The following is a 144,179-nucleotide window of genomic DNA, read 5'->3' as shown; positions in this document are numbered from 1 at the left end:
GGATCACATTTCAGTTAAATTTCAATGCTTAAGAATAACTGTGTATTAATTACAGAATTAAACCAGTCATATTAAGTAGAACAGACAAAAAACACTACTTAGAGGGATAATGTATTAAATTTTTCATTAACAGTCAGGGCTATGCTGATCAAGTCACTATTTCTCATAGTGTCCATTTCACTTCAACAGGTTTCCTTTTTGGTGTTCAGTCAGTTGTCACCAATCAGGGAGAACATATGGTATTTGTCCCTTTGGGACTGGCTTATTTCACTCAGCATGATGTGTTCCAGATCCCTCCATTTTGTTGCAAATGACTGGATTTCGTTGTTTCTTACTGCGGTATAGTATTCTAAAGAGTACATATCCCATAATTTCTTTATCCAGTCTACCGTTGATGGGCATTTAGGTTGGTTCCAGTTCTTGGCTATTGTGAATTGAGCTGCAATAAACAATAGGGTGCAGACCTCTTTTTTGTTTGCCAATTTAAATTCCTTTGGGTAAATTCCAAGGAGTGGGATGGCTGGGTCTAATGGTAGGGCTATACTCAGGTTTCTGAGGAATCTCCAGACTGACTTCCATAGTGGCTTAACCAGTTTGCATTCCCACCAACAGTGGGTTAATGTCCCTTTTTCCCCACCTCCTTGTCAGCATCTGTTGTTGGTAGATTTCTGTATGTGAGCCATTCTAACTGGGGTGAGGTGAAACCTCATTGTGGTTTTGATTTGCATTTCCCTGATTGCTAGTGATCTTGAACATTTTTTCATGTGCCTGTTGGCCATTTGGATTTCCTCTTTTGAAAAATGTGTATTGAGGTCCTTGGCCCATCTCTTAAGTGGGTTGTTTGTTTTGATGTTGTGGAGTTTCTTGATCTCTTTGTAGATTCTGGTTATTAACCCTTTATCTGTTGCATAGTTTGCAAATATTTTTTCCCATTCTGTCGGTTGTCTCTTCACTCTCCTGACTGTTTCTTTTGCAGTACAGAAACTTCTCAATTTGATGCAATCCCAATAGTTGATTTTGGCTTTGACTGCCTGTGCCTCCCGGGTCTTTTCCAGAAATTCTTTGCCTGTGCCAATATCTTGAAGGGTTTCTCCAATGTTCTCTAATAACTTGATGGTGTCAGGTCATAGATTTAGGTCTTTAATCCATGTTGAGTGGATTTTTGTGTAGGGTGAAAGGTAGGGGTCTTGCTTCGTGCTTCTGCCCATGGAAATCCTGTTTTCCCAGCACCATTTATTGAATAGACTGTCTTTGCTCCAGGAATTGGTTTTAGTTCCTTGATCAAATATAAGTTGGCTGTAGATGTTTGGGTTGATTTCCGGTGTTTCAACTCTGTTCCATTGGTCTATCCATCTGTTTCTGTACCAGTACCATGCTGTTTTGATTACAACTGCCCTGTAGTATGTCCTGAAATCTGGTATTGTGATGTCTCCAGCTTTGTTTTTGTTGTACAAGATTGCTTTAGCTATTTGAGGTCTCTTGTGCCTCCATATAAATTTCAGCACCATTTTTTCCAGATCTGAGAAGGTCTTCGGTATCTTGATTGGTATTGCATTGAATCTATAAATTACTTTTGGGAGAATGGACATTTTGATGATATTGATTCTTCCAATCCATGAGCATGGAAGGTTTTTCCATTTTTTGGTATCCTCTTCTATTTCTTTCTTTAAGGTTTTGTAAAGATTTTTATTTATTTATTTGGCAGGTAGAGTTATAGACAGTGAGAGAAAGTGAGACAGAGAGAAAGGTCTTCCTTCTGTTGGTTCACTCCCCAAAGGGTCGCAATGGTCAGAGCTATGCCAATCCGAAGCCAGGAGCCAGGAGCTTCCTCCCGGTCTCCCATGTAGGTGCAGGAGCCCATGCACTTGGACCATCCTCCACTGCCTTCCCAGGCCACAGCAGAGAACTGGACTGGAAGAGCAGCAACCGGGACTAGAACCCGGTGCCCATATGGGATGCCAGCGCTGCAGGTGGAGGATTAACCTAGTGCATCACCATGCCAGCCCCCTCTCCTTTTAAATTCTTAAAAATCCTTCCACTGTGCTTCAGTTTGAAATTCTACCACAATGAAATGTGTTTGAAAGTACTCAATTTTTTTTAGGAAAATGTTCATTGTAAGAATTACAATATTAACAAATTTTCCTTACTGTGAACTGATTCAGATAGTTGTTCTTGACACTTGACTGAGGCTTTTTGCACTAAGAGAAAGAGATTCAATTGAAGCAAGGGCTAACTTAATGAACACATGTTATGACTGAGACCAGAAGACCCACACTTTGGCAGAAGTTAGAACCTGAAGCAGCAGAAGCCAGTGAAAAATTTGAGGCTGTGATGTCTGTGGAATATTAGCATTGTGATGTCTGCAATTTAATTTGAAACTTTCTTGCTTCCTCAGTAATCCTGAGACCTTGGTAAAAGACAATATGTACACTAAATTATGCAGGACTTCTTTGGGAAAGGTCAAGGGAAAGAGGGAGATACCAGAAGAGCAGTTGTAGATGACTCAGAAGAGACATTGGGAACAATTAGTAATCAGGAGAGTAGCAGATCCTTGGAAATTCAGAGACAGCATTGAATCCATGGTCTTCCTATAGCATATGGGATAAGTGTTTGAACTTTTTCCTTGGCACACAAAAGAAAATTATAATCTCAGGAACCTACAGGACTTTGAAAGATATTATGCTTATATATTTTTCTTTCATGCATTGAGTTTCCAGCACTAAAACTTGCATTTTGATGATAAAACCCACATTTCCTTGTTCATTTCTGTTGAAACCTCTTCACTAGAAGAGATTTTTCTCAGTTCTGCGGCTTCCTAGATCCATGCTAAGTGGGTTATCTCTGTGGAGATGGAGGCTATCCAGGACCTTGTGTGACTCTGCACCACTTCTACACAACTAACACTTCAGGTTGTGCAGGAGCAATGTACCGGGAGGCAGTGCATGTGAGTGGGGTGTGACACACACGCTGGAGCAAGACAGCCTGCGTCCCTTTGTTGTCTCTGCTTATAAACTATGTGATCTTGAGCAAGTTACTGACCCTCTCTGTGCCTCAATGTCATCATCTGTAAAAAAGATCGTGGTAGCACCTGTCGCTTACAGTAGTTAGGAGGATGGAATGAGTAATAAATACAGAGCACAGAGAAGAAGAGCTGACATAGCAGTGTTAACTTACTATCACTGCAAAACAGCAGTTATGGAAATACTTGTTGAGAAGATAAGAACAAGGGTGATTGCTGAGTTCCTAGACTTATTTTCAGTTTCCGTGAAAACTAAGGTTTTGCGAGTAGATGGATCCACAAATATGTTAATTGGATTGAGAGATACTGAAGCTGGGAAACTCATTTTCCCACAGCTGTTATTAAATGAATGAGAGCTGCCATCGGCAGAAAGGCGACTGCAGCTGCGTGGCAACAAATGTAGCTCAGCTTCAGCCCTGTTGGTTGTGATCTTGTGGAATGGGCAGAGGAACTACATTATTCATTATGATCCAGAGCTCCCAAGAAGCATGGAAGAGAATCATATTGTCCTTAGGTGGCAGGAGGGCTAGGTTTTCAAACGTGGTTTCTTCCTCCCTCCTCCCTCCCTCTCTCCTCCCTCCCTCCCTCCCTCCTTTCTTTTCTTTTCTTTTCTTTTCTTTTCTTTTCTTTTCTTTTCTCTTTTCTTTTTTCTTTTCTTTCTTTCTTTCTTTCTTTCTTTCTTTCTTTCTTTCTTTCTTTCTTTCTTTCTTTCCTTCTTTCTTTCTTTCTTTCCTTCTTTCTTTCTTTTTGGAAGGCAGAGTTACAGAGAGACAGAGGACAAGAGAGAGTCTTCCATCCACTGGTTCACTCCCCAAAAAGCTACAACAGCTGGAGACAGCAGATCTGAAGCCAGAAACCAGGAGCTTCTTCCAGGGTCTCCCACAGGGGTTCAGGGGACCAAGGACTGGGACTATCTTCTCCTGCTTTCCCAGGCTATAGCAGAGAGTCAGACTGGAAGTGGAGCAGCTGGGACTCGAACCAGCACACACATGGGATTCCAACACTGCAGGGGGCACCTTTACCAGTTATGCCATAGTGCCGGCCCCACAAACATGGTTTCTATATTTGTGAGAAACATATAATCACAGACCAAATTCAAGTAAACTAAAATTTGAGGAGAATAGAGTGAAAAACATGGATATTGCAAAAAAGATATTGGGTGCAAATTGCTGTTCTGCTATGTAATAATTCTGTGTACCTGCTTATATTTAATTATCACCTCATTCAGAAATTATGTGTACATCTTACAAAAAATAAATTAAAGAATAATTCTGAAATTAATATCTTGGACTAGGGAGATGGCATTGGTACATGCCACCTTGATGGGATTGAATTGGAATCCCCTGGCACATTTCTCACTCTACCATTTGGAGCAAATCCGATTGAGCATGTCCCAAATTGTTCCTCTCCTCCCTCTCTTATTCCCACTCTTATATTTAACATAGATCATTCTTCAGTTAAATTTAAACACCTAAGAATAATTGTGTGTTAATTACAGAGTTCAACCAATAGTATTAAGTAGGACAAAAACAAATACTAAAAGGGGTAAAGTATTAAGTTGTTCATCAACAGTCAAGACAAGGGCTGAACAAGTCACTGTTTAAGTGTCTGCTAATACTAACCGATAGAACAAAAAAAGGGAGAGAACGATCTAACATGGGAAGCGCGATACACAGCAGACTCATAGAATGGCAGATGTCCTAAACAGCACTCTGGCCTCAGAATCAGCCCTTAAGGCATTCAGATCTGGCTAAAGATCCCATGAGAGTATTTTAGAAATGGAAAGCCAAGACACTCTGGAAACAAAACAAAACAAAACAAAAAAAAACCTAAATGAAAGATTTCTGTGAGTGAGATCCCAGTGGAAAGAACGGGCCATCAAAGAAGGAGGTACCTTTCTCTGAAGGGAGGAGAGAACAGAGAACTTCCACTTTGACTATGACCTTGTCTAAATAAGATCGAAGTTGGGGAACTCAAAAGGCTTCCATAGCTTTGGCAACTCATGACAAGAGCCCAGGGTGATTACTGATGTCATAAACAAGAGTGTCAATTGTTAAGTCAACAACAAGAGTCACTGTGCACTTACTCCTCATGTAGGATCTCTGTCCTTAATGTGTTTTACAATGTAAATTAATGCTATAACTAGTACTCAAACAGTATTTTACACTTTGTGTTTCTGTGTCGGTGCAAACTGTTGAAATCTTTACTTAATATATACTAAATTGATGTTCTGTATATAAAGATAATTGAAAATGAATCTTGATGTGAATGGAATGGGAGAGGGAGAGGGAGTGGGAGATGGGAGGGTTGCGGGTGGGAGGGAAGTTATGGGGGGAAGCCATTTTAATCCATAAGCTCTACTTTGGAAATTTATATTTATTAAATAAAAGTTATAAAAAAAGAATAATTCAAGGGCCCAGCATTGTGGCATAGCAGGTAAAGTTGCCATGTGTGATGCTGGTAACCCATATGACAATCTGTGACCCAGCTGCTCCACTTCTGAGTCAGCTCCCTGATAATGGTCTGGAAAAAACAGTGAAAGATGATGACTCAGGTGCTTGGGCTCCTGCTACCTACATGGGAAACCCAGATGGGTCATCGGTGCTTCAAGCAGAGGCTTAGCCTACTATGCCACATTGCTGGCACCTGTTGCATCTTTCTCAGGGGAAAATTTCATCATATTTATCAAAAGTCTTGAGTATCTGCATACCATATGACTTACAAATTCCACTTCTAGGATTTTTTTTGAGTAATAATAGGACTAATATGTAAAACTAATTAGACAAGAATGTTCTTAACATCATTATTTAATTAAAAATTGGAAATAAATCACATGTCACTAAAAGACTGGATCAGTAATGGTGTGTTCATAGAAATTTAAAAACCATGATATGTATATATATAGAGATAGATCTAAGACAATTCTGTTTTTCTATTTTTTCCTAAAAATGTGTGTGTCTATATACAAAAAAAGAAAAATATACTACTTCTGTTATTAATGTGTTTTTTGTATTGGGATTATAGGTACTTTGTTGTTTAAGTAGAATTATTACAGGATGTGTGAATTACTTGATTGTTATTTTTTAAAGATTTATTTTTATTTATCTGAAAGGCAAAGTGCCAGACAGAGAGAGAGAGAGAGAGAGAGAGAGAGAGATTTAGCTCCCATCTCTTGGTTCATTCTCACAAAAGACTGCAACAGGCAGGGCTTCCAGGCCAAAGCCATCCAGGTCTCCTGTGTGGGTGGCAGGGCCTAAGCACTTAATTCATTTTCCCCTGCTTTTCATTGAGCATTAGCTGGGATCTGGATTGAAAGCAGAGAAGTAGGGACTCAAACCTACATTCTGTTGTGGAATGGTGGCATCACAGGGGATAGCTTAACCTACTGCACCACAGTGCTGGCTCATGGATTACTATAGTATCAGACAAAAACAAATTACTTTTCCTTTGATAAATAAAGCCAGAACTAGAAGCATGAACTAATAACCTAATGCCAGTTAATAAAACTTTGTATTACTAATATAGTTAAAAACTACAGCTACTTCAGTGATTGCTACTAGTTAGTGTGTGACACATAGGGGCGTGGTGAAAGTAACAGGTAGGGCATGAGGTCACACAGGGGCGTGTTGAAGGTATCAGTGCAAGAGGACACACAGGGGTGTGTTGAAGGTATCAGTGCAGGAAGCCAAACAGGGGCATGGTGAAGGCATGGTCTTCCAGCTCACAATCCTAATCAGTTTTAACCTGTATGCCTGCTTACTTCACTAGGGTATAAGGGATTCAAATATAGACTCTACTATGCATCTTTCTCACTAAATAAATCTTAAAATGTACCATGCTGCCTTGTTTATTTATTCTGGTATTTAGAATTCTCTAAATATAGGCAAGAACCCACTCAGGCTTATTATTATTGGGGATTTAGTAATAAGTGTATGAGGATATTGTATGGCACCCCAAATTCCAGTAACATATCTGGCACCCCAGACTCGACCTCTGGGGAACTTTAAAGGGCCACATTTCAATATATATTTTAGGGGGTCATTTCTGATATCACTAGGAAGGATGCTCCCATTTAGAAGGAAGATAGTCCCTTTTCCTTTGAGTTCAACTATGAATTCCCCAATGAAGAAACTGCTACTCGGTCTTCCAGAACACTTTCTTGGTTCATTTTCAGTAATAGCACTCTTATCCTTCTCTTCTGTCATTCCTTTTTCTCCGCATTTCCTAAGGTTGGAGAATAATCCACCAAAAGACAAGAGTTTCATTGTCTTTGATGAGCCCTTGTGTAATGCTCTTGATTCACTTGAAAGAGGAGGAAAAACCTTTATCACAATAATGAGTGCAGCTTTCTTTCTGCTGGAACGTTAATCCTCTCAGCAGGGCCATTAGTGTACAGACTTGCTAGTCTAGTGAAGGTGGTGATTTGACCTAAATTGACCTGAGTCCTGAGTTCAGGCACCCTGGGTGATGAGAAAGTTTGCATTCTTAGTTTCTTATTTGTAGAGGCCACAAATGAGAAAGCAGGCACTGTATATATGGGCTCAGAAACTGCGGTTGGAAATTTTGTAAGTGCTTAGACAAGGAAATTATAACTTTATTTATTTGAAAAGAAAGATTCTTAATATTTATAACCCAGAAGTCCTCAATATACTAGATTTATAGCTGAGTAATTTGCAGAGATGGAAAAGCTGACACTGAAGAAATAAATTCAACAGTTTTCAGGAAAGCTACTTAATGCAGACAGTATTATTGATGTCTTAATTTTTCAAGATGAGACCTTAACTGTATTCTGAAAGGATTTAATAAAGGGCTAGCCTTAAATAGCACAGTTTAAATATGTGGTTTCAATTCATTCATATTTCCAGGATATTGATTACTAGCTATGTGCTAAAAAGTACTTTACCCTCCTGAAAAAAATGCATTTTGTGTGCAACCAATCTTTGCTAACCTTTACTTTAAAATATTCTATACCTTAGAGTCAATTCCATATGTCTATATACATATTGTAGCATATGTATAGATATCAATATCTATATATCTAATAGAACCTACATTAATATTTAACCACAATTAATTAAAGAATTAACTTAATTCTGATTATTATTTTTAAACTTCATTTATTTATTTGAAAGGCAGAGTGACATGGAGAAACAGAGAGAGAAAGAGAGATGGAGATCTTCCATCCACTGGTTCACTCACCAAATAACTCTCAAGAGCCAGGCGACAACTAACTGAGCACCAAAGGGGAAACTTGTGGAAGTGAAATGGACACTATGAGAAACAGTGACTTGATCAGCTCTTGTCCTGAGGTTGATGTACAATGTAATACTTTATCCATTTTAGTATTTTTTTTTTGTTCTAGTACCATTGGTTGAACTCTGTAATTAACACACAATTATTCTTAGGTGTTTAAATTTTAACTGAAAAGTGATCCCTGTTAGGAATTTGGAAAACATTATGCTGAGTGAAATAAGCCAATCCCAAAGGGACAAATACCACTTGTTCTAAGCACCAAAAAGGAAACCCGTTAAAGTGAAATGAACACTATGAGAAATGGTGACTTGATGAGCCCTCACCCTGACTGTTGATGAGCAGCTTAATATGTTTTCCCTCTTAGTATTTTTTTTTTGTTTGTTCTACTTAATACTTTTGGTTGAATACTGTAATCAATACACAATCTTCTTAAGTGCTGAAACTTAACTGAAAAGTGATTGCTGTTAAATATAAGAGTGGGAATAAGAGAGGGAAGAGATGCACAATTCGGGATATGTTCAAGCTGACTTACCTCAAAAGGTAGAGTTATAAACATAGCAGGGGATTCCAATTAAATCCCATCAAGGTGGCATGTACCAATGCCATCTCACTAGTCCCAGTGATCAATTTCTGTTCACAATTGATCATAATGATAGGACTAAGAACCAAAGACTAGTGTCTGCAAATACTAGCTGATAGAATAAAAAAGGGAGAGAACGATCCAACATGGGAAGTGAGATACACAGCAGACCCATAGAATAGCAGATGTCCTAAACAGCACTCTGGCCTCAGAATTAGCCCTAACGGCATGCGGATCTGGCTAAAGATCCCATGAGAGTATTTCAGGCATGGAAAGCCAAGACACTCTGGCAAAAAACAAACAAACAAACAAACAAACAAAAAAAACAAAAAAACACCTAAATGAAAGATCTCTGCTAGTGAGATCCCAGTAGAAAGAACGGGTCATCAGAGAAGGAGGTACCTTTCTCTGAAGGGAGGAGAGAACTTCCACTTTGACCATGGCCTTGTCTAAATATGATCAGAGTCGGTGAACTCAGGGGGCTTCCGTAGCCTTGGCAGCTCATGACAAGAGCCTGGGGTGATTACTGAGACCATAAACAAGAGTGTCAATTTGTTAAGTCAACAACAGGAGTCACTGTGCACTTACTCCTCATGTAGGATCTCTGTCCTTAGTGTGCTGTACATTGAAATTTAATGCTATAACTAGTACTCAAACAGTATTATTTTTCACTTTATGTTTCTGTGTGGGAGCAAACTGTTGAAATCTTTACTTAATGTATGCTAAACTGATCTTCTGTATATAAAGAGAATCGAAAATGAATCTTGATGTGAATGGAAGGGGGGAGGGAGTGGGAAAGGGGAGGGTTGTGGGTGGGAGGGACGTTATTGGGGGGAAGCCATTGTAATCCATAAGCTGTACTTTGGAAATTTATATTCATTAAATAAAATTTAAAAAAAAAAAAAGAGCCAGACTAGGCCAGCATGAAGCTAGGAGCCAAGAATTATATCTATGTCTCTCATGTGGGTGGTAGGAACTCAAGTACTGGAGCCATCATTGCTGCCTCCTGGGTACATTAGTAGGAATCTGGATAGGAAGTGGAAGTGGGACACAAATGTGGTATGCAGGCACTAACCAGTCAGTGGCTTCCCAGTGTGCCACAATGCCAAATTCTGACCGTTCTTGATGTAGTGATGTTTCTCTAATATACAAACTTCTTTCAAAGAAATCTAGGCATTTTTGGGAAATCCTGCAGTCTAGAAAACACTTGCTAATTTAAATATGAATAACATCTGTAGTTAATTAGAGTATAAAGGAGACACCAAGCAGTGCTTCCAGGAAACCATATAATAGAACTACTTCTTAGATCAACTAATTTTTAATTAAATTCTATGTTTGCTGGTGCAGCAGATTTGGAATTCAAAGTTTGCTTACATTTATTTTTAAAAAGTTGTGTTTGAGCCAAATTTAGTACAGCATCTTAACATTGATATATCATCTTAAATTAGAATTTTTTCCATATTTGGTAAATTGAGATAAGCCATTAGACAAAAATCTATTTTGTAAATTCTGTAAGTTTTTAATTTTTTTTTTTACTTTTTGTTTTACCTCATATGTGAAACAATGATTATGAAGCTTTAAGTTAAAATTGAGTTTTAAAAATTTTACTAGCTTGGTGAAATGTATAAATTTGAAATAAATTTTCTTTCTGTACTCAAAATGTAAGATAAACTTATTAACTTTTCTGAATTCTGCACTGACTCTGACCTTCTGGCATGTGTTCGTTTATTTGTAGGATATGTATTTCCTTTGTTGAGAAGACACAAGTTCAAAATGATTTATGAGAAACACATTTAGATTTCTAGAACATGTCACAGTGTTATTTTAATGGGGAAAAAGAAAAAGAAACTGCATTTTCTGTGAAGGGCAACAGGGTGGGAAAAAGGAGGGAGGGAACAGCTAGGAATGAATATTTTGTATTTTCCTGACACATATAATTCTTAACAAAAGAGTGAACTGTTTATTCCTTGATTTGATACACATTTCCATTAGCTATGCAGTCAACAGGATGTTTTTCTTTTTGCCTTTCCTCATTTTTGCATCACTGTCAGAAATTTTGTTAAAATAGCCTAGAGATGAGGTTAACCAGGGACCATCTTATCTGAGAGAACTGGCTTTGTCCTAAGGGGAGAGAGTTGTTATGATTTTGCAAACTGAGCAAAATGTCTAATCTGCTTTTTACAACAACATTTTTATAAGATTTATTTTAAAAAAGCTGAGAGAGAGAGAGAGAGAAAGAGAGAGAGAGAGAAAGATTATCCTCTGGTTCACTCCACAAATGGCTGCAACAGTCAGGACTGAGCTAACCTGAAGGCAGGAGCCAGAAACTCAATCCAGGTATGTCACAGGGAGGCAGGAATTCAAGTACTTGAGCCCTCATCCTCTAATTCCTGGTCTCATTAGCTGGGAGCTGGATTTGAAGTAGGTCTGCTACACCACAATGCCAGTTCCTGCTTTTATTTAAATTTTAGGATTAGTTATTTAATTTGATTTATTGGAAAGGCAGAGCAATAGAAAGAGACAGAGACAGGGACAGATAGAAGAGTTCTTCCATCTCCTGGTTTACTACCCAAATACCTGGGGTGGACCAGGCTGAAATCAGAAGCCAGGAATTCCATCTGGATCTCCCAGGTGAATTGATAGGGACCCACATACCCAAGTCATTATCTGCTGCCTCCCAAGTTTCATATCATCTGGAAGAATGCTTAGAAATGTAGGTGGGACCAGTGGAAAGAAGTGGTCATAAAAGAAGGAGCTACTTTTCTTTGAAGGGAGGAGAGAACTTCTGCTTATGTCCTTGTCTAAATACTGACAGAGTTTGTGAATTCAAAAGGCTTCTATAGCCTAGGTAGCTCATCGAGAGCCCTAGGTGATCACCTGCATCATACGTTAAGAGTGATAATTGTTAACTTAACAACTAGCTTCACTGCACATTAACTTCTCATGCAGGACCTCTGTCCTCAGAGTTGTATTATAATTATGTCTAAGTGCTGTCAAAAGATGTATCATTCTTGGGTGCTTCTTTAGTTAATTAAGTTTCTAAAAAAAAACCCTGAAATTAATTTCATGATGCAGTGACTTAGAACAGCCCTTGTCTTCACTGTTAAGGAACAGTTTTGTTTTGTTTTGTTTTGTTTTGTTTTGTTTTGTTTTTGCTGTGCAAATTGTTGAACTCTTTACTTAGTATAGAATTGGTTTTATGTATATAAAGTTAATTGAAAATGGATCTTAGTGGAGATTGGGAATAGGAATGGGAGAGAGAGGAGGAGAAGGGATGGGAGAATGGGTGGGAGGGTGAGTATGGTGGGAAGAATCACTATATTCCTAGAGTTGTACTTATTAAATGCATGAAGTCTGTATCCCTTAAATAAAAGTCTTCTTTGGGGGGAAATAAATAAAATAAAAAAGGAAAAAAGAAGAAAAAAAAGGAATGTAGGTGGGACTCAATTCTAGGCATTCTGATATGGAATGTGGGCATCCCAATTGGCTGTTTGACACACTGCATCAAAACACTTATCTCTGTACCAACTTCTAGTAACCCTGTCTCCTATGGTGGAGTTACTGTGGTGAGTTCTTATGCTAATCAGCTGGATTAAGCAGAAGAAACTTTGAAAGATCAGCAGTGCCCATTTGCTTTCAAAGCATATTAGCTACTTGGATGATGAACACATTTTCAAACCACCAGGCAAAATTGGTTGGACAGGTTCTTTTATGCATTGATGAGCCCAAGACTGGTAACTACTTTCATGAGGCCATGATGGGGTGAGGCAGAAGTCTGGCTGCTACTACTTTGCTCTCTTCAACTCCTGAGAAAGTGTATTCTGTATGCAAAGCAAATGCGAAGATTTTTTTTCCCCCAGATAACTGCAAGACAGTAATCATTTAGTAGTTTTCTATGTGGTTCATGAATATACTTCTTGGAATTAAGGTTTCTGTCTGACTATGAATGAAATGAAAGTCTCCTGTTTATGTCTTTGTAGGTCCCTTATTGCAAACCAACATCTATTAGGATTTACTGTATATAAGGCACTAGGGTGTGATCTCTGTCCTGGGGGAAAAAACACGATGTAGATAGAGACATAAGACAGACACTGTGACAGGGGTCTCCAAATCATTCCTAGTTTGGATGATTTGTTTGCAGGACTCAAAGGATGCAATATTGAGCCTTACTCACCACTCTTATCTATTACAGTGAAAGGATGCAAAGGAAAATTCATAAAACCAAAAGGCACAGGGTGCAAAGTCAAAAGAAAACCAGGCACAAGCTCCCTTGCTTCCTCACCTGTGAGGAAGTAAAGTCACCAGGATGTGCTTAATTTCTCCAGTGATAAACTGTGACTACACCTGGGAAATACCTACCAGGGAAGCTCATCTGGAACTTAGCACAAGGATTTTCACTGGAAACTGTTCAGATATGCATCTTCTGCCCAGCACTTCCCCGGTCTCAGATTCTCAGAAAGAAATCAGCTGTTCAGCATTAATTATAACTTTTTGCACAGTTTAGGCACAGTGAGTCCCCAGGTCCCCAAATGACAATAAAGGCTAAGCTTGCAAGCAGATATTTCTAAAAATAGTAGACTTTGGCCTGGTGTATTATCCCTTTTCTGCAGAAAAACAAAAGAAAAAGAAAAAAATCATAGAACAAGGATTAAGTAAAAGATAAATATATGAGGAGGTACTGATATAAGTATAGCTAATATAAATCAATATAACGGGACAATAAGTTCATGAATATACCCATAGAAATATAGGTAGTCAATTGACAAAAGTTTCAGGGAAATTCAACTGGGAAAAATAGTCTTCCAGTGAATAGTACTGGGTTAACTGGGCATTCATGTACAAAATAATGAATTCATTCTCTTACTCCATACCATATATGAAAATAAGGTCAAAATGTATCACAGACACCAATATAAGAACTAAAACTATAAAATTACTTGAAGAAAACATAAGAGAAAATCTTTGTGGGTTAGGCATTACATTTCTAAGTACTCATAGCATTAATTATTAAAAAAAGAAATAAATTAGAATTCATCTAAATTAGTACTTCTGCTCTCTGAAAAACACTGGGATGTCCCTATCACTTATTAAACTTTGTGTTTGAGTTGTGACACCAATCCTGATTCGAGTTTATTGTTAGAAAGTGCATTCTAATAGTCAGAAGGTAATGGCTTGAGTACTTGAATATCTTTCTCTCCATGGGAGACTTGAATTGAATTCCTCACTCCTGGCATTGGTCTATTCTAAATCTGGCTGTTGTGGGTGTTTGGGGAATGAACCAGCAGATAGAAAATTTCTCTCTCTCTGCCTTTCAAGTAAATATATTTTTTAAAGAAAAGATACTGTAAGGGAATTTGAAAAGGAAAGTTACTAGGATAAAAGAAAACACAGATTTAATACACATTTATTATGCAGGATTTCTTAAAAAATTTACATCTCAATAGTGAGATGATAATGCGATTAAACATGTACACAATTGGATTTCACAAATGAATATATAAGAATGTCAATATCCACATGAAGAGTTCTAAATATCATCACTCAAGAGTACAAATTAAAGATAAACTGAATGATTCTTTCACATCTTCTAAATTGACTAAATTTAAACATTAACATTACTGAGTGGTAATAAGTATGTAGAGCCACTAGCACTTTCATGTAGTACTTGTGGGATTGTGAAATAGTTCAACCACGTGAAAAACATTTTGGCAGTTTTTATCGTTAAGCATAAGCATACCATTCAATCCAGAAATGTCACTCTTGTGTATTTACCCAAGAGAAATGAGAACATACTTGTTTACCACAAAGATGTGCATGTAAATGTTCTTAACAGCTTTGTTTGTACTAGAATAAAATAACAGAAGGAATCCAAGTACCTATTAACTGACCAAAGGATAAAAATAATTTTATTTATACAGAGTTATTAATCAGTAATACAAAAGAATTATTCCTAGACAAAATAAAGTAGATAAACCTCAAAATCATTAGAATGAATCAATGAGAACAGACACACAAGATGTCATGAAATATGATTCCATTTCCATGACCTTGTGAAAAAGGCAAAATTTAGAGTCAGAAATGTGATTAATTGTTGCCTGGGGTCTGGAGTAGAGATTGATTGCAAGGAGCATGAATTTCTGAAGTGTTGGAAACATTTTTTTTTACTGTAGTAGTGGTTATATGAATTAATTTACATTAACAATTATGTATTTGTCAGAAATATGCTCTGTATTATAGAAACTTATGTGAGACAAACAGTCATTGCATGTAAGTATCACTTCTATTAGACAGGTGGTTAAGAGTTAATGTTAATTTACAAATTAGCCATGTGCCTTAAATTGTTAATTTACAAATTAGCCATTGGTCCTTGGGGAGTTCAGGGGAGAGATTACATCTGTGGTAGAGATGATTTCAGATCAGAAAATGAAATTTTGTTCTACTCTGAGGAATGTCAAAGACTTAGAGAGACAAACCAGAGGTGAGGTCATTCTGTCTTATCCTCCTGCAAATGTTCTGTACATTTCCATTGCTATCTTCTCATTCCCAGTAATCTCACAGACTCAGCTATCTAATTTCTTTCACAAATCTATGTTGTTCTCCCAAACCTTGAGAATACAGCACAAACTCCATGGCAGATGACCTTGCTCCCATCACTGAGTCTAATTTCCTGTAGTGCTTCCTTCCCTTCCTGAACTGTTGATAAATAAATGTTGCTAGTCACTGGCTCTTGCCTGTGCCCTGCCCAGGGCAACAGTGTGCCACCTTCAGGCTTTGGAACTTTGGCAGGCAGACAGGCAAAGCTACCCAGTCAAAATTCTTGCTGGGAACTGAGATGCATTTTTCTAGGCAGGAACTCAGAAGTGCAATCAAGAGACAATGAATCTTATCAACTTGGAGAATTCTTGGCAAGACTGTCCTTAATAAAATAATGATACTGAGTAAGAGTGGAGTGGTGAGCTCAGAGGAAGTTCAGCAACTCTGATACAACTCAGCATTGCAGAGCTATTGAAACCCAGAAAGGAGGCAGTGTAACATAATGATTAGGGGCTCTGAACTCTGCCTATCTGCATTAACAGCTATGCTACTCTGAGCAAGTAATCAACTGTTCAATGCCTCATTTTCTTATCTTCGTGGTGATTAAATGCAATACTCCTTATAAAACCATTAACACAATGGTTGGCACGCAATGAGCACTGAGTAAATGGTACTATTGAGAAAAGGAACTAAAACAACTCAAGCAATACCTATTTCTAGCAGCAGTGTTTGAAAGGTGAGGAGTCCTTAAATATGCCTTTGAAGATAGGAGAGTGTGACAGTGAGATGAGGTAAAGGTTACATTTAAATCTTGTAAATCTAGACACAATGGATGAGGAACAGTGAGCTACCAAAGCTTGGATGCATCACTTTATATCTCTGGGCCTCAGTTTTCTTACCTATAAATATGAATTTGATGATGTTTTACAAACCTTCCATCTCTGACTTGTTATGACTTGTACAATGGAATAGCTTGTTGAATTATGACAGAAATACTCTTTCATTTTATATGACCTTAGAAGAGAATGATGCCCTCAGATGATCTGACATTTTCCAACTTTAACTTGCCTCATTAATTTAGGATTGAAGCAATAACAGATTGGATTGACAGTGACATTGAAATTGAAATTAGCACATAAATTTCATAGAGAATGTAATTTGGTGTAGCAAACTCATGGATGTTCACAAAGTTTGGGATAATACTTTTGTGCAGGGGAAATTTCATGAAGTGGTTCAAAGTATGTTGAATCAGTTCAATTCAATTCAAATCAATTAAGTTTAGCAGGAATCAGTGTTGAAGGTGTGACATCAGTGAGATGATGGAATAGGGACTTCCCACCATTATACCTCTCTTGAAGCACTCTGTTGATTTTGACAACTATTCTTACAGGAGAGTTCCTTTGTGGGAGTCCAAGAGCCCAGCAGAGAAATTCCAGAATAAAATTGGATCAAAGAATGCAAGAACAGATATTTTCTTTCACTTTGCCCATGTTACTCCTCCTCCAAAGTGGGAGACCTCAACTAAAAGAGAGACCACTTGACCTACAGTTTGTCTACAGAGGAGAGTGAGATCATAGTGAGTGTGCACCCAGCTCCCTCAAATATATAGGATGTTGCCCAAGGTGCCACTTCTTCCTGAATTGCATGGTTGAAGCACTGGAAGAGACTATGAAAAGGAAAAGTAGGAGGTGAATGCTACTACCTGTTCTATGGACTCCATCAGGGAACCCATCCACAAGCCACCTGGGGTACCTTGCCTGTGATTCCATCAATTGACACATTGATATCCCAGGTATTTCACATTCCTGCCTTTCCCTAGGCAGGTTGTCAGAGAGGGGCCCCATGGTGTTCTTGAAGTGTCCAACAGAGACAGCCATATCAACCCTATGAGACTGAGAGAAGGCATACAAACTTCAGAATCTCAGAGGAAGCCTAGAGACAACAAACAAGAGGCTCTCAGCATCCAGTCAGACTTTGCATGACTGAAAGAAGGCATGCAATCTGAAGAACTCACCCCCAAGAGAAAACAAGAGTAAAAATTCTAAGAGAGCCTAAGAATCCCTAGCTGCTCATTGGTGGAGTTTCCTGAAGCCAGTCAGGAAAGACGCTGGAGACGCTGCTTCTTCAAATATGAAGACATGACATCACCAAGGGGAAAAACTAATTTTACAGTAAGCAGCCTCAAAGAAAAGGGGATTAACGAACAAAAAGAATTCAATTTAATTGTTTTTTTTTCTTCTCAACTTTTTTTTAAACTTTTATGCAGTAAATATAATTTTCCAAAGTACAGTTTATGGATTACAATGGCTTTTTCCCCTCCATAACTTTCCTCCCACCCGCAACCCTCACATTTCCCGCTCCCTTTCCCATTCTATTCACATCAAGATTCATTTTCAATTATCTTCATATACAGAACAACAATTTAGTATATATTAAGTGAGTAGTATATATTAAGTAAGTAAAGATTTCATCAGTTTGCACCCACACAGAACATAAAGTGTAAAATACTGTTTGAGTACTAGTTATACCATTAATTCACATTGGACAACACATTAAGGACAGAGATCCCACATGAGGAGTAAATACACAGTGACTCCCGTTGTTGATTTAACAATTGACACACTCATTTATGTCGTCAGAAATCTCCCTAGGCTCTTGTCATGAGTTTCCAAGGCTATGGAAGCCTTTTGAGTTCGCCGACTTCGATCTTACTCAGACAAGGTCATAGTCAAAGTGGAAGTTCTCTCCTCCCTTCAGAGAAAGATACCTCCTTCTTTGATGGCCCGTTCTTTCTACTGGGATCTCACTCGCGGAGATCTTTCATTTAGGGTTTTTTTTTTTTTTTTTTTTTTTTTTTTTGTCAGAGTGTCTTGGCTGTCCATGCCTGAAATACTCTCATGGGCTTTTCAGCCGTCTCCGAATGCCCTAAGGGCTGATTCTGAGGCCAGAGTGCTGTTTAGGACATCTGCCATTCTATGAGTCTACTGTGTATCCCACTTCCCATGTTGGATTGTTCTCTCCATTTTTTATTCTATCAGTTAGTGTTAGCAGACACTAGTCTTCTTTGTGTGATCGATCCCTTTGCCTCTTAGACCTATCAGTGTGATCAATTGTGAACTGCAATTGATCACTTCAACTAGTGAGATGGCGTTGGTACATGCCACCTTGATGGGATTGTATTGGAATACCCTGGCACCTTTCTAACTCCACCATTTAGGGCAAGTCAGCTTCAGCATGTCCCAAATTGTACATCTTCTCCCTCTCCTTTTTTTTTTTTTTTTTTTTTTTGACAGGCAGAGTGGACAGTGAGAGAGAGAGAGACAGAGAGAAAGGTCTTCCTTTGCCGTTGGTTCACCCTCCAATGGCCGCCGCGGCCAGCGCGATGCGGCCGGCGCACCGCGCTGATCCGATGGCAGGAGCCAGGAGCCAGGTGCTTTTCCTGGTCTCCCATGGGGTGCAGGGCCCAAGCACCTGGGCCATCCTCCACTGCACTCCGGAGCCACAGCAGAGGGCTGGCCTGGAAGGGGGGCAACCGGGACAGAATCCGGCGCCCCGACCGGGACTAGAACCCGGTGTGCCGGCGCCGCTAGGCGTAGGATTAGCCTAGTGAGCCGCGGCGCCGGCCTATCTTCTCCCTCTCTTATTCCCACTCTTATATTTAACAGGGATCACTTTTCAGTTAAATTTCAACACCTAAGAATAATTGTGTGTTAATTACAGAGTTCAACCAATAGTATTAACTAGAACAAAAAAATACTAAAAGGGATAAATTATTAAATTGTACATCAACAGTCAGGACAAGTGCTGATCAAGTCACTGTTTCTCATAGTGTCTCCTTCACTTCAACAGGTTTCCCCTTTGGTGTTGCCGCCGATCAGGGAGAACATATGATATTTGTCCCTTTGGGACTGGCTTAATTCACTCAGCATAATGTTTTCCAGATTCCTCCATCTTGTTGCAAATGACCGATTTCATTGTTTTTGGCTGCTGTATAGTATTCTATAGAGTACATGTCCCATAATTTCTTTATCCAGTCAACTGTTGATGGGCATTTGGGTTGGTTCCAGGTCTTAGCTATTGTGAATTGAGCTGCAATAAACATTAATGTGCAGACAGCTTTTTTTGTTTGCCAATTTAATTTCCTTTGGGTAAATTCCAAGGAGTGGGATGGCTGGGTTTTATGGTAGGGTTATATTCAGGTTTCTGAGGAATCTCCAGACTGACTTCCATAGTGGCTTAACCAGTTTGCATTCCCACCAACAGTGGGTTAGTGTCCCTTTTTCCCCACCTCCTTGCCAGCATCAGTTGTTAGTAGATTTCTGAATGTGAGCCATTCTAACTGGGGTGAGGTGAAACCTCATTGTGGTTTTGATTTGCATTTCCCTGATTGCTAGTGATCTTGAACATTTTTTCATGTGTCTGTTGGCCCTTTGGATTTCCTCTTTTGAAAAATGTCTATTGAGGTCCTTGACCCACCTCTTAAGTGGGTTGTTTGTTTTGATGTTGTGGAGTTTCTTGATTTCTTTGTAGATTCTGGTTATCAACCCTTTATCTGTTGCATAGTTTGCAAATATTTTTTCCCATTCTATTGGTTGCCTCTTCACTTTCCTGACTGTTTCTTTTGCAGTACAGAAACTTCTCAATTTGATGCAATCCCAAATGTTAATTTTGGCTTTGACTGCCTGTGCTTCTAGTGTCTTTTCCAAGAAGCCTTTGCCGGTACCTATATCTTGCAAGGTTTCTCCAATGCTCTTTAATAATAATTTCACCGTGGTGAGTTTGATTACTACGTGTTGTGGTGAGGATCTCTTTTGGTCATGTTTACTAGGGTTTCTATGAGCTTCCTGTACTAGGTTGTCTCTGTCGTTCTCCAAACCTGAGAAGTTCTCTGCAAGTATCTCACTAAAAAGGCCTTCTAATCCTTTCTCTCCATGCCTTCAGGAACTCCTAGAACCTGAATGTTGGATTTTTTAATAGTATCCTGTAGATTCCCAACAATATTTTTTAGATTTCTAATTTCCTCTTCTTTTCTTTGGTATGACTGTATACTTTCCTGTGCTCTGTATTCTACGCTCGATATTCTCTCTTCTTCACTGACTCTGTTTTTAAGGCTCTCTAATGTTTTTGTCATTTGATCTGTTGAGCTCTTCATTTCATTTCGATTTCTCTTCACTATCACACTTTCCTGTTCTACTAGTTTCTGCATTTCATTTTGATTCCTCCTTAATATTTCATTTTCTCAAAGGAGATTTTCTATCCTGTCCAGTAAGGAATTCTGTACCTCAAGCATTTGTTTCTGAAAACTTCTAATTGTTCTTATCATAAATTTTTGAAATCCGTATCTTGCATTTCTTCTATCTCATCATCTTCATAGTCTTGGCTTGGGGCATCTTGTTCATTTGGGGGTGTCATAATGTCTTCCTTGTTCTTGTTTCCTCAGTTTCTGTGTTTGTTGCTTGGCATTGTGGAAATATTCTTTGGATTCTTCTTCCTTCACTGTGGTGTTTTTCTTGTTATACTATGACTGTATTAAGTGGATTATCTGCTTTTGGTGGAGCCTTAGAGGCTTGATATGGGTGTGGCCTGAGAGCTCTGTTTGGTTCCTCAGGGTTAAGGGTGTGCTAAAGGTGACACTCCAGATTAGGCATGGTAAATCTCTCTCTCTTTCTTTCTCTCTCTCTCTTTTTTTTTTTTTTTTTATTCAGAACGGAAGTATTTCCGCACAGCTGAGCAGAATTGAAGGCAGTTAGCAGGTGAATGATATATCCACAGGAGCCAGAGATCGGAAGCTCTTTCCCAAGGACCACACAGGGAATCTGTTCTGCCCTCAGTGTGGGCTCAAATTCTCCTGCAGTCTCCCACTGGGTTGCTAAGGTTACCAAATTGTAGCATTTCTGGAGAGTAGTCACGTGAATTCCATGAGTTCTCTCACCCACTGTCTCTTTTTTTCACAGTCTCAGTTCATTAGCACCACACATTAACTAGGTCCTAACCTCCTGTTATTTCACACACACACCCACCCCCAGCGTCAGGTTTTTCTGCTTGGCTGAGGTGCAGTCCTGAGGATGCGCCGCTTATGACGTATGTCCAAGATCGTGCCTGCTCTTTGTTTTGCTCACCTTTGAGAGGTGAGTGGAGAGAGAAACTCATGTCTGTACCAGTCACTTTTTTTTCCTCTCTCTTCTGGTTAGCCTGGTAAACTTTTCCCCATGGGGTTTCAAGCCTCGTTCCCTCTAGTCTCCTCTTTCCACTTTCCTGCCGATGTCTTGGGCTATTGAGATTCGGCTCACCTCGCGTTCCAGCGCTGGTGTGTTGATTCTGCCACTGGTGTCCCGAGCAGTTGGTTCCCACGCCCTCCACGCAGGTCCACTGTGAATCACTAGTTCCAGAAGAGCTTCCTCTGCTGTTTCTTCCCCTACTCTTCCTTGAACATGCAGAACTCAGCTGAGCGGAATTACTTCCTTTCTGAATAAAAAAACAAAGGAGAGAAGATTTACCATGCCAAACCTGAGTATATCATCATTGGCAAATCCTTAACCCTGAAGAACTGAATAGAGCTCTCTGGCCAGACCCACCAAAGCCTCTAGAGATTCACCAAAAGCAGACAGTCCATTTAAACTAGAGTCATAGTATAATGAGAATAGCCACCACAGTGAAAAAAAAGAAAAAACCAAAGAATATCTCCACAATGCTAAACAACAAATGTAGAAACTGAAGAAACAAGAACAAAGAGGACATCATGATGCTCCCAAATGAACATGACACTCCAATACAAGATGATAGAGAGAAGAAATGCAAGATATGGAATTCAAAAAAATTTACGATAAGAACACTTAGAAGAATTAAAGCATACCACTGTAGACTACTAAACCACAAAAGAAGACAGCAGGAGAGAAAGAAAGACACAATGAAGCTACAATATCCAGAAAGCACTTAACAAAATGACAACATTGAGTCCTTACCTTTCAATAATTACTTTAAATAAATATAAATTCCCACAAAAAGTCTTGCAGTGGCTGAATGGAAAAAAAGACACTAGTCAGCTATATGCTGCCTATTAGAGACTCACTTTAGTGTTGAGGGCACACACAGGATGAAAGTGAAGGATAAAAAAAAGAAGAAACTCCATGCCATTGCAAAAAAAAACAGAAAGCTGGAGAAGCTATGCTTATGTATCAAACACAAAAGACTTTAAACTAGAAACTGTCACAAGAGATAAAGAAGTTTATTATATAGCTATGAAGTGGTCAGTTGGTCAAGAGGATACAATAATTATAAATATATATGTATCAACTGTGCAGTATTTGAACATGTAAGGCAAAATATTGACAGATCTAAATGAAATAGACAGTAATACAATGTAGTGGGGGACTTGAATATTTTGCTTTCAACAAAGGATGAACCATCAAGGCAGAACATATATATATATAAAATTCTGTAATGGAACTACACTTTAGATCTAACAGGCATATTCAGAATATTCCATCCAATAGTAACAGAATATACATCCTTCAATGGAATCAACCCAGATGTCCATCAACTGATGACTGAATAAAGAAAATGTGGCATATATACATGAATGGAATACTAGTCAGCCATAAACAAGAATGAAATCATGTCATTTGTAACAAAATGGATGCAATGTGAGCCCACTACACTTAATAAAATAAACCAGTCCCCAAAAGAGAATATTTTATCTTATGTTTTCTCTGATTTCTGGTAATAAACTACAGAGTACAAAAAATTGTAATGCATATAGTGAAATTAGCATCTTGAGATTTGAATATTATTTATAGACCTTGTCTGTACTCCCACAGAACAGTGGTTTTTCTACTTACTATGGTTGAATTCTTTATTTAGTGGTGGGCTAAGTTTATATTATAAAGTAAATTGAAACATGTTATCACAAAAATTAAATAAAAATAATAAAGGAAGGAGGACAGAGGGTGAGAGCAATGGAGAGAGAGTGGGAAGTATCTCCATGTTCTTAAAACTGTATATATGAGGCCAGCACTGCAACTCACTTGGCTAATTCTCCTCCACCTGCGGCGCCAGCACCCCGGGTTCTAGTCCCGGGGCACCGGATTCTGTCCCGGTTGCTCCTCTTCCAGTCCAGCTCTCTGCCGTGGCCTGGGAAGGCAGTGGAGGATGGCCTAAGTGCTTGGACCCTGCACCTGCATGGGAGACCAGGGGGAGGCACCTGGCTCCTGGCCTCAGATCGGCACAGCACCAGCCATAGCAGCCATTTAGGGGGTGAACCAACAGAAGGAAGACCTTTCTCTCTGTCTCTCTCTCTCACTGAAATAAAAAAAAATTAAAAAAAAGTATATATGAAATACATGAAATCTGTTCTTTTTATATAAATAAAAACATTTAAAATATGTTTATCTTTGTTTTCATTTTTAATTAGTTGTGAATAGATTCAATTTTATTTGAATATACAATTCTATGAACATAACAATATTCTCTTCCTCCATCCTTTCCTCCGTCCCCTTCTAACTACCACCCTTCTCCCTTTCTTTCTCTCTTTTTTTAGTTTTGGGGATAACATATTTTAAATTTTCATTACAGCAAATGGCTTAATATTTCACCAAATAAGTAAACAAGGGGCCAGAGCTGTGCCTCACTTGGTTAATCCTCTGGCATCCCATATGGGTGCCAGGCTCTAGTCCGGTTGGTCCTCTTCCACTCCAGCTCTCTGCTGTGGCCTGGGAAGGCCGTGGAGGATGGCCCAAGTGCTTGGGCCCTGCATCCACATGGGAGACCAGGAGAAAGTACCTGGCTCCTGGCTTCGGATCAGCGTAGCTCCCCCGGAAGCAGCCATTTAGGGGGTGGACCAATGGAAGGAAGACCTTTCTCTCTGTCTCTCTCTCTCTCTCTCACTGTCTAACTCTAGCTACCAAAAAAAAAAAAAAAAAAGAAGTTTAAAAAGTGAAAAAAAAAAAGACTCTAGTTTAGTGGGAGTACAGGCAATGACCATAAACAATAACTGAATTGAAAAAATGACCATTTCACCCATATACAATAAACTTTTAAAAAAGATTTTATTTATTTATTTGGGAAGTAGAGTTACACAGAGAGAGAGAGGAAGACAGACAGAAAGACAGATACAAAGGCCTTCCATCCTCTGGTTCACTCCCCATATGGCTGCAACAGTCAAAGCTGGGCCAATCCAAACCCAGGAGCCAGGAGCTTCTTCTGGGTCTCCCACGTGGGTGCAAGGGCCCAGCCATTTGGGCCATCTTCCACTGTTTTTCTAGGACATAAGCAGAGACTTGGATTGGAAGAGGAGCAACTGGGACACAAACCAATGGCCGTATGGGATGCTGTCACCACAGATGGAGGCTTAGCCTACAATGCCACAGTGCTGGCCCCATATACAATAAGTTCTATAGTAATCACATGTCATTAACACTGTAGTAGTATGACATTTTAATCATTAGTTTGACAAAGATATAAAACAAAGTTTTTTAGAACTATATTTGTGGCAATACTGACACAGGTATTTCTTTCTTTTTTCCTTTTTCTTTTTTACTTTAGCTCCCATACATAAAGAAGAATATGCTGTACTTGTCTTTCTGATTCCAGCTTATTTCACTCAACATGATGCCCTCCGGTTGTGCTCATTTTCCTTCAAATGGTAGAATTTCATTCTTTTATAGCTGAATAATATTCCATTGTGTATGTATGCCACATTTTCTTTATCCATTCTTCTGATGATGGACACATAGGTTGATTCCACATTTTGGCTATTATGAACTGTTCTGCTGTATACATGGTGGTTCAAGTATATCTTTTCTATTTTTTATTCTTTTTTCTTTTTAACTTTTATTTAATAAATATAAATTTCTAAAGTACAACTTTTGAATTATAGCAGCTTTTCCCACCATAACCTCCCTCCCACCTGCAACCATCCCATCTCCCACTCCCTCTCTCATCCCATTATTCATCATGATGCATTTTCAACTATCTTTATATATAGAAGATCAACTTAGTATATACTAAGTAAACATCAGGAATATCTTTAATTCATTGTGTTCAAGTCTTTTGAGTATATATTCAGTAGAGTGATTGCTGGATCATATGACAAATCTATATCAGGTTTTTAAAGAAATCTCCACACTGTTTTCCACAGTGGCTGCCCTAACTTAAATTCCCACCAACAGTGTGTAAGTATCCCCTTTCTCTACATCCTCACAAGCATTTGCTACTCTCTGTTTGAATTTTAGCCATTCTGACAGGGTAAAGTGATATGTAATTGTGGTTTTGATTTGCATTTCCTTGATGGCTAGTAATGTTGAGCATTTTTCATGTATTTGTTGGCCATTTGAATTTCTTATTTTAAGGACTGTCTGTTGAAGTCCTTTGTCCATTTTTCAAGTGGATTGGTTGTGTTTTTTTGTTGTTGAGGTTTTAAGTGGCTGATATATTCCAAATTAATCCTTGGTCAGATAGGTTGTGTGCTGATATTTTTCCCATTGCATTGGATGTCTCTTAATTCTATTGACTGTTTCCTTTGCTGTGTAAAAGCTTTCATTTGCTTAGCTTTATTTTAGTTGCTTGTGCTTTGGGGTCTTATCCAAGAAGCCATCCCCTACACCAACATCTTGGAGTATTTCCCCTACAGTTTCTTGTTCCATCTTGAGTTGACTTTTGTATATAGAGAAAGTATGGATATAATTTCATTCTTCTATATATATATATACACGTCCAGTTTTGCCAGCACCATTTGTTGAAAATATTACTTTACTTCATGGTATGTTCTAAGCACTTTCATCAAAAATCAGTTGGCTATAGTATATGGATTAATTTCTGGACTCTTTATTAAGTTCTGTTGATCTATGTGCCAGTTTTTATGCCAGTATCATGCTGTTTTGGTTACTATTGCATTGTAGTATGCTTTGAAGTCAGGTGTTGTGATGCTTCCAGCTTGATTTTTCTTGTTCAAGATTGCTTCAGCTATTCTGGGTGTTTTGTGATTCTATATGATTATCAGGATTGCTTTTTCTAATTCTGTAAAAAAAATGTCATTGGAATTTTGATAGGGATTGTGGTGAATCTGTAGATTGCTTAAGGTAGTATAGACATTTTAATGACATTGATTCTATGCCATCTGACTAGTCCAAGTGATCAATTTCAGTTCACAATTGATCATAATGATAGGACTAAGAGCCAAAGGGATCACATAAACAAGACTAGCGTCTGCTAATACTAACCGATAGAACAAAAAAAAAAAGGGAAAGAACAATCCAACATGGGAAGCGGGATACACAACAGACTATAGAATGGCGGATGTCCTAAACAGCACTCTGGCCTCAGAATCAGCCCTTAGGGCATTCGGAGCCGGCTGAAAAGCCCATGAGAGTTATTTCAGGCATGGAAAGCCAAGACACTCTGGCCAAAAAAAAAAAAAAACCAAACCAAACAAAACAAAACAAAACAAACAAAAAAAAAACACCTAAATGAAAGATCTCCACGAGTGAGATCCCAGTGGAAAGAACGGGTCATCAAAGAAGGAGGTACCTTTCTGTGAAGGGAGGAGAGAACTTCCACTTTGACTATAACCTTGTCTAAATAAGATCGAAGTCGGCGAACTCAAAAGGCTTCCATAGCCTTGGAAACTCATGACTAGAGCCTAGGGAGATCTCTGACGCCGTAAACAAGAGTGTCAAATTGTTAAGTCAACAATAGGAGTCACTGTGCACTTACTCCTCATGTAGGATCTCAGTCCTTAATGTGCTGTACATTGAGATTTAATGCTATAACTAGTACCCAAACAGTATTTTTCACTTTGTGTTTCTATGTGGGTGCAAACTGTTGAATTCTTTACTAAATATATACTAAACTGATCTTCTGTATATAAGAGAAATGAAAAATGAATCTCGATGTCAATGGAAGGGGAGAAGGAGCGAGAAAGGGGAGGGTTGCAGGTGGGAGGGAAGTTATGGGGGGGGGGGAGCCATTGTAATCCATAAGCTGTACTTTGGAAATTTATATTCATTAAATGAAAGTTAAAAAAAATAAAAAAATGACATTGATTCTTCTGAGCCATGATCAAAGAATATCTTTTTTTTTTCTTTTGTATCCTAGAGGTGGTCAAATTTATTCCTAAATATTTGAATTTGTGGCTATTTTGAATGGAATTTCTATCTATCTTGATTTCTCTTTCTGTGCATTCATTGTTACAAAAAAAAAAACCCACTATTTTTTGTATGTTTATTTTGTAACTTGAAACTTTACTGAATTGGTCTATCAACTCTAACAGCTTTTTGGTGGAGTGTTTAGGTTTTTCCATGTACCACATCATGTAATCTGCAAACATGGATAATTTGACTTCCTCTTTTCCAATTTTGATGCCCTTTATTTCTTTCTCCTCCCTATTTGCTCTTGCTAAAACTTCCAGTACTATATTGAATAACAGCGGTGGAAGTGGACATCCTTGCCTTATTCTAGATCCGAGGGGAAATTCTTTCTGTTTTTCCCCATTCAGTATGATATTGGCTATTGGTTTGTGATATATAACCTTTATAATTTTGAGGAATGTTTCTTCTATACCTAATATGTGGAGGGTTTATATGAAGAAGAACGTTGGATCTTATGAAATGCCTTCTCTTCATATACTGAGATGATAATAGGGCTTTTGTTTTTCATTGTATTGATATGATTTGTGATGTTTTATGATTTGTGAGTGTTGAATCACCTTTGCATCTCTGGAATAAATCCTACATGATCATAATGCATGACCTTTTTGATGTGGTTTCGGGTTTGATTTGCTAGTATCTTGTTGAGAATTATTGCATCTATGTTCATTAAGGATATAGGGTATAAGTTTGTAGTTTTCTTTTTCTGTTGCATCTTTGTTTGGTTTTAGTATCAAAATAATGCTGGCCTCATAAAATGAGTTTGGCAGAGTTCCATCTGTTCAATGATTTGGAATAGTTTGAGGAGTATTAGAGTTACTTCCTCTTTGAATGTTTTGTAGAATACAGTAGTAAAGCCAAATGGTTCCGGACTTTTCCTTGGTGGAAGATTTTGATTACTGCTTCAATTTCATTGTTTGTTATGAGTCCATTTAGGTTGTCTATATCTTCTTGATTTAATCTTAGTATATTATATGAATCTAGGAACCTATCCATTTCTTCAGTGTTTTCCAGTTTATTATCATATAGTTCTACATAATAGTATCTTTTCATCCTTTCTACTTCAGTGGTATCAGTTATAATGTCTTCTTTTTCATCTCTAATTTCATTTATTTGAATTTTTCTTTTTTGTCATTCTGGCTAGATGTTTATCTACTTGTTTATCTTCTCAAAAAACCCAACTGTTTTTTATTGATCTTTTAGTTTCAATTTCATTTGTTTCTTTTCTTTTCTTTTTTTTTAAACTTTTATTTAATGAATATAAATTTCCAAAGTACAGAATATTGATTACAATGACTTCCCCCCCATAACGTCCCTCGCACCCACAACCCTCCCATCTCCCACTCCCTCTCCCCTTCCATTCACATCAAGATTCATTTTCGATTCTCTTTATATACAGAAGATCAGTTTAGCATACATTAAGTAAAGATTTCAACAGTTTGCTCCCACACAGAAACATAAAGTGAAAAATACTGTGTGAGTACTAGTTATAGCATTAAATCTCAATGTACAGCACACTAAGGACAGAGATCCTACATGAGGAGTAAGTGCACAGTGACTCCTGTTGTTGACTTAACAATTTGACACTCTTGTTTATGGCCTCAGTAATCACCCTAGGCTCTTGTCATGAGCTGCCAAGGCTATGGAAGCCCCCTGAGTTCACTGACTCTGATCATTTTTAGACAAGGCCATGGTCAAAGTGGAAGTTCTCTCCACCCTTCAGAGAAAGGTACCTCCTTCTTTGATGACCCATTCTTTTTTTTTTTTAATTTTTTTTAATTTATTTAATGAATATAAGTTTCCAAAGTACGAATAATGGATTACAATGGCTTCCCCCCCATACCGTCCCTCCCACCCACAACCCTCCCCTTTCCCACTCCCTCTCCCCTTCCATTCACATCAAGATTCATTTTCGATTATCTTAATATACAGAAGATCAGCTTAGTATACATTAAGTAAGGATTTCAACAGTTTGCTCCCACACAGAAACATAAAGTGAAAAATAATAGATGATTTTTTTTTAATGATGATGAAATCAGATCAGACCTATTGTCATGTTTAATCCCAGTGAGAGTCAAGTTGGGAGTTGATAGTTTCTTTTTTTTTTTTTTTTTTTTTTTTTTTTTTTTTTACAGAGGATCAGTTTAGTATGCATTAAGTAAAGATTTCAACAGTTTGCACCCCCATAGAAACACAAAGTGAAATATACTGTTTGAGTACTCGTTATAGCATTAAATTTCAATGCACAGCACATTAAGGACAGAGATCCTACATGAGGAGTAAGTGCACAGTGACTCCTGTTGTTGACTTTACCAATTGACACTCCTGTCTATGGCATCAGTAATCTCCCTATGCTCCAGTCATGAGTTTCCAAGGCTATGGAAGCCCTCTGAGTTCTCCGATTCTTATCTTGTTTAGACAAGGTCATAGTCAAAGTGGAGGTTCTCTCCTCCCTTCAGAGAAAGGTACCTCCTTCTTTGAAGACCTGTTCTTTCCACTGAGATCTCACTCACAGAGATCTTTTGCCAGAGTGTCTTGGCTTTCCATCCCTGAAATACTCTCATGGGCTTTTCAGCCAGATCCGAATGCCTTTAGGGCTGATTCTGAGGCCAGAGTGCTATTTAGGACATCTGCCATTCTATGAGTCTGCTGAGTATCTCACTTCCCATGTTGGATCACTCTCCCCTTTATTTATTCTATCGGTTAGTGTTAGCAGGTACTAGACTTGCTTATGTGCTCCCTTTGACTCTTAGTCCTTTCATTATGATCAATTGTGAACTGAAATTGATCACTTGGACTAGTGAGATGGCATTGGTACATGCCACCTTGATGGGATTAAATTGGAGTACCCTGGTATGTTTCTAACTCTACCATTTGGGGCAAGTCAGCTTGAGCATGTCCCAAATTATACATCTCTTCCCTCTCTTATTCCCACTCTTATGTTTAACAGGGATCACATTTCAGTTAAATTTCAACACTTAAGAATAACTGTGAATTAATTACAGAATTAAACCAGTCATATTAAGTAGAACAGACAAAGAAACTACTAAGAGGGATAATGTATTAAGTTGTTCATTAACAGTCAGGGCTATGCTGATCAAGTCACCGTTTCCCATAGTGTCCATTCCACTTCAACAGGTTTCCTTTTTGGTGTTCAGTCAGTTGTGATGACCCATTCTTTCCACTGGGATCTCACTCACGGAGATCTTTCATTTAGGTTTTTTTTTTTTTTTTTTTTTTTTTTTTTTTCCCCCAGAGTGTCTTGGCTTTCCATGCCTGAAATACTCTCATGGGCATTTCAGCCAGATCCGCATGCCTTAAGGGCTGATTCTGAGGCCAGAGTGCTGTATAGGACATTTGCCATTCTATGGGTCTGCTGTGTATCTCACTTCCCATGTTGGACCGTTCTCTCCCTTTTTTATTCTATCAGCTAGTATTTGCAGACACTATTCTTGTTTATGTGATCCCTTTGGTTCTTAGTCCTATCATTATGATCAATTGTGAACAGAAATTGATCACTGGGCCTAGTGAGATGGCATTGGTATTTCTCCTCTGATCCTTATTATTTTTCGCCTCCAACTGAGTTGAGATTTTGCTTGTTCTTGCTTTCCTAAGTCTTCAAGATGCATCATTAGATCTTTAATTTGAAACGTTTCTTTTTGATGTAAGCACTTAATGCTATAAAATTCCCTCTTAATACTGCTTTTGCTGTATCCCACAGGTTTCCATATGTTGTATTTTTATTTCAGTTTATTTCAAGAAAGTTTTTGATTACCTTTTTAATTTCCTCAATGACTCATTGATCAGTCACTAGTATGCCACTCAGTTTCTCAGAATTTATTAGTGTTCTATTATTCTCATTGTTGATTTCTAGTTTCATTACTTTATGGTATGACAAGATACATGATATGATTTCAATCATTTCAAATTTGCTGAGTTTTGATTTGTGGCTTAATTTGTGGTCTATCCTTAGTAAACAATGTGATCACTTTGATCAACAGATTCAATCCAATACCTACTAAAATTCACATTATTTTTTTACAGAAATTGAAAAAAAAACAAAATTCACATAAAATGAGAAAAAAACTTGGATACTTAAGTAAACGAGTGGGAAAAAGAAACTGGAAGATCAAACTTACTGATTTGATTTTATATCCTGAAGCAATAATAATCAAAACAACACAGTACTATCATAAACAACACATAGATCAATGGAAGAGATAGAAAGCCTAGAAACAAACCTTTGCATATACAGTCATCATACAGTCATCTCATCTTCAACAGACACCAAAAATGCACAGTCAGAAAAGTTTCTTAAATAAATGGTGCTGGGAAACTATATATCTATATACTCAAAAAAGTTAAGTTGAATTTTTATAATTCCACTTAAATGTATTAAAGACTTATACATAGTCTGAAATTGCAGAACTTCTAGAAGAAAATATATAAAAGGGTTCCATGATGTTGGCCTTGGAAATTATTTTTTTTAATATGACAACAAAAGAACAGGCAACCATAGCATAAATAAGAAGTGTTTGTGTGTATTATATCTTCTCCTGTTCCTGGTCCTTTTTCTTTTGGAGCAGGGAGGTGGTACATATATAGCCCAATGAACCCTCTTTATATATAAATGGACTGGAATTATTACTCTCCTTGTTATAAATCTGTTATGCAAGTGAAATTAAACCACATAGCTCCCATAGAGGAAAATAACTTGGGGACAAAATGACAACCAGGCAATATGGGCTAGGAATGAGGAGAGCTAGCATTTAGATTCATTAATTATATGCATGGGACTAGAGAAATGATTGGCCATCTCATTAGCCATTCATGGAGAATGGAGCTTGGACTCCATTCCCTAGTTCTGATCCCTTGGATCATCTCAGTTTTTATGCTGTTCAACTCCAACCTATTCTACTCCTCTGCACCTTTAGGGCAGCCTTATACATATACATAAGAGTAATCTCATAACTTCCCTTAACAGGAAGATCATAGAGGTGACCACATACAGTTATCTGGGCTGGCTGGCAGTCAGAGAGCATGAACTCTGAACCCACTTGAGAGTGCGTTTTTTGTGGGTCACAGACATAAAAAATGATCAACCTAGAAAATGCACTACCAATTTTGAATATAATAAAATGACCAAATTGCTTTCAATTGCTTAGGGATTGTTATTCATTTATTTATTTATTTTTGGACAGGCAGAGTGGACAGTGAGAGAGAGAGAGAGAGACAGAGAGGAAGGTCTTCCTTTACCATTGGTTCACCCCGCAATGGCCGCTGCGGTCGGCGCACCGCGCTGATCCAAAGCCAGGAGCCAGGTGCTTCTCTTGGTCTCCCATGTGGGTGCAGGGCCCATTTGGGCCATCCTCCACTGCACTCCCGGGACATAGCAGAGAGCTGGCCTGGAAGAGGAGCAACTGGGACAGAATCCAGCACCCCAACCGGGACTAGAACCAGGGGTGCCAGCGCCGCAGGCAGAAGATTAGCCTATTGAGCCATGGCGCTGTCCTTAGGGATTGTTATTTAAAAATATTTATTTTATTTATTTGAAATTCAGTTAGAATTGTGTGGGTGGGGAGAGACAGATAGACAGAGAGAGACAGATATGAGAAAGATGGAAGGTTCACTCCAAATGTTTGCAATCGTCAGGGCTGGTCCGGCTGAAGGTGGGAGCTTCATCCAGATCTCCCATGTGGGTGCAAGGACCAAACACCTGCATCTTCCTCTGCTGCTTTCCCAGGCACATTAGCAGGGAGCTGGGTTGGAAGTAGAGCATTCATGACTTTAACCAGCGCCCAAATGGGATGCAAGCATTATAGGCAGCAGTTATATATATATATATATATATATATATATATATATAACACTATACTATGTGTATATAGTATAGTGTCAGATACTTATGTCTTTTGCCAAATGACCTGAAAGATGAGGTTAGTTTAGTATGTTTAGCATTTTGAGAGTGTAACTAGAAAATTGTCCATGAAACACAAATGTAAGCTTATTTTGAGCCAGAAGGAAATTATATTTTTTATCTGAGTTGGCTTTTTTGAGGGAAGGGATACCTAACAGCACCTAAGGAATTGTTAATTCAGGAGATCTTCATGATAATGCTCAAATGTTGAGAATGACTTAGCCCAAGTTTTAAACTAAGAGCAGATTGAATTTTATACAAGCTGAACAGGGACACATGGGTACCTCAGACAGATCAAGACTTGGTCTTGATATTGCTAAAAATATTTGTTCAATATTTTATTTAGCATGAAGCCAGAGTGGGGAAGGAAAACCACAGGCAACACCTTTTCAGTTATTTCTGGAATTTAACTGCAGCTCTAAATTCACATATTCATTTTGCAAAATAGAGAACATTTTTGCAGCATTTGCTTTTTCTCAGGCATGCCCCTAAGGCGGTGTTATCTAGACACAAAAACACCAACATGTTTATTCAAGAATTTCTGCCACTAATGAAAGAAGCTGTTCTAGAGTTGAGTAACATTGCCAAGAATCATACTCATACATTAAGTGCCTCCTGTTCTCCAGTGAGACCGTGACTAGCTGTCCATCTTACTATCCATTAACATAGTTATAAGCAATCACCTTCCCATGCCCCTCAGAGAGGAGGGGACAGGCTTTGTGTGAGAACATCCATACCCATGTTACCTTGTGGCTGATTCTCTTCAGTGAGTACTAAAATGTCTGCACATTTTCATTTGATGATGGGCTGTTGTTACATTTGAGGTCCCTGGCAATAATATTTATATAATCTGTAATCTTTGCATCTGCAGATCTTCACAATTCACCTAAAGTGCTCTCTGTTTTGAAAGCTCCATTTCTTTGCATCATGCCTATATACAAAATGGACGTCCTGGTTTTCAGTTGACCCTTGGGGAAGTTTGGTCATTTTATTTGGCCAGGAGGTATTTTTCCCTTAAACTTTCCTTCTCCCAACCACCTTCATTCTGTCTGTCCCCTATACAGTTGAAGAAAGGGGTACAAATTGAGCATCCCAAATAAAAAAAATCTGAAATTTCAAAGGCTCCAAAATAGAAAACTTTTTGAAGAACAATATGACACCACAAGTGGAAAATTCCATACCCACCTGCCTCATGTGAGAAGCAACAATAGTGTATGCAATTATCCTCAGGTTACGCATGCATAAGGAGTATATGAAAAATGAATGAATTTTGTTTAGATTTGGGTCCTATTGCTAAGATATCTCATTACATATAAACATAAGTATTTCAAAATCTGACAAAATCCAACCTTCAAAGCACTTCTGGCCCCAAGCTTTTTGGAGCAGGATCCTCAGCCTATGTTTTGAATCCCTATTTTTTTCTTTCTTGAAGTAAAGATGGGAAAGGCTACCCACTGCTCTGTGCCACACATTTCTTATGTGTCACTAATAAGAAGAATTGTGTTCTACCATATAGTCAGTGGCACTCTGATATTGTCCTGTAATGGGGTTACATCTAGCACTGTCTGTGCTACACATAACCACATACTTTTAAGAGGCTTTCTTCAATTAACTGCGGACACAGTGCCAAAATGACTCAGCTGATGAGAGGGTCAGGATGCTTTCCCTTATTTTGAATCTGCAATGGCAACAGGAACTCCTGAAATAGAAAAGGCATGAGTTCTTAAATTTCCTCACGTGGGCCAGCGCCGCGGCTCACTAGGCTAATCCTCCGCCTTGCGGCGCTGGCACACCAGGTTCTCCATCTACCATCTCTTTGAAGATTAGGGAAGTTGGATTTGACCAAACATTAGGGTCCAACCCCACATATATAGAAATTAGATCATATGATTCTTGTATTTCTGTGCCTAGCTTATTTCACTTAGCAAAATGTCCTCTTGGTTCATCTATGCTTTCCCAAATGGCAGGATTTTATACACTTTCTTCAAAGATTTATTTATTTATTTGAAAGACAGGGTTACAGAGAGAAAGGGAAAGACAGAGAGAGATCTTTCAACCACTGGTTCACTTCCCAAATGGCTACCACGGCCAGAAGTGGAACTATCTGAAGCCAGGAGCTAGGATCTTTTTCCAGGTATCTCACGTGGGTGTGGGGGCCTAGAGACTTGGGCCATCTTCTGTTGCTTAACCAAGTGCATTAGTAGGGAGCTGAATTGGAAATGGAACAGCCGGGATTTAGACTGGTGCCCATTACTCCTATGCCACAGGGCTGCCCCAAATTCATACAATTTTCAAGGCTAAATAATATTGTAGTATGTGTATAAGAGAGCGTGTGTAACTAAAACATTTTCTGTATCCATTCATCTGTTGACATTTAGATTGTGTCCATATCTTGGTTATTGAGAATAATATTACAATGAACATAGGCATGTAGAAATCTCTTTAAGATACTGAGTTTATTTTCTTTGAATGTATACCCAGAGATAAGATTGCTGGTTCACATGATAGGCAGAGAGAGAGAGAGAAAGAGAGAGAGAGAGAGAGGTCTTCCATCTGCTGTTTCACTCCCCAGATGGCCGCAACGGCCGGAGCTGTGCTGATCAGGAGCCAGGAGTTTCTTCTGAGTCTCCCATGTGGATGCAGGGGCCCAAGGTCTTGGTCTATCTTCTACTGCTTTCCCAGGCCATAACAGAGAGCTGGATCAGAAAAGGAGAAGCTGGGACTAGAACCGGCGCACTTATGGGATGCTAGCACTTCAGGCCAGGACTTTAACCCACTGTGCCACAGCGCCGGCCCCCAGACATTCTTTTAAAAGCTGCTTTTATTGTCAAGAAAGCAATTAATTTTTTTTGAGAAATAACTAATAATACTGATCTGCAGGTAGTTTTCATAAGGCAAAAAACATAGTGATATGGCAAAAAGCAGGATCTAGAAAATGTCAAGGTACATGGGGTGCTCTCTTCTAAGACCTCTCTCCCAGTGGAAGACTGAATCTTCACCCATAGAAGATGCTAGAGGAATGTGTTTTTTTCCTATTATCTATTCACTATCTAGAGTTGGAGTTCCTGAGCACAAAATCTCCTAAGCAAAATGCATGTGTGTGTGTATCAGATGTGATATGATTTGATCATAACTGACAAAATTATTCATTGAAATCACACAGTAAGACAATAGAACAACTTTTGCTCAATATTGGAAGTCAAGATTGAAGGCAAGTACCAGGGTAGGCTATTTTGGTAAAGTCTTTGAAATAAATCCAACCTCTGAAATAAATCCAACTTCTGGTGAATTCTAAAATTTTTATCTACAGAATCTGAGTTCATTTTCATTGTAGGAGGAAAACCCAGTAAAAAGTAATGATTACCCAAGTAATTTACTGAGAAGTACTTTGCCAAGCAAATTTTCCAACTACTGCCCAGTGAACCAGCTGCATGTTGTTGTCATTATCACCAGCTAACAGCCTGGGCTGCCTCAGGTCATCTCCTTCCAGAGGGAGAAGAGAATCAAAGCTGCCAAAGCTCCCTTGCCCAGGGCTGGCATCATATTTCCTTCCCTCTCAGCTCACTGCATCGCTGTGGTTCTCCCTGCAACTATTTGTAGGCTTGGCCATAGGATAATCTGCCTGGTACAGCTGCTTAGGTCCTGACAGGCTGCATGGACTCACAGACTCCCATTTCATGCCAATGTCCTATATTTCCTTCATTTTAAAAATTCAATTATTTGACATGTATTTGTAAGTGTATCTCTCTTTTTTAAGATTTATTTATTTGAGAGGTAGAATTACAGAGAGAACGGGGTAGAGAGAGAGAGGGAGGGAGATAGAGGGAGGGAGAGAGGGAGAGTGGGAGAGAGGGAGAGAGGGAGAAAGGGAGAGAGGGAGAGAGAGAATCTTCCGTCTGCTGGTTCATTCCCAGATGGCTGTAACAGTGGGGCTGGGCCAGGCCAAAGTCAGGAGCCTAGCACTCCATCCAGGTCTCCCATATGGGTGCAGGAGTCCAAGGACTTGGAACATCTTCCACTGCTTTCCCAGGTGCATCAGCTGGGAGCTGGATTGGAAGTAGGGCAGGCAGGACTCAAACCAACTTCCATATGTGATGCATCTGGGTGTTACAAGGGGCAACTTAACCTAGTGTTCCATAATATTGGTCTCAGTAAGTTTATCTCTTTAAAATTTTTGAGAGGCCGGTGCTGTGGCAAAGCAGGTAAAGCCATGGCCTGCAGTGCTGGCATCCCATATGGGCGCCAGTTTTAGTCCTGGCGGCTCCACTTTCAATCCAGTGCTCTGCTATGACCTGGGAAATCAGTAGAAGATAGCCCAAGTCCTTGGGCCCCTGCACCCATGTGGGGGACCTGGAAGAGCTCCCGGCTCTTGGCTCTTGGCTCTTGGCTCTTGGCTTCAGGTCCTCGCCGTTCCAGTCATTGCTGTCATCTGGGGAGTGAGCCAGCAGACAAAAGACTCTCTCTCTCTCTCTCCCTCTCCCTCTCTCTCTCCCTCTCCCTCTTCCTCCCTCTCTTTCTATGCCTCTCTGTAACTCTACCTTTCAAATAAATAAATAAATCTTTAATTTTTTTGAAATTTCTATTTATTTTCACTTTTGTTGAAAGGTAGGGGGCACAGGGAAGAGAGTGTCAGAAAGAGATCCTCCATCTGTTGATTCACTTCCCAAATGCCTGTAACATCCCGGTATGGGCCAGGCTGAAGCCAGGAAACTGGAACTCACTCTGGGTTTCCCACATGGGTGACAGGGGCCCAAGTACTTAAGTCATTCTCTGGTGCCTCCCAGGGCGTGCATTAGCAGAAAGCTGGATCAAAAGTGGAGTATTCATTACTGGAACATAGCACTCCTATATGGAATGCAAACATCCCAAGCAGCATCTTAACTCTTGTGCTAAATGTGGTTAATTGCACTCTTCTAAGTGCAAAGCACTGTTCTAAGTACTTGTGTCATCAAAAAAATTTTAAAAAATGCTGCTGTCATGGAACTTATATTCTAATGGTTAATATTTTATTAATTTGTTGGTTTTCTTTTGAATGAGAGGTTTATAAAAATTATTTAGGTTATAAAAATTCCATGTATTTCATATATACAGATCTAGGAACATAATGATACTTCTCACCCTCCCCTCCCCCTGCCCATGCTGCAAACCTTCTGCCACCTCCCTCTCCTGTTTCCACTCTTAAATTTTTCAAAGATCTATTTTCAGTTTAATTTATACTCATAAAGTTAACCCTATACTAAGTAAAGAGTTCAACAAATAGTATGAAGAGGAAAAAAATTGCTGTTACTCAACAGTAGAAACAAGGGTTGTAACAATCACTGAATTTAAAATTGTCAATTTCACTATAGTACATTACATTTTAGATACCCTATTAGTTAATCCCGGTTGGGAAAACACATGATATTTTTCTTTTTGTTACTGGCTTATTTCACTAAGTTTAATGGTTTAGGTTTGCAACTATTTTGTTGCAAAAGACAGGATTTCTTTTTTTTTTTTTTTTACAACTGAGTAGTACTCCATAGTGTGTGTATATATATGTGTGTGTGTGTGTGTATGTGTGTGCGTGTGTGTGTATCTATCTATTATAATTAATTTATTTATCTTGTAATTAGTTGATGGACATCTGGATGGATTAATTCCATATCTTAGCTAGTGTGAATTGAACTGAAATGAATAAGGGGGTACAGATAACTGTTTCATATGCTGATTTGTTTTGCTTTGGGTGAATTCCCAGGAGTGGGATAGCTGGATCATATAGTACGTTTATATTCAGATTTCTGAGGTATCTCCATACGGTCTTCCATAGTGGCTGCATCAGTTTACATTCCCACCTCCAGAAGATTACAATATATTTTTCCTCACATCCTTGTCAGCATTTCTTGTTTACCGATTTCTATATGACAGCCATTTTAACTGAGGTGAGATGAAACTTCATTGTGGTTTTTATTTGAATTTCTCCTTTTGAAAAATGCCTGTTCAAGTCCTTTGCCCACTTATTAACAGGATTATTAGTTTTGTTGTTGAATTTCTTGAGCCCTTTATAGATTCTGGATATTAATCATTTATTAGTTGGGGAGTTTGCAGATATTTTCTCCCATTGTGTCAGTTGACTCTTCACTTTGCTGACTCAATTTGATCTAATCCTATTTGTCAGTGGGGCTTTGATTGCCTTTGCTTCTGGGGTTGTTACAAAGAAAACTTTACTTCTGCCAGTGGCTTGCAGAGTTTCCCCAATGTTCTATAGCAATTTAATAGTAACAGATAATACATTTAGGTCCTTGATCCATTGTGAGTGGATTTTTGTGTTAGATATAAGGTAGAGGTCTTCATTCTTCTGCACAGAGAAATCCAGTTTCCCTAGTACCATTTGTTAAAGAGACTGCCCTTGCTCCTGGGATTGATTTTAACACCTTTGTCAAAGATAATTGGTTGTAGATGCATGGATTTATTTTTGGAGTTTCCATTCTGTTCCATTGGTCTATATGTCTGTTTTGTGACAGTAGCAGACAGTTTTGACTATAACTCCTGTAGTACATCTTGGAACCTTGTATTGTGATGCCTATGCCTTTTATTTTGTTGTATAAGATTGCCTAAGCTATTCAGGGCCTCCTGTGTCTCCATATGAATTTTAGCATCTTTTTTTCTAGATCTGAAAATAATGTCCTTGGTATTTTGATTTGGATTGCCTTGAATCTTTAAACTAATTTTCAATAGTATATATATTTTGATTATATTGATTCTTCCAATCCATGAACATGGAAGATTTTTCTGTTGTTTTGTGTGTGTCTTCTTTAATTTCTTTCTTTAATGTTTTGTAATTTACATTGTAGAAAACTTTCAGCTCCTTGACTATAATTGTTTTTGTACCAATTGTGAATTGGTACAAAAATTCAGCCATGGCATTGTCTGTATTTATAAAGGCTATTGATTTTTGTATATGAGTTTTATATCCTGTCACTTCACCAAACTCTTTTATGAGTTTCAACAATCTCTCAGTGGAGCCTTTTGGATCCCCTATATATTGAATCATGTCATCTGCAAATAGGAATAGTTTGACTCCCTCCTTTCCAATTTGTATCCCCTTTATTTCATTTTCCTGCATAATGGCTCTGTCTAAAACCTCCAAGACTACATTTAATAGCAATGGTAACAGTGGGCATCCTTCTTTGGTTCTGGATCTTAGTGCAAATGCTTCCAACTTTTCCTCACTCAATAAGGTACTGGCTGTGGGTTTGTCATAAATTGCCTTGATTTTTGTGTTGAGGAATATTCCTTCTGTACAGAATTTCTTTAAGGTATTCATCATAAAACAACATGTATTTTTATCAAATGCTTCCCCCTGCATCTATTGAGATAGTCAAATGGTTTCTGCTCTTCAGTTTGTTAATGTGATGTATCACATTATTAGTTTGCAAATGTTGAATCATGCCTGCATGCCAGGGTTAAATCCCACTTGGTCTGGATGAATGATCTTTCTGATTTTTGTTATATTTGGTTACCTAGCATGTTGTTGAGGATTTTTGCATCTATGTTCATCAGGGATATTGATCTATAGTTCTCTTTCTCTGACATATCTTCTTGGCTTTAGGAATTAAGGAGATGCAGAATTCATAGTAAGGGTTGGAGACGGTTCCCTCCCTTTCAATTGTTTTTTAATAGCTTGAAAAGAATTGCAGGTAGTTTTTCTTTAAATGTTGGTAGAATTTAGCAGTGAACCCATCCAGTCCTGGGCTTTTCTTTGTTGGGAGGGTCTTTATTATTGTTTCAATCTCTGTTGTGTTTATTGGCCTGTTTAGGTTTTCTTTGTATTCATGACTCAGTTTCAATAAGTCATATGTGTCCAGAAATCTATCCATTTCTTCTAGGTTTCCCAATTAGTTGGCATATAGATTTTTGTAGTAATTGCTGATTATTCTTTTTCTTTCTGTGGCATTTGTTGTTACAGTTCCTTTTTTACCTCTGATTTTATTGATTTGCACTTTCTCTCTCCTTGTTTGGGGTTAGTTGGGCCAATGGTGTATCAATTTTATTTTTTTCAAATGCAGTTCTTTATTTTATCAATCTTTTAGATATTTTTAATTTTTTGTTTTAATTTTGTTTATTTCATCTCTGATTTTAATTATTCCTTTCCACCTACTAATTTTGGATTTGGTTTATTGTTTTTCTAGGTCCTTCAGATGCATTGAAAGCTCATTTATTTGGTTCCTTTCCAATTTCTTGATGTAGGTACCAATTGCTATAAGCTTCTCTCTTAACACTGCTTTTGCTGTATCCCTTATATTTTTGATATAATGTTATTATCATGTTCATTCATTCCCAAAACTTTTTGACTTCTCTTTTGATTTCTTCCATGACCCACTGTTCATTCAGGAGCATGTTTTTCAGTCTCCATGTGTTTGGGTATGTTCTAGAGATTCTTGAATTGTTGATTTCCAGCTTCATTCCATTGTGGTCAGAGACGATCCATGGTGTGATTTTGATGTTTTTGAATTTGCTGATCCTTGCTTTATGGCCTAACATATGGTTTATTTTGAGAAGGGACAATGCACTGATAAGAATATGTATTCTGCAACTGTATGATGGAAAGTTCTGAAGGTATAATTTATGTCCATTTGGTCCACAGTATCTATTAGCTCTGTTGTTTTTGTTAGTTTTCTGTATAGTCGATCTGTCCATTGATGAAAGTGGGGCATTGAAGTCTTTCGTTATTGTTTTACTGTTGACTGTGTCTTTCTTTAGATCCATTCATATTACTTTTAAATCTCCATGTGCCCTTGTGATTCATTGCATTTACATTTATCAGTCATATCATCCTGTTGACTTAATCCCTTAATCATTACATAGTGTTTTTGTGTTAAAGTCTATATTCTGTCTGATATTAAGATATCTATACCTGCCCTTTTTTTGCTTTCTGTCATGATAGAATATCTTTTTCCATCCTTTTACTTTCAGTCTGTGTGTATCTTTGTTGGTGAGTTGTGTTTCTCATGGCTGAAAATAGATGGGTCTTGTTTTTCAACCCATTCATTCAGTCTGTATCTTTTAACTGGAGAGTTGAGGCCACTTACATTCAAGGTTACTGTTGATAAGTAACAAATTGGCCCTGAATTTTTCCAAAAATATTCTTATTTTTTACTTTAGATTTCTTTTGTACTTTCACTGTGGATTTTCTGCCTTCACATTCTTTCAGAATGAAGCCTATCTTTCTGTGTTTCTGTGTGTAGCACATTATTAAGCATCTTTTGTAAGGCTGGACTAATTCTTTCAATTTCTGTTATAGAAGAAGGTCTTTATTTCATCTTCATTAATAAATGAGAGCTTTAAGGGTACAGGATTTTGGGTTGACAGTTTTTTTTTTCTCTTAAGACTTGGACCATGTCTCTTCATTCTCTGCTGGCCTGTAGGGTATCTGATGAGAAGTCAGCTGTGAGTATAATTGGAGATCCTCTGAAATTAATCTGGCGTTTCTCTTGTGCACATTTTAGAATCTTTTCTTTATGTTTTACTGTTGAAAATTTGACTACAATGTGCTGTGGTGAAGATCTTTTCCAGTAATGTTCATTAGGAGTTCTATGTGCTTACTGTACTTGGATGTCCCTTTCTTTCTCCAAATTAGGGAAGTTTTTTGTAATTTTTTTGACTAAATAGGCTTTCTAGTCCATTCTCTTGTTCCACACCTTCAGGAAGTGCTAAGAACCATATGTTGGGTCATTTGATAGTATCCCATGAAACTTCAACACTGCTTTTAATTTTTCTATTTCTTCTCTCTTTTTTTGTGGTCTGACTGAATGATTTCTATAGATTTGTCTTCTAGCTTGGATATTCTTTCTTCTGCCTCAGCAAGTCTGTTGTTAAGGCTTTCTACTGTACTTTTTATTTGACATGTTGAATTCTTTATCTCTAGTTTCTGATTTTGATTTCTCTTCAAAATCTCAATTTCATGGGAACATTTTTCATTCATGTCATGTGTGGTTTACTTTAATTTGTGGATTTGCTTCTGATTACTTCTGAGTAATCCTATGATTAATCTTTTGAATTTTGTTTCAGGAATTTCATCAATTTCTTAATCTTCACATTCTAATACTGAAGTGTTGCTGTGTTCCTTTGGCAGTTTCATGTTGCCTTACTTATTCTTGTTTCTTGATTTTCTGCATTTATTTTTAGGCATTTGTGGAATTACATGGTTTTATCCTCTGATGACTTTTTTTTTTTAACTATATCCTGTGGATTAGTGGAATGTCAGTACTTTCAGTGAATACCCAGTGGTGTGAGCTAGGTGGGGAGGGTACTCTGGTTATCTGGTCAGTGCTCCAATGTGAAGTGAGTATCCAGGGTGACACCCAAGTTTCTTAGGTGGGTCTCCTCTTGTTAATAGAAAAGGGGCGATTATGGTCAACAGTGTTGGTATGATCAAACCCTCACCTCTTCTCCAGTGTCATCAATGCCCTCATGTTTGCCACCAGTGCGTGTAACACTCATCTGTGCCACCATATGAACTGCACAAATGATCTGTGTATTCCTCATTGTGAGCATGGATCCAGCTGCAAAGATCCATTCCAGGCAACCAATGAGCTCCTAGTGTGTGGAGCCACACACAGTGATTGCCCAGAGACCCAGCTTCACCCTGCACTCTCTTGTGCAGTCACAGAGCCCCCACTGTCCCAACACACAAAGCTCCCACATTCACAGGGTGCAGAGGGTCTGCTAAGCCCCACCAGCCCATCCGGTTCACAGAGAGGTAGTTGTTTCAAAAGCCAGTTGCCTGTGGGTGCTTTGCCTAGGCAGCTTGAGCCCCAGAGCCTGTGGTATGTTGGGAGGCTGGGGGGCACCTCACAGTCTTACGTGAGTTCCCAGCCCCCTGTCAATCCTCTCAACTAGACAAAGTCAATGGGAAACTTGGATTTTCCCTCTGCTAGAATCTTTGGATCACACACATGCACAAAGAGCTGCTGGCAGAATGTTTCCCTCTCCCCACTAGTTGCCCTGGAGCCGCCACCACCAATACTGCTGAGAAGATGGCATCTTGTCTCAGTCAGTTGCTGTGGGTATGCACAAGGGCTTAAGCAGCCGCCACTTATGGCCAAAATGGTGCCTGCCCTCTCTCAGCCATTGCCAGGCACTGTTGTTGGGGAGATGGGGTGAGAGAAAGGTGCCCCCTTTTTTTCACCCTCTCTCTTTTAGAGCTCCAGATCGGACTCACACCATGCCCTCTCCAGTGGCACGGGTTGCTACAGTCTGATGTCAATTCAGCCTCCAAAGTTGATGCTCTCTCTGGCTTTGGGCTGCTGAGGTCATGTGTTGTGTCTGTGTTCGTGCCGTGTGTCTGCACCTTTGATACAGGTCAACACCATTCCTCTCAACTTCTGTAGAATTTCCACTGTGTTTTTCACTCTAACTCTCCCCTGAGAATGTACTTCCATATCGTGAAATCTGTACCATGGTAACTAATTATTTATTTTACTTCATCCCGGTTTCTACTACGCCTGCTCCTCCATGCTGTTTTTCCTGAACTCTGATGCATCCCACCCTCAGTTTTCAGCTTCCTTAGAAGGAACATCTTTACTTTTTGAAGAAAAATTTCAAACAGACTTTCTTGGCCATGTCACAGTCCCTAATCTTCCCCTACCCCTTCCTGTCTGGTCTAGTTTAAAGCTGTCCACTCTCCTTCCCATGATATCAGGGCACTACCTTGATATCAGGGCACTACCACCCTGGTACTTGGTTGATGCCCTAATCTCCTTATTATCCTGTTTAGGATAATAACTCTTTACTGTCTTCCACCAGCTATATCTCATTAATTTCTGATATTATGCCTTTTCTAGTATGGTGAGCTAATCATTCTCATTCAGTTTATTTATGTGTGCTGTATCTTTGTACTCACTGTTATTTCACATATCGCAATAAGTTCACATTCAAGATCCATGAGAAACATCCCTGTATTTTCTGCCTCATCCCCTGTAACACACACACACACACACACACACACACATATTCTTTCTTTTTCTTTACAACTCTGGGACTCAGTCCCACTACCTCATTTCTATGACTTGCAATATAATCTCTAAAAGGAAATGTCACCCCATCCCTCTTCATGCTATTGAAATAATTTTGTGTCCTAAATGTTTAAAATCTCTTAGATTCAAATAAGTTGAAAATCTCCAAATATACCCAAGTCATGTTCATGTATTGAAAGTGGGGAGGGGCTGGCACTATGGCACACTAAGTTAATCCTCCACCTGCGGCACTGACATCCCATATGGGAGACGGTTCTAATTCTGGCTGCTCCTCTTCTGAGCCAGGAAAAGCAGTAGAAGGCGGCTCAAGTGCTTGAGCCCCTACACCCCTGTGGGAGACCTGAAAGAAGCTCCTGGCTCCCAGCTTCGGATCAGCTCAGCTCTGGCAGTTGCTGCCATTTGGGGAATGAGCCAGAAGATGGAAGACCTTTCTCTCTGTCTCTCCCTCTCACTGTCTGTAACTCTACCTCTCAAATAAATAAAATCTTTTCAAAAAAGTGGGAAATTTTTTCATCACAAAATATGGATAATAAATCATAAAATTCTATAAGCTTCATGAACAATTCATCATTATAATTAATATATATAAACTTCACCTAAATAAAGTTTCATACTACTTCAAGATTGAAGAGCTCATTGATCCTTATGATTCTTTACTATAAATACTATTCTATATAGTAATATATATTTATTATATATTAGAATATACTATATATAATCTTTCAATTTTTAAGAACCCATTTGATGCAGATTTCCTTCTTGATTTTATTTGCAGTTACAAAAACCAACTGAGAGTCAAATATTGGCTCAAAATGGTAGCAAACTTAAAAATAATATTCACATCTCTGTGTGAAAACTTAGTCTTTTTTTTTAAATTTTTTTTAAAAATTTTTTGACAGGCAGAATGGACAGTGAGAGAGAGAGAGAGACAGAGAGAAAGGTCTTCCTTTGCCATTGGTTCACCCTCCAATGGCTGCCGCAGCTGGTGCGCTGTAGCCAGCGTACCGCGCTGATCTGAAGGCAGGAGCCAGGTGCTTCTCCTGGTCTCCCATGGGGTGCAGGGCCCAAGCACTTGGGCCATCCTCCACTGCACTCCCTGGCCACGGCAGAGAGCTGGCCTGGAAGAGGGGCAACCGGGACAGAATCTGGCGCCCCGACCGGGACTAGAACCCGGTGTGCTGGCGCCGCAAGGTGGAGGATTAGCCTAGTGAGCCGCGGCGCCAGCCAACTTAAAGTCTTAAACAATGCTCACATTAACGAAGAGAGATTAGGTACATGGAAATGATAAATTGCTGAGGAATAAAAATATCATAAACTTGTAAATGCAAAAGGAATGGGGGAGAGGACATCAGTGATGTGGCAGTTTCAGTACAGCCTTGAAAGATTGAAAAGTGATGTAAAAATAGGAGTTGGGTAAATAGGACGCAGGAGATCAAAGGTTAATGGTTTACAGAGGGAAAGAAATGAGCTGAGAGTTATGTGGCTCTGCAGAATGAAGAAAGGTGTTGGTGGCACAGGATAGTAGGAAAATAGAGGGAGAATGCCAGTGAAATTTGGAAGAATTAAATGACTATTTTACACACTTCTCAGCCATCCCTCTCCCTCATAACACATACTCCCAGGAAGAGAGCTACACATTAAGTCAACAAAGACGTTAAGGAGAACAATGTTAGAATAAGCAACAAACATAGAAAAGTAAAACTCTTAAAATAAGCCACTTATATGATGATATTGGGCTAATGAAGGCAACACAGAAAAAAAAAAAAAGAGAGAAGAGAGAATTTAATGAAATCAAATCAGTACAAGAAAATTGAAAGCTTCCATATTTTAAGAATATTTAGTACAAGAAATAAAGAAGGGAGTATGTCATGATCTGAATTATTGACATTTATAACAAGTGGAAACAAATATCTTCAAGCACAAAACAAAGAAACAAAGAGATCACAGTCAAAGGTATTTGGAGGACAACATTCATAATTTAAGAAATACATCGGGCTGGCGCCGCGGGTCACTAGGCTAATCCTCCACCTTGTGGCGCCAGCACACTGGGTTCTAGTCCCGGTCGGGGCGCCAGATTCTGTCCCGGTTGCCCCTCTTGCAGGCCAGCTCTCTGCTGTGGCCAGGGAGTGCAGTGGAGGATGGCCCAAGTGCTTGGGCCCTGCACCCCATGGGAGACCAGGAGAAGCACCTGGATCCTGCCTTCGGATCAGCGTGGTGCACCAGCTGCAGCGCGCTGGCTGTGGCGGCCACTGGAGGGTGAACCAACGGCAAAGGAAGACCTTTCTCTCTGTCTCTCTCTCTCACTGTCCACTCTGCCTGTCAAAAAATAAATAAATAAATAAAAGAATGAATTGCAAAAAAAAAAGAAATACATCAACAACCGATTTCTAGAAAAAGAAAAGAAACTTGTGCTGGATACAATAATTAAACAGACAAGAGAAAAACACTATTAACAAAGAAGGACGCTGATCTGTAAATTGAAAATTTCAGTTCTACTGTGTAGAATAATAAGTCCTAAAATGGCAATGGGAAATATTTCAGTTAAGAAGCACTTACCGGGGCTGGTGCTGTGACTCACTTGGTTAATTATCTGCCTGCGTGCCGGCATCCCATATGAGAGCCAGGTTCTAGTCCTGGTTGTTCCTCTTCCAGTCCAGCTCTCTGCTGTGGCACAGGAAGGCAGTGGAGGATAGCCCAAGTGCCATGGGAGACCAGGAGGAAGCACCTGGCTCCTGGCTTCGGATCGGCACAGTACTGCCCATAGCAGCCATTTGGGGAGTGAACCAACGCACGAAAGACCTTTCTCTCTGTCTCTCTCTCACTGTCTAACTCTATCTGTCAAACAAAAAAAAAGCACGTATCTAAATCATTCAGGGAAAATATAACAAGAAGAGTATAACACCAACACATAAAAAACTGTTAAAATTTACTGAAAATGTTTAAAATCACAGAGAATGGGAATATAATAAGGTGGTTTTTGTGAAACAAGCTGAAATATAATGATATAATTGTAATATAAATATGGAAATTTAATGTTTTATTGGACATAATGTTCTCAAAATTTTAATGGAAATATAGCTACCTTGATAACTAAGAATTGTAAAAAGTAGTATAATAAGTGTTGAATAAGTATCAAAATGTAAAATTATAATAAAGCACATGCTATTAGTATATACTGTAAAGATATTTATGAGAAATAGAATAAGAATTCCTATTGCAAAACTGCAATATGTAGTACATAAAAAAGGAATATTTCTTTTTTATTTTTTTAACTTTTATTTAATGAATATAAATTTCCAAAGTGCAGCTTATGGATTACAATGGCTTCCCCCCCCATAACGTCCCTCCCACCCACAACCCTCCCATCTCCCACTCCCTCTCCCCTTCCATTCACATCAAGATTCATTTTCGATTCTCTTTATATACAGAAGATCAGTTTAGCACACATTAAGTAAAGATTTCAACAGTTTGCTCCCACACAGAAACATAAAGTGAAAAATACTGTTTGAGTACTAGTTATAGCATTAAATCTCAATGTACAGCACACTAAGGACAAAGATCCTACATGAGGAGAAAGTGCACAGTGACTCCTGTTGTTGACTTACCAAACTGACACTCTTGTTTATGGCATCAGTAATCACCCTAGGCTCTTGTCATGAGCTGCCAAGGCTATGGAAGCCCCCTGAGTTCACCGACTCTGATCATATTTAGACAAGGCCATGGTCAAAGTGGAAGTTCTCTCCTCCCTTCAGAGAAAGGTACCTCCTTCTTTGATGACCCATTCTTTCCACTGGGATCTCACTCACAGAGATCTTTCATTTAGGTTTTTTTTTTTTTTTTTTTTTTTTTTGGCTAGAGTGTCTTGGCTTTCCATGCCTGAAATACTCTCATGGGATCTTTAGCCAGATCCACATGCCTTAAGGGCTGATTCTGAGGCCAGAGTGCTGTTAGGACCTCTGCCATTCTATGGGTCTGCTGTGTATCTCACTTCCCATGTTGGATTGTTCTCTCCCTTTTTTATTCTATCAGCTAGTATTTGCAGACACTATTCTTGTTTATGTGATCCCTTTGGTTCTTAGTCCTATCATTATGATCAATTGTGAATAGAAATTGATCACTGGGACTAGTGAGATGGCATTGGTACATGCCACCTTGATGGGATTGAATTGGAATCCCCTGGTATGTTTCTAACTCTACCATTTGAGGTAAGTCAGCTTGAGCATGTCAAGAATTGCACATCTCTTCCCTCTCTTATTTCTTGTATAAAGAAAATAAGATTGTGTGTGTTTGTTTTTAAATAAATGAGAACATTGCTTTTAAAGGACATAAAAATAAATTGCTAAAAAAATTCAAGAAAATCTAGAAGATTACACAACTGATAAGAACTTGGGAAGACTTCATAAACCAAGTTAGAAAATTCTAAAACTGCAATATCTTTGTGTATTTAAACTATATAGAAAACTAAAAATTTTGTGGGCAATATATTATGGTATGTGAAGACCATAGAAAGATACTAAGTGTAGTATAAATTTTGCAATATAATTGAAAGATTGAGGTTTATATAAATAAATAAAAAGAACTTTTAAAATTAATTGGTAAAAGATGTGCAAGCTTATAAAAACTGGGTGAGTTATATAAATAGGTAATTCACATAAGTGCAAATGGTCAATAAATGTATAACTACCCTTTTGGGGGTAACTAACTGGACTGTAAGCAGTAGAATGGATGCTTTATAGAAGCAGGGTTGTATTCTTGTCTATTTTTGCAACGCTGTATTTCCTGTTACAAAACCATGTATGGGAATATAGTTGGCACTCAATGCATATTTCCTATATAAATGAAAGAATATACACAGAACTTCCCTACTCAGAGTGACCTAGACAATGCAAATTAAATTTAAAAGGAGAGAGATTCATACCTATTAGCCTGGTAACAATTTTAAGAGCATAAATGCCTGTTGTTAAAGAGCATATTAGGTGACAGTAGTTTCGTATGTTGGTTGGAAAAATGTGGACCGTTTAAGTCGATTTGAAAAAATTCTAGCTCGATCTATTAAAATTACTATATATATACATATATATTTGTATATAATACAGCAATCCAGTGCTTGAGACTCATCTACTAGGTACAGAGACACCATTAATAAGGTTGTATATGTGTCTGTGTGCATGGATTTTATATAATAAATATGGAATGAATATATATGTATATACACTTAAACGATAAAAATTAAAACAAAATGAATATATTTCATAAATAAATGAATTATTATCGATCCACATTTTGCAATATTGTGCAGCCATTAGGAAGCAAGGTAAAGCTATACCATTTGGCTTCAAGTTATTTCCATGAAACATCGTTAAGTGAGCAAAGCAAAGACTGAATGATATAACATCTATTTTATAGAACAAGCAGTAACAAAAATTTGTTATATATGTATGCATGCTTATATAAGTTTGGAAATAATGGGAGAAAGATGCACACTAGGAATTGCTTATTGGCAGTGAGGGGATGCAGACATCGAAGGGCAGGACAACTGCATATGCCTACACTGATCATGCACTGTGTGATTCCAGGGTCATGATTGTTGTCAACTGTGGTAAGAGAGATTTAAGTGATCCCTGCTGTCTCTGTTTCTTCATGTTCATGCACATTTTTAATTCCTTTTACTTATGAGTCAGTGGAAAGAGTAATTTGCTTCTAACCAGTAAAATACAGCAGAAGTGATAGAATACATGTGATTGTGTTACCTAAGATTATTAGCTAAGTGCCCATCGTTCTACAATCTCTCACCCTTGCTATCTGTGAAGAGCTAAGTAGCCATGTTGGGGAATCCTGTATGGCAGGGAACTGTGTGTGACCTCTACGAGCTGAGGATGCAATGTCAGGGTTTCAACAAAATGTATGGAACTGGAGATCATTATACCAAATGAAATTAACCAGGCTCTGAAAGACAAATATCATATGTTTTCTTTTATTTATGGAAGCTAACATATAGAGAGTGTAAAAATTGAATGGATCTGATATCACTAAGTTTTTAGTTATAAATATTGCTTCTATGAGTCATACCATGAAAATGACAATGTACTCTTCTTTGCCCCAAGTTATGATAATTGTCAAAAATCCCCCTCTTGATGATACTGATATCTCTGCTTTCAAAATGTATTTGTCTGTATATAATGGTGATATTAATATCTCTGTTTTCAGTATGCATGCCTGTATATTATGTCTACATTTAAAGCGAATGTGGAAAAATATTCAAAAATTATAAAATAATAAAAAATGCATTTAAAAAGAGCTGAGGGTGGCCTCAGGTTCACAGAAACTGAAAACCCCTGACTCACAACTGCAAGGAATTGAATGTTGCATCCCCAGCCCAGCTCCAGATGATACTGTGGCCATGGGTGTCACTTGATGGCAGGGTTATGAGATCCTAAGCAAGGAATCCAGCTAAGCTGTGCCCAGACTCCAGATGCACAGGAGTTGTGAGATAATGAATTCATACTATTTTGAGCTGCCAAGTTTGTGGTGACATCGTTATACAGCACTGGATAACTAATGCATTGATCTCAATGGAATGTAATCTTTATAGTTAGCAATTTGCATGAATGGCAGCCCTTAGTGAAGAGAAAGAGAGGGAGGGAAAGGGATGCACTCAAAAACAAAAAGACTTTATAAAAAGTATTTTTATGCAGTTCCATTTGTGTTAAAATTGTGTTAGTATGCATTAATCACTGGAAAAAAATTGTTGTGAAATGAAAAGGAAGCTCTGTTGTAATAAATGTGCAAAACAGTTCCAGGAACTACAAGCAAAATAAAAATCAAACACACCACAATTTTACAAATGGATATATATATATATATGTACATTATTATGAGCCCTTTTCTCCATGATATATAATTCTTTATAGTACAGGTGTTCTACCCTTGCAAGCAGATCAGTATTTTCACAGAGGATGAAGATTTTTCTGAGAAATTGTTCCATATCTGGTTGATTTAATGGTATTTCAGGGCTTGGATGTCACGTAAGTCTGTGGGTCCTCTATCCTCAATTTTATTTGAGAAGGTATTTTCTATTTAATACCATTCTTGTCTGCATTGTTGAAGTCTGTCTTCTACTTATTACCTTCAAGCTTTCCCTGTCATTTCCCTGTCATTAATGACACTTGCAATCTAAGACAGATGCCATTCAAATAGACTGTCAGTTATTTTTATTTTCCCAAGTGAGATGATGATTGAATTGTGGATTTTTAAATTTTAATTTCTTGGGTTTGGAGAAGTTAATGACTCATTTTGATATCTGTATTATTTCTTATTTATCACTCTTGAAAGCACTTCATGAATAGACTGTTCACTTAATTCTTTAGCAAAATAATTAGCATTTTTAACTCTCTTTCATAAGTGATCTTGAAATGACATTTTGAATCAAAGCAAAATCTAGAAAAATCACAGGAGGAAAACACTATAATAGGGTCTTACTAAAATTAATTTTTCTGCAATAAATATCTTTCTAGGTTTTACATTCACAGACCACTCAATTTGCCATCATGGCTTCTCTCTGGAGAAGGGAAAGGAGAGTATATATGTTATTTTTTACCAAACATGGAAAATAATTATAATTTTTCAATAGCATTGAAATGACATTTGTGCTACTCAGAATATAGTTTTATATCATTCACAAATTTCTCTACCCACTAGCTTTATTGCATCTTTGAACGCATCTATTCATGAAATAATTCAATGAGTGTGTATTTGCAGGCAAGGCATACATAACTTGAAAATATTGGCTGGCTTTAGGTCTGAAAGTGTCATTCATTGATTCCTTCAGCAAATGTAAGGGAGCACACTGTAGGGTGAAAACTGCAATGTTGAGTAAGATAGGCAATTCTATTGAGCTTGCAGTATAGAGGAGGAGAACGAGATTTATAAAAGAATCAGACTGTTAAAGTGTAACTAGTGCCAAGTATGCTGTTAAGGATATACATCTTTTGCTTTGTCTGTGATGTGTGGTAGAGACTTGGGGAAGTGTGAAAGGCACTGCCTGAGGAAGTGAGGAATGAGGAGACTCTGACTTAGGCAGGATGGCCCCAGGGAAGGCATGGGGAATTCTCCAGTGTAAAGGAAGAAAGTGCAAAATCCTGGGGTAAGGAGGAGCATGCTATGTGCGTGGCACATAGATTCCTGTAGTGAGATTGTTGTCAAAGAAAGGCTGCAGCTAGAGGGGCTACAGGAACAAGATCAGGGCTTCTGTACAAGACAAGAACAGGTGACTTCTGCCTTGGAATTCACCTAGGAAGCAGCATCCCAGACCCATTCAAGGAGTTCTTCCCAGGTAGGACCCAGTTGTCAGTTAAGGATTCTCAGGTTCATCCAGTGCTCTGTAATGCTTGAGCAGGCCAGGCAGAGCCTTAAGCTATGTAAGGGATCCAGTCATTTTTACTGAGTGATGTGTTTGAGTCAGATGAAAAGCTCAGACTTGGTGGTTGACAGCACCACTTAAATTGCTCTGTGGGCACTGTATTGATGGGGCATGACTTAGTAAATACAGAGAGAATTTGTATGCTATTAGAGTAGTTTTATAATGGAAGAAATAATGAGATAGACTACTGAAGAAATTAAATAAAATAACAAGGCAATTTAATTAATTCTTAATGAATCTTTCAGGAAGATTTTATCCCATTGTCTTTATGCATCCAATGTTTCTGTTGAAAGTCTAACCTTATATTCTTGTTCATTTTTAGGTGGCTCCCTTTTTGTCTTCAGAAAGTTTCAGAACATTTTTAATTCTACTTAAAGTATACAAATTTCATGTATTTCATATATACAGATTTACGAAAATAGTGATACTCCCACCCCTCTCTCCCTCCTGTCCATGCTCCCATCATTCTTCCTCCTCCCTCTTCCATTCCCACTCTTAATTTTTACAAAGATCTATTTTCAATTTACTTTATACATATAGGTTAACCCTGCACTAAGTAAAAGTTCAACAAATAGTATGAGGGAAAAAAGGCTGTTCCTCAACAATAGAGTCAAGGAGTGTAAATGATCCTTGAATTTCAAAATGTCTATTTCACTCCAATACATTACATTTTTAGTACTCTTCTCGGTACCAAAGATCAGGGAATACATATAGCATCTGTCTTTTTGGGACTGGCTTATTTCACTAAGTATAATGGTTTAGAGTTCCATCCATTTTGTTGCAAAAGACAGGATTTCAGTGTTTTATCATTGAATAGTGTTTTGTAGAGTATATATACCATAAATTCTTTATCCAATCATCAGTAGATGGACATCTAGGTTGCTTCCATATGTTAACTATTGTGAATTGACCTGCAATGAACACAAGAGTATGCATAATTCTTTCATCTACTTATATCATTTCCCTTGGGTAAATTCCCAGTAGTGGGATTGCTGGGTCATGTGATAGATCTATTTTCCGAATTCTAAGGTATCTCCCTACAGTCTTCCACAATGACTGCACCATTTACACTCCCACCAACTGTGGATTAGGGTACATTTTCCTCAATATTCATATATTATTTGTTGATTACTCTATGAGAGCCATCCTATTTGAAATGAAGTGAAGCCTCATTGTGGTTTTGATTTCCATTTGCCTGATGGCTACTGACTCTGAGCATTTTCCCATGCATCTGTTGGCCATTTGGATTTCCCCATTTGAAAAATGTCCAGTCAAATCCTTTCCCCATTTCTTAACTAGATTGTTTGTTTTGTTGTTGCTGAGTTTCTTGATATCTTTATGTATTCTGGATATTAATCCTTTATCACTCACATAGTTTGCAAATATTTTCTCCCATTCTGTTGGTTGCCTTCTCATTTTGCTGAGTGTTTCTTTTGCAGTACAGAAGCTTCTCAGCTTGATATAATCACATTTGTCAATTTTGGCTATGACTGCCTTTGCTTCTGAGGTCTTCTCCAAGAAATCTTTGCCTATTCCAGTGTCTTGCAGAGTTTACCCAAAGTTCTTAAGTAATTTGATGGTATCAGGTTGTACACTTAAGTCTTTGATCCATTTTGAATGGATTTTGTGTAAGCAGTGAGGTAGGGGCCTTGTTTCATACTTTTCCATGCAAAGATCAAGTTTTCCCAGCACTATTCGTTGAAGAGACTGTTGTTGCTCCAGGGATTGTTATTAGATTCTCTGTCAAAGACAATGTGGTTTTAGATGTGTGGGTTGAATTAGGAGTTTCTATTCTGTTCCATTAGTGTACATGTTTATTTTTTCTGCCTATACCAGGCTATTCTGATTATAACTGCCCTGTAGTATGTCTTGAAATCTGGTATTGTGATGCCTCTGGCTTTGTTTTTGTTGTATAAGACTGCTTTAGATATTTGGGGTCTCTTGTTTCCATATGAAGTTTAGTATTTTTTTTCTATATCTGAGAAGAATGTCCTTGGTATTTTGATTGGGATCACACTGAATCTGTAAATTGATTTCAGTAGTACGGACATTTTGATGATATTAATTCTACCAATCCATGAACATGGGAGATGTTTTTTCATTTTTTGTGTCTTCTTTTTTATATATTTTTGTAATTTCCATCGTAGAGATTTTTTCACCTTTTTGATTAAATTTACTCCAAGTTATTTAATTTTTTGTATCAATTATAAATGAGATTTATTTTAGAAGCTCTTTCTCAGCCATAGCATTGTCTATGTATACAAAGGCCATTGAATTTTCTGTGTTAATTTTATATTCTACTACTTTACTAAACTCTTTAATGCATTGCAATAGCCTCTCAGTGAAATCTTTTAATCTTCTATATATAGAATCTTATCATCCACAAATAGGGATGCTATGATTTCTCCCTTACCAGTTTGTATCCCTTTGATTTATTTTTCATGCCTAAAGGATCTGTCTAAGACTTCTAGGAGTATCTTGAATAGCAGTTGTGAAAATGGGCATCGTTGTCTAGTTCTGGATCTTAGTAGGAATGCTTCCAACTTCTCTTTTCAATAAGACGCTCACCATGAGTATGCCATATATTGCCTTGATTATGTTGAGGAATGTTCCTTCTATACCAGTTTTGCTCCAGATTTTTATCATGAAAGGATATTGTATTTTATCAAGTGCTCTCTCTGCATCTATTGAAATAATCATACATTTTTGTTCTTCAATTTGTTGATATAATGTAACACATTTGTTGATTTGCTAATGTTGTATTTCTTAATTTACTAATATTGCAACATCCCTGCATATCAGGGATAAATCACACTTGGTCTGTGTGAATGATCTTTCTGATGTGTTGCTGGATTTGATTAGTGTTTTTTGAGTAGTTTTCATCTATGTTCATCAGGAATATTGATCTATGGTTCTCTTTCTTTTTCTGGTTTAGGACTTAGAATGATGTTGACTTCATAGAATGAGCTTGGGAGAATTTCCTCCCTTTAATTATTTTGAATAGCTTGAGTAGAATTGAAATTAGTTCTCTAAATTAATTCTTTAAATGCAGCAGTGAAACCATCTTGTCCTTGGCTTTTCTTTGTTGGGAGGTTCTTTATTACTGATATAATCTCCTTCTTGGCTTTTGGTCTCTTTAGTTTTTCCATGTCTTTGTCTTCATTACTCAAATCTGGTAGATTGTATGTGTCTAGGAATCTATCCATTTATTCTAGGTTTCCAATTTTTTGGCATATAACACTTTATAGTAATTCCTGATGATTTTCTTTATTTCTGTGGTATCTGTTGTTGCATTTCATTTTTTGTGAGCTTATTTGGTTTTTATTTTTACAACATGCATTGGTTTGTTTATATTCATGTAACTCTATAACTTTCCCCCCAAAAGAAACATTTTATTTAAGGAATACAGACTTCATGTATTTCATAAGTACAATTTTAGGAATATAGTGATTCTTCCCAACATACCCACCATCCATCCCACTCTCCCACTCTTTCTTCTCCTTCCTCTCTCATTCCTGGTCCCATTCTCCAATAAGATCCATTTTCAATCAACTTTATACACAGACAACCACTTTATACTAAGTAAAGAGTTAAATAATTTGCAGAGTAAAAAAAAAAAATAACTGTTTCTCAATAGTCGAGACAAATCCTGTTCAGTCATTGCATCTTGAAGGTAATTTCACTTCTTTTTTAATTAAATTTAATGAATCAATCAAGAATGGTACATTTTTTTGGATCCCTTAGACATAGTTGTAATACAAATCTTTGTGGGCAGAGGTCCTGCATGGGAAGTTAGCGCACAGTGACTTTTGTGTTAATTAATTAATTTATTTTTTTTGACAGGCAGAGTGGACAGTGAGAAAGAGAGAGACAGAGAGAAAGGTCTTCCTTTTGCCATTGGTTGGTTCACCCTTCAATGGGCACCGAGACTGGTGTACTGTGGCCAGCACATCGCACTGATCCGAAGCCAGGAGCCAGGTGCTTCTCCTGGTCTCCCATGGGGTGCAGGGCCCAAACACTTGGGCCGTCCTCCACTGCACTCCTGGGCCATAGCAGAGACCTGGCCTGGAAGAGGGGCAACCAGGACAGATTCTGGCGCCCCGACTGGGACCAGAACCCAATGTGCCGGCGCCACAGGCAGAGGATTAGCCTATTGAGCCACAGCCCTGGCCCTTGTGTTAATTTAACAATTAACGCTCTTATGTATGGCATCAGTGATCATCTGAGGCTCTTGACATGAGCTGCCTAGGCTGTGGAAGCCTTTTGAAATCACAAACTCCATCAGTGTTTATACAAGATCAAAAGCAAAGTGTATGCAGCACAATACAGCTTTATAGTTACAAACTTCATAAACTTCATAATTAAACCTTTAGGAACATGGTGATTCTTCCCACCTTGCCTACACTCCACCCATACTCCCAACCCCTCTTCCTCCTCCATTGTTATTCCCACTCTTATTTTTTACTGAGATCTATTTTCAGTTGACTTTATACACATATGTTTAAATCTATGTTAATTAAAGAGTTCAATAGATAGAATTAAAAAAATGCTCCTCAACAATCAAGACAAGGGCTGCTCAAGTCATTGCTTCTCAACGTGTCAATTTCACTTCTACAGAGTGTATTTTATAAGCTCTGTTATTTATCACAGATAAGGGAGAACATGTGGTATTTGTCCCTATGGGACTGGTTTATTTTACTAAGTATGTTGTTTTCCAGATTCATCCTTTTTTTGTTGCAAATGACCAGATTTCATTTTTTAACCTCTGTGTAATATTCCATAATGCATTTTTCCCATAAATTTTTTATCCAGTCTTCAGTAGATAGGCATTTGGGTTGAATCTATATCTTAGCTATTGTGAACTGAGCTGCAATAACATGGGGATGCAGATAATTCTTTCATATGCTGATTTCATTTCCCTTCAGTAAAGTTCTAGGAGTATCTGATACTGTCTTCCACAGTGGCTTTACCAGTTTACATCCCACTAACAATGGATTAGGGTTCCTTTTCCCCCACATCCCCATCAGCATTTGTTGGTTGTTGATTTCTGTATGAAAGCCATTATAACTGGGGTGAGGTGGAACCTCATTGCAGTTTTGATCTGCATTTCCCTGGTGGCTAGTGATCCTGAGCATTTTTCATTTTGTCTGTTAGCTATTTGGATTTCCTCTAAAAATGTCTGTTTATGTCCTTTGACCATTTCTTCACTGGGTTGTTTGCTTTATTGTTATTGAATTTCTTGATCTCTTTATATATTCTGATTATTAATCCTTTATTAGTTGAATAGTTTGCAAATAATGTCTCCCATTATGTCCGTTGCTTCTTCACTTTGCTGAGTGTTTCTTTTACAGTACTGAAACTTCTAAATTTGATGAAATCACATTTGTTGATTTAGGCTTTTTTTTAAAAGATTTATTTTTATTTATTTGAAAGAGTTACACAGAGAGAGGAGAGACAGAGAGAGAGAGAGAGAGAGAGAGAAGTCTACCATCCAATGGTTCAGTGCCCAGGTGACTGCAACGGCCGGAGCTGTGCTGATCCAAAGCCAGGAGCTTCTTCTGGGTCTCCCATGTGGAAACAGGGGCCCAAGGATTTGCCATCTTCTACTGCTATCCCAGGCCATAGCAGAGAGCTGGATAGGAAGTGGAGCAGCTGGGACTCAAACTGGTGCCCATTTGGGAGGCCAGCAATTCAGGCCAAGGCGTTAACCCACTGAGCCACAGTGCCGGCCTCAATTGAGGCTTTGCCAGTGACTCTCTGGCCCTTCCAAGAACTCATTGCTATGTCAATGTCTTGCATGATTTCCCCAACTTTCTCTAATAATTTGACGGTGCTGGGTCATAAATTTAGGTCTTTGATCTATTTTGAGTGGATTTTTGTGTAAGGTGAAAGGTAGGGGTCTTCCTTCATACTTCTGCAAGTGGACATCCAGTTTTCCCAGTACCATTTGTTAAAGAGACTGTCCTTATCCAGGGAAGATTTCAGCTCCTTGGTCATATATAAGTTGGTTGTAGATGTTTGGGTTGATTTCTGGCATTTCTATTTTATTCCATTGGTTTATCCAACTGTTTTTGTGCCAGTATAAGGATGCCAGGATTTTTTTTTTTTATAACTGCACTGTAGTATGCTTGAAATCTGGTATTGTGATGCCTCTAGCTTTGTTTTTTACATTTTTTTATTTTTTAAACTTTTATTTAATAAATATAAATTTCCAAAGTACAGCTTTTGGGTTACAGTGGCTTTTTACCCACCCATAACTTCCCTCCCACCCGCAATACTCCCATCTCCCACTCCCTTTCCCATCCCATTCACATAAAGATTCATTTTCAATTATCTTTATATACAGAAGATCAACTTAGTATATATTAAGTAAAGATTTACAGTTTGCACCCGCACAGAAACACAAGTGTAAAGTACTGTTCTGACTTAATGAATTTAGTATTTTATCCCTTTTAGTATTTTTTCATCTACTTAATACCATTGGTTGAACTCTTTAATTAACACACAATTGTTCTTAAGTGTTTAAATTTAACTGAAAAGTGATCGCTTTTTTAATATAAGAGTGGGAATAAGAGAGGGAGATGTACAATTTGGCACATGCTCAATCAGACTTGCCCCAAATGGTAGAGTTAGAAACGTTCCAGGGGATTCCAATCCAATCCTGTAGGGTGGCATGTACCAATGCCATCTCATTAGTCAAAGTGATCAATTTCTGTTCATAATTGATCATAATGATAGGATTAAGTGTCAAAGGAATCACATAAACAAGACTAGTGTCTGTGAATACTAACTGATAGAATTAAAAAGGAGAGAATGATACTAAATGGGAAGCAGGATACAAAGCAGACTCATAGAATGGCAGATGTCCTAAACAGCACTCTGGCCTCAGATATACTCTGGCCTTAAGGCATTCAGATCTGGCTAAAAAGCCTATAAGAGTATTTCAGGCATGAAAAGCCAAGACACTCTGGCAAAAAAAAAAAAAAAAAAAAAACTAAATGAAAGATCTCTGCACGTGAGATACCAGTGGAAAGAATGGGCCATCAAAGAAGGAGGTACCTTTCTCTGAAGGGAGGAGAGAACTTCTACTTTGACTATGGCCTTGTCTAAATAAGATCGGAATTTGTGAACTCAAAAGGCTTCCATAGCCTTAGCAGCTCATGACAAGAGCCTTGGATTACTACTGATGTCATAAATAAGAGTGTCAATTGTTAAATCAACAACAGGAGTCACTGTGCATTTACTCCCCATTAGGATCTCTGTCCTTAATGTGTTGTACTATCTGAATTAGCGGTATAACTAGTACTCAAATGGTACTTTATACTTTGTGTTTCTGTGTGAGAGGGAGTGGGAGGTGGGATGGTTGCAGGTAGAAGGGAGGTTATGGGGGGAAAATTCCACCATAATCCAAAAGTTGTATTTTGGAAATTTCTATTTATTAAATAAACTTTAAAAAAGAGGGAAAAAAGAGAATATCCAGAGGACCAATGCTGTGGTGCACTGGGTTAAAATCCTGGCCTCCATTACTGGCATCCCATATGGAAGCTAGTTCAAGTCCCAGCTGCTCCTCTTACGATCCAGCTCTTTACTATGGTCTGGGAAAGCAGTAGAAGATGACCCTAGTCCTTGGGCCCTTGCACTTTTGTGGGAGACCCAAAAGAAGCTCCTGGTTCCTGGCTTCGGGTCAGCTCAGGGAATGAACCAGCTGATGGAAGATCTTTCTCTCTCTCTGTCTCTACTTCTTTCTGTAACTCTTTCAAATAAAAAAAATCTTAAAAAAAGAACAAAAAAGTTCTTTCTCAGCCGTGACTTTGTGTATAAAAAGGCTGTTGATTTTTGTGCATCAATTTTATATCCTGCTGTTTTGCCAAACTCTTCTATGAGTTCCAGTAGTCTCTTAGTGGAGTCTTTTGGATCTCCCATATATAGAAACATGTCATCTGCAAATAGGAATAGTTTGACTTCTTCCTTCCCAATTTGTATCCCTTTTATTTCTTTTTCTTGCCTAATGGCTCTGGCTGAAACCTCCAGGACTATATTGAATAGCAGTGGTTAGAATGGGCATTCTTGTCTGGTTCTGCATCTCAGTGGCCATGCTTCCAACTTTTTCCCATTCAATAGGATGCTGGTCGTGGGTTTGTCATAAATTGCCTTGATTATGTTGAGGAATGTTCCTTCTATACCCAAATTGCTTAGAGTTTTTATCATGAAAGTGTGTTGTATTTTTGTCAAATGCTTTCTCTGTCTCTAATGAAAAATAATCATATGATTTTTGTTCTTCAGTTTGTTAATTTTTATCATACTGACTGATTTGTGAATGTAGAACCATCCCTGCATACCAGGGATAAATCCCACTTGAACCAGATGAATGATCTTTATGATGTGTTGTTGGATTCAATTGACAAGAATTTTGTTGAGGATTTTTTGTCTCTGTTCATAACAGAAATTGGACAGTAGTTCTCCTTCTCAGTTGCATCTTTTTCAGGTTTAGGAACTAAGGTGATGCTGGTTTCCTAGAAAGAATTTATTTTGAATAGCATGAGATGAATTGCAGTTAATTCTTCTTCAAATGTCTGATAGAATTCAGCAGTGAAGCCATGTGTCCTGGGCTTTTCTTTGGTGGGAGGGTCTTTATTACTGACTCAATTTCAGACTTGGTTATGGGTCTGTTTAGGTTTTCTTTATCTTCATGGATCAATTTAGATGGGTTTTAAGTGTCTAAGAATCTATCTACCTATTTCTTCAAGGTTTCCCAGTTTGTTGGCATACAAGTCTTTGTAGTAACATTTTCAGGGATGAATCACTTACTGTGTGCCACAACCCAAATACTCCACCCAAACATCAGTCTTGTTGCAAAGAAACATGGTCTATTCTCCAGCTAAAATTCAATGCAATAACATTGGAAAAGAAGCATTTAATAATTACAAAAGCTATTTTCAAAAACAATTTTTTACCAAAGGGATCACATAAACAAGAATAGTGTCTGCAAATACTAGCTGATAGAATCAAAAAGAGAGAGAACGATCCAACATGGGAAGTGAGATACACAGCAGACCCATAGAATAGCAGATGTCCTAAACAGCACTCTGGCCTCAGATTTAGCCCTTAAGGCATGCCGATCCTGCTGAAAAGCCCATGAGACTATTTCAGGCATGGAAAGCCAAGACACTCTCGGGGAAAAAAAAAAAAAAAAAAAAACCTAAATGAAAGATCTCTGCGAGTGAGATCCCAGTGGAAAGAACAGGTCATCAAAGAAGGAGGTACCTTTCTCTGAAGGGAGGAGAGAACTTCCACTTTGACCATGGCCTTGTCTAAATATGATCAGAGTTGGTGAACTCAGGGGGCTTCCATAGCCTTGGCAGCTCATGACAAGAGCCTAGGGTGATTACTGATGCCATAAACAAGAGTGTCAATTTGTTAAGTCAACAACAGGAGTCACTGTGCACTTACTCCTCATGTAGGATCTTTGTCCTTAGTGTGCTGTACATTGAGATTTAATGCTATAACTAGTACTCAAACAGTATTTTTCACTTTATGTTTCTGTGTGGGAGCAAACTGTTGAAATCTTTACTTAATGTATGCTAAACTGATCTTCTGTATATAAAGAGAATTGAAATGAATCTTGATGTGAATGGAAGGGGAGAGGGAGTGGGAAAGGGGAGGGTTGTGGGTAGGAGGGACGTTATGGGGGGGAAGCCATTGTAATCCATAAGCTGTACTTTGGAAATTTATTTTCATTAAATAAAAGTTAAAAAACCAATTTTTAAAGATTTTATTTTATTTTAGAGGTAGAGTTACAGACAGTGAGAGGAAGAGACAGAAAGAAAGGTCTTTCCTCCTCTGGTTCACTCCCCAAACAGCCGTAATGGCTGGAGGTGCTCCAATCCGAAGCCAGGAGCCAGGCGCCTCTTCCTGGTCTCCACACGGGTGCAAAGGCCCACAGACTTGGGCCATCCTCCACTGCTTTCCCAGGCCACAGCAGAGAGCCTGATCAGAAGTGGAGCAGCAGGGACTAGAACCAGCGCCCATATGGGATGCCGACACCGCAGGCAGAGGATTAACCTACTGTGCCATGGTGTTAGCCCCAAAAAACAAATTTAATATAAAATCTAGTACAATCCTCAGCTTGATCATCTTGTGTACTTATATAGGATCATTAATTTAAGCAAAGGAATTATTATTATGTGTACAGCAATCATTCTTAATCTGTCATTAAATACAGATTTAATTTATTTAAAAGACAGAATTCCAGAGAGAGAAGGAGAGAGAATCTTTCATCTGCAAGTTCACTCCCCAAATGGCCACAATGACCAGGGTTTGGCCAGGCCAAAGCCACAAGCCAGGAACAGGGGTCCAAGCATTTGGTCCATGCTCTGCTGCCCTCCCAGGCTCATTAGAAGGGAGATGGATTGGAAGTGGGGCACCTGGGACTCAAACATGTTCCCATTTTGGGATATCGGTGCTGCAGACAGAGGCTTTACCTATTATGCCACAATGACGACCTCTAATCTGTTACTTTGGGTTCTGTGTGCTTTTGAGTTTGAAATCTCTTACAGATGTCTTCTTGTTTCTCATGAATGAGATAAATTGTTTAAAAATACTTCTGTTTCTTAAGAGCCATTTTCAGAGTTCTTAAGGTAATGTTAAATGCTGCCCAAATCCCCCTGCCTCTGTGGCTTGACACATTGAAATGTACATCAGAGTCACAAAGAAAAGTTGGGTCCTACTGACTGGAGGGCAGCTTCCCTACAAGCAGCGATAGAGGGATCCCGTTTCTTTCCAATCTTTTGACTCCACTCTCTTCAAAACATAGCCCCTTATATAGCTGCAGAACAGGGACGAACTTGGCAGATGATACGTAGAGTCTTTTCTAGGTCTGGCCCTCCAGTGGTGATCCTCACTTTCTTTCATATATCTCCGTCTAGAACTCATGCCATGGTTGGAATGTTTGTGTCCCCTCAAGATTTGATGGAAATTGCATTGATCTGAGATTGCTTTGCTTACTATGGATAGTGTGATAATATAAATTCTTCCAATCTGTGAGCATGGGAGATTTTTCAATTTTTGTGTGTTTTTTTCTCTTTAATTCATCAGTGTTTTGTACTTTTAATTGTAGGGATCTTTTGCATGCTTGATTAAATTTATCTTGAGGTATTCTTTTTGGTAGTTATTGTGAATGACATTGTATAATTTTTAAACTTTCCTTCATAATTTTTTCAGTTTTCCGTGGAATGAATTTTTCAAAATGCAAATGAATCATTTTTACTTCAAAAACAAGGTCATTATTTTCTCAGAAATATGAATGTATGTTCCTGGTTTTAGGCTTTTAAATTCAAGCAGAGTGCACATTCATGTATGTACTCATATATGTGTGATATTCACTGTACACATAACTACATACCATTGTGTACAGGTCATTCACAGATACAGAAGGAGTTGGGGAACAAATAAGTAGAATATAGAACAATGGCTCTTCTATGATCTTTTTGGGGGGTTGCATATTTATGTGTGTTCACATATTTTACATGCATATGTAGTCATTGAAGTTATTTGAAAGACTGTAGGCATGTTAAGTTATTCTTTCTAAGTGTTATGGTTATTGGACTATTTTCTCAATTTTTCAAATTAACATGACATACTTGTATAATTAAAAATTTTTAAAGAATAAATGTATATCAACATATATTCCTGGATAGGTTGAGAAAAATATCTATGGTTTTTAAGAAGTACCACTTTCCTGCTTTCTTTGCACATAAAAACTTAGAAAGGTAAATTAGGCAATTTTCATGGTTCCCTGTTGTCCTACAATAATGCTTTTGCACAGGGTAAAGCAAAAAAAAATGACAAATAAATCCATTAGAATGCTATACAAAGTGTTTCCATTTCCTTATTCTTTTTTATAAGAAATCTTTTATCCGATGTGAATAGGCTAGGAAATTTTCCCAGCTGTTTAATGCCAAAAATTTTATGAGATCTCATCAGGCCAACCTATTTGTTCTCCTTTTTACTAATATAGCACTGTGGTTTGCATTATTATTTGCTAACTAGATTACAGTCTGTTGTGCTTTTCAGCTATTTCCCAGGTTTGTGTGTGTGTATGTGCGTGTACATGTGTGAATTTTTTTTTTTTTGCCAAATACTAGCAATTTTTTCATTCAATTTCTGAGTAAAGATGAATAGCTACATAGAAATCTCAAAGCCACAGAAGAATGTCAAGTGTGTTTCTTAATATGTTTTACAAATCACTGTAATAATTGGAAAGTAAATTAAGGACAGGAAATCGCCTTCACTAACTAGGAATTTATTGTCCATTTAGATATAAGAAAACTCTAACTCAGTGAGTATGATTATATTTTATTTTAAATTTAGAACATTTAGGATAGACACACAAGAGGAAGTGTTATGATTCATTTTATGAATATTTTAGTTTAACTTGGTTCAGACACCTGGAGTTTTCAATAGAATACTGCTATAATAAGACCTCTCAGAAAATAGAAGTGGAAATTGCCAGGTGAATTCTATTCAATATTTTTCTTGAAATGTTTTATCTGTGTGCTTATTATTTATTTGGTTTTGTAGTGTCAGATGAATTCATTCTACGAGGTCGTATTTTCCTCACTTGTGAATAGAAATAGAAATAGTAACACAGCAGTGCATCAAAGATCCATGGAATGGTCCATTTTATTTTGTAATATTTATTTTTATTAATAGAAGGCAGTCTTTAATATAACATCTACTTAAATATGAACATACATGCATGTTATCTATTTTTAATGTTAAAACTCAGTAATTCTGTTTACTCTGGGCATTTTCTTTTCTCACAAACAAAACAGAGTGCATGTGCTCTTCAAATCTTCTCAACCCTACTTTGTGCTGCATCCATTACTGTCCAAACAAGTAATGCACCTGCTATGATCAAACTTGAACAGGTATAACTTGACAGTACCTTTCTTGGGCCTCCACAGTGTATCTACCTATTACTTTTCTTCCCCAAGGGCTTCTCCCACACAGTGTCATGGGATGCCTGTGGGAATTCAACCGGCACTCAGGCAAGTGCAGTGGGATGTTAATTCCCAAGGGTCATTCTTGAATAATTGAAGAAGAAATCCAAAAGGCAAATGCATTACTCTTTATTCTCTCAAGAAGGGAGGTCAGAGACTCATTTAATATTTTTCTTCAAAGGGTTTGGTTGCCATTAACACTTTCCTTTCTCATTCTGTTTCTCCCACTCTTACCATCTGGAATCACTTCTTAAACTATCTGCCAAGAAACTTTTCATTATATACTAGTCTTAGGAAAACCCAGGTTAAAATAGAATAGAAGTATCAAGAGTTGCTCTAAGAAGTTACCAGGGTGAGATTTTTAAACTGGCAATAGGGACTAATTACTGATGTTGAGTGAGGTAGAATTAACCCCAAGCACCACTATGACCAAGACTCTCATCTTGGACTGCACTCAGATCCTGGTGGATGATGATACAGCATGGGTTTAAGTTGTAGCTACGGCACACGAATAGATAGGAACAAGTATAATCATCATGGAGTTGACTATTCTCATTATATAGTTTGAGTCTGAAAAATGAAAAGAATGAATTATTTGACTTTCAATCCAAAATATTTCTTAACTAGTAAAACCAGAGGTCATTCTATGGCATGGCATATCCTTATTTCTTATGGCTGTGGAGCAGACAGTAATAAAAAGCATCCATGCCCATTACATAACTATAAAGGTTGACAAGCCATAAAGAATAATCAGTGCACAATATCAGAGGTCACAGATGTAAAAGTCAGGACATCTCCTGAATTGAAAGGAGGAAAACCATGGGATTGTGAGATAGAGACATTTAGGTAGATAAACTTTGGACAACTGAAACCAGATTTCAGAACCCAACTGAGAAGCTTTCTCATTTTTGCATTAAGATATTTAGAGAAACTGTAAAGACTGCCTGAGCCATATCCTCACAAGAGGAAACTTATCCTTCATAAGTTGGGCTCCTGCTATACCACATTGCTGAGCTAAGCAGAGGTAAATTAATTTGCATATAGGGAGATACACTTACATGATTCCTTGTTGTATCTGTGAATAGTTGTTATTGTGAAGAGTCCTGGTGTCTAGTGGGCTTCCACGAACACTCCCACCATCTACTGTGTTGAATCACTGGTACTCCTGACCCAAAGATGTTAGAACAAGGTTGAACTGTGATATGAAAGAGTTGTGTGGTGTCAGCACCATATGGGCAACAACGGATAAACAAGTTTGAAAGATAATGAAACAGAAACCGATCTATAGAAAAGAAGACATCAAAGAATATGCAATCAAAAAATGTAAGATCAATATTATTATTGAAGGACAGCTAGACATAAGTTTTACACTTTAAAAAAACAATTTCTAGTGTTTTGTGATACTTTTCTCAGTGACCTTAGCTGGTCTAATGTAAATCCCACGATAGTGGGATGGTGATAGAACATGCTCCATGGATTTCAACCTGGAAGAACATTGTCTGAGCAGCTATAACCTACAGTCTAGCAATGATATGACATTGGATAACAGATCTAATACCAAAAAGACAAAGCCTAAAAAATGAGAGAGAGGGAAGAGAGATAGAGAGAGAGAGAGAGAGAGAGAGAGAGAGAGAATTATTGGAAGACTAGAATAAGCCATATCTGAAACGTTGTTTTCATTAGTTGAAGCATTAAATTCACCTTTTTCTTAAAAATTAGATGGAGTTGGATTTTCCGTCACTCAAAACGGGAAGCAAAGGAAAACATACATCACTGCTAGCTTGAACAGAATGGTAGACAGTGGTTTTATTCTCTCTTTGATACAGTCTTATCTAATCATTTCCAATGTTGTTTGAAATGTGTTCCATCAGATCCTGAGTAAACTTTATGCATTTCTTAGCATTCTTATCACTAGGAAAAGCTTTTTTGGCTCAGATTAATTTATTATATATGATTTACGTTCTCATAACACCATGCATTTCATTTTCATAAGTGACAGAGATAAATAGAGTGGTAGATGATAGATAGATATGGCTTTCCCCCAAGACGTTAAGCTCCATGAGGGAGGCTTTGTATGTACATTTAAATTGTATATATGTGATTATTTATATACATATATGTTGATGTGTCCATGTACATTTTTGTGTATTTGGATGAGTCCCAACTTGGTTTTACTTGGGATTTTTCCACTTTACAATGGTATGGAACCCAGTAGAAACTGTACTTTGAATTTTGGATTTTGATTTTTTTATCAGGCTAGCCATATGTGATATCATTCTTCTGTATTACTGGGTTGCAGCAGAGAGCCCCAGCTTGCAGTGAGCCACAAAATCACAAGGGTGACCACCTGATACTCCCCAGTGTGCTGTGTTGCTAAGCCAACGTTCAGTAGGTCAGGTGTAGCTAATAATTAATTAAAAAGTCAGTCATACATCGTCACTCTCTATTTATTTATGAGATATACCTTTACTTTTTTGAAGATATAGCCTTAAACAGAGTGGACCTTGTAAACTGGTTTTTCTGTGCTTTCTTTTCATGGAGAGTGGTTAAATCTCACAACCAGGGTCAATCCACTCCACTCTTACATGACAATATCCAATGTATCCTCCGAGCCTAATGTCCCTCAGGCGCAGCTGTGGGTGTTAGAAACTTCAAATGTTTGGCCACCCTCAGCCTTTCTCTCCTCCACTTTGGTATTCTTTTTCAATTTTTGAAAGATCAGAAACCAGAAAGCAGCTCAAGGGAGTGACTCCATAAATGTTTGGAACCGCTTAGAAATTGTGAAAGCAGTGTGAGCTGTGACAGGCTCCCCAACATGGGTGAGCGGTTTCCAAGGCAGGAGGCCCAAGGGGGTGGTGTTAACAATGTCTTCTAAAGCCTTCCTGTTGGCGCCTCTGCCCCTGTGAAGCCAGGACACCATCTGGCCGTTGGGCACGCTGCCATTTTAACAGATGGGACCAAGTGTGGGAGGCTCTGAGACTATGTACTGCTATCAACCATAGTGTGGGACAGGGTTTCAGTAGAAATACTCAACCAACTCTCTTTTGCCTCATCATTTAGTTCTCCAGTAAAAGGAAATGATATTTCTTTCTTTAAGTGAGGAAAAGACAAGAAAATATTTTCTGATATCAGAGAATGTGTTGGTGCCAAATCTAGCACATACTGTGGTATTCTCAAAGCTTTTGCAAACTGACCCAATTTTTGAAATCCTCTTTCAAAGCAATTTACAACAGCCTAGTTTTCACTCTTCATACATATACAGACATGATTTACAAGCAAAGTGGATTTTTGAATCCTGTTTTTTTTCCCTTTTGATGTTCTAGAAAGTACTAGAATTGAGAAGGGAAAAGCTATCAATCATTTGTGATTTTGAAAAGTTTTATTGGGCACTTAGTTGCATCAGAATGGAATATTATGTCTGCCTTTTCAATAAATAAATCTTTAAGCAAACAAACATCTTTGTAAATAAAATTGTTTCTAGGTTTTAGATTATATTTTTATAAAATATTCACAGGAATAGACTTTCTGTATCAAAGGGAGTAAAATGTGAAAGATGTTTGATACATGGTCAGAATATATTGTTTAATAGTTACTAAGTGCACATTTGTTTTGGCATTATATGAGACATCAGTATTCATAACATTCTTTCCTTAACTTTCACATCAACCATCCTTGGTAGATATTTTAATTCCAATTTAACTGAAAAGGCAATAGAGAAAGTCATTAGTGAATAAAATTCAAGGACTAAAATGTTTGCCTTTTAGCTCTTAATCCAGTTTTTTTTCCACCATAGTTTGCAGATCCTTTTAGAAGTAGCTATGCTCAAAGAAAAGTGTTTATTGTTTATCATTTGTAAAAGTCAGTAATAAAATTTAATTACAGTCAGATGTCTACTCCCAATAGTTGTTAGTGGATTTGCCACTTCCGTGTATAAACCCTGGACTGCTACATCCCTACAAATATCCCTCTTTGAGTCTTCCATATCTTATCCAACAACCAACAGCAACCCTGGTGGAGGGAAGAAGTAATTAGTTGTGGCAGGAAGTAATTGGTATGCTGGCTGGGAGTTCCCTGGAAAAGAGAATGATAAGTTTATTCTGGTAAACCACTCTATCTTTCTGCCTAGTAGTTTTGAAACAACAACAGCAAAAATGTATCATGAAAGTAGGAAACCTACAATGGTGAGAATTCTGAATATTTCAACAGTTCATTTTCTATATTTCAAAAGTTCTTAGAAATCTAATCTGAGAGATATATTTGATTTATTGGTTTCATTATTTGTTCTATTTTAATGTTTTTGTATACATAACTCATTTTACCAATTCATCATGAGATCTTTGAAGTTAAGAATCAGATCTGATACAAAGTTTTCTATGTGTAAGAATCACTACAACATTCTGAAGAATGGGATCCATTTGTTACTTGTTATATATTATATTTCTCTAGACAGAAAGACAGATAGGGTGTTGCTGCATTAGAGTTGTAGTATTCAGATATCAAAGGCAATTGTTCTTGTTATGTTTTCTACTCCTAAAAAATCAACAGGATTCATAAATATTCAAACAGTCTTCTGAAAAGAATTGTTCCAGATAATGTAATTGTAGCGATTCATCATTTTTCAGCTAGGTGGGATTTGGACATCTCATAGCAAAAGTCATATTTTGATAATACTCAGTAGGCCAGCTGTCATGGGTTTACTTCATTGTTTTGGTTGGTGCCATTTTTTGTGTATTTATGATTTATTTCAGAAATTAACTTGTTGAAAATACTACTGGCATTAGATTATTAGAGTACCAAGACGCATTATGGTAAAAAAAAAAATCATGAAACAAAATATATATGGATCATTTGCTTCTTTATAGAAATTTCATGAAGCAAAGTATATATACGTGTTGATGGATCAGAGATTCTGTTGGGAATTAAATGAAATTAGAAACTTCAGGGGGTCGGCACTGTGGCGCAGCGGGTTAATGCCCCAGCCTGAAACGCCGGCATCCCATATGGGCGCCGGTTCTAGTCCCAGCTGCTCCTCTTCTGATACAGCTCTCTGCTATGGCCTGGGAAAGCAGTGGAAGATGGCCCAAGTCCTTGGGTCCCTACATCCATGTGGGAGACCCGGAAGAAGCTCCTGGCTCCTGGCTTTGGATCTGCACAGCTCCGGCCATTGTGGCCAACTGGGGAGTGAACCAGCGGATTGAAAACCTCTCTTTCTGTCTCTGCCTCTTTATGTAACTCTGTCTTTCAAATAAATAAAATAAATCTTTAAACAAAAAAGAAATTAGAAACTACTTATTTCTTCAGTGGAATGACTTTATACTTGTTATTATCTTTCCAGGTTAGAAAAATCGTACATGCTTTCATTTTAATGGCATTTACAGAATAGTTACTTTTGGTTTAAATTTTGACATTGACCAAAAATATATAATTTGGCTAGTGGGAAAATTTTTGCTGACATTCTTTGGTGTAGGTAAAATTTGGAATGCAGTTTTCAAGTCTAAAAGATTCAAGATATCTAAATAAAACATTACAAGAAAGCATAGCTTCTTCAATAAGAGCTGAAGAAGTTGAAGTACTAATAAACAAAGACATGCACACAGCCTTAACATGAACACATGAGCTGTCATCTCTTCAGCAATGTCCACTTCATTCTTAATTGCACACCAAGTGTCACTGGGGAATATAGAAAACCATGAGATGTTTACTTAAATAGTAGTACAGTTTCTGTAGCAAAATGATTATGATATTCTCACCCAGGATCTGTCCACATCCAGCTAATATAAGGATTAACTCACATTTATTAATCTGCTGTTTTTATGTTCTCTTGTGTTCTGTGAAAGCTCTGAGCATCTTCAAATGGCATTTCAGAAATTCTAGAGAAACTCTTATACATGTATGCTCCATTCACATTCATAAAAATCTTTATTGTTCATGATAGAAAAACAACAATAAATAAAAATGTTCCAAACTGGAAATAACTAACTACAATATACATTTTCAGTAAAAATAAATAAATATAAATTATATGACATTCAATTAAAAGGAATCCACATGGCTATGAAATGGAATGAGCTATATTATGCACTTTAACATGGATAAAACTCAAAAGCTTTTATTTGATAAAGATCAAGTCATAGAATATATAGAATGTAAATCCATTCATACAAACATGGAAAACAACACTAATCAAGTGATAAAAATATCAATACAAATAAAAAATAGTAACTCAAAGTAGATTGTTGTTTAGGAAAAATTAGGAGAATACAATCAAATAGTATCACACTGGGAGTTTCTAAATATATAATCTTATTTTTCTAAAAACGTCCATTTTGATAGCATATGAATTAAATCATTATATTATTATTTATTCCAAATAAATTTTATAGAATTTCATTATTATAACATTTCCACAGTATACACGACATTTAAATAGTTGGTTAAATAAATTGCAAAAGAGTGTTTTAGTATGATTTCATTATTTAGAGTAATATATGATACAAAAGCACATGAATCAGTGCCAGCATTGTGGCATAGCAGGTCAGGTCTCAGCCTGTGACACTAGAATCCCATATAGGCACCTGTTTGAGACCCAGCTGTTCCACTTCTGATCTAGCTCCCTGCTAATGTTCCTGGGAAAGCAATGAAAGATGGCCCAAGGCTTGGGCCCCTGCTACCCACATAGGAGACCCAGAAGAACCTCCTGGCTCCTGACTTCAGCATGGCCCATCCCTGGCCATTGTGGCCATCTGGAGAACAAACCAAAGGATGGGAGACTCTCTCTCTCTCTCTCTCTCTCTCTCTCCTCTTTCTCTTCCTCCTCCTCTTCCTCCTGCTAACTCTGCCTTTCAAATAAACAAAAAATAAATCTTTATAAAATAATAAATTTGAGGCGCCAGTGCTGTGGCACAGTGGGTTAGCACCCTGGCCTGAAGTACCTGCATCACATATGGGCGCCAGTTCAAGACCTGGCTGCTTCACTTCTCATCTAGCTCTCTGCTGTGGCCTGGGAAAGCAGTAGAAGATGGCCAGAGTCCTTGGGCCCCTGCACCCGTGTGGGAGACCTGGAGGAAGCTCCTGGCTCCCGGCTTCAGATGGGCACAGCTCTGGCCGTTGCGGCCATCTGGCGAGTAAACCATCAGATGGAAGACCACTCTCTCTCTGCCTCTCCTCTCTCTGTGTAACTCTGACTTTTGAATAAATAAATCCTTTAAAAAAGATAATAAATTTGAAAAAGCATATGAATCATAAGAAATTCTCCAGAAAGATGTAGACCAAATTGCCATTCCACTGCTGGTATCCACTACAGGAGCTTTGGGAAAATAACGTAAATTCACTAAAATCCGTTTTTGCATTTGTAATCTAAGAATAATTCATAACATCACTCTATGATAGAACTGTTCCAAAGAGCCCTTGATTATAAGGGGTTCACATATAGTTCAAATTTAGAGTTAAAATTCAATATTAATGTCAAATTGTAGAATATGGATTGTGCAAATTCTATAATATTGGATCAAATGTTTATTTGAAAACTTGTGGATAAGTTTTCAAATGTAAGTCATTATATGCCATGAAATTTGGAGGATTGCATTCATTTTTAACATTCTCAAGTGGGGCCAGCGCTGTGGCATAGTGGGTAAAGCTACTGCCTGTAGTGCTAAAATCTCATATGGGCACTGGTTTGGGTTTTGGCTGCTGTAGTACCGATCCAGTTCTCTGCTATGGCCCGAGAAAGCAGAAGATAAGCCAAGTCCCTGGGACTTGTACCCTCTGGGAGACCTGGAGGCAACTCCTGGTTCCTGGCTTGGGATCAGCCCAGACCCAGCCATTGTGGCCATTTGGGCATGGAAAACCTTTCTCTCTGTCTCTGTCTCTGCCTCTCTGTAACTCTGACGTTCATATAAATAAATAAATAAATAAATAAATCTTAAAAAGAAAACATTCTCAAGTGTCAAAGGCAGGTAAGTGACTGTTGATTAATAAGAAATGACTTTTCGGCCGGCGGCACGGTTCAGTAGGCTAATCCTCTGCCTTGCGGCGCCGGCACACCAGGTTCTAGTCCTGGTCGGGGCGCCGGATTCTGTCCCGGTTGCCCCTCTTCCAGGCCAGCTCTCTGCCGTGGCCAGGGAGTGCAGTGGAGGATGGCCCAAGTGCTTGGGCCCTGCACCCCATGGGAGACCAGGATAAAAACCTGGCTCCTGCCATCGGATCAGTGTGGTGCGCCGGCCGCAGCGCGCTGGCCACGGTGGCCATTGGAGAATGAACCAACGGCAAAAGGAAGACCTTTCTTTCTGTCTCTCTCTCTCACTGTCCACTCTGCCTGTCAAAAAAATAAAAAAATAAAAAATAAATAAAAAAAAAAAAGAAATGACTTTTCACCATAAACTTTCACAATATCAATTGTAAAACCCAGGGCAAAGCAGATGTCATAGAATTATTGCTAATCAATATATCTGATTCTTAATTTTTCTGAGAAAAATTTTTTGAAAGACTCACAGATCAATTTTTGAAATTGTGAACATATTGACTTTTCCAGTGTTCTAATTTACTAACAATTTATTTTGATAAATATTAACATTCTCCTGAGATGAATACATACATAGATACCATAGCAATTTTAAAAAATGTTAAACACATTGAAACGTAACATTAAGTTATTTAACTTCTTATAATTTCTGGCATTTTTTAATTTTTTATTTTCATTTTTTGACAGGCAGAGTGGACAGTGAGAGAGAGAGACAGAGAGAAAGGTCTTCCTTTGCCATTGGTTCACCCTCCAATGGCCACCACGGCCAGTGCGCTGCAGCCGGCGCACCGCGCTGATCCGACCCAGGAGCCAGGTACTTCTCCTGGTCTCCCATGAGGTGCAGGGCCCAAGCACTTGGGCCATCCTCCACTGCACTCCCTGGCCACAGCAGAGAGCTGGCCTGGAAGAGGGGCAACCGGGAAAGAATCCGGCACCCCGACCGGGACTAGAACCTGGTGTGCTGGCGCCGCAAGGCGGAGGATTAGCCTAGTGAGCTGCGGCGCCGGCTCTGGCATATTCTTTTAAAATAAAAAAAATACTTAAATATATATATAGACTATTTTAAAATATTCAAGATATGAAGATAGTATTTATTTTATTACCAACAATAAAATAGTTTGAAAGTTTTATTTACTTATTTATATTTATAGGCAGAGAGTTTGATCTTCTATCTCTGGTTCATTCCCCAAATGTCTGAAACAACAAGGGCTGGGCCAGACTATAGCCAGAAAGTCCATCTGGGACTCTCAAGTAGGTGGCATGTACTCAAGTATGTGAGCTATCCCTGCCACCTCTCAGGATACGCATTAGCAGGAAGCTGGTTTGAAAGTGGAGGCAGAACTCAAACCCAAGCAGGCAGCTATGGGCTGTGGGCTTCTAAACTGCTGTGCCAAACCCCCAATTAAAATAACAGTTTTAAATGTTTCTGAAAAGAAGGTGAATCAGGTCACTTTGGAGAATCGGCTGCTTGTTAAATTGATAACTTTGCATATTGTTACATAGGACTGGATTGTCAAATCAGAGTCACACAAATCAAAGACAAGCCAATATTAAAGTTTATTAATAGTTTTAAGGACACAGACATTGCCGGCGCCGTGGCTCACTAGGCTAATCCTCCACCTTGCGGCGCCAGCACACCGGGTTCTAGTCCCGGTCAGGGCACTGGATTCTATCCCGGTTGCCCCTCTTCCAGGCCAGCTCTCTGCTGTGGCCAGGGAGTGCAGTGGAGGATGGCCCAAGTCCTTGGGCCCTGCACCCCGTGGGAGACCAGAAGAAGCACCTGGCTCCTGGCTTCGGATCAGCGCGGTGCCATTGGAGGGTGAACCAACGGCAAAGGAAGATCTTTCTCTCTGTCTCTCTCTCTCACTGTCCACTCTGCCTGTAAAAAAAAAAAAAAAAAAAAAAAGGACACAGACATTAATATAAGCTCTGAATGACATGGAGGGAAGAATGGAACATCCTGCTTGTTTTGCTGCATTTTTCCTTCTGACACTGGACATGCACAGTTGACCATGAATAATTGAACCTCTAATTGAGGTTTGCGGGCTTATCACATACCATAGTATTTAAGTAAAAAATCATGTTCATCCTATATCCCAGAGAATCCCATTGTTTATATGGTACCCTCCATAGGCCCATGCTTCAAAATCTGTAGATTTCAAGTTTATTTACTACAAGTAATCATTTGTCCTGTGATATATTACAAAGGGTATTCTATAGATAACATCCTTTCATTCAAACACATCTTGTTAGTCAATTTACATTCAGCTGTAATCAGCAGGATCTCCGGGCAGGTTCTCTCTTTCTCTCATTTATAACAGGGGCATTACACTGGAAAGAAATGAAATAATTGAAAGCTTATTTGTTGTTCGACTTCTTCCTCTCAAAAATTTGTGTGAGCTTAAGATACATTTATGGCAAATAATGCAAAAATGAAAAACTAACACGAAAAAGGAAACTAGAAACTGAAAATCAAAAGCAATTAAAAGAAATCAAACTGGTAAAAAGCCAGTGAAATTACAGTAATTAGCAACTCTTCAGGGAACATTTGTGTAGTCATAAAAATGTCAACACATCTACACATTGTATGTTTAGTTAGGGTTATAGAAAAGGATGTAAATGTGTAAATGCATTTTTTGAGTCTAGGCTCTGCTTTTTTCCTTTCAAATTATTTAATAAATATAAATTCCCAAAGTACAACTTTTGAATTATAGCGGCTTTTCCCCCATAAACTCCCTCCCATCCATAAAAATCACATCTCCCACTCCCTCTTCCATCCCATTCACATCAAGATTCATTTTCAATTATCTTTATATACAGAAGATCAACTTAGTATATACTAAGTAAAGATTTCAACAGACTGTACCCACCCAGACACACCAAGTATAGAGTACTCTTTGAATAGTAGTTTTACCGTTAATTTGCATAATACAACACATTAAGGACAGAGGTCCTACATAGGGAACAGATTCACAGTGACTCCTGTTGTTGATTTAACAATTGGCACTCTTATTTATGAGGTCAGTAATAATCTGAAGCTCTTGTCATAAGCTGTCAAGGCTATGGAAGCCTCTTGAGTACACAAACTCCTATCTTATTTAGACAAGGCCATATTCAAAGTGGAAGTTCTCTCCTCCCTTCAGAGAAAGGAACCTCCTTCTTTGATGGCCTGTTCTTTCCGCTGGGATCTCACTCACAGAGATCTTATTTATATAATCCCTTTGACAACTTAATCCTATCCTTTCGATCAATTATGAACTTAAACTGATCACTTTAACAAGTATGTGGCATTGGTGCATGCTACCTTGATGGGATTGAATTAGAATTCCCTGGCACGATTCTAGCTCTACCATTAGGGGTAAGTCCGTGTGTGCATGTGCCAAATGTACATCTCTTCCCTCCCTCATTCCCACTGTTCTTTTTAACAGGGATCACTTTTCAATTAAATTCAAACCACTAAGAACAATTGTGTGTAATTTAAAGAATTCAACTAATGGTATTAAGTAGAATAAAAATATACTAAAAGGAATAAAATATTAAGTTGTTCCTCCACAGTCAGGACAAGGGCTGATCAAGTCACTGTTTCATAGTGTCCATTTCACTTCAACAGGTTTCCTTTAGGTGTTCAGTTAGTTGTCACTGATCAGGGAGAACATGTGATATTTGTCCCTTTGCGACTGGCTTATTTCACTGTGTCTTTTAAATAAATACATCAAACTTTGAAAAACTGTGTGTGATATCATTTGAAAGAGGAAGACTAGGTGAGCAAAAGAATACTATAGATGATAATATTTTTGTGTTATAAAGTAAAGAGCTACTTTCCATATTGATGGACAAAGAGTAAAGGAACTAGTAGATTATTTTAAGTTATAAAGCTACCCAACTTCATGTTAAAAATAGTGATCTAACTCAGCTGAGAGGAATTACTAAGGATAATTACTAGGGAGAAAGCAGAGATAGTATAAATAAGTCAAGCTCTAGTTGGTCATAATAGTATTTTATTTTATTTTATTTTTGACAGGCAGAGTGGACAGTGAGAGAGAGAGACAGAGAGAAAGGTCTTCCTTTGCCATTGGTTCACCCTCCAATGGCCGCCGCAGCCGGCGCACTGCGGCCGGCGCACCGCGCTGATCCAATGGCAGGAGCCAGGTACTTATCCTGGTCTCCCATGCAGGTGCAGGGCCCAAGCACCTGGGCCATCCTCCACTGCACTCCCTGGCCACAGCAGAGAGCTGGCCTGGAAGAGGGGCAACCGGGACAGAATCCGGCGCCCCGAATGGGACTAGAACCCGGTGTGCCGGCACTGCAAGGCGGAGGATTAGCCAAGTGAGCCGCGGCGCTGGCCCATAATAGTATTTTAAAGGAAAAGCATACTAGAAGGAAGAGTTGCAACACAAATAAAACACATGGAATTAATTTCCTTGAGATACAAAGTATATAGGCAAACCAATAAAATAGAAGAAAATACCAACTGGACAGAGAAATAGGCAAAGAAAATGAACATGTATTTTATCCATATAATTTTTAGACAAACAGCTGAAATGATCATTTAAAGATATGACACTTAAGTTATTCATATTTAAAGGTTTAAAAAGAAAGAGCAATAAAATAACAGATTTTTAAAATTTATCAAATAGGTAAAAACCACAGAATGATAGTCTATGTGACAGGAGATCTTGGAAAATAAAACTTTCCCAAATATTGGCAAAAGTATAAATTCACATACTTTCTTGAATAAATGTTTTATTTTAGAATATTTTAGATTATAAAAGAAACTGTGAAGATAATATAGAGAGTTCCCATGTACCATGTACAAAAGTTCCCCTATGATTACTTTTTTATGGTTCATTTGTTGTGATTGATGTACCCCTATGAGCAGCAATTTGAGTCCTAGCTGCTCCACTTCCAATCCGGAAGTATGTATGTACCCAGTCCATACATAATTAATTCATATTTCCTTTTTTTATCTAGTGTCCTTTTTCTAGATCAGGATCCCAACCAAGATACTGAATTACGTTTGGTCAGTGTATCTCCTTAAAATCCTCTTGCATGTGACAATTTCTCAGACTTTCCTTGTTTTCACTGCTCTCAACCTTAAAGTTTTGAGGAATATTGGTCAGATTCTTTGTAAAACACCCCTCAAATGTAATTTATTTGATGTTTCTTTCATTATTACACAGGCACTAGCAGTAAGACAACAGAGGTAAAGTGCCATTTCCAACCAATCATATCAAAGTACATACTATCAACATAACCTGCTGCTGTTGTTATTGACCTGTCAGTTTTGTCCATCACTTGTGTACTTCCCAGTACCACACTGTTGTCTTTGCTGTTTGGAAGGAAGTCTCCTTGTGCAGCCCAAATGTAAGGAATGGGGATCACAATCGTATCGCATGCTGAGATTATGGTTAGCTTTGTAAGATGCTCCTAAATTGTCATCCAGAGTGGCTGGCTATATGTATGTACCCTACTATAAGTCTGCTGTGTATCCCACTTCCCATGTTGGATTGTTCTCTCCCTTTTTTATTCTATCAGTTAGTATTAGCAGACACTAGTCTTGTTTATGTGATCCCTTTGACTCTTAGACCTATCAGTGTGATTAACTGTGAACAGAAATTGATCACTTGGACTAGTGAGATGGCATTGGTACATGCCACCTTGATGGGATTGAATTGGAATCCCCTGGGATGTTTCTAACTCTACCATTTGGGGCAAGTCCGATTGAGCATGTCCCAAACTGTACATGGAAGAGAATCTTTTAACACATAATTAAGTTAAAAAGATACTGTTCCATTGGACCTAATGACATTCAACTTTGTACTTATAAGAAAAAAATATTATGCCAAGAAAAAACATGTACATTGAAAGACCATGTGTGGTTACAGTGAAAAGGCAGCCAGCCATCTGCAAGCCAAGGGGAGGCCTCAGAAAGAAACCCATCCCAATGGCACCTTGATCTTGGACTTCCAGCCTCCACACTATGAGAAAATAAAATTCTCTATGGCATTTTGCATGGTGGCCTGAGCAAACTAATATAGTCTCAAAGATTTCCAAGTTCTTAGGAAGACATACATTTCGGAAGCACAGGGAAGATTTTTTTTTTTTTTCTGTAAATCCCTAAGAATAAAATCCATTTTAGAAAACAACTGTGGCTCCCTCACAGGAGATCAGAAAACAAGTCTGACTTGATACCCAGGGCCCACCTCAGGGTGAAGGGAAATGGTTCATTGTCTGGAGTGGTCCTTGGGGGACTGTGGGCAAGGGCACCTCAGGTTATAGCTCCTTGTGTACTAGGGAAGCACTCTCATACCCCTAAATGCTACACACAGAGAAAGCAAGGCCAGCCACCTCCACAAACAGTGCCGGAGTCGATAATCTTAAATCCCAAAGGGCACAATGCTTCGTGATACCTCCCAATTCCAATTTGCAACATGATCTGAGTTTGTTCTGCACAGAAAATACCTGAAAAACAAGTAACATGCTCTCTTATCTAACCTGATCCTAAACAGCTTACAGTTTTGGAATCTGACATTGTCAAATTTGAGGTTAAAATCAGATCAAAATTTTCATTATACTAAATGACCTCAATAATCACATAATCCTGGGTGATTTTAAATATTATATCAATCCCTTTGAACACACATTTTTCTCCCAAATACTAGAATTCTGATCATCTCTAAAACTAAACCAAGAGGGGAAACATGCTTAGAAATGAGAACATGACTAGAAAGACTAATATGGTTAGAAGCCACACGCGATTACCCTGTGAAACAAGACCACATAGCAGCCATCAGTCAACTGCCAGAGAACATCTGCACTGAGGACTACCTGTCCAGTCCATCCCTCAGTCCATTTTAGTAGAAATTAATGTCCCACAGTCCCAGCACAGATGCTTACAAAAAGCGGCTAGGTTCAAAAGTCTTGGCTGAGTTCAGGGTGGGAAAGGACTAACAAAATCAGAGAAACATGGCTGTAAATTCTTTGTGTAATTATGAACAGTTGCCCCTTGCCAAGGCACTCTGTGCTTCTGTGAGTATGCAAATCAAATGTAAACACAAAATGCAGAGACATCACAGATTAGACCCAGTAAGCATCATAACCGATCTGTGGACAAGGAAAGTTGTAGTGGTGGCATTAGAAAATGATTCAGGGGTCAGCCAATCTAGGCACTACCTGCCTGGCCCTTTCAGCAGTTCTAAAGTTACTGAGCACTTCCTACTCACCAAGATCTATGATCAGCACTTTATGTACATTGTGGATTTAATAATTGGATGAAAAGTGAGCTCAGAAAACTAGATAATTTGATGAGAATGATCCAGCTAGAAATTTGTGAATCCAATTGCTGCACCCAGGCATATTTACTCTGAAGTGTTTTACTATTTTGCTCTATATAATTCTGTCTCTTTTAAAAGATGTATGCATTTATTTGAAAGAGAGGATGATAGAGAGAGGAAGAGAAAAATGGAGAGACCAAAATCTTCCATCTGTTGGTTCATTCCTCAAATGATCACAGTGGCTGAATCTGGTTCAGGCCAACACTGGGAGCCTGGAGCTCCATCCAGGTATTCCACATGGGTGGCAGAGCCCAAGCACTCAGGCCATCTTCTGCTGCCTTTCCCAGCTGCATTAGCAGAGATCTGGATCAGAACTGAAGAATCCAGGACTCATACTAGTGCTCTGATATGTGATGTTGCAGGTGGCAGCTTAGGTTACTGTGGGCCCCAGTGCTGGCCCCAGCTTTGTCTTTCTAACGGAGTCATACATTTTTTTCTTCTGCTTTACAATGGTACTTCATACCATTCTGACCAATAATTTCTGGGCAGATAAAACAAACCTAGTCGCAAGCATCATTGGTATATTCTAATTTCATTTTTATCTTTATGGTTATGTTTCTGTTATTTATCTGGGGGTCAAGTAACCCAGATAATGAAAAAGAGTAGTGAATCCCTGCCAAATGAAAAATGTCCTCATACAAGTAATTATTACTTTGTATAATCAAAATATTAGTGAGAATATGATTAGTTTACATTCATTGTTCCTTCAGACAAGGAATCAAGTGCACATAATTAATTTGGAAAGTGTTGGGGGCACCAGGAATGTAGTGAGAAAATGAAAAATGATCTCAGGAAGAGAAGGGACCAATAAAGTGTTAGGCATGTAAGTCGTCTGCAACAGTGAATGACTGGAGTTAAATCCTGCAGGGAAATGAGGCAGAAGCCATGCCTCAAATTCATCTCTGCTGAAAGGCAATTTATACATCAGCTCTTGAGAGTCCCAGGTTGTGGGTTACTTCTGTGAATTAATTCCCCAATAACTCCAGCCTTCTCTGTGTCTGCCTGTGGGCAGAGCCCCTCTATTTATGGGGTGGGTTGCTCATAGGCACAGAAATGTAGGTATGACTGCCAATTGGAACTTAAAGTTCTGAGGGATGTGGACTGGGCAAGGACAGGGACTTCTACCAAAGGAAGGTACTTATTTGTTTCCTGTGCTGATTTCGGAGACCTATGTTAAGCTACCAAACTGTAACTGTAAAAATGGTAATGAGTGGGACATGAGTACATGGAGGAAGAAAGCAGATCAACTGTTTGAGTCTCTGGGATCAGAGAAGATAGGGGGAGATATTAGGCACATCAATTCTAGAGGAAGCCACACAGCTTTGTCAAGAAGAGACTAATTTTTCATGCTTCCTGTTTCATTAGAACATATTTCCTTCATAGCACTGTTTCCTGGAGTGGAGTAGGGAAGGTGATATGGGTGGAGTGGGGGAAATCTTAGCCACAAAGAAAATATACGTTCTGTGAGAAGGTGAAAAATTCTCTCTCCTGTCAGTTGCTAGGCAAGCATAGCTAAGAAGACTGAAAGTTTGCTCACTTGTACTAAAACAAAAGGTGGTCCAAAAGAATGCAGACTTGATTGCTGATGAACAGAAACAGAAAGGGAAACCGATTGTCCCACTTACCTCTTTACCTCAGTTCTTCACACTGCTCCGCTCCAGTTACTCTGGGCTCCTTGTTATGGATCCAGTGTTAGTCATGTTCTCACGCTTGCCTCTGCCTGGGTCACTTTTCTCCTAGATGTGCTCAGTGCTCCTTTTCTCGCCTCCTGCAGATCTTTGCTCAGAGGGTTGCTTCCTCCAGGGACTTATTTGACTTTGCATCCCTCTAGCATTGCCTTCCCTCATCTTGGCTGTGTATAATATAATATATTTATTTTTAAACATCTCTCCTTCTCAAGATGATCATAGGCTCCATGAAAGCAGGGATGTTTTGGCATTTTGTTCAATGCCATATCCCTAGCATCAAGCACTTAGTCTAACATATGGCAGCTCCTCAGTAAATATTTGCTAAATAAGTGTACTAATCAGCAAGTGTCTATTATTTGGTTGTGAGCTTCTGTTCAGCAGAGGGTTTTTAGTGGGAAGGTACTTGGACTTCAATAAGATTCATCATACAAAACACAGGCAAGCAGATGCTAGATCTTGAAGCAGACATATTTGGGTTTCAATCAAATATTGTCTAATATAAAACACTAGTCTACCTAAGCCTTGGTTTTCTCTTCTGAAAAATAGGCTTAATCATCTTTATTTCATAAATCGCTATGATGATTAATGAGGTAACAAATGCATTAATAGTGCCCTGTTTTGGACTCAAAAATTAGAAACTATTACTATGATCAATATCATTTTTAGGAATAGATCTAGCTAAAAATCACTTGTTCATGTTAATGTTTTTTTTTTCTCAAGCATTCCTTTTATTGGTTTTCAAAGTCTTAAATTTCAGAATTTATTTGATCTATAAGACTCAGTGGTGCCAGTCACCTAGAAGGCTCCCTGCAGAACCCAGTTAAGGATTGTTAAACCAGGAATTCCTAGTGGGAATTGTTGGAAGACCTTAAATTTGCTCCCTTGTCATTCAACTATTCTATTCTATTCTATAGGGAAAAGAAAAAGACTTTTCCTCTATCCTCTTAGGTTCAGTGTCCATGACCAGGAAATTAAATGGACAAAAGATAAATTAACAGGAGAAACTAACAGTTTATTTACCTGTTTAGGGCATATAAACACAAAATTCAGTGATGAGTTCCTCAAAGGGGTATAGAATTTAGAGCTTTTATATTATTCTAACAAAGGGTAATAACTTGTGGAGAAGTGGTCAGCCAAAGGAAATGGGAGGTCAAGTTTCTGACATTTGTTGGATTGTGAAAATGTGACTAGGAAATATATGATCAATCCTAACAGGTTATTTAGTAAGATTTGTTTATGCAGACTCATCTCAGGGCTACTTCTGTCTTGTGGGAAGGGTTGCTCTAGTCCTGGAACAGGACAGGGATACCTTCAGAAATGTAAATTTATATTTACAAAGCGAATTTTATGCTCTGCTCTTAGGCAGAAAGGGGGAGGACACAGAGTTCTTTGTATGCTTGATATTTCTCAATTGCTTTTTGCTCAAAATAATCCTTGTGCCAAAGTGACATATTTTAGGGTAGTGTAATCTGATCCCCTTGGAATCCTCACCACATGCTGAGCAAGGGGTGCTTTCCTTCTCTGACTTAGATGTCTACAGAACCATCAGTCTGGTCAAAGAGCCATGTCTTTGTAAGCAAGCAGGCAGGTTCCTAAGACAGTCTGAGGCCCAGTCATTCACTAGAGCTGTGGAGTCTTCTTTGAACTGGAGAGGAATTGTTTTGCTTTCAAAGCCCTTCTTGGTTACAGCAAACAAATACCTGGGTTATTATCAGTAACCTTATTTAGGCAATTAGGTGACAATGGCAGTAGGAATTTGAAAAAAATATTTGTGGTGGTCAAAACACTGCCTTTGAAAACATAATCACAACTTAACTGGGTCTAAGTGAGTTAGGAAGCCTAGAACATCGTGTGCCACTGTACTGAAATTATCCTTTGACAAAATTGGCACAGGCAGCTAGGAGTCCAATCTGAAATGATTTGAGCAATAGGGCAGCTTTGGAATCTCTCCCACATACCAATCAATCTCTTGATCTTGAGAAAACATTTCCCGATATTCAGGAACTTTTCCATTGTTCCTTGTAACTTTCCCCAAAGGACACATAATGCTTTCCTAGACCTCTTGACGCCCACATAGCCTTCACATACTAGGTAGGTTAGAAATAAGTGGGATCCCCTCAGGACTGCGATTAAAACAATTGTGCCACACACTTTTTACTTTTCTAAAAATTGAGGGGTTGAAGAAAAGGCCTAAGAATTTTCCTGTTTTGAGCAGAAGTTTGTGTCTGGAGTTTGCTCCTGCTCTGTCATCCCAGCAATATTAATATAACATTGTCCCTAATGCAGTCTGGTTGAGGAGCTGTTACTGAAAGTTTCAAATCTTACATGAAATCAGAGTAAATATGTAACCTGTGGTCATTACCATTTTCCTGTTAATCAGCTTATTCTTCTTAAATTTAAGCGTTGTTGAAGTCACACAAATTCTATGATCTGATTCCATATCATCAGGCTCATCAGTTCTAAACAAGTTATTTTCTCACAGTATGTTTCTTGAACATTAACCCTGTGAGATGGCCCATGAAAAGGAAGGTTTTCTAAGGCCAGGTGAATTTAGAGATTCTGCACAAGCATAGACTAACCTCCTTTTCTGTAGTGCTCATATATGCCAACACATTAAATGACTTGAAAAGCACTACCAAAACTAAATATTTTGTTCTTTGCTTATTTCAGGATTTTCCAGACTTATTTAACCATCATATTCTAATTCTTTTATTAAGTCTAGTGACATTCTACAGAATTGAAAAGTATTCCAGGAAAGTCAGCTCAGACAACACTGTTGTAATACAACAAGCACAATTGATGTTGTTCAGAGGATAGAGTTCCCAAAACTGCAACTTTTGAGTTTTTTTGTAATCCCCAAACAATATTGTTTTACAGTAGGGCTCTCCATTTTTTATGTGAAATAACATATAGTAAATATTTTAGATTTGTGGGACTCATGCTCTCTGTTTGAAAGTATGAAATTACCCATGGACGATACATGAATAAATGTATGTGTGTTTCAATAAAACTCTATTTACAAAACACACCATAATTCAATTTCAGTCATGGATGGTAGTTTGCAAAACCCAGTTTTAGAGTGGGACAACCATCTCTCATTCACAATTCAATTATCTAATACATTGAGAATATGTGTGTGTGTGTGTGCGCGCGCTCACATGTGACAAAAAAAAATCACTGAGGTTTTATTCTACAGAAAAAGCCTGGTCTATTTTAACTTTCAGAAGGTTAGAGTTTGATTCACTTAGGTTGGCCTCTAAAATCTGTTTTATGGTAAACACCACCAAGCAAGAACTGATAGCATCAGAGGAGGGTCAGATCATGTCTGCCCTTTGTTATTAAGAAAACAAGTATAGCGGCCAGTGCTGTGACGTAGAAGGTTAAGCTGCTGTCTGCAGTGTCGCCATCCCATATGGGCACTGGTTTGAGTCCCATGCTCCACATCTGATCCAGCTCCCTGCTAATATGCCTGGGAAAGCAGCAGAAGATGGCCCAAGTGCTTGCACCCCTGCCACCCACATGGGAGACCCAGAAGAAGCTCCTGGTTCCTGGCTTTAGCTTGGCCCAGCCCTGCCTGTTGCAACCATTTGAAGAGTGAACCAGCCATTTGAGGAGTGAACCTTCGGATTGGGATTCTCTCTCTCTTTCTCTTTCTCCTTCTTTCTCCCCTTCTCTCTGCATTTCTACCTTTCAAATAAATGAACATTCCAAAAAAAGAAAAACAAAATATAAGTGCCCTGCTACCTTAATATTGTTTCTTTTCATTCTTCTCAAACCAGCAAGATGATTTACCTGAGGGAATGTAAATTTGCTTTTGGTGGTTAGGTAAAACAGGGAGGTACTTTGGAAAGGAAATATGCAACAAGTGATAGAAAATACCAAACTTGCGATTATTTTAAGTCAAACTCTATTGCAGAATCCACAGTCTACATTACACACACGGGACCACCCACAAGAGGAGAATCCAAAGATAACAATCTCTAAAAAAGGAGACCACAAAAATGTGGATCCTGAATTTCTGGTAGACTTTGTTGCTCGTGTTTAAAAAAGTGATTGTACTTTAGATACCACGTTTCACTGGCTCTCTGCTGGCAAGATTTCTGTGTATCCATGCTTTGTCTTTGCCTGACATTTTCTTGTTTAACCCTTTCCAGGGCAAGCATTTTAATTTCTCTGCAGTATCCAAGGGAAACATTTTTAAAGAGAAAAATAAGCTCTATAAAAAGCACTTAGACTAATAGAATGATGGTTTATTTTTGTGCCAGAAATTATCTAAAAATACCCAATCTAATTGCATCACAAAGATCAGCTGGATAGTTTGTCCAGGACAGCAAGCTGAGAGAGCTGGATTCCTGAGTCACGCTGAGGGCTGTGCAGAGGACAGAGACTCAGAGCTGGCATTCTAGACCTTGAGGAGGTTCATTTCAGCTTCCTGACTGAGCTCCTATTCTCAACATGAATGGCATGCATGCTTTCCAAGGTGGGGAATATCATAGACTGAAAGCATGTTTGTTTTCACTCTGTCATCATCACTTGCAAGTTTAGAACATAGTTAAAGCTTGGGCACTGGGGGCACACATGTTCTCAAGGAGAAAAGACATTAGGGCTAAACCTAAACTGGGGAAGAGAATCTGATTGTATCTTAAAAATTACTGCTTAATAAACCTCCAGCATGAGTTCACACACATTGTGACATGATGCTTTGAAAATTTGTGAAGGGTATGTTTTGTGTGCAGATCCTTAGGATAGAAACAGGAAATGGAAAAGTTTTCCCTTCCTTCTTATGTAGCAGAAATTAATATTTGAACTATTTGTAGTCAGAAATGAAGAGAATTTTTTCTCAAAAACCTTTATGACACTTGGTTTCCAAATATTGCTAATTCGATGTCCAGAATTGGGAAGAGTACCGTTCTTTCATTTTGACACCAGCATTGTGAGCATTCAAGAGAGCCCAGGGCAGTTTTGCACCTTGAGGATTCTACAGACCTTGGTACCCCAAATAGCTTGCATGCAGGCAGGGAAGTTGTCACTGATGGAGAGCTGGCAGATGTGAAGTGTTCACTTGACTAAGACGAGCAGTGGAGGACAGGAGAAACACCTTTTCCTTCCCATCTTAAGTTCATGACTGAAACCACTTTAAGAAATGACAGATTAACAAGAGAAAAGCATGTAAATTCATGTAATAGAAGTTATAGGTGACACAGGAGCTTTCAGATATAGAGACCCGAATAAACAAGGAAAATTGATTTTTGTGCTTAAGTTTGACAAAGAGCGGACAGTCATGGAGAAATACAATTAGGGGACAAAAAAGTATGATCTAATGGTGATAAATTGAAAGCAATATAGTGAAGCTGATTTTCTCAGATTCTTCTCTGAGTCCCTGTGTCTTCACACTCAAGAAAGTGTCGTTCCTTCTAGCATAAGGAGGACAACCTTGTGTGAGGTTTTTATGACCTGCTTCAGATAAGAAGGTCTGGCCAACACCGGAGAGTGACCTTCCTCAGCTGATGGTCTGCTTCAGAGAAGAAGGGAAAGAGGAAGGTGAGAGCGACCTTCCTATGTTTGCTATTTTTGCAAAGGCCAACATGCCGTATTTGGGGGTATTATGTTCTGAACCCCATCACAAATCAAACATCCACAGTATAGATTTGTCCCTGTTAAAGATACCTTGGGGACAGCTGTAGGGTACTTAAGAAATGAAGGAATCTAAGCCTAGCCTACTACTATCACGTGGGGATGAGGAGCTTGCAATAACAGGACAGTAACATCAAGAGTTTCCCATTTTTAGCCATATGGTACAGAAATCTGGGAAAGTTTTGGTTATACTTGACAATATTAAGACAGATAGTCCAAAGGAATTTCAAGGCACTCTTCACAAATAAAATAAGAACTTTAACTTTCTTTCAAGTCATGATTCAAACCTTATTATTATAGAATCAACAAAAAGAGAAAAATATTGAACTGAAATTTGAATATCTTCAGACTGTCAGACTCTGGGAGGTATATTTTCTCAGCTCCTTTGTGTTTGTTCAGTATAGTAAACATCCTGTGGTTAATATTATTATTCTTTATTTTACAAGACACTCCTACCATCTTACCCCACACAGAACTTTGCACATAGTCTGCCTATGGGGCTGATAGCACAGTGAATTAATTAAAATATAGAGAAATATTGTCTTGTCCAACCAACACAAAATTTCAGAACTACAGCAACTCAGAACGTTCACCATAAATAATGTATGCAAAAAATAATATATATGCCCCTTTTAATCATACATGGCAGCCTTTTGTAAGGTTAAACATGAAATGGATCTTCTATATAATACTCAATTAACTTCTTTCAAAGGAGTAATCCAGCTTTGCCCAGTTCTGGATCTCTACTCCCACCATACTGTCTGCACCATTATTTTCTTCTTTCCCTCAAAGCTCTTACTCCAAATCTTTATGGCATGCTTTGAGACACTTAAGATACTGTGGCCATCCTTGGCTTTCTCTCCCGGATGGCGAATCTTCCCAGCAAAGTATCTCTTTCTATATTTACAGCCCCAGCTCATGCTTATTAGAGCGTACATCCTGCCTTCAATACTTCACCAAGCTTCCGGAGGTGAAATATGTGGTCTGGAGGTAGCTGATTATGTATCTGTCCTGTGACGGATCTGAGAGGTTAGCCCGACAGCAGCCTGCCAGCAGCTAGGATTAACTTTCACATTTGAAGATCAGTTTTCAAAGGTAGAAGCCAAGGGTGTGTCCACAATACTACCACAGTTCTCATGCTCAGAGAAACCTGGGCTCGCCTGAACCATAAATCATGACAGTAATGAAAATGCCGCACATTCCAAGACCGTCATTCCTCGGTTTTGGATTATGCAATGGCTGCCTAAGGCTGGCCTCAATTACCCACGTCAGCAAAGCAGTGCCACTCAGCGTCTTTTGAACAGCCACATGCATCAAATCTACCTGTCTCTCTGCTTTTGGTCACACTGTCATTATACTGAACTATTCTCCCAGACGTTACTCCAATCCATTGGCCCTCAAAACCTACTCTAGTTCTGCTTCCCCGTGAGTCCTTTTCTGAAAACAGTACCCGCTGGGGTCTTGACTTCCTGGAAGCTCGTCTTATTCCTCATCTGTCACCATGTGAAATACTTGAACTTCTTTTTTCCATTGACTCCTTGTTTATTTTTTCATTCTTGCACTTGTGGTTGTGGTTTGTGTTCACAACAAATAGTTGGTTTATATGTTGATTATCCATGTTTGGAAAGTACCTTAAAACCTCATTCTGTTGATCAGAGCACTCATATGAATTTGGGCACAGAGTAGGTAGTGAACACAATTTCAAAGATAGCCACCATATTTCACAAGGTAGAAGAAAAGAATTTCAGCCGTTCTCTTTGTACATTTGTTTGTTTGATTTCTTAGTATTAACTTCTCCTTTAAAACCATGGGATACAAAGGGAACAGATTTCATGTGATTCCCTACTTAGTAATTTCTCCTGCAAACAGTGTGCCACATACGTCATTACTGATTTTCAGAATTTTCACTATAGATCCTAGTACATTTGAGTTTCCAGGTCTTACTTCTTTTAATCATGGACAAGTTGTTCAGCAATTTAAAATTCATTTATTTATTTAAAATTATTTAAGAGGCTGGGAGACAGAAAGAGAAAGAGACAGGCAGCATTTTATCTGCTAGTTCACTCCCAAACACCCATAAGGGCTGGGCTAGGATATGCCAAAACCAGAAGTCAGGAACTCAATCTTGGTCTCTCTCATGGGTGGCCAAGACCCAATCATTTGAGCCATTACAAATTTGCAGTCACAGAATTAATTCTTGTCTGGACCCCCTTTCCTGAAGACTTGGCTTGGAAGAAATGACCCATCATCTCACTCTGATAGCCCCAATGCATTATTGTGAATATACTCCCATACACTTCTGTTAGCTTCAGTTCCAGGATTATTTACTGTGTTTTTCTATAACTGTGCTAATTGAAAAAGTGATTATTCTTCTTCAGTTTCTTCCCTTTATTTTTTAATCATTGACTGTTTGAGGTGACTTTGTCTTTTGTTTCACTTTTGTTTTCTTCTTATCTTATCTTAGATTGTCATCTTTCCATTTGCAGATATTTCTCTGGTAACTGAAAGTGCTCTAGACACCTGTCTCCTGAATGGAGGTGGCAGATGTGGGCTAGCCAGCAGCTATAGGCTCGCTGCTTCAGAAACACATCACTTCTTTGTCTAATGGGGAATGTGAAGTGCTATTTCTGTATTCCTGTGCTTGAGCTTCTCCTTTACACACCTAGAGCCATTAAGGATATGTAAAACTCACATTGAATACTGGTTTGAGTTGTATTCATGGCCAGCATATGCTAGTCCAATGTGCTGCATCCACTCCCCTCTAGGAAGGGTATCCAGGCAGACAGTAACTTCTGGTATCCTGCTCAGTCTTGTCCAGCATTATGGTCTACCAATCACATCTTAGATCTGTCTTATTCAATTAATTTAACACATGTTGGTCTTGCAATTAATTTAATTACCATACCTCAAAAATCATCACATTCCCAATAATACAATATGTACCAACATCTCTCCCAGTAATTACAATAAGGGACTTTAACTCACTGAATAAAATAAGAACTTATACACTCACAGACACAATAGATAAAGTTAACTTTATTTTAGGAAAAAGCTAGCTGTCATCAGCTTAGCCAAGTAATCGAAGTGATGACACATCACCATGCAAGGGACAAACCCAATCTATGTGCTTCTTTTCCTTTTTTTTTTTTTTTTAAATCTATTTATTTGAAAGTCTGAGTTACACAGAGAGAGAAGGAGAGGCAGAAGGACAGAGAGAGACGTCTTCCATCTGCTGGTTGACTCCCCCCCAGTTGGTCACCGGGACTAGAACCTGGTTTGCCAGTGCTGCAGGGTGAGGATTAGCCTATTGAGCCACAGTGGCCATTGCGGGGGTGAACCAACGGAAAAAGGAGGACCTTTCTCTCTGTCTCTCTCTCTCACTGTCCACTCTGCCTGTCAAAAAAAAAAAAAAAAGAAGAAAAAGTTTACTATATTCGATCATTGTACTGAATAATATTATAGGATGTATTTGTTCTTAGAAAATATTTGTTGAGGGGCTGAAGTTGTGATGCAGAGGTTATGCCACCATTTGGGAAGCCTGTATCCCTAATCTAAGTGCAGGTTCAAATCCCTGCTACTCTGTTTCTGATCCAGATTCCTGTTTCCTGCTGTGTTGCTGGGATAGAAGTAGATGATAGTCCAAGTATGTGGGTCCCTGTCATCGAAGGAGCAAACCCTGAGAGATTTCCAGACTTCCTGGGTTTGGTCTGGCCCAGTACCATCTTTTGCAGCCATTTGTGGAGTGAACAAGTATATGGACGATCTCTTTCTTTCTCTCTCTCTCTCTCTCTCTCTCATACACACACACACATTTGCCTTTCATAGAAAAAGGATGATGGGTAGATAAATACATGGATGGATGGATTGATGGATAGATAGATAGCAACAACTATTGAATTCAGGTGGTGGTATATGGGCATTGCTTGGACTGCTCTTTCAAAACATCATGAAGTTGTCATTATTCCAGAATAAAAAATTTAAATTAAGATTGTCTCATATATTTTTGGATTTTTTATAAGGTAGATCAAGCATAAGAAAAATAAATCTCTTTCCAATTGGATACTAATTATCCAACTCAAAATATCCTTGTTACTTATGTCTAAACATCAAGCAACATGATGCTATGTTACATCTACTGATGTTATAAGCAATAAAGGTAAAACAGTGAGATTCTAAAGTGACTATATTTGAGTGTCTTCCCTCATGCCAATCTTCATTATATGAGGTTTTCACCAAAATCTCATGATGTGGTCTTGGGCCTTTGCAAGTCTTTGGTTTTAATGAATTAGGATTCATTTCTTTGCATTGGTCAATTTCCTCTCTACCCACAGATATCTTAATGGGAGTTTCTCAGCTCTTTCACATCATCCTCTTCCAGTGTCCAAGGTCATCTTAAGAGCAGGCCACTTTTCTTCCTCTTGTCTCAGCCACTCTTCTTCTGTGTTGGAAATTAATGTCCCTTTGGCCGGCGCCGCGGCTCACTAGGCTAATCCTCCGCCTAGCGGCGCCGGCACACCGGGTTCTAGTCCCGGTCGGGGCACCGGATTCTGTCCCGGTTGCCCCTCTTCCAGGCCAGCTCTCTACTGTGGCCAGAGAGTGCAGTGGAGGATGGCCCAAGTGCTTGGGCCCTGCACCCCATGGGAGACCAGGATAAGTACCTGGCTCCTGCCATCTGATCAGCGCGGTGCGCCAGCCGTAGCGAGCCGGCTGCGGCGGCCATTGGAGGGTGAACCAACGGCAAAGGAAGACCTTTCTCTCTGTCTCTCTCTCTCTCACTGTCTACTCTGCCTGTCAAAAAAAAAAAAAAAAAGAAAGAAATTAATGTCCCTCAAGGAAATAGTTATTGGCTCCAAATGCTACCTGGTGTCCTCTTCTATTCTTTTCTTACAGTGTCTCCCTCTTCTTCATTTCCTTATTTATTCCATACTAACCCTATTTCTCAACTTCTGCTCTCTCCTACTCTATTTTAGGAGTTCTCTAATCTGGATCCATGACAGGTTGTACTATATTGACTGAAAAAAGTTATTATTAATATCATCCAATCAACAAAATAATGATAATTTCAGATATATATTATAATATATGTGGTATATATTTTCTTCACCTGATCTAAGTATAATTATTCTTTTGTGACAGGCAGAGTGGACAGTGAGAGAGAGAGACAGAGAGAAAGGTCTTCCTTTCCTGTTGGTTCACCCTCCAATGGCCGCCGCAGCCGGCTCGCTACGGCTGGCGCACCGCGCTGATCAGATGGCAGGAGCCAGGTACTTATCCTGGTCTCCCATGGGGTACAGGGCCCAAGCACTTGGGCCATCCTCCACTGCACTCTCTGGCCACAGTAGAGAGCTGGCCTGGAAGAGGGGCAACCGGGACAGAATCCGGTGCCCCGACCGGGACTAGAACCCTGTGTGCCGGCGCCGCAAGGCAGAGGATTAGCCTAGTGAGCTGCGGCGCCGGCCATAATTATTCTTAACAACATAAATATCACTCAATAAAATTTTATTTTTTTCCCTTCAAATCAAAGCAGGTTGGAGTCAACAATTTGTTATGAAGTTTAATTGCATTTCCTAATTTTACCTTTAAACAACATATGAAAACCATGTAGTGATTTGGGGGAGAGGCAGTTTCAGAAATGCTTCTTGGAAAGCAGGCCTGGGCCTCCCTCTGAGCCAGCTATGCAGGGTCCTTCCCCAGAGATCTGGAAGCTGGCCTTAGGTACATAGGTATGGGCTCTAAAGGTCAGCAACCAGATTCTTCTGTCATGAATCTGACCTTGAAACCAAGTTCCTCCAAATAAGCAAGGATGGGGAGAATTCATCATTGTGGACATATTTAGTGTCTGGTATAGAAGGGCAGGAGTAGGTTGCCAGGCTTCTGACTGGGTAGTCCCTTTGGCTCACTGTATGTTCTCAAAGTCCAGTCTTCCTCTCTTTCTTTGTGTTTGCAAGCATGGATCTCCAAACTCTTAGTTGATGCTGAGATTTCCCTCTATTCTCCCAAATCAATCTTTGGCTTAAGTCAATGACTTTGGAAGGTGACATTTCTTTGACAGGTCCAGTTGATATTAAAATATCAATGAGGAATCTGATGTTTGCAGGCACACATTAACCAATATCCTAAGGCTGAATTTTAATTCTGATTTACTGTCTTCAAATCTAGCACTTTAACTTAATACTAATAATTTACTTTAAGCACATGCTTTTATTTTTCAGTGTTATTGGATTTGTGAACCACTCATCCATAATTAAGCTATAACATACCAAGTGGAAAAGGAGTGTCAGTACTCTGTAGAATGCTGCCACTTTCCCTGTTACTTCTCGGTAGGCTGAACTGACTGTTCTTTGGACATATGTCACTGTGATTTCTTTGTCTTGCTAGAAGAAATAGCCATTTTCTTTGCTTTCCCTCTAGGTGACCTTGAAAGATGTTGCATGTTATGTAGTCACAAATCCTTTTTCAAGAAGATAACAATGTTTCACGGTGGAAATTTTCTATTTGGCAGACCTAGCTTCATATTTTAACATTGACCTTTGTGAGTATGGATTTTATTTTCCAGTATAGAAAATGAGTCATAAGTAGCAGTAAAAAAAAAAGTGCTATAGAATATGTCTGATCAAGGAGTTGTGCAATATATATTCTTTATTCTGTGTGAGAGATGTGCAGTTGTTTCTGGTCCAAACATTCTTTGCATTCTGATAACCTGCCCGAATAGAGTGCTGCTTCTGAAAGCAGTGCTTTGTGGGACTGTGAAGAATGCCCTATTCAGCTCTTGAGTGGTACCATCTGTGTGTCTCTTCAGTTGTTATCACCCTGAAAAGCTTGGTCCTTTGCGAGAAAACTTGGCTACCCACATGCTTCTAACTGCAGCGATGCTGGAAGAGGTCCTTTTCTTCTTGCCCTGCCACGTGGCCCTTACAGAGGCTGACCGATGAAGGAGGCACACTCTATCTCATTGTGGAAACCCTGGGAAAGGAACATACTGTCTGATGAAGAAAGCAAAGTCACAGCTGTGAAAGCAGAAGTCCCAAACATAAGAAGACAAGGCCTTTCATTTGCAGTAAATAGGTCAAAATAAACATCATGAGACAGGAAGAGCACTTACATGGTCACTGATGAAAATATTCTTTCAATTTTATCCATGTTGTCTTCTTTATTCCTTTGAGATGTGGTGAGAGACAGAAGAAATGAGATGGAAAAGCTGAATATCAGTCTAGAAACTGCCAAAAATAACTTATGGGTGCCTTTACAATGATCTTGGTCTTGAAGTTTTTAATTTATAATTTAAATCTTCTCAATAATACACATATATTAAACCTAATCATATAACATAGTCAAGCACATCAAAGATATAATTTCATTATTATAAAATAACATATGCAGATATAAATAAAATTAATTGTAATCAATGTACTTTTTTCTACTTCTGCCTTAAAACCAATTTCTTATTGAATATAATACAGCAGCTTCCAATACCTGAAAAATGGGCAGATAACAGATGATATTTATACTTTAAATCCAATTTGTTAATTTGAAAATTTGTAGGTAGTCCCAGAATATCAAGTTTCCTGAGTGTAAATGTAAAAAATATAATCAAACCACTCTGAGTGAAGAAAACATGTCATTCTCAATTTTCAACAGAAAGATCCTTGGTAGAATCCAATTTACAAAAGTAGAAATCTTTGCTTTGATATTATGACATAATGAAATTTCTTCCTTTGTCTAATTTTGGATTGAAGACACTTACAATGATTATTCCTTGATTAATCCAAGAGTGCTATGGGTTTACAGACTGGTTTGGAGTCCCTGGGCAAGGCCTGTTTGCATGGTCATGGATTGCACTCGCAATCAGAGCACCATGTTCCCCAGGCACCTGGTGTCTGCATTGTTCCTGTCTTCTAAAGCATTGCACAGTGTTTACTGTGGTACTTATTGCGCAACAGTCATGCCATCCTGCCAAGAACGAAAATTTAAACATTTGCTGCACTGACTCACAAAACAGCGAGTTGTCATATAGCCTCTCTCTGCACTTCTTGCTCAGTCTGGATATCTGTATCCCAGTTAACGTGGTATTATCACTCCTTCAATATCTATCCACTTGTTTCCTGTATTATCTTGATAAGCTTTGTCATTTTAGACAAAACACTAGGGCCTTAGTTGTCTTATCTACAAAATGAAGACATTATGCAGATGATCTCTAAGTACTCTCCTAGATTGAAGATCCAGGATTCCATGATATACCACGACCTGACAAATGTCTATGCCCACCTGGACATCTCAGTGGCATATTTATTTCACTAAGTTCCATTCTAAGAATCTATCTCTCCTACACCATATTCTTTTCTGTGTTTCCTCTAGTCGAGTGGAAAGTTTTATCCCCCTGGAATTCCTCTTCTACGTGTTTAGATCCAAGAAGTTGCATGACCCATTCAGCCTTGTTTAACTGTACTGTCTTTCCATTTGAACAGAGGCCTTCAAAAAGTTCATGAAAAATGCATATTATGAAAGAACTATGCATGGATTTCAAAATTTTCACATCAAAACACCAATATCTTTGAATTTCATTTTCCTAAGAATTTTTTTGCTATATCCTCATGCATGTTTTTCCCAATAACACTGAGATTGTCTGGATCAAGTTCTGTGACTTCCTTTGAGAATCTGTTAATTTTCTTGTCTATGGTTTCTTCTCTGTTCAAATCTACCATGCGCTTCTGCTGGCCCACATCTCTGAAAGATTGCTTTCTTCGGTGAGTCTGCCGCTTACCTACTTGAGCAGTTACCTACTTCCATTCACTATGCTTTGTAACAATGTCCGAAACAACCTTTCCTGGATTTGCTTCTTCTTTCCAATAGGTTCCTTAATCTTCAGTCAAAATACTCCATGCTGTTCTATAACACTTCCGATTTCCTTAGTCTAACCACTTTAGAAGATTTCTGTCATCTCTTCATCTTAAATTTTTTACACCTTATAATTTTATTTAAATTACAGTGATATCCTTTTCATAAACAATTCCTGATCCTTCAACAAGATGTTATCATGCTATCCTTTGAATTGTCACAGCATTTTATGCAGTTTTAGGATCAACATCATATAGAAATTTGTGTACTTATCCGTCTCATAAGATTTTAAGTACCATGAATCCTATTATTGTGTTATTCATTTTTATACTTGGGGAGTTTTTTCTATTATATACATCATAATTTAGGAAGAATTTGCTGCTGGAAATTAAATTTATGTTTAAAAATTTGTCTGAACTGGCTGGTGCCTCAGCTCACTAGGCTAATCCTCCGCCTTGTGGCACCAGCACACCGGGTTCTAGTCCCGGTCGGGGCACCGGATTCTGTCCCGGTTGCCCCTCTTCCAGGCCAGCTCTCTGCTGTGGCCAGGGAGTGCAGTGGAGGATGGCCCAAGTGCTTGGGCCCTGTACCCCATGGGAGACCAGGATAAATACCTGGCTCCTGCCACTGGAGCAGCGCGGTGTGCAGGCCGCAGTGGCCATTGGAGGGTGAACCAACGGCAAAGGAAGACCTTTCTCTCTGTCTCTCTCTCTCACTGTCCATTCTGTCTGTCAAAAAAAAAAAAAATGTCTGAACTATAATTTTATCAATTTAGAAATCCATATTAAAAAGCTCAAAAAATTTCTTTGTTGTCCTCTTTTAATGTTTAGCTTTTAAAGATTCAATATGATTTATAGATACAATTATAAGAATATAATGATATTCTCTTTCTCCCTCCTTGCTTTCTACCTTTCCTCTCTTCTCTCTCTCTCTCTCTTTTTTATTTCTCAAAGAAGAAGTTTTGAAATAAGAATGTATCACAGAACTTAGTATACTTTTGTCTGCTTCCAAAGGTATATATGCGCCATTTTTTTTTTCTCTCTTTCTATTTCTAGGCTGTTGGCTTCTCCATATTCAGGATAGCAAAATCCAGTGATGGACTCCTCATTTATACCTTGAGCAGATACCAACAAGAGTCTGAGTACCATATCAAATTCTCTGAAAGAAATGTTATTAAGTCCTTGATTTCATGTGTCTATGCCTGGCCTGGGGAGATAGTCTCATCCTGCCAGCTGCCCTCTCTTTAAGATCATTAAAAGAAAATTTTGTGAGGTGGGGATAGAATTAGGACAATGGATAAATTTTAATTACCAGAGAATGGTATATAAGCTGGCTGGTACACACCCTAAGAAAATAATTTCAGTGATGAGACTTTTTAGACTGAATTTATCCTGAATTTAATCATGTATACACATAAGAAGACTTCAGTACTTGAACCTTCCATATAAATTCATCAGAGCCTTTTGTCTTGTTATGCATGGTATGTTGTATCATTATCCACAATTATTTGCTATATTTAAGTTGTATGAAAAAGATGTCTCAAAAAGAGCTGTAGGAGTGGCTATTTGTACATGGTACTGTCTGGAACCAAATGGATAAACAGTCAACTAAATTGTAGAAAAAATTGTATGATCAAAATAACTGCTAACCTGGATTACAAGAGACTGTAACTGTTAGAGATTTTAAAACCTTTACTCCCCAATTTTCTAAGGGAGGAAGCAGGCTCAAGAAGATTCACAGGCCTCCAAAGGCACATTTCCAAAGCTGTATTCATACCTGTCCAAGAATGATCCTGGGAAAGAAGGCCCTTGCAGAGGGTGGAGTCAAGGAGTCAGTGGCCTTGTGAGAGATTCCCAGGGAACAAAACCAGGGCTTAATGGAACAACATCCCTCGTATCCAGAAAGGAGGTTCTTGCAGAGTTTGACCAAAATTGCTGAAAATTTTCAAAAATGCTATAGACTGGTTACTGTCATATGCCTCTCATCTTTCTCTTTTTCAATGGGACTACTTATTATGGTTATCTTATCTTTGTTCAACTATTGAATATGTGTGATGGAGGAAATAGATAACTTTTAGTTATTTTTTTAAGATTTTATTTGCTTTATTTGAGACGTAAAGTTACAGACACAGAGAGGGAGAGACAGAGAGAAAGTTCCTCTCTCTGCTTATTCACTCCCCAAATGTCTGTGATGGCTGCAGCTGGGCCAATCTGAAGTCAGGAGCTTCCTCCGGGTCCTCCGTGTGGGTCCAGGGGCCCAAGCACTAGGGCCATCTCTGTTGCTTTCCCATGTCACTAGCAGAGAGCATGGATTGGAAGGGGAGCAGCAGCGACATGAACCGGCACCCGTATGGGATGCCAGCAATGCAGGCAGAGGCTTAGCCGACACACAGCTCCAGTCCTGGAACTAGATAACTTTTGCTTTAATGTCATGGGCCTCAGGATCAAAAAGACCCCCATCTGGCCTTGATATAAAGAATAACATGGAGGCCAGTTTTATGGAGCATCAAGTTAAGCCTCTGCATGTGACGCCTGCATCCCATATTGGAATGTCAGTTTGAGTCACAGTTATAGCAGATGATGGTCCAAGTGCTTGGGCTCCTGCCACCCACATGAAAATCGTGATGGAGTTCATGGCTCCAGGCTTTGGCTTGGCCCAGCCCCCCAGTTGTGATTGTTTGGGGAGTGAACGAGCAGATTGAAGATCTCTCCCTCTGTCTTTCCTCTTCTGTGTCTCTTTGCCTTTCAAATAATTGAAATAAATCCCTAAAAAGAATATCATAACATTTTAGAAAATGAGCCTGACGATATAAGTGTATTGGCTTGGATTCTAGTCTCTCTCTTTATGAGAGAGAGAATGTATTTTATTTGAGAAAGAAAGACAAACATCTGTAACAGAGTAGAATGGATAAGACATGTTTAAAAAATCATGTTTGTAATTATTTGCTGCCACTGCATGTAGGAAGGCAGTTTTTTTCCATACCTAGGCAACAGGCTCGGCCATGAGATTTGCTTTAGTCAATAAAATAAGTGTGGAATGAACAATGATCATAGGGCATCGTAGCGCAGAAGCTTGTAAAATATCTAATGGATCTACCATTTCTCTCTTTCTCCTGGCACAAAACTGTATGTCCTCTGGGCCGGCACCGTGGCTCAATAGGCTAATCCTCCACCTTGCGGCGCCGGCACACCGGGTTCTAGTCCCGGTCGGGGCGCCGGACTCTGTCCCGGTGGCCCCTCTTCCAGGCCAGCTCTCTGCTATGGCCAGGGAGTGCAGTGGAGGATGGCCCAGGTCCTTGGGCCCTGCACCCCATGGGAGACCAGGAAAAGCACCTGGATCCTGGCTCCTGCCATCGGATCAGCGTGGTGCGCCGGCTGCAGCGGCGGCCATTGGAGGGTGAACCAACGGCAAAGGAAGACCTTTCTCTCTCTGTCTCTCTCTCTCACTGTCCACTCTGCCTGTCAAAACAAAAACAAAAACAAACAAACAAAAAAAAACACAACAAAAAAAAAACTGTATGTCCTGGATAGGAGCTCCTTCCTCAATTTGGGTCTTAAAATGAATACAGAATGATATACACCAATTGCCAAGTCTGTGTAGGACAAGTAATATGAGTGAGAAATAAACATTACTTACTGTGAGTCATTAAGATGTGGGAATTGCAGTATAAATGTTGATGGGTGATGCAAACTTGTTTCTGAAGCACTTTATAAAATAGTTTATGAATGTGCAGTCTCTTCTAGATTTGCCCAATTAAAGAGGCCCAAAGCTCTCAAAATCCTGAGATGAAGTAATGATGTTGGTGCAGTGGTTTTCAGTTTCTCAACATTTGTTGTTTCTTTATTGCTCCTTACCTCTATTCTTTCCTTCATTTTTGCAGGCATTTTCTTATAAAAACAAGTTTTTCAGAGAATCAATATTACATATCTAACAGTTGAAATGTCATAAAAGCAGAGACAAGGCAAATAGAGGGCTGAACATTATCTTCTCTGCTTCCTCACAGACTTTTCCAAACTTAGTAGCCCTGACTTAAGCCTTTGTAAACTCCTTCAGTGTAAAGGAATATGAAAGAGGCCTACTATTCAAAGGAAAGTAATATGCACACAACCTCAGAACATTTTTATAAGTCAGGCAGGAGACCATGAAATGTAGTAGACTTTAGCATAAGGTGGACATGAGTTTATGTCTCTGCTCTGGTGTCAATTAAATGCTACATTGGACCATTTCTGTAACAACTCCATCTTTTCTCTCTGCAAAATGGAAGCATTGGAACCTGCTTTGTAGCCTTAATAAGAGGATTCAATGAAACAGTATGTTTGCATAAAATATTATTATTATTAGTTCCTTGTTCTCGGTCTTGTTTTCTTTCCTATACACCCAAGTCTTCACCAGATTTTGGAAATGATAGCTAGCAGATACACATATTTGAAGGGGTTTTTCCTTCAGCTTTATTTCATAAATGTGGACACTGTTTTGCCTGTGGTCACATCGCTAGACCTAAAACCTGGGCCTCTTGTCTTCTATATGGAGCAAACTGTGCTTGAGTCTCCCAAGGGCTCCAGGTTCAGGGTTGCAGGCTGTAGAGCTGCATGAAATTCTCAACATGTTTACTGAAATTTCCTCCTTATGTTGGAGTGAGCAACTGATAAGTCTCATTTTTCTTCATTTCTTTGACATTCTAGGACTGAAATGTTTCCACTTAGCTTAGCAAAACCCAGCAAAGCATATCAGGAACTGAGAAAACTATATTCTTGGGTTCAAAATAGAATTGATTCAGAAATACTGTAAAATACTAGTGGGAAAGAGCAAGTTCCTTGTGTGCCTGAAGATTTTTTTCATGCTCAAATAACAGATAGTTGGTTTCATAAATTTCATAAGTGAAACATATGTGACACCAAAGATTTCTCTGCAGCAATAAAAGGGCTGGTGGAAGAAACCTACCAAGCAATGCAGCTCTGCTCATCAGTTTTATTAAAAGGGTCCATGACTTACTTGCATGACTTGAAACCCAAGTGTGCCCCAGAACTTGAAGGCTCCTTAGTCATGTAATAGCAAGATTTTACTTTCTAGACAGGAATCAACAGCATCTGGGTAAGATCAACCTGGCATTGCTTTGGCATTTACCAACTTGCAATTTTAGTAAATTTGAACAAACACTTTTGGGGCTGAGAAGGTTGCTTAGAAGAAAAACATTGAAATTTTAAGTTCTTAATAGGAGGTAACCTCTGCCTGTTAAGTGTTGAGATTGTTCTCTCCACATAGCACAAAGCGCAGAAAGCCAGGAAACATGGAGTAAAGGTTTTCTTGACGATCCTCATGTTCAATTCTGTTTTTGTAGAAAAGGAATTTGGTTCTTTGCTTCTCCCTTCATTTCATCCATTCTAATACTGAAATGGAATTAAGAGTCTGGCACGACGGCGGGCGCTGCAGCTCAATAGGCTAATCCTTTGCCTGTAGCACCAGCACTCCGGGTTCTAGTCCCGGTTGGAGTGTCAGTTCTGTCCCGGTTGCTCCTCTTCGTCCAGCTCTCTGCTGTGGCCCAGGAAGGCAGTGGAGGATGGCCCAAGTGCTTGGGCCCTTCACTGGCATGGGAGACCAGGAGGAAGCACTTGGCTCCTGGCTTCAGATCGGCGCAGCACGCCAGCTGTAGCAGCCATTTGGGGAGTGAACCAAAAGAAGGAAGACCTTTCTCTGTCTCTCTCACTGTCTAACTCTGCCTATCAAAAAAAAAAAAAAAAAGGGGGGTCTGGCATGAAAATACATGTGTAGTGGTTTCTTCAGTTCTGTTTGGAAGGCTTGTTGGTACTCTGATAATTGGTGTGTGATCCTCCCCTAGATCTGGTGACATTCCCCTGGCACAATGGGCTGGAAAGATTTCATTTGCATTTGCACCTGTAGTTCTTGGGACAGTATGACAGCCCTGGGCCTGTGGTGAGATGGCACTGGAAGCTCCAGGCTAAGGTACTCATTCCAGTTCAGGCTACAAGAATTGAGCCGTGTGAGTGGCAGATGCCCCTCCAGTGACAAATGGCTGCCTTTAGGTTGTCTCCCATCTTACTTTTTACCTTGAAGGTAATGTGACTTGGCTATAAAGCCCCAAACTGTGGCTAAGATATATGAATAGACAGCCCCAAAGGAAATAAGCATTGCCAATTTCATCATTTCAAGCCAATTTCAGTGTTTCTGGAAAAAAACTAATAATATGTCTGGAAGACTTCCAATACTGTTTCATTCAACTGTACATTTAATTTACCTCACGAAGACTTTGTCTTGTCTTTGGAACAAGTGGGAAAATATTCATAGCTCATTACTGGCTCTATCTGATAGACAGTGGGCGTGTAGTAACTGTTCATTCCCTTCTGTTTAACAGATTTTGAAAGGTGTCCCATAACTATTTTTAGATTACTTTGCTCTCTTGATTGCCTTTGTCTTTTTAGCTCTAATACTATTTTAAAAGATACTTATAAATTCACATGTTTTAAAATATTATTCTAAAACATAGTAATTCCATTCACAGATAGTATAACCTCGTTTTCATGTTATATCACAGTTCTGCTGTCTATTGGCTCTACTTTCAGAAAGGAGATGAAAACTCTGGCAGCTTCTCTGTGTGATCTATGTGTGATGTATCAGATGTGCAGGGCTGGAAAGTCTAGGCAGCTGCAGGGTTCAGTATTACATTGTAGTGGGAGATATTAGGGATCATGGGATATGTGTTTTTGTGCACAGACTAAATTTTTGGTGGACTCAATTTCTCAATATGAAGACTGAAGAACACCAATAGAATCACTTATACTCATTTTTTAAAATGTCTGTTCCATGAACATATTAAATTATAATATTCTCCATGAATGAATCCTGGGACTCTGATTTTCCTGTTACACAACTCTTGTGATATTTATGGATATTAAATTTAGCAAAATACTACCTATGTAATATTGACATAACATGTAAGACTCCATTTGTTAGTTCCCTGAATTGCTGGCTTACTCCCTTTGGCTAACACGGTAAAACAGTATTGGAGGCTCTGAGTACAATGTGCTTACTCCTGGGTTGATGTCAGAGAATAAACCAAGAACCTATCCAATAAGCATGATGCACTTTCCTGATATTTCAAATGTATTTAATAATTTTGAACAAAACTGAAAGACTGTATATTAGAATTTTAAATTAAAAAACAAGTGTATTTTGAAGAATATAAGATACACATACCTTAAATAAATATAAATATCTTCAAACAAATGTTAAGTAACAGCAACTTTCTTAGGCTTCTACCAGAATACCTGTTTCAGGGACTCATCCTCCTTCTGTAGATAAAGGGTAATATCCACTTCTGTAGGATATTTGATGGGCAGGAGTAGGAGAAATAACAGCAATTCATTCTTCAGAACTGTACAGTAAAACTTTTATGAATAAAAACATTCAAATAGCTTTCCCACACTCCTCCTTTATTAAAATGGCAAATATCAAGTATCTAAATCAGTAACAGACTTTTTTAAAATTGTTCTTCTGAAACAATGGGATTCAAGCCAATGGCACCTGTCTTCCACCACCTGCAGCATTTCCCAAACATAACTGAAGATCCCACAGATGACGCTGAAGCTGGCCCCTTTCTCAAATTTGAAATCTTTAAGAGTTATTCTGGAGTCTCTTTTCAAAGTCATCTTAAAGTAACCCCCTCCATTTTGAAGAGATTTTTTTAAACATAAAGGAGACAACTTTCAACTTTATTTCTCAGTGGCCATCCGTTATCCTGATAGAACAAGTCACACCCCAGTATTGCAGAGGTGCTGTGGATCTGTTTCTTTCTAGGCTCAGTTCCCATCAGAATCCATTATGCATGTTGCCTTTATTCTAACAGCGCCAAGCCAACCACAGAGATGCGGCTTTACCAGTGCATGAGCTGCTGCCCACCTGTGGTACATTCTCACTGAGCAACTCATTGCAGTTGCCCTCTTGGTGAATCTTCTATGCCACCCTCCCATCCTCAGCTGTTACTAGTAGCTCCTGCTACCATGCCCCACCAGAACATTTAAAATGCCTATTTCATAGAAACAAACACTGTAGTATAAATATTTCTCATTAAGTCAAATCACTATGCTAAATGCGTCTTTAAGACCAATTTAGAACTCACCTCTCCTTCTTTCACAGTGAACCAAGACATGGTTAAAAATGTTAAAAATATCTATTGAAGAAAAATTCAAATGTGTTGTTTAAAATCAACACATATCAGAACACTTCAAAAAGGTGATGGAAAATGAAATTAAAAGGTAAATTTCTTTCAGTGCAAAAAATTTGAAAACATATGTATAGATGAGAGGTCTCCAGAAAGTTCATGGATCATGTGTATTATGAAAAACTATGCATGGATTTTAAATTTTCTTGTACAAAAATAAGATAATTTTTTTTTTTACAAAAACATGTATTTATTTATTTGAAAGGCAGACTTACAGAGAGGCAGAAGCAGAGAGAGAGAGAGAAAGAGAGAGAGAGAGAGAGATCTTCCATCCACTGGTTAACTACCCAGATGACCAAAAGGGCTGGAGCTGTGTTGATCTGAAGCCAGGATCCAGGAGCTTCTTTCAGGTCTCCCACATGGGTGCAGGGGCCCAAGGACTTGGGCCATCTTCTATTGCTTTCCCAGGCTATAGCAGAGGGCTGGATCGGAAGTAGAGCAGCCAGGACTAGAACTGGCATTCATATGGGATGCTGGCACTGCAGGCGGTGGCTTTACCCGCTACGCCACAGTGTCAGCCCCAAAGCTTAACTTTTAATCCTATTCTCCATGTACTTTTCCAAATATGTTTGTATAAGAAAATAGATTTCATGTTGTAAAATACTAGGTGGATATAGTATTTCAGAAAGAAACTGACATGATTTTAATTTTATATTTTCCACACTCTAATCCTATGGTCTTGACCACTTTACTTTAAACTTCTCAGTCTTTTTGCTCCCCTATTAAAAATGTAAAAGTCATACATACATACATACATATATATATATATATATATTTATATTTGTACAGACGATAGATATGTTAAAAATTACCATAATATTTGCCACAACAGTTGGTAAATATTTTCTTCTTTCTTTCTTTCCCCTTTCTAAAGTTTGACTAAACAAAGTGTGGTTTTTTTGTTTGTTTGTTTTTATCTCAAATCAGCCAAAAATTAGTTAATTGAAACCCATACCAATAATTTTCCAAGCATTATGGTTAGTTGTTACTGCTGTGTATATTCTGGTAAACAACAGAGGTCAAGGGTTTGTGTTTGAGCTGATGAGGAATGGAACAGTTTTCTCATAGCAAAAGTTCTGTTTGATACATGAGAGCATCCTTATTCACTGTCCAGGAGATTTCTTGGATTTTCTATAATCTGTCTCAGATCCCATAACCCACATCATAGAAATCTGTAATATTTCAACGTATCAGGTAAATATGGCTTTGCACAGCTGCCTTGGTAACTGTGATACACTGGGAAATTTTTCATCCAGCACTTTTCCAAGTCCATTTCCATTTGTGGGGCCAGGAGGAGCCAATCAGAATGGGTTGACATTAATCTTGACCATCTGGGAACAAAAAGTATCTCAGAAGCTGGAAACTTTCCACACACCAGCATTTTGATTATTATGCTTATTGGTTAGCATAGGCTGTGTTTTAGTCTATTTCATTTTTTAAAAAAAGAGACTTTGCTTTTAAAAAGAGCTTATGCATTTCCAAGGGCTCTCTCACTATGCTACTTTTCTTGATAGAGTTTGAAACTTATGTGAGAATTTCAGACAAGTAGGATCCATTTCGAATGATAACTCTGGAGTCTGGATGTTAGTTGGAAAGCTAAACCCCAAGATCATTGCATTTCTAGTGCAACATAACTTGGTGACACTGGAGGCAATAGAATTTTATCTCAAAGAAAGGGCTGAAAATTGTTTGTGAATGAAGATCGTCAATCATTTAGATAAATTATAAACTGTCAAAAATTTCATGAAATAAGGTTTAACTAAATAAAATGAAAATAACAGGAATAGGAAGATAAGCAAGAAAGATATATTGACCAACTGTTTGAACCCTAATATTTATTTGATCTTGACATTAGAACTGTAGCACAATTCTTGACTGAAGGAGACTGTTCACAAATATTTTATGGATTAATTGAGAAATGGATACCTTCAGAAACTGAGCTGAGTTCCTGTGGAATGCCAAAAATGTGATCAAATGCCAGAAATACCAGTGTGCACTGCGGATTGATTCTTACTGTCCAAGAAAGCTTGGGACTTCATTTCAAATCCCCTTTTTATCAGGGTTTATAAAAATATGGTGGAATTTTACTTCAAATTGTGCATGTTTAACTATGCAACAAAAGTACTACCAATTTGAATCATTCCTTAATGTAAAATCAAAATGATACCTTGATCTTTTTTTTTTCCTATGTGTAGTGTCATCTTTATTATAATAAAATGAAAAAACATCCTGGTTAGGAGTTGAACCTGAATTTTAGTCTTGGTCATACCACTAATTAGATATCTATCTTTGACTTTTTTTTTTCTTTTTTTTAAACTTTTATTTAATGAATATAAATTTCCAAAGTACAGCTTATGGATTACAATGGCTTCCCCCCCATAACGTCCCTCCCACCCACAACCCTCCCCTTTCCCACTCCCTCTCCCCTTCCATTCACATCAAGATGCATTTCCGATTCTCTTTATATACAGAAGATCAGTTTAGCATACATTAAGTAAAGATTTCAACAGTTTGCCCTCACACAGAAACATAAAGTGAAAAATACTGTTTGAGTACTAGTTATAGCATTAAATCTCAATGTACAGCACACTAAGGACAGAGATCCTACATGAGGAGTAAGTGCACAGTGACTCCTGTTGTTGACTTAACAAATTGACACTCTTGTTTATGGCATCAGTAATCACCCTAGGCTCTTGTCATGAGCTGCCAAGGCTATGGAAGCCCCCTGAGTTCACCGCCTCTGATCATATTTAGACAAGGCCATGGTCAAAGTGGAAGTTCTCTCCTCCCTTCAGAGAAAGGTACCTCCTTCTTTGATGACCCGTTCTTTCCACTGGGATCTCACTTGCAGAGATCTTTCATTTAGGTTTTTTTTTTTTTTTTCCCAGAGTGTCTTGTCTTTCCATGCCTGAAATAGTCTCATGGGCTTTACAGCCAGATCTGCATGCCTTAAGGGCTGATTCTGAGGCCAGAGTGCTGTTTAGGACATCTGCCATTCTATGGGTCTGCTGTGTATCTCACTTCCCATGTTGGATCATTCTCTCCCTTTTTGATTCTATCAGCTAGTATTTGCAGACACTATTCTTGTTTATGTGATCCCTTTGGTTCTTAGTCCTATCGTTATGATCAATTGTGAACAGAAATTGATCACTGGGACTAGTGAGATGGCATTGGTACATGCCACCTCGATGGGATTGAATTGGAATCCCCTGGTATGTTTCTAACTCTACCGTTTGAGGTAAGTCAGCTTGAGCATGTCCCGAATTGCACATCTCTTCCCTCTCTTGTTCCCACTCTTATATTTAACAGTGATCACTTTTCAGTTAAGTTTCAGCACTTAAGAAGAATTGTGTATTGATTACAGTATTCAACCAAAAGTATTAAGTAGAACAAACAAAAAAAATACTAAGAGGGATAACATATCCAGTTGCTCATCAAGTCAGGGAGAGGGCTGATCAAGTCACCATTTCTCATAGTGTTCATTTCACTTTAACAGGTTTCCTTTTTGGTGCTCAGTTAGTTGTCACCTATCAAGGAGAACAAGTGGTATTTGTCCCTTGGGATTGGCTTATTTAAATCAGCATAATGTTTTCCAAATTCCTAACAGGGATCACTTTTCAGCTAAAATTGAAACACCTAAGAATAATTGTGTGTTAATTACAGAGTTCAACCAACTGTACTAGAACAAAAAAAGTACTAAAATGGATAAAGTATTACATTGTATATCAACTGTCAGGACAAGAGCTGATCAAGTCACTGTTTCTCATAGTGTCCATTTCATTTCAACAAGTTTCCCCTTTGGTGCTCAGTTAGTTGTCGCCAATCAGGGAGAACATATGATATTTGTCCCTTTGGGACTGGCTTAATTCACTCAGTATGATGTTTTCCAAATTCCTCCATCTTGTTGCAAATGACTGGGTTTTGTTGTTTTTGACTGCTGTATAGTATTCAATAGAGTACATGTCCCATAATTTCTTTATTCAGTCTACTGTTGATGGGCATTTGGGTTGGTTCCAGGTCTTAGCTATTGTGAATTGAGCTGCAATAAACATTAATGTGCAGACAGCTTGTTTGTTTGCCAATTTCATTTCCTTTGGGTAAATTCCAAGTAGTGGGATGGCTGGGTTGAACGGTAGGGTTATATTCAGGTTTCTGAGGAATCTCCAAACTGACTTCCATAGTGGCTTAACCAGTTTGCATTCCCACCAACAGTGGGTTAGTGTCCCTTTTCCCCACCTCCTTGCCAGCATCAGTTGTTGGTAGATTTCTGAATGTGAGCCATTCTAACTGGGGTGAGTTGAAATCTCATTGTGGTTTTGATTTGCATTTCCCTGATTGCTAGTGACCTTGAACATTTTTTCATGTGTCTGTTGGCCCTTTGGATTTCCTCTTTTATAAAATGTCTATTGAGGTCTTTGGCCCATCTCTTAAGTGGGTTGTTTGTGTTGATGTTGTGGAGTTTCTTGATTTCTTTGTAGATTCTGGTGATCAACCCTTTATCAGTTGCATAGTTTGCAAATATATTTTCCCATTCTGTCAGTTGTCTCTTCACTTTCCTGACTGTTTCTTTTGCAGTACAGAAACTTCTCAATTTGATGCAATCCCAAATGTTAATTTTGGCTTTGACTGCCTGTGCTTCTGGGGTGTTTTCCAAGAAGTCATTGCTGGTACCTATATCTTGCAGGGTTTTTCCAATGCTCTCTAATAATTTGATGGTGTCAGGTTGTAGATTTAAGTCTTTAATCCATGTTGAGTGAATTTTTCTGTAAGGTGAAAGGTATACCTTGATCTTATAAACTTGTCAGACATAACATAGTTTATTAGTTAGTTGATGGTAATTTTTTCTTCAAAAAATCAGTGAATAATTTTATGCTTATTTTTCCAATTACTCTTCCTGAGTTCAAATTTTATTAGCAAATGTTGGGAAGAGAAGGAGAAAAAAATTAAGCCAATCCAAAAACCCTTTCTGTCTTGACAGCTAACTTGTTAGAAAATATTTCACCTCCAAATAATTGGTTAGGTACACAGTATCTGATAACATCCATACTATTGGTTTCAATTCATCAGACAGGAGCATTTACTCGTATCTTTAGTTTATACTTATAGCTACTCTGCATTTTTGAAATCATTGTGTAAGAAGGAGTTGCTTCTTTTTTTTTTAAATAGAAACAGCTCAAGAAACAGGTGTTTATGTGTGTTGCTTATCAGTTGTAAAGTCAACTCTCAGAATGAGAGAGAGAGAGAGAGAGAGAGAGAGAGAGAGAGTCTTGCATCCAATGGTTCACTCCCCAATTGGCTGCAACAGCCGGAGCTGTGCCTATCTGAAGCCAGGAGCTAGGAGCTTCTTCCAGGTCTCCCAAGTGGGTGCAGGGGCCCAAGTACTTGGGCCATCTTCACTGCTTTCCCAGGCCATAGTAGAGAGCTGGGACTAGAACCGGCCCCCATATGGGATGCTGGCACTTCAGGCCAGGTTGTTAACCTGCTGCGCCACAGCACTGGCCCCAGGAGTTGCTTCTATATATACTATTCTCTATAACCTTTCCATTGACAAGAGAATTACTCCTATATTTATTTATTTTTACTTCAAAATAGTAATGAATATACAGGATTAAAAAATTGAATAACAAAGGTGTATTAAAATAAAAATTTAAAGAAAGTCTCCTTGCCCCAATCATAACCTTTACAAGGGGTAAGAATTTTTAACTATTTATGATTTAGTTTCTGTGGTTATATTTACAACACTAAATTATATTTGCATAGCTCAGTTTACTAATTTTTAAATTGTAGACTTGGTCTGTTTATTTGTCAATATGCAAAATGAGGAATATAGCACAGTTTCAAGATTTTCTGTCATTCCTCATCTATTGTTTTCTTCCTTCCTTCCTTCTTTTAATTCTCTCTCTCTCTCTCTCTCTCTCTTTCTCTCTCTCTCATTCTGAGAGTTGACTTTACAACTGATACGCAAAACACGTAAACACCTGTTTCTTGACCCATCACCTATGACTTTGAGATTTAACTGTTTGCATGTGTTCAGGAGTCATATCCTATTCAAACTATAGCAATTCATATCTAGACCATACCATTCTTCAATATTTTGTTTTCCTGCATACAGGAGATGGAGAAGAAAACCTTACCCAAGTTATTCCTCAGATACCACATAAGCAATTTCTTGATTATAGCCACTTTTGCTTTTTGGCTTTGACATAAGTGAAATCAGCTAAGTGTCTCCAAGAGAACTTAACTGCCCCTCCCAGTTGACTGACCTGTGTGAATCCTTAGGCTACTCTGTTGGGGTCTGTTCATCAATATGATCCTACATAAATTCTTTCTTCTAGGAACTTATGAAAACTTCTAATCTACTAACCTGTCCTGTATTGTCCTGAGTTCTCCAGTGAAACAGAACCCATAGGGGATACATGTTTGTATAATCATGGTTCACATGATTATAGAGGGTGAGAAGATCTGCAGTCAGCAAGTTGGAGGCCTAAGAGAGCTGAAGATATAAGTTCTTGTCTGGGTCCAAAGGTCTGAGAACTAAGAGATCCATTGGTGTAATTCCCATTCCCAGGTCAAGTCTGGGTACTAAGGTGAGAGAAAACTTATGTCTGAGCTCAAAGATGGTCAGGAAAATTCCTCTATACTCAGCCTTTTGTTCTAGTTAGGTCTTTAGTGGATTGAATGAGACTAACACACGTAAGTGAAAGCAATATTCCTGTCCCAATGTACGACTCAAATACTAATCTGACTCACAACACCCTACAGATGCACTAGGAAAAATGCCTCAGCAAGTTTCTGACACCCTGTTGGTTGGGCAAGTGGACGCATAAAATTAACAACTCTAGGTACCATTCTCATTTTCAGTTCTATTATATCTTTTGTGACATCTCCATGAGACTTTGGCAGGGAGGTGACATAAAGACATTTCATCTTTTGAACCATAATTGTTGCCAGTTTTGCATGCCTGGAGTGCTAACAAACATGATTTTCTATTCCTCGGGATCATGTCTGCTGGCTCATATTCCTTCTTCCTTTGTAGGCTTCTTTGGAGCCTTCTTGGTGCTTGATTCCTATTAAATTTTTCCAGTAGGAAGCATTTCTAAGGAATTGAAAGGACAAAGAAAGAGGATACCTTTCTGCATCTGACAGTAATGGGGCAATAACCAACAACTGCAGGTGATGGCAGGTGACCATGACCTCCAGCATGTCTACAGATTGGGGACAGCAGGAGCCAGTAGTGGGGATGACAAATGAGCATGGGCTTGGTGGCACTAATGTAAACGGCAACAGCAAATTTGTATTTCTGGACTCTGGATAGTGTCTTTTTAGCTCCTCTTTACTCTTCAAATCAGTTATTATGCTTGTAACTAATCTCTTGAAATTCATTTATCTCCCTTTGAAATATTCAGAGAATTCATGTTTTCCTGACTACATAATGACTGATATTTTCACTAACATTTTATTCTTTGCCTTTCTTTGAGGTAATGTGATACATATTTAAAGTACAGCATCCATTAAAGGGAAAAATTAAAGGGAAGAGAGAGACACTTATTTTTATTTAGTGTTTGCTGATTTCTAATCACAATAGCCCTGAGGTAAATGCTATTATATACCCATTTTATGGACAATAACAGAGCTTGGTTATATTACTTTACACCAAAGCTCACATTACTAACTAGCCTCCAGATAAAATTCTATTTCTTTCATCTCAAAAAGTCATATTGATACTTGATAGAAATCCCAGGAAGAAAAAACAATCTATGAGTATCAGGAAGTCCCCTTGATAATTTCCTTTGTTAAATGAGAAGTCATCTAATTACTTTATATTTTTAGACTTTGGAAATATTGTGTGTGTTTAGTTAAAGTAGCTCATAAACAGAACAGCACAACTCTCCAAAACGGACAACTCAGTTCATAGATATGTTGGTTATTCTAATACATTTTGGTCATTAATGCAATTTAGTATCATGGTTTCTATTTATATGATCAGACCCTACACTGAAAAAAAAATAAAATCTTTTATTAAAGGGTTTTCTTTTTTCATTTAGGTATTTGAGAATTACCAATGATATTTTGTTACTCTCAGCATTTAATGGTATTGATTTTATAAACTGATACCTTACCCTTTGGACTGTAATGTGCCAGCAAAATTGTTCCTGAATGAAGAATTGCTACAAATGTGTAAAAGTATTACATATTTTAGACATTTGTATAACTGTTCATGTGTTTGTTTCCCTTTGTAGGCAGCCATGTAGCCCAAATACAAGAGAAGTTGAGCTCTGAATAGGAATGTCATGTTTTTCTTATGCAAGTTAATTTCTATTTCTCTGCTGTTGAACAATCTTACACTCATAGGGGAAGCACAAATAATTAAAAATTTGTAAGGATCACATACTGCATACCCCGAGAAGAGGTATGCAGGTTCCCTCATTGCCTTGAAGTTGACTGTAGATTATCTGGAACTTCTGCTTCCAAATCAGCTCTTCTGGAGTCATATTCCACCAGCTGCCAGTCTCTGTATGTTTCAGCATGGCTCTGTATGCCTTATTGTTTTACCTAGAAGGTAAGAGAAAATGCTCTCTTCCACGACAAATAATTAAGCTATGATGGTGTGTTTGCCTGAGATGTATACAATCAATATCCACAAAATGCCTAAGAACTGTTCCCTGTTCATAAAAGTCTGCAATCAAATAGTCTAAGGTATGAAATCAGTCCTACTGCACATCCTGAAGATTTTTATGTTGACAAAATAATTCATCAATAGATTGTCTCACACTATGGCAAAAAAATGACCTTAATGAAAGATCTCTGTGAGTGAGATCTCAGCAGAAAGAATGGGCCATCAAAGAAGGAGGTACCTTTCTCTGAATGGAGGAGAGAACTTCCACTTTGACTATAGCCCTGTCTAAATAAGATCAGAGTTGGCGAACTCAAAAGGCTTCCATAGCCTTGGCAACTCATGTCAAGAGCCTTGGATGATTACAGACGTCATAAACAAGAGTGCCAATTTGCTAAGTCAACAACAGGAGTCACTGTGCACTTACTCCTCATGTAGGATCACTGTCCTTAATATGTTGTACTATGTGAATTAACAGTATAACTAGTACTCAAACAGTATTTTACATTTTGTGTTTCGGTATGGGTGCAAACTGTAGAAATCTTTACTTAATATATACTAAATTGATCTGTATATAAAGATAATTGAAAATGAATCTTTATGATGTAAATGGGATGGGAGAGGGAGCAGGAGATGGGATGGTTGCAGGTGGAAGGGAAGTTATGGGGGAAAAAGCCACTAAAATCCAAAAGTTGTACTTTGGAAATTTATATTTATTGAATAAAAGTTAAAAAAAGAGATTGTCTCAAATTAAAGTCCTAAAATCAAGGGAATTTAATTTTTGATAATTATTTGAAAGCTAAAGGGAGAGAGAGAGAGAGGGAGAGAGAGAGTTGAGCATTTGTCATGTGGTTTTTCATCCTTCTAAATTGAAACAGGGCACCGAAATTTAGTATATGCTTGGATCAGTACACTTATCCAGGCCTCATACCAGGGCAATAGTTTTCTAAACTTAAGTTTTCATTTGCTAGGCAAAACTCTTTTTTGAGTGCAATGTGCTTAATTAGTAGCCCATATTTTACAGGCTTTTCCTCAACTTTCTTTAGCGAGATTCATGGAAAATTTGCTTCTTCAAAAGCACACGATTCTTGCAAGAAAGTAGTGAGAACAGATTAAGCGTGATAGCTACAATGACTGAGAGAGCCCACATGACAAGAATGGTAAAGCCAGATGGTTACTAAGAATCATTTGTTAAAATAGCTTCATTTTGTTGATATCATTACTGAGACCCATGTGGTTCACTGGTAATTCAATATCACACAATTTGTGGTAGTCATATTTTGAAATGAGCACACTGTTTGTTGTTGCTGTGTATCCGATTCTTGTCTTGGCTAGAAGAGTCTCGGCAACTTGGGGTGAAGGGGTAATCTGTGTGAACTCTAGGGTGCTGGATGCCAAAGGCAAAGTGAACACTGAACACCACTGAGTGTCATTTTTCTTCTGAGCACTTCGGGTATCCCCAGGGAAAGCACATGCTTAATTTCTGAGGATTTAAGTTTACCAACCATATTGAAGTGTCTTAATATGCCTGGCATAAATAGCAGCTCTGAGTATGGTAAACATTTTCCTAACCCCAAATCAAAACACGTGTTTCTGAGGTATGTGAGCACATTCAAGGCTGTAATTAAACCATACATGTAAAATCAGAATTTTCCTCCATAACATTGGAAGTAAAGTTGCTTTACTATGGAAATAGTGTTTTGTTACTGTTGAACCTGGAGTAAGGAATTCAGAAAAAGGCTACAAAGAATGACAATCAGAGGATGGGAGTCCTCATCATAGTCACATTCCCAGCAATGCTTTAGCTCTTTTGTTACCATAGATCCTGGGGGATTGACTCCAGGAATTCAGCTTGAAGGCGGGACTCTCCACTAGGGTGAACTAAGAGATGGTTTTGGGGTCGGCTCTGTGGTGCAGTAGGGTAATCCTCCACCTGTGGCGCTGGCATCCCATATGGGCGCTGGTTCTAGTCCCGGCTGCTCCTCTTCCAATCCAGCTTTCTGCTATGGTCTGGGAAGGCAGTGGAGGATGGCCCAAGTCCTTGCACCCCTGTACCCATGTGGGAGACCTGGAAAAAGCTCCTGGCTCCTGGCTCCTGGCTTCAGATTGGCACAGCTTGGGCCGTTATGGCCATCTGGGGAGTGAACCAGTGGATGGAAGATCTCTCTCTGTCTCTCCCTCTCACTGTCTGTAACTCTACATCTCAAATAAATAAATAAAATCTTTAAACAAAAAAGTTAGAGAGAGATGGCTTCCTTGAGAACAAAAGTGAAGGGGGCATAAAAATTCAGCTTCAAGATAAAAAATATTTTATTTTAATATTTTTAAAAATAAAATATGAATTCAAAAGAATCCACATTGAACAAAATATCAATGTTTTAAGTGAGCATATGATCCAATCTTGAACTTGCATGAATTGATATCATTGGGCTTACCTCAGTTCTGGTTTTGTCCCATCCTTCCTTATTTCAATATTTTGAGACTTTTGTTCATCACAGATTTTTAAAAAGTTGCACTGGGGCCAGTGCTGTGGGGAAGCAGCTAAAGCTGCCTCCTGCAGTGCCAGCATCCCATATGGGTGGCAATTTCAGTCCTGGCTGCTCCACTTCTGATCCTGCTCTCTGCTATGGTCTGGGAAAGCAGTAGAAGATGGCCCAAGTCCCTGGGTCTCTGCACTCACGTGGGAGACCTGGAGGAAGCCAGGGACCAACTGGGGAGTGAACCAGAGAGAGGAAGACCTCTCTCTCTCTCCCCCTCTCTCTCTGCTTTACTTTTCTGTAACTCTTCCTTTTAAAACCCCGCCTTTTAAAAAATGTTGAATTGTAGTCTTATTTATCTATCTTGGTTAGTGAGTATTTTGCTGCTCCATTAGATTTTGCACTGCAGTGAATGATTCTCACGATTGCTAAATGCATGATTGTATGGTGAATGAATTAATGAAATGCATCGCAACTCCTAAAGAGCATATTCTCTTTCTGATTATAAATTCCTCATTGCATGGTACAGGAACACATGATGTGTTCTAGACTCATTTTGACAGAATCACTATTCTCATTGTTTAAAACATAATGCATATTAAAAACTTTCTTTTTGGCCGGCGCCGCGGCTCACTAGGCTAATCCTCTACCTAACGGCGCCGGCACACCGGGTTCTAGTCCCGGTCGGGGCACCGGATTCTGTCCCGGTTGCCCCTCTTCCAGGCCAGCTCTCTCCTGTGGCCAGGGAGTGCAGTGGAGGATGGCCCAAGTGCTTGGGCCCTGCACCCCCATGGGAGATCAGGATAAGTACCTGGCTCCTACCATCGGATCAGCGCGGTGCGCCGGCAGCAGAGCGCTGGCCGCGGCGGCCATTGGAGGGTGAACCAACGGCAAAAAGGAAGACCTTTCTCTCTGTCTCTCCCTCTCACTGTCCACTCTGCCTGTCAAAAAAAAAAAAAAAAAAAAAAAAAACCAACTTTGTTTTTATATTGCTTATGCTATCCCATTGTAATTAATTATTTATCCTTACAATATAAAAGGCAATTTTATAATTTACATATAAAACACAAAGATACCTTAACACATTTCTGCTTAATTCTCAGGATAATAATCTGTTCGGCTATAGCATGGGAACTGTCAGTTGATAGTGTTAATAAAGCCTAGTTCATCAAGTACACTCAAATAGAAGTCTATGAAAAGTACTGCAGGATTAGTAGGGAGAGTGTGTAAGCAAACCAGAAACTGAGAGGGACATGGGAACTGGGACATTTACACCACTCTATATATGTATGCATGTATGTGTTTGTGCCTTGTTCTCAGATCTGCTTCTGTATGGACTACAGGATAGGGAGATAGCAATGGATGAGCTGGAAAAATAAAATAAAATACTTTCTGTGCTTCCCTAAGAGGTCAAGGGAATTGACTTCACTATGAAGTATTTGTAATGTGAGAGAGGAACAAAATGAAATGAAATCTAGAAAATCTGCTTCTTTTGAGCTAAATTGAGTTAAAGATAGCAGTAGGAGTTTGTCCTGAACAATGGGTGTTTTTCTCCCCAAATGCCACATGTGACTTCTGTAAAACACATCCAAGGTGTGCTGAAAGAAGGGAATTCTCTCTTCATTGATGTCAGCAGAACCCAGTATCTCCTCTTGGGCAGCTTCTGTGAAAACGAGGTATTGAAACATCTTTCTTATTTTCCATATCTTCCCTTTTCTTTTCCCTTGCAAATAAACTTCTCCGTCTAGGTAAGAGACAAAGCAGTTTGAAGGATTAGAATAGGCACTAATTGAAGAAAGCAATCTGGAATACTGGACAGAGAAGGAAAGAACCTTTTGGGAACCCCCATGCAAAATGCCTTGTAGGAAATGGCATTTTGGAAAGCCCGGTAGTGACTTGAGGTATATTCTTTTTCCTGTCACTTTCTCTTCATTTGGGTCAAAGCAAGAGGGAACATATTCATTGCTGTTCTGCTTCTTTCTGTCACACATAGGTGCAAGGAATGAGATTAGACCTAAATTGGGAAGTGCATGGGATGGAAAGATGGTGGGAACTCAATCAACTTATATGGAGAGCTAATCATTCTCAGAGTCAGAATTGAAATACAGCTGATTTTCTGACAAGCTTAACATGGAAGTTATTTTCAAAATTTTATTTGTAGAGTAGACATGATTAGAGACTAATCTGTCTCTTTGTCTTTCAAATAAATAAGTAGATATTTAAGAAACAAAACTGTAACTCAAAAACATTCAATAATTATCAGATATTCTAGTTAATATCTACAGTATGTTGCAATGAGTTGACTATGTAATAAGGCCTGTGTAACATTCTTTATGTTTTGTAGTAAAATAGATTAAAAAAATCTGAAAAAACCTACAATCCAGTATCAGAAGTTTTTCTGCATTCTCAAAATACAACAACAACAACAAAAACATATCAAAAGACTCTTTGGATTTGAATTCTTGCTTTCCTCCCAATTCCAGATTCCTAATGAAGTGCACCCTGGTAGGCAACAGCTGATGGCTCAAAAACTTAGGTACCTGACTCCTGTGGGAGAATGTGATTGAATTTCTCACTCTAGCCTGGCGTACCCTCAGCCATAACAGGTATTTGGGGAGTGAAACCCTAGATTTAAGAGTTCTCCATGCTTCTGTCCCTGACTCTCAAATAAATAATTAAATAAATTGTTAAGGAGTGAATTCAATCGTCTTAAAAAAAGACAACAAAAACCTATCCTGTTGGAAATTGACTCAATGGCTCAACTTAATAGTATAGCACAGAGCCAAGCCACAAACAACATGAAAGCCTATGGTAAGCTTCTTAAGAAGTGACTGTTCTACCTATGTCTGAAGACACGTTTTGACACTTGCTGTGCAATCTGAGCATAGTGTTGATTCTTTTTTTTTAAAAAAGATTTATTTGAAAATCAGAGTTACAGAAAGAGAGGATGAGAGAAGGAGAGATATGCCTTCCATCTACTGGTCTGCTAGTTCACTCACCAGGTAATCGTAAGGGCCAGGGTGGAGCCAGGATGAATCCAGGACTCATGAGCTTCATCTCCCATGTGGGTGGTAGGGGCCTAAGTAATTGGGCTTCTTCCACTGCTTCTCTCAGTCAATGAACCGGGAGCTAGGGTGGAAGTGGAGCAGCCAGGACTCTAACCAGTGTCCATATTGGATGCTTTACCCACTATGTCACAACACCATCCCCAGTAATGTAGGTCCTCACCTGTCATAGCAGTCACCTTCTGGAATATTCCCCTGCCAGATACTGTTATGGAAATCTTACAACTTTAGTATGTGTAGGAAGTGTTTGTCAGACAGCTAATAAGTGGCACAGTTAAGATGCCAGTCTTTATCTTACTTGAAATCCTTGCTTGTACCCACAACACATATTTTCATCAAATTTTAGAAGTTTATTCTACTTCATATCTTGTATTGTTTTTTGAAAGACTCTGGGTATATATATATGAGGTATGGCAGACATACTTAGACATATAATGCATATTTACATGAATTTTGTGTCATTTCTTTTCCTTTTATTTAATTTCCCATATATTTCATTTCTGTATGGTTATCATTTTACATGCCATTATTGCCCATATTTACTCTATTTTCTTTTAAGATACATTCTAAGAAATAACTAACAGAACTGTACCTATAACTTCAATGTTGTATGTATCTTTTTTCTTTTTAGAGTTTGGCCACAAAACAAGAACACTACTTCCTTGGCTCATTGAAATTTTTAATTTTTAATTTAACATCTAGTGCAAAAATCTCTCAAAGAGGGTAGAGAAGTATATCTCAACTCATGACCGTGTTCTCAACATCTCTGTTTGAGAAAAGCCATGCTCAATATTTATTTGCTGAATGATTTATTCATTATCATTACCTGAAAAATAAAGAACATGCAGTGAGTAACAACTATGGATAAGATTCCAAGACAGGCAATGATGGATTCAGGAGAGCATAACCACAGTGGCCATGTTTACTGTTGCTGGGAATGGTGCTGAGAGCAGTGTCTAGATGTAGCAGTGCTTTGAATCTTCACAATAACCTTATATAGGTGCTTTCAATATCTTACTTACTGTTGGAAACATGGAACTTGACTCCTAGAAAAGTTAAATAAGCTATTTTCCACAGTCACATAGCTAGTAAATGGCAAAGCCTGGGTTTAAATTTAAGCCAGATATTTTAAATCCCACGGGCCTGCTTTCAATGCTTCTTACCTGGTTTTGAGAATCTTACCAGGACTGGTATTGTGGCACGGTGGGTTAAGCTACCACCTGCTACACCAGCATGACATAATGGCACAAGTTTGAGTCCTGGTATCTCCACTTCCAATCGAGTTCCTTAGTAATGTGCCTGGGAAAACAGCAGAAAATGACCCAACTGCTTAGACCCTGCACCCATGTAGGAGACTTGGAAGAAGTTCTTGGCTTCTGGCTTTCGCTTGGCACATTCCCAGCCACTGAGGCCATTGGGAGAGTGAATCAACAGATGGGGAATCTCTCTCTCCCTCCCTCTCTTTGACTTTGTCTTTCAAATAAATAATCTTTTAAAAAAAGAAAATTTAACCTATGCAAATTACCATTTAAAAGATCCATAATACCATCTTCCACCCACCCATCCCACTCCTGGGAATTTATCCAAAGGAAATGAAATCAGCATATGAAAGAGTTTTTTTTCATGTTCTTTTCAGTTCAATTTATAATAGCTAAGATATAGAATCAATCCTGATGTCCATCAACTGAAGACTGGATAAAGAAATTATGGTATACATACACTGTGAAATACTACACAGTGGTAAAGAGAAATGAAATCCTGTCATTTGCAAGAAAATGGATGCAACTGGAAATCATTATACTTAGTGAAATAAGCCAGTCACAAAAAGACAAATACCTTATGGTCTCTCTGATCTGTGGTATTTAAAAATGTAATCCATAGGAGAGAAACTGACACTTTGAGATGTGATGACTTTGAACAGCCCTTGCCTTGACTGTTGGGGAAACAATGTTTTTCTTGTTTGTTTGTTTTTGTTCTTTACTTCTTTTTCTTTTCTAGTTGGTGATTTTACTAATATTACTAAATGGTGAACTCTCTACTTAGTGTAGGGTTAGTCTTATGTGTATAGAAATTAACTGAAAATTAATCTCTGTAAAAAAAATAAGAATGGGAAAGGAAGAGAGAAGAGGAAAAGGCCAGAATATAGGTGGGAGGGGGTTGGAGGAGGAGAAGCATCATCTTTCCAAATCTGTAGACTTAAATGCATGAAGTTGTATTCCTTAAACAAAATTTTTTTAAAAAAGAACAAACAAAATAAAATGTTTTCTCTTAGCTTAAAACATAAATTATTAATTTGCCAAACTTTTGCTGTGGAGCCAAGCTTTCCCATTGATTATAGGTCGTTCTCTTAGAGTTCTATGTTGTCTTTTCTATTATTTATTTATTTTTTTATTTGACAGGCAGAGTTACATACAGGCAGTGAGAGAGAGAGAGAAACAGAGAGAAAGGTTTTCCTTCCGTTGGTTCATTCCCCAAGTGGCTGCAACAGCTGGAGCTGTGCCGATCCAAAGCCAGGAGCCAGGTGCTTCCTCCCGGACTCCCATGCAGGTGCAGGGCCCAAGTACTTGGGCCATCCTCCACTGCCCTCCCGAGCCACAGCAGAGAGCTGGACTGGAAAAGGAGCAACCGGGGCTAGAACTCATATGGGATGCTGGCGCTGCAGGTGGAGGATTAACCTAGAGTACCACAGCACTGGCCCCCTATGTTGTCTTTCTTGCATAAGCCACACCCACAATGCATTGGCTACAATTTCTAGTTTCAGTTTCGATGTAATGAAGCCAAAATTTAAAGATACTTGAAAAACATTTTTCAGAATGAAATATTTCCAGATTTCTGTTTTCCCATGATCTGTTCAGTGACATTGTAAACACCTAACACAAGGCATTTACCAAAAGCACAACTGCTTTTTATCAAAATTTACAAAAGCCTTCTCTAGTTCTTATACTAAGATCTCTCACTAAATTCATATTTAATAGTTATACATATAAGATTTAATTATGTAATAACGAGCCAACTATGAACTGTCATAAATAAACCATGGAATAAATATAACCAAGTCTTGATAAGCAAACAAATATGCTGGTGGGAGCAGGGGTGAACAACAGAGTGACCTAATTGTCATGAACATGCAGAATCTTACTGCATCAGCTAATGACTGCCAGAGGCAACTGGGCATTGATTGATGGAGTGGAGTTTACTTAAGCAAACTTCTATTATGTTACATGTATTTTTCTTCAACAAGCACTGACCTAGCTCTTATTGTGCTCCAGTCATAGTTCTTAGTACTTTCCAAATATTCATCCTTAAAATTACTCTCTGGAGTACACAATATTATTATTCCATCTTGTAGAGAAGAAAGCTAGTGGAGTGAGAGTTTACCTGTCTTGTACATGATCATATACCTCAGAAATGATATATGACATATAGATATATGTCATATCCTAAGTGCATACTGTTAACCCTGTGTCTATCACACAAAATCATTGTACCCCCTCTCCAGATAGACATTCAGATAGAAAAGTAGTCTCATGTGCTACCTATACAATCTTGCATATGAAAATTATCTAAAAAAAAAAAAGAAAATTATCTAATGAGAGGGCCAAGAGGTCCAGTCACATCCATGAAAAAATGCAAATGATTTTTCAATCACCATCTAGTAAACTTTCTCATTTGTAGAAGCCAGTTTGCATTTTGCATTTTTCTTCTTCCTTTGCTTCCCTAAATGATAATAAGGAACAAGAACACTCAATTTTCTGTTGTTAGGCCACCTTTGCTTATCTCTTGACAACCATTTCCTGTATGTGTTACTGACTGTTCTTTATGGCTTGCAGACCCTGGAGTGTTAATGCAGACCACGTGTGGGAGACCAGAAGGCTGGAGGAGTAAGCTAGAAACTCTCTGGAATGTGTCCTAGAGGAGTACCTCAATCCTTTTATCTCTCTCTCATGGATTATGAAGAGTAATCCCCACAACTTCCGGAGATTCTGAGTTCAAGGTCATAAAGCAATTTTCATCTCCCAGTCAAGCCGCACATTTCAATCTGAGACAAACATCTTTACTTTGGGTGCCACAGAAACTACTTTTATGGTCTCCATTTACAGGCTTGGGAGAGAGGGCAAATGGATCTGAATGCTGAACAATTTTGAACTACAAATGATTTATTCCCCTTGGAAAGTTTTTTGAAGCTGTCAAAAGACATGGGCTCTTTGGATAAAATGAAATTGTCCTACATTTTTTAAAATTAATTTTTAAGCAGATACTATACACATGATTCAAACATCAGAAGTACAGCATTTCTATAGGAAATCTTCCTCCTAATTCCCCCAAGCTACCTTGCCCATCTTGAGGATCAAGGAGTATACAATATTCCTTGTTACAAGGGACTTTTTAAAAATAAATACTGAAATGACCTGAAATGTGTTAATCAATGATATAAATAGCTATAAATAATTAAGATGAATATTTAACATCACATTTGAATTAAAATATTGTTTCAAAATATCACCTTGTATGGAGTATTCCTAGCTACTCTAACAGTAGCTGAAACATTAGATTTTAGCATAAGAACATAGCATTTGGACTATAAGACATGGATTTTCTATCCAGAACACATATTAATGTTATATTTCTGTTATGATAAATTGGAGTTAGAAGATGGTAGTATTCCAGGAGAGGAGAACTAAGCTGTTTTATGTAACATTACTTCTAAGAAATCAATTTTCATTGTTATATCTGGACTCAATTACAAGTGTAATCAGGAATTTTTTTGAAGATCACAAAGTCTTAGAAACTCTGCATGGAGACACTTTAAGAGAAAGAAAAGATCAAATTTGTTCCAAAATGGAGTAGCAATGACTAACCCTTCTTAAGCCATAACAGTCCAGAGATGTGTCATATACTTGTAGATCATCTGCTACTCTTTTTTTTTAACTTTTATTTAATGAATATAAATTTCCAAAGTATGGATTACAATGGCTTCCCCCCCATACCGTCCCTCCCACCCACAACCCTCCCCTTTCCCACTCCCTCTCCCCTTCCATTCACATCAAGATTCATTTTTGATTATCTTAATATACAGAAGATCAGCTTAGTATACATTAAGTAAGGATTTCAACAGTTTGCTCCCACACAGAAACATAAAGTGAAAAATAATAGATGATTTTTTTAAATGATGATGAAATCAGATCAGACCTATTGTCATGTTTAATCCCAGTGAGAGTCAAGTTGGGAACTGATAATTTTTTTTTTTTTTTTTTTACAGAGGACAGGTTAGTATGCATTAAGTAAAGATTTCAACAGTTTGCACCCCCATAGAAACACAAAGTGAAATATATTGTTTGAGTACTCGTTATAGCATTAAATCTCAATGCACAGCACACTAAGGACAAAGATCCAACATGAGGAATAAGTGCACAATGACTCCTGTTGTTGACTTTACCAATTGACAGTCCTGTCTATGGCATCAGTAATCTCCCTATGCTCCAGTCATGAGTTTCCAAGGCTATGGAAGCCCTCTGAGTTCTCCGACTCTTATCTTGTTTAGACAAGGTCATAGTCAAAGTGGAGGTTCTCTCCTCCCTTCAGAGAAAGGTACCTCCTTCTTTGAAGACCCGTTCTTTCCACTGGGATCTCACTCACAGAGATCTTTTGCCAGAGTGTCTTGGCTTTCCATGCCTGAAATGCTCTCATGGGCTTTTCAGCCAGATCCGAATGCCTTTAGGGCTGATTCTGAGGCCAGAGTGCTATTTAGGACATCTGCCATTCTATGAGTCTGCTGAGTATCTCACTTCCCATGTTGGATCACTCTCCCCTTTATTTATTCCATCGGTTAGTGTCAGCAGGTACTAGACTTGTTTATGTGCTCCCTTTGACTCTTAGTCCTTTCATTATGATCAATTGTGAACTGAAATTGATCACTTGGAGTAGTGAGATGGCATTGGTACATGCCACCTTGATGGGATTGAATTGGAATCCCCTGGTATGTTTCTAACTCTACCATTTGGGGCAAGTCAGCTTGAGCATATCCCAAATTATACGTCTCTTCCCTCTCTTATTCCCACTCTTATGTTTAACAGGGATCACATTTCAGTTAATTTTCAACACTTAAGAATAACTGTGTATTAATTACAGAATTAAACCAGTCATATTAAGTAGAACAGACAAAAAAACTACTAAGAGGGATAATGTATTAAGTTGTTCATTAACAGTCAGGGCTATGCTGATCAAGTCACCGTTTCCCATAGTGTCCATTTCACTTCAACAGGTTTCTGCTACTCTTAAAAACAAAGGAGGGACCCGTGCCGTGGCTCACTTGGTTAATCCAATGCCTGCGGCGCCGGCATCCCAAATAGGTTCCAGTTCTAACCCCGATTGCTCCTCTTCCAGTCCAGCTCTCTGCTGTGGCCCGGGAGTGCAGTGGAGGATGGCCCAAGTGCTTGGGCCCCTGCACCAGCATAGGAGAACCAGGAAGAAGCATCTGGCCCTGGCTTTGGATCCGCGTAGTTCTGGCCGTGGTGGCCATTTGGAGAATGACCCAATAGAAGGAAATCCTTTCTCTCTGTCTCTCTCTCTCACTGTCTATAACTCACCTGTCAGATAAATTAAAAAAAAAAAAAAAAGAAAACAAAGAAGGAAAGAGAAAATTACAACTATTGCAACTATGTGGTTTCTAGAGAGCTGTAGGTAAGTAATTTTGGGATCCATCCTTAGATTTTTCCCATTAATAATCAAGCTTAGAAGTCATTTTGGGGGGCTGACTCTGTGTCGCAGTGGGTTAACGACCTGGCCTGAAGCACCGGCATCCCATATGGGCACCGGTTCAAGTCCCAGTTGCTCCACTTCCAATCCAGCTCTCTGCTACAGCCTTGGAAAAAAGTAGAAGATGGCCCAAGTCCTTGGGCCCCTGCACCCACATGGGAGACAGGGAAGAAGCTCCTGGCTCCTGGCTTTGGATCGACACAGCTCCGGCCGTTGCAGCCAATTGGGGAGTGAACCATCAGATGGAAGAGTTCTTTCTCTCTCTCTCTCTGTGTTTCCTCTCTCTGTGTAATTCTGACTTTCAAATAAATAAATAAATCTTTAAAAAAAAGAAGTTATTTTGATTAGGGGTATATATCTTCATAGATATATGTCATTAGTACTTTAAACTAAAAACTAATGATTTAATTCTCTTGGAATTTCAGCACCCAAAGCTTCACTGATAATTGATTGTAAGTCACAGAAATAGGAGTCGAGTTCCAAAATATTTTTAGGGCTTCATTTGATTTTAATTTTTGACCCATGTTTTTACAGGTAGCATAATTATAGTGTAGTGTGGAGATTATAAACCCCAAGTGACTTCTCTAATATTTTAACACTAGTCTTCATGGAAAAAATACTACCTAGAAGCCCTTTTAAGGAATTTTGCAGTATTTTGTTTGTAGTGTGAGTTTTGTTGAAATATGTATAGATTATCATTAAGCAACAGATGTTATATAAGAGTGGATCCTGATTTCAAGCTCATGGGGCTTAGGTGAGTCTAATCAGTATTTTCACAAATACTTTAAGTCAAAAGAAATTTATTGTATTTTTAAAAAATATTTTATTTATTTTAAAGGCACAGTTACAGAGAGAAGAAGAGACAGAGAGACAGAGAGATCTCTGTTCACTCATTCACTTTTTTTTTTTTTTTTTGACAGGCAGAGTTAGACAGTGAGAGAGAGAGACAGAAAGGACTTCCTTTCGCTGGCTCACCCCACAAACGGCCGCCACTGCTGGTGTGCTGCTCCGGCCGCCACTGCTGGTGTGCTGCTCCGATCTGAAGCCAGGAGCCAGGCGCTTCCTCCTGGTCTCCCATGCGGGTGCAGGGCCCAAGGACTTGGGCCATCCTCCACTGCACTCCCGGGCCACAGCAGAGAGCTGGACTGGAAAAGGAGCAACCGGGACAAAATCCGGCGCCCCAACTGGGACTAGAACCCGGGTTGCCAGCGCCACAGATGGAGGATTAGCCAAGTGAGCCGTGGCACCGGCCTCACTCATTCACTTTCTATATGGCCTCAATAATCAGGGTTGGATCTTACCAAAGCTAAGAGCTAAAAACTCCATTCAGGTCGCACTTGTGGGTGGCAGGGTCATGAGTACTTGAGCTATCTTCTGCCACTTTCCTAGCACATTAGGAAGGAGCTAGATCCAAAGTGGAGCAGCGGGAACTCCAGCTGGTGTTCAGATGGGATGCTGGTGCTTTCAAAGTTTGCAGCTTTTCTTGCGACACCACAGTACCAGTCCTGCTGCCCCACAATGACAACCCCAGAAGAGCTTTAGTTAATTTATTTAAAAAAGATGTAATTATTTATTTTAAGAGTTACAGGAAAAGGAGTGGGGGAGAGAGAAAGAGAGAATCTTCTATCCTCTGATTTGCTCCCCAGATGTCTGCAATGGCCAGTGTTGGGCCAGGTTAAATCCAGGAAGCAGCAGCTTCATCCAAGTCTCCCACGAAGGTGACAGAGGCCCAAACACTTGGGTCATCTTCTGTTTCTTTTTCCAGGCCATTAAATGGGAGCTGGATAGGTAGTGGAGCAGCTGGGACACAAACAGTGCTCATTTTGGGTGCTGGCATTTTACTAGTTATGCCACAACTCTGGCTCCACAGCTTTTTTTTTTTTTTTTTCATCACACATAGGACTTTTTATTTGTCACGATTGAAGTCTAAATTCTAAACAAATTCGTGGGCTGATGGTTCATGTCCATCAGCTTATTGGACTTTACCATCCATCTCATCCCCAGTGGCTTTTCCAGAACTACTACCTTCAACATGAAAATTCATGAGTTTTCCCAATTCAAACTTGGGCTTCTTCAGCATTTTTACTTTTCTAAATAGGACATCATAGAGAGGATAAATAGATTGGTACACTTTTTCATGTCTTTTCCAATGCTGTCTAGAATCAATTTATTGACCACTTAGTTTCAGTCATTTGTTGGCAACCCCCATGTCATGATTTCTATTATCTTCTAATTTAGGTAGCACTGTTGATGCTACACATTGGAAGTCTACTGTAATTGATTGTTGCAATTTTTACTAAAACCAGCACAGAACAGACAACACAAGTAACCATTGGTAGTCTTGAGAGCAACATGAGCTTCATTCATGTCTGCCATTTTTCACGGGTAAGATCCATGCTATTTAAGTTAGGCAGTTTTTCCCTGAATATTCTTGGTAATCAGATTGAATTTTAAGAATGCAGCTTCATCATTCTGCAGGTTCAAAAGCACAACACTTAAGATCATCACATGGGCCGGTGCCGCGGCTCACTAGGCTAATCCTTTGCCTTGTGGCGCCAGCACACCGGGTTCTAGTCCCGGTCGGGGCACCGGATTCTGTCCTGGTTGCCCCTCTTCCAGTCCAGCTCTCTTCTGTGGCCCGGGAGTGCAGTGGAGGATGGCCCAAGTGCTTGGGCCTTGCACCTGCATGGGAGACCAGGAGAAGCACCTGGCTCCCGGCTTTGGATCAGCGCAGTGCGCCGGCCTCAACGGCCATTGGAGGGTGAACCAACGGCAAAGGAAAACCTTTTTCTCTCTCTCTATCTCTCTCTGTCCATTCTGCCTGTCAAAAATAAAAAAAAAATTAAAAATAAAGATCATCACATGCCATTTTGGTACCTTGAGTCCTTGTGACTAGTGATTTTCCAATATTCCTTGTTTTCTTGTTTTTTTTTTTTAAGATTTATTTATTTATTTGGAAGTCAGGGTTATAGAAAAAGAAAGAGACAGAGAGAGAGAGAGAGAGAGAGAAAGCAATTTTCCATCTGCTGGTTCACTCCCCAAATGGCTGCACAGGCCATGGCAGGGCCAAGCCAAAATCAGGATACCAGAGCATTATGGGGCTTTCCCACATGGGTGCAGGGGCCCAAACACTTGGGTCATCTTCCACTGCTTTCCTAGGCACATTATTAGGGAGCTAGGTTGGAAATGTAGCAGCTGGGACTGGAACTGGTGCCCATATGAGATGCCAGCATCTCAGGCAGTGACTTGACCTGCTTTGCCACAATGCCAGACCCTCCAATATTTCTCATACTGAATATAGCCGATGCTTTCACATCATGCCAATCTTTCTTTAAAAGTGGATCAAACAGTTTCTTCTTGACTCCCTTTTTGGCCATATTTCTTAAGGTTCTTGTTTTTGCCAATTGCCATGGTGGTGCTCAGAGAGCCAAAGGAAGCTTTATTTTTAATGAGCATGTGTGTTAACATTGCGTGCTGTTTTGACCACTCCCTTTGCAGGCCTCCTCCTGGAACTGGATTATGCTGCTTTCTGGGATAGACTTGCCTGGTTCACGCTAGTATTCTCTTTCACATTTGGTGTAAATGATGGCACAATTTTATGTAATGATATTTACAAATCTCCATTGTATAAAATAATGTGGCAGGTAGAAATAATTTATATTTTATTTTTCAGAGGGGACACCGGATTCCTAAGGAAAACCTTCCAAAGATGTGCACGCATTTGGTTTGTGAGTCAGAGATGCCCGTACACAAAGGCAAATTTAACTCATAACTGAATCATGCTTATTTACCCTTATGGGAGAAAGGAAGAGCATAATTGAATTCCACAGACAATCTCTCAAACTCATTTATTGATTATGGTATCCCTGCTCACCACCACCCTCATCTTCCTGAAAACAGAATTGCCTTCAGCAAAATTAGAAGGTATGAGTTTCATTTCCTGTCACTATTTTATGCTCTTCTTAGTTCCTCACCATTCAGCAAGCAGCTGAGAGGGGAAGCTGCAGTTGAATCTGTTTAAGGAATCTACAAACTATATTTTTAAAATGCCTCTGAGTTTTATGATTTGATTAGAATAATGAGGCTTCTGTTATGTTTACTACATTCTGAAAATCATATATTATGAGTGCTGCTGAATACCAGGTTTAAAATAATAACCTGTGTCTGGACTTTGGAGCTATGATGACATTTATTTTGCTATGGCTGTCATTATCATTATCGTCAACATCATTATATAAAATCACAGTTTGCACATGTTATATAGGATCCTGGTTTAGGGCTTGCCTGGGCTGAATAACCTCTCTATGTTAACAGACAACAGTTGTGTCTGTATCTGTAGTTTCCCATGTTCAACAGATTGCTTTCCTGACTCCAACAAACTGATCTTGCAACTGGGTATCAATGACCTCTCAGGAAAACTGCAGCTTCCATCATGTTTCATGTGAAAACATGATTTGTTTAGAATAAAATAATTAAAAAACAAAGCAAGTTAAATGAGATAGAAATAAATAAGGCATAAGGAGTTACTGAGCATCTACTATGGTCAGGCATCCCTTTGGGTATGGAGTACCATGGCTGTGATGACCAGTGGGAGAGGAGGAAAGTATAGAGACCTGTGTCAATGTAGAAGCAGGGCACCTTATCCAAACCTGGCAGGTAGGGATCAGGGAAGGCTGCATCAAGGAAAGCTACTGGCTTGAGACATGAAGCATCTGTAAGATTTAACCAAATATGAGAAGCTGAAGAATACAATGGTAGTCCTATGAAGAGACATCATTCTGTTGAAGGTACAGGGCCTAAATGGAGCAGGAATGTCCCAGGAAGTGAAAAATATTCAGTGTGATAATCACAAGGGCAAAGGGAAGAGAAAGCAGGGATATTTAAGGCTGGAAGCAAGACTCCAAAGCAGATCACATAGGGACTTATGCAACTTGTTAGTGAATTTTGACATTATTTTAAGAGTAATGGCAAGGGCCTTAATACTTTTATGTTTGTGTTTTAGAAACATTGCAATGACTGAAGTAGAGAGAACAGAACACTGATAGACCCACCAGTTTGGAAACAAGTGGAGCAATCTAAGTGAGAGGTAATGGGGACAATGATGATGGAAATGAGTAAATAGCTGTTTAGCTATAATGAGTATAAAGAGTTATTAATTCCCTTTGTGAATAAGCACCTGTGACGAATAGGAAATTCACATTTCTGGTTGACTCATGGACAGATTACCCAGACTGGGAAAAAGCTGATGAGTTCTATTATGGCAATGTTACATTGCAGGTGTTGGTGAGAAAGTTGAGTGGACATATCTAGGAGACTGTTGGATATGAGAATCTGAAATCCACGTGGTAAAAATTTGTGGAAAGTTGTATAATTTGGAGCCCTTTCCTTATAGCTTTGAAAATAGATGGAGTTGTTCGGAGTCAGATGGAGAAAAGCGGTTCTGAGCAGTTAAAAGAACAAATGGAGGAAGAACATCCCATAAAACAGACTGAAAATAAAGGTCTGAAAGTTGAAAGAAAATCGGCAAAAGTGAAAAGAGCAGTACCCAGAAAGCTAGGAGATTGGTGCTTCAATGAGAGAGCAGGAGCACCGCAGAGAGATCAAACCAAACTAGGAAAGAGATACGTCTATTGCACTTGGCAACAATAGATCACTGGTGACCTTGGCTACAGCATCCCAGTGAAGTGATGTTAGCAAACTTCCAATAACAGGGGCTTGAGATGTGTGCAGAGAAAGAATGGAGACAATAAGGACAGGCAGCGTTTTCAAGAAGTTTGGTTGTGGAGGCAGACATTGGGTGCAGCATTGAAGACTGCTTGGGGTTCCCTTGTCCAATATCAGTGTGCGAGGGTTTGATTCCTGGCTTCACTTTCAATCCAGCTTCCTCTTAATGTACACACTAGAAGTTAGCCAATGATGGCTCAAATATTTGGGTTTCTGCCATCCATGTGGAAGATCCAGATGGAATTTCAAGCTCCTGGCTTCAGCCTGGCCCCACCTGGATGGTGCAGTTATTTGAGGAGTGAAACTGCAGATGGAAAATCTTTCTATGTCTCTGTCTCTTTCTTTCTTTTTCACTCCCCCTTACTTTCTCTCTTTGTAATAAATAATGTAAGTAAAATATTTTTTAAAATGTTAGTATGAAATGAAGTAAAACAAGTTCCTTTACAAAAAAACATTCCTGATAAAATCAGCTCAACTTAAATATTGTTAACATTGCACTACATTACAGTGAAAATATAAATGATTCTTGAAAACATTTCAAAGGAAATGCTTTCTCTTCAGTTCTTAAATGTTTTGAATTTGTGCCAATACTTAACATTCAGAATTCTTGTTTAGCACGTTTCTTTTCAACTTACTCTGTTTCTCTCAACTGAAAAAGTCAAATGTCTCTCCTAAGGGCATTTTTGGCTCCACAATCATGTGGCTTTCAGCCATTTTTGTCATCAAAGGCCTTTTAGTTCTCTGGTTTCTGCAGCTCAAAACTAATAAGAGGAAAGGCATGGTTATGTTTTTCCCTTTCCTTAGTATCTTATTTCTTTTCCCACTGATAAAAAATAGAGTTGCCTTAAAGTCCACCTAATTTAGCCTTTTTGGTTTACAGATGAGGACATACATGCTTAGAGAATTATTCTGTGTTCAAAACTTGAAATAGGTAAGGGGCAAATTGGGAGTAGAATCCAGATGGTGATATGCCTGCATAGCTCATCTCTTTTCATTAAATATATGCCTCTTGATGTTGATGGATAATATTTTAAAACAAGAGATGCATCCCCTGCCCTTCCTGTTAATAATCCTTAGTGGTGTTTGAAGTTCCATGAGATGACAGCCTTACTTGTGGACCTTCACGTGAGAACTTGCTTCACAAAGGTGCCCTTAGAGTGAAGTTTCATGAAACTTTGTTTCCTCCACTAAAATAAAACAGGTTAATACGTCCATTTGTTAAGTTAATCACAAACACAAATATGAAAAGGAGCTCGATTTCAAATATTGGGCTAGTTTTCTTTCTTTCTTTCTTTCTTTCTTTCTTTCTTTCTTTCTTTCTTAATTGTATTTGATTTATTTGAAAGGCAGAGTTACCGAGAGAGAGAGAGAGAGAGAGAGAGATCATCCTCTGGTTTACTCCCCAGATGGCTGCAACGGCCAGGGCTGGGCCAGGCTGAAGCCAGGAACCAGGAATTTCTTCTGGGTCTCCTACATGGGTGCAGGAACCCAAGCACTTGGGCCATCTTCGCTGCATTAGGAGGGAGCTAGATCAGAAGTGGAGCAGTTGGGATTGTAGGCAGTGACTTAACCAGTTAATGCCACAACGCCAACACCTGAGCTAGTTTTCCTAAACATGCTGGACGAAAGTTTGCCAAACACTATAGCCTCTAGGATACTTCATAATAATAAGTCACTCTTAACATTAAGCAGGAAATTTGATTTTTAAAAATCCATTTGTTGTGGTTTAAACATGGGGCAGGGGTGAGGCAGTGGGGAGAAAATGTCTTTTCAGGAAAAATTGATGAAAAAGTGTTCAAAAAATAATACCAGAACTTAGATCTGTGTGTGTATGTGTATGTGTGTGTGGTTCTTGCAATGAGTAGATTTTGGAAACACTCGCACACACAACACACATGCAACACACAAGCAGATCTTCAGTTGTGAGAAAGTAATAACCTAAATTAACATGAAGATCCTTTTTCAAAAAATTCATTTAAGAAGAAAGAAATATTCTTTGCATGTCATGGTTAATAGAACTGGTTCCAAATTTCTCACATACCATTTATTCTTCTGATGAATGATGTGTACTATGAAAATCAACAATGATTTTTTTAATAATATAGTGGCAGCTTTATATATATATATATATATATATATATATATAAACTTACAGGACTTTGTATGTTTACTTGCATTCTCCTCATTTTTACTTTGGTTATTTAATTAAACCAAATAAATCTGTTTCCTTATAAAATTTTTCTATCAAATATTAGTTCATTAAAAACAGAGGACATTAAAATATTTATAAGAGTAAAATCACACAAACATATCATTAAAATAGTATCCTTACTTAATGTATACTAAGCTGATCTTCTGTATATTAAGATAATCGAAAATGAATCTTGATGTGAATGGAAGGGGAGAGGGAGTGGGAAAGGGGAGGGTTGTGGGTGGGAGGGACGGTATGGGGGGGAAGCCATTGTAATCCATAAATTGTACTTTGGAAATTTATATTCATTAAATAAAAGTTTAAAAAAAATAGTAGGGAAATGCTATCTTCTTGATCAAAACATTCAATAAAAATGATAAAAATTGAACTTTCAATCATGTGGATGTATCAAACAGGATGAAATTTGGAGGTATAATGATGTGCAAAGCCATATCATTCAGCTTGAAGTTTATTAGACAAGACAAAAAATGGGGAGGGAACTGATGTCCTTGTTTGTTTTTTATTTTCTCGGTTCAGTATATGTTAGGCATCATATACTGTTGTGGTATTATTCTGAAAACACTCACATTGATGTGACCTTTACTCATTTATTGTATTTATAACACCGTGATGCATATTCACTTAAGGAGTGAAATGAAATATATACAAATTTGTATGAATTATATTTTCATGAATTTTAATCATTTTAGATAACAAAACTATACAATAAAATAGCAACTTTAGTCTACATGTGTGTATATATATATGTATATATATATATCTAAAATGAGTAAATGTTAAGTAAATGTGGGTTGGATTTGAGTTGCTTATCCCAAGGCAGAGAAGTGGTGTCATTCGAGTACAGACACTAAGGGATTATGATATCTATAGAAGACTTAAAACAAAATTATAGTTAGGTTTCAAACTATGGTTCAGTCCACTTTTTAATACTAGTATGCTACAGAAATTCTAAATGATAACAGTTTTAAAATAGTCCTCTCTTCCCAGGTAAGCAAATCTCACTCTCCCAGCCTACCCTATCACCATCCTCCAGTGTCATAATCCATGCATCATGTGTGATGCCAGAACTTCCTTATCAGATTCTACCTCAAAATAATCTATGTTGCATAGTTTAAGTGGCAAGTTTTGTTTTCCTTTAATTTGTCATGACACTGAGAAACGGAGACTGATGGAAAACTTAAATTCCTATACTCTGATTCCTTTATAAATTTTACCAAGATACATTTTTATAAAACATCACTGTAGTTTAATTTCATAGAAGTTCATAATATTGCTTATGCAACCACCAAGGCTTATAAATGTGAGTGAAAAAGATGAATCCTGCAGCAATCTGGTTGATAGACATTGTATCTTTGGATTATTTCTGCTATTGAAACTACTTCCTGAAGCGAAAATGAGCTTCAAACAGTTAGGTGTGAATCATATGATGAGTAAAAACTTTGCATCTGCTGGAATTATGAATATCAGGACCCCGAGATGAGTAGTAATTTACAAGGAAACAGATTGTACCGGGAACCACAACACAGTATTGAATCACATAAATCCTGATATTTGATTAATGGAATCAGAGGGAGCTAGTTGGATGGAACATAATATCATTTAAGCTTTAAATTATTTCTGTAATATATTTTGGTAACATGATTACTAGCAATAAATGAAAGTAGCCAAGCATTAAAGGTGAGTAAACACCAGCAGTAACTACAAACAGAAACAGCAAAGAATTGCAGGGAGTCCAGATACTGGAGTCATCAGAATCATACTTTAAAACGATTTTTCTTACTACATTATGAGTTATAAAAAACAAAGTTTTCAGCAAAGATCTGGTAACTGTAGAAGAGAATCTAATCATAATTATTATCTTGAAAAGTATAATAACTAAAAATAAGAACCAAATGAATGGGGCTAATAGTAGGTAATTAATTCTCCTAGCTGAAGTATTAATGGACAACAAAGTAGTGAGAAAAAGAAAACCAGAGAGAAGCATGATGAGGTAAAAGGATGGAAAATATAATAAGGATATGAGACATAAATACACAGAGAGATGACGTAATATATGTGTATTGGAGTCATATATGATGAGGAGAAAGAGAATATATGAAGTAAAGAAACTATGATTGTGCATTTTCCCCAACTGATGCATGTGAAAGTTCAAAATAAATGTTACACCTAGACAGATCAAAGCAAAACGTATAAAAAACAAAGTCAACATCTTTTTTTAAGTAGCAAAAGACAGAATGTTTTTAAAGATCAAAATTGTGACTGATTGGTGACTACTCATCAACACCATAAATTTTAAGAGTATGGAATAACATCTTTGTGAAACAAACCAAAACACCACAAAATCACCAATACAGAAATCTATAGCCAGTGAATCATTCAAGAATTAAACATAAAATAAAGACATTTTTCAGGCAAGTAAAACATTTTTAAGAATAATCTATTGGTCCACATTAAGATAATTGGTAAAGATTTCTTTACAGCAGGAGGAAAATTATTTTGAATCTGAGAGATCCAGAAAAGTATATAAATAATAAATTTGTAGATATAGCAGTGTAATCTAAAACAATAATAATAGTGGCTTCTAATTTTTTTAAAGGGACAGAATCCGGCGCCCCGACCAGGACTAGAACGTGGGGTGCCGGCGCCGCAGGTGGAGGATTAGCCTATTGAGCCGTGGCACCAGCCAAAAATCAGTTTTACAAGTGCCTTGGTGGAAATACCATAGGTGGAAACCAGCCTAAAGACCTAATTGTTGCTCTGCTTGTCTGAGTTCCAACTCTGGCAGGTAGGGACCATGTCTACCTGTTTCCTGATGAATTTCCAGGGTCAAACTCCAAATAACACTCAACCCAGAGAAGGAATACTGTCAGGCAGTGAGGCAAGAAGGAAAATTCAGGTTAAAAAGCCCTGAGATTTATTATTAGCCACACTTTTAGTTTAAGACTGAAGAAACACAAGTAAACAGTTCACTAGACTGCAGAAATAGAAGTCTAGAATCTAAGCAATGGGAGGAAGGAGCTTAGTTCAGCTCTAGTCAGTGCACATCTGTGGTTTTGAACTTCACACTCAGAAGCTACATTCAAACAATACATTAAGAAAGCTAAGTTTGGGAATAGTGACCAGAGGGATGTGAGAAATGGAAACCAAGCCCATGTGGAGATGGAGAACATAGAGTTATATGACTTGAAAGAAGAAACAAGATGGGTGTATTCCAGTAAGGGAAGGAAAGGTTGGCAAGGGTTGTAGAAAACAGAATAGGCAATTCTTAATATTTCAGAGCTGTCTGAAAATACTGCAACATCAGACCACTTCAGACCTACTGAATCAGAACCTCTCAGGATGATGCTAGGACCTATGTGGTTGTATGAGGCTCTCAGGTGATTCTGATACAAGGCCGATATTGAGAACAATTGCTGCAGACCCATCCTGCTTTCATAATTGGAAATTGTAGGGCCACTGGGTAGAAATTATATAGAAGTCATTATGAACTTAAATAAAAGGTATAAAAAATCTAGTTTATGGTAAATATTCTGCAATAGAGTATTCAAACTGACAGCAAATTTATTTTAGAAAGTCTTTGGAAATATGAGAGAGACTATAAAAATTACTAGAAAAATCTGATAATCTTCCTACTATTCTGTTTGCACACACGGAAGGCCATGGTGGAAATCTGAGTTCCTCTCTGAGGATACAGTTTTTTGAAGCTGGATATAGAACTGTCTCATTCATCCAAAATCCTGCTTTCCAATAGTCTTAAGTTTTCAGAATTCAGGCATTCTGAAATGTATCTTGACCGGGTTTAACTGCAAAATTTGATATAACAAATAAACAAGTCTATGAAGGATTAGATAAAGTTGATTATTTGCTTCTCCTCTGGGTTGCAGTGGGTTAGAAGAAAATAAGAAAGGATAGGAAAGTTATTGGAAGCCAGAATAAAGTCATTATATCTTGGAGTAAAATACAGGTCCAAAGAGTGATCATAAGGAGAAAAAGCAGAAAAATATAAAAAGTAAAAATAAATCTATTTCTGTCTAGTGCATTCATAAATGCTGAAAATGATGTCCCGAATCACCTAAGTGTTTGAATTCTAGTGGACATCCTGTCATAGGAAGGCAGTTTTCACAGAATGGTGGAGTTTGGAGGGAAGTGGAGAATTAGAGAAATTTACTTCAACCTCCTTGCCTTGCTTTCCCTTTATGATAGTTCTACAATATTAATGAAATATAATATTCATGCAGAGAATTACTGTGTCAAAAGTGTACAGTTTACTACATTTAAACAACTGTACAAACCACATTTGATTAAATCACTAAAAGAAGCTTGTTTCCAGAAACCTAGCCCTTCCTGCTCCCTTCCAGTCACTGTAGTAACCCCCTCCCCCTCCCAAGGATAGCTCTGTCCTACTTCGCACAGCACTATCTTCTGCTACAGTGTGCACTCTTACTATTTTGTGTCTGAATTCTTTTGCTGAGTTTTAAATATTTTTTATATAACAACTCCTAGAGCTGGTGTGGCATAGCATAATGCCAGCATCCCATATTAGTGTCCTAGCTATTCCATTTCCAAAGTCACTCCCCACAAATGCATCTTGTAAGGCAGCAAAAGATGGCCCATATAGTTGGGCTCTGCCATCCACATGGAAGATCTGATGAAGCTCCAGGATCCTGGCTTTGGCCTGGTCCAGGCCTGGTCATTTTGGCCACTGGGAAGTGAACCAGACAAAGGAAGATCTCTCTTTTTGTGTCTCCCACTCTCGCTGTAACTTTGGCTTTCAAATAAATAAATAAGTTTTAAAAGCAAACAAACAAACAAAAACACCTGCCAGAATGTGATAGTGACTTGTCCCACAAATAATGGACAAGCAAGAAAAACAAGAAGTCACACCTCCTGATATCTAAAGCAAAGTTCTTCTCACTTGCATTTTTACAGTTTTTTTCTTCCATAAGAAAGCCTTACCACATGTCCTTACCCTGAAAGGTAAGCCTCCACCATATGAAAAAATAAAGATGCAAAAACAACAAAATTAAACATCTAACAAAATAATGTATCATTATATGTGAAGAGAGTATGAAAGATCTTCAAATGCTTTGTAAAAAATAAATTTCATGAAAAAACTATGAATGAGTTTTAATTTTTTGCAACAAAAATATTTTTTCCTAAATGTTTTTTCTAGGAATTTTTTCAAAGCCCAAACTGCAAATGTTGTCTGTTTTACCTCACATGTACTCCTGATGTCAAGACGTTTTGAAAAAATGATAACTTTAAACTATTCTGATGTTCTCTATGTCTCCACAAAATCGATCTTACTTAATTGGTCAATTTTTAGAAGGCTAAGCTATCTCTATGAAGGTATGAGCTTAATAAATTCTCATCATTGCATAGCCTAGTAGAACAATCAATGTGACAGTAAAAATGCCCAGAAAACAAATCAAATAATTATCAAATTCACTCCAGAATGCTAAGGTTGTGATTCCTTTGTAGTGAAGATTAAAAGTAAAGGCTGTGCCAGCCACAGCCTGGTTTTCACCCATGGTCTTGGCCTGGAAGTCATTTGATTTTACTTCAGTGCTGTCATTGCTTTAAGAGCCAAATGTTAATAATATATTATTATGGAGACATCCTAAAATCAGCAACACAAGTTATTTCTCTAAGACATAAATTAAAACTGCTTTATTTACAAAAAAGTATCCCTAAATAGAATACCTATTTAGACGCCCTTAAAGAGAAATGTTTGAATTAGTAATGCTTGATTTTCTAGCACCTCTGATTTGGCCCAATTCAATGCTGTGCTCACCATGAACTACACATTTTATTACCTATTACTTAATTTCACAAGCATTATATGGCACAATGCAATGCAACTAAAAATTGTTTTCTCTCTAAATGTAATAAAAAATTACATTTTTAAGCCTAAAAAAATTAGGCTTAGAATAATAAAAGGTATGGGTATTCCATCTCTCCAAAAACAGGACATGAGAAGGAACAAAATTTTATAGCATGTGTAATATGTAGAAAAGGGTAACTTTGCTATGCAATTGAATAATATCCAGATAAACATCTGTTCTAGCCACATAAATAAGCAGGTACAAAAGGACACACAGAGAAATGATTACATTTTCATTCTCAGATCAGAGGTCTCGTGTGCAAGACGAGTAAAAAGAAAATTATTTGCTAGTTGAAGCTGACCCTGCCTTGACTCCATGTCTGTGTAATGTCCTAGTTCACATTTTATAATTATGTAACAGGCATATCTAAACATGAACCTTGCAAATGTATATTTTCATGAGTCATTTTGAATCATTCTTCTGTATGAAATACTCATTTGAAAGGCATTTAAGGTAAGATTTTTCAAGTCTGTTTTAAGGAATAGTTGACTTTACCAAAGATTTAAAATTAATTTTACTTGATATTTGTCTGTAATTCCTCCATGGTAACCTCATGGTTCTCTAACTCTCTACTGTAACATGACAGTGGTTCTAAAATTATCATAAGGATTTCATAAACATCTTAAATCCAGACTGATTCCAATTTGAAAAATATTCAGTTTTATCCTCCAAATGTGGAAGCATTTTATGGGCAGACAACACTCTCTGAATTACTGAAGTTGATTAAAATGTAGAATTTTTTTTTCTTTTTAAAGATTTATTTATTTATTTGAAAAAGCTATAGAGAAAGAGAGAGGGCAAGATCTTCCATTTGCTGGTCCACTCCCCAAATGCCTGCATTGGCTGGAGTTGGGCCAGGAGCCAGGAGCTTCTTCCGGATCTCCCACGTGAGTGCAGGGGCCCAAGCACTTGGGCCATCCTCTGCTACCTTCCAAGGTGCAATAGCAGGGAGCTGGATTGGAAATGGAGCAACTGGAACTTGAACCTGCACCCATATGGGATGCATGTACTGCAGGTAGTGGCTCTATCCACTAAGCTAGTGCCACACCCCCTACGCCTTTTTTGTTTTTAACTTGCGAACATTTTTCAGTTTGAGGCAGCAGGACTTGAGTCAGCACAACAGTAACATCAAAAACAGTGCTTGGCAAGAACCCAGCTTCAGTCTACGAGAGTGCTATATGCATGTGCTTTGTATTTCCTATCAGCAAAGCTTACTTTTTTTATAGTAAATAGGAATGTCTAAGTGTATAATGTACATCACTTCATTGTGACTCGATTTCCCCATCTTTAAATGGTGACAGAAACCACCATTAGCATCCCATATTTTCCAATATCTAGATTTTTGAAGACCAGTTAGGCATTCCAAGGAATGGTAGGGGTTGGAAGCAGGGTAGAAAAGAAACTGGCAATTATTCCTCTGCTGCCATCTTTCCAAACCTGGACATATCATTGCCTGATCAGATACTCTTTGCCATTATCTCCACTTCTGGAGTTAGAAGACTGGAGACAAAAGCAAGGAAAGGGGCAGGGAGGAACAATGAGGAAGCCTACAGGGGAGGAGTGAACTTCAGTCTCAAAGAGCAAGTGCAGCATCCATTTTCTAAGCCCCTATCCCTCTGCTGCTGAATCACCGGTGAAAGTACTCAGAGAAGCACCAGACGGGAGGGTCATCCCCTTACTCTCACTCAGTGTGGAGATGGGGAAGAGGAAAGAGGGTGGGATATAGGAAGACAAGAAGAGAGAAAACATGGGAAGAACTGAGTGCCAGATGGGAGAGGAAGGATGAAGAAAGGCCACTGGCATTCTGCTCTCCCTTTCAACTCTTCACACTCTCCCCGAGGGAGGGAAGGAGGAGGCTCCTCCCGGATGTTCCAGCACAAGGCAGGCAATAAAGCATCACCACACTGACAGCGTGGTTACCACTTCCCAGCCTGTGACCACAATGAGAGCCTAGTGTGGCAGAATTAACATTCACAATCTAATCCATGAAAGGATTTTCTGAACCACACATTTTGTTGGATTTTTTTTAAATAGCCTAATGTGTTAATATTGAAAATAGATGCATGTAACTTGAGAATGAGTACAAAATGCCATGTGTATTAAATTAATAATATTTCATTACTCACCCATCACAGAGTCATTATTTTAAATAACCATATTTCATTTCAGTGGACAGAGTGTAAATGAGAATGTATTTTTATGTAAAGTGGACCTGCATCATTATTTATTCATGAGTTTTAAAAGGATCATTATTTTTGACAGACAGCTCCTGTCAAAAGATTTATGCATAGGAGCTCATGTTTCCCCACAATAATCATCAATCAATAAACTTTAGAACTTGGTACTTAAAATTCAGTGTTACAGAGATGCATGCTCTGCTCTAATTAAACACATGTTTGCATTTGGAAAATAAACTGCAACCCCAGTTCAATTATATATAATCTGAAATATCAATATTGCATGTGCACGGGGTGAGTCACGGTTTCAGTTGGGAATGAGCATCTTGTTGTGTTAGAAGTCACTGCTTTGCTTCCAGACTCCAGGCTTTTTTGCTATATCCCTGTGGGGCAGAAGGGGAAGCTCACAAGATTTGGCTTTTAACAGTATAATTGGTTATCAGTGATGATAGTTTTCTGGGCCGTGATGCCACAGCTCCCTGATTTGGGCCTGGTTTGAAGGAAACTGAGGTTATAACCCATACATTTCAGTGTCACAGGAAAAAAAGCATATTGCCTTTCAGTACAGGGCAAAGAAGCAAGCTCAGGAGACGGGGAAGATGATGTTACAGATGATAACATGTAATTACAAAGCAGCAAAATTGT

Source organism: Oryctolagus cuniculus, chromosome 3 (assembly GCF_051225735.1).
Source record: "Oryctolagus cuniculus isolate XC-2025 breed Fujian yellow rabbit chromosome 3, ASM5122573v1, whole genome shotgun sequence".
Lineage (NCBI taxonomy): Eukaryota > Metazoa > Chordata > Mammalia > Lagomorpha > Leporidae > Oryctolagus > Oryctolagus cuniculus.
The sequence above is the reverse complement of the archived record's forward strand: the minus strand, read 5'-3'. Positions refer to the sequence as shown.